This window comes from Solea solea, chromosome 20 (genome assembly GCF_958295425.1).
Source record: "Solea solea chromosome 20, fSolSol10.1, whole genome shotgun sequence".
Lineage (NCBI taxonomy): Eukaryota > Metazoa > Chordata > Actinopteri > Pleuronectiformes > Soleidae > Solea > Solea solea.
Window position 1 is genome coordinate 22,933,369 of NC_081153.1, and position 137,482 is coordinate 23,070,850.

Consider the following 137,482-nt stretch of genomic DNA (forward strand, 5'->3'; position numbering starts at 1 on the left):
ATGGCCTATACTTACACTAAGGGGGACCACGAAAAAAGGACTGAGTATTCTTTTTCCACACTTTGGCGACTGGTAGGGCCTCCAGAGTCCCAAATATAAGTATTACAATGGTTAAAAAGTTGATTTTGCATAATATGTCACCTTTAAAGGATGTCAAAGTATAAAGCACATAGAAAAGGCATAAAAATATAGTTTTCACAGGGAATCACTTCCTGTTTATTGTATTTTGTCCTCTATGGTTTATTATGTTGGAAAATAAGCATTATTGTCAAATAGATTTTTTTTTAAAAGACAGTGGATTTGTTATCTTAAGTTGATTATTTATATTAGTTTAACATAAATTAATGTGCAAAGGAAACTGAATGATAGATATATATATATATATATATGCATGCACCAAACAACATTATAAGTAATTAATACAGTATAAAGTATTTATAACAAATACATTGCAGTTCATAAAAATAATAATAATCAAAAAAGGCTGCAGTACTGCAATAATACCCGGAACCGTGATACTTTGTCTGGTATAGTATCGTGGTTACCCATTTTGGTATCGTGACAACTCTAGTGTCACCACAATAACATGAAACATCTGTGGTGAAAAAGCCCAATTAAAAGCAACTGGATCGGAATTATTCTTGATCGATTTCTGGGTAAATACACTATTTTGATCATCGATTATTCAGTCGAGTGTTTTATTTAAACAATTTCTAACCAGTTTCTGTAATTTTTCAGCTTCTTAAATGTGAATATTTTCTACTTTCTGCCATTTTTCAGCTTCTTATATGTGAATATTTTCTACTTTCTGTCATTTTTCAGCTTCTTGAATGTGAATATTTTCTACTTTCTGCCATTTTTCAGCTTCTTATATGTGAATATTTTCTACTTTCTGTCATTTTTCAGATTCTTATATGTGAATATATTCTACTTTCTGTCATTTTTCAGATTCTTAAATGTGAATATTTTCTACTTTCTGTCATTTTTCAGCTTCTTAAATGTGAATATTTTCTACTTTCTGTCATTTTTCAGATTCTTATATGTGAATATATTCTACTTTCTGTCATTTTTCAGATTCTTAAATGTGAATGTTTTCTCGTTTTCTAGACATCAGACGTCTATTCTTGTTTGTTTGTTTTCTTCTGCCTGAGAACGTTTCTGCTCCAGGACAAAGTCAAACACTGGATCAGTTTTGTTTTTCAGTAAACTCAACTCTTTTTAAATTTTAAGTCCAGGTTTAGACTATTAATCTGGACTTATGAGCTGGGAAGTAGACATGAAGAAACTTGAGACTGGGCCTGTTGGCCGGGCTCACAGTATTTGGCCTCTTTAGCGGCCTCTGCAACTTCTGAGCCAACAGTACGACAACTGAGCCGTTCAAAAGTCCACAAACTGTATGTCTGTTACATAACCTGCAGCTTGTTTGTCTTTTTTACAGGGTTTTCTACAAATGTGAGAGAACAGGCGACAAAGACAAACCTTTTTTGTTTTTGCTGCTGCTTTTTTAACAAAAAAACCGAACAGATCGACACACTGCACAGCCACAGTCCACGGAATAAAAAAAAACAAAAAAACAGAAAAACTATTCTATTTCATTCTAAGAAAATTGTAGTTATATATCCACAACTGAAGAAGAAGCGTTGTGGATGAGAAGTGAAACTTCTTTATCTCAACTCGGTTCATCTGTCAATTACTTGTTTGGTCAATAAAATGTTCTCAAATGTCTCAAAATGATCCAGTTTTAATGATTTATTTGTTTGGAGCAAAATAAACCAGAAAATGTTCACAGTTAAGAAACTGAAAAAACAAACAAATTTTAATTATTAAACAAAACTAATGGTCTGTCTCTCCAATCTACATTTTAAGAAGTACTTTTTAAATATAAATTATTTAATATTAAAACACATAAAACAGATCATTAAAAAAGATAAACTGCTAAGTAATCTGTGTCCAATACTGATACCGATATTGAAAACCAGGGATGGGATGATGCCACTATTTGGTGCCCAATACTGTTAAAAACTCCAGTAGCTACCAATATACCGATATTGTTAGTCATTTTATGAACGTATGAAGCTGTTAACGACACATTTGTGCCGAGTCAGACATGAAAATTCTCCAACTGTGTAACAAATATTGTTCTCCCAGAAAAAAGAAATAAACAGCCCAAACATGACTCAGCTAAAATTCACATTTTTACTGTCTGTGCGTAGTGAGGCATGCTATGGTTATAGGATTTTTAGACTGCATCTTATGCTACTATTTTATCTGTCCGATATCCCATCAAGTGATTTTGACCAATATCTTAATTAATTTATTTATTGACCCAGCTTTCTTGTATTTGATATGGTGGTTTTTATTCTGTATTTTATCAACAGTATATTGATAGTTCTATTGTGTACTTTTTATCTACATCTCTACACCTGGAGCACATGTTGTTATTGTTATGTCATTGTCTTTTGTCAATGTTGTCATTGTTGTCTGTGTGTAATGTGTGTATGCAGTGCACTCTTTTTACCTGCAACCAAATCTACCCTTGGGTACAAATAAAGTGACCTTACCTTACCTTACCTTACTGACCGATACCCAACCCTATTAAAAATAACACAACGCTATGTTCGACGTGTACGACTGATTTACTGAAGAAACAAATACGACAGAAGTGCTACTTACAGTAAGTAAGGAGTGCGCCGCTGCTACAAGTTACAGAGTTAAAAGTCTGAAATCACGAGTTCCAGCTACAAATGGAACACAGCATTAGCTCCTGAAGAGTACAGCGACCAGGACAACAAACTACATTAGTGTTGTACGTAAAAGACGTGTTGCGGTTTTGGCACCGGTTTGAACGTATCGGTTTAACATCAGTATCGGTTCCCCAAACGAACCGTAACCACCTCCCGGAAGCTGCGTCAGGTGAAGGGATGCTAGCAGCTGTTAGCCTCTGTTAGCTCCCGCTGTGGCCGTTACTAACACCTGCTTGTTTGCTTGTTAAAAGTCTCACCTGTGGCTCTGAGCAGCACCTTCAGCACCGCCCCGGGCCAGCCCGAACCGGGCTCGTAGTACGAGTTAAAAATGGCGTCAATGATGAAGATGCAGGGAACTCGCAGAACCACGTCCAGCACCGCTAAGGCCTGCTGTCCTAGCCGGGCTTGAGTGGTCGCCATACGGCTTCAGGAAGGGCGACACCGAGTCCTGCCGAGCCCCGGTTAATCCATGGAACAACGGACACGAGTGAACGCTGTCTTTGCTTTGGCTTCAAGTGACGTTTATTTGATCCTGGAGGTGTCCGCCATGACAGCTCAACTACACCTCCTGTTGCTCCTGCTCCTTCTTCTTCTTCTTCTTCTTCTTCTTCTTAAGTTTAACGTCGTCCGGTTCAAACCGGGCGGTCACCGGCTCGCCCTGCCTAGAAACAAACAAACAGAAAAACAACTCCGTTTGTCTCAGATTACAAGAACCGGACGCTTCTTCCTGTTGCTCCGGTAGAGAAGACAGGAGGCAGAAGTTGTTAGCAGCAGTTCTTCCGACGTGACGTGACGTGACGTGACGCGACGTCACGTGGAGCGTCAGAGGGCGTGGCCCCAACACAACGTGTCCCATTTGACAAAAAAAACCCACCTGTTTCTAAAACGGGCGTAAACAGAGACAGCAGTGTGTTTGAAGTGTCTTCTTCTTCTTCTTCTTCTTCTTCTTCTTCTTCTTCTTCTTCTTTTCTGAGGTTTTATGGATGTTTGAAGTTTGATGATAGAGAGTAAATGTGTGGTGTGTGAGCGTCAGGTGTAAAACGGCTATGAATTGAGAGAGCAATGATTTAAAATCACCTTTGTCTTGATTTTTAAAAACCTCCACAGTAGAGTTTTAACATGGGAGTCAATAGGAGGTTTGAGCAGAACTCTCTGTGCCTTTAGGGGATTTTAAGAAAAACTGCAAGTCATATGAGAATGAAAACAACACACAGGGTTAGACGACAACCACAGTAACGTGTTTATGTAGATAGAGGTTTTTGTCATTATTTTCATGGACTCTAACGGCGCAATACACACTTATTATAAAATCTGAAAACGTTCAAAAAAGGACAAAACGTAAACTGCGATTGTGTAAAGAACGTAATAGATATGAAAAGTTTGACTTAGGTGAGGAACGTCTCAAGTCTTGTGACCTGTTTAAAGTTTCAACCACGTCTCTACATTAAAGTATGACGACACTGAGACGCTCCACGTTTGGCTGGGTACTGATCATTTTTTCCATTTATTTTTGTGGGAGGGGCCCCCCAAAATCAAATTCTGCTTAGGGCCCCATAAAGGCTTTGGCCGACCCTGATTGTCAGGGGTTTACTGTCAATGTCCATTTTCATACCTTTCAAACTTTCTGTGTCAGCCTCGGTGACTCGACATCCTCCTCGGCTCCTCTCACCTGCGGGGTCCCACAGGGCTCAGTTCTGGGCCCCCTTCTTTTCTCTATATATCTGCTCCCACTTGGCTCCATTCTTAGAAAGTATGGCATCTCGTTCCATTGCTATGCAGATGACAGTCAAATCTACATGCCTATTAAAAAGAACGATGCATACTCTTTTAAAATTGTACTTGAGTGTCTTGATGACATAAAGGCCTGGATGGCTCTGAACTTTTTAAATTTCAATGTCAAAAAGACAGAAGTGATGGTGTTTGGTGGCACCACTGGGACCCCCCAAGTAGATCTGGGCTGCTTGGCACCGCTTTTAAAACCCACTATCACAAACCTGGGGGTTAAAATCGACTCTGATCTGAAGCTTGACAACCAGATCAGGTCTGTTGTTAAATCAAGCTTTTTTTCAATTGAGGTAGCTGGCCAAAATAAAGCCAATTCTCTCGAGGCAACATTTTGAAATGGTAATTCACGCCTTTGTCACCACTCGGCTGGATTACTGTAACTCACTTTATGTGGGGGTTAGTGCGTCCTCCATTGCCCGTCTTCAGATGGTACAAAACGCTGTCGCACGTCTTTTAACTGGCACACGTAAATTTGAGCACATTTCCCCCATTTTAGCTTCACTCCACTGGCTGCCCATACACTTCAGGATTGATTTTAAAATGATTTTATTTGTTTTTAAATCCCTGAATGGTCTTGCCCCGCCCTACCTCCCCGAGCTTCTACATCCATACTCACCCGCTCGCTCTCTCAGGTCAGCTGATCAGCCTACAACCAAGCGGAAGCTCAGAGGGGATCGTGCCTTCGCTGTCGCCGCAGCTCCAAAGCTTTGGAACGATCTGCCTCTGCACATAAGACAGGCCTCGTCCTTGTCTGTTTTTAAATCCCTTCTTAAAACCCACTTTTTCATAAAAAGTCAAAGTTTCTACTTTAATAGTGCTTTTATTTTATTAATGCATGAAAATAACGTTTTGGTATTTTTAAAATGATTAATGTAATTAATAATTTAATGAAAAATATAGTATTTTCTTTTTTAATTTTTAAATTTTAAAACTGAATGAATAAAAAGTGAAATGTAATACTTTATTTTAAAGGACAAAGAGTTTACACACACACACACACATCATTAAGGTCTTCATCGCCCTCTGCTGGACGACTTGGTGATTACTTCAAAGTGTCTGGGATGGTGAGATCAGTCATTTTTAACCGTCAGCTGGAGCCAAAGAAGACTTTGATGGTGTTGTTGTAGATCATGTTAGCCAGCTCCAGTGGCTCCTCCTCCCTCGCCGCGGCTATCACCTCCAACACTTGTCTGTACAAGACACAACACATTCATTCTTAAAAACTAGATCGCATGGTTGAATTTGGTCAATAAAGTTATATATTTTTCATGTATCTATTGTTTTTTCTTAAAAACTAGATTGAACCGTACTTGAAAAGGGTACCTGGGGGAATATCTGGACTTTTTTTTCATATAAATATTCTACGTCTACATGTGAACTGTCAGCTGATTTAAAGCCACTCACACGATGTGACACGGCTCATTCCTGTCCTTCAGACAATGCCCCGCCTCCCATTTCTTCTTTGTGGGAAACGTAGTTTGAACGTATTTGGAGCCTGCGTGAGTGTTTTTCACGCCGCACCACGGAGCGTCTGAGGAAAAACAGACAGACAGACAGAGAGACAGACAGGAGTTACTGTAAATAGGAACACACAGACATCTAATGAAAGTTTTGCTTGTTTTCAGACTCACCTGTTTCTATCATGAGCCGCTCACTGGGAATGGACTTCATGGCTTCAATGTTGGCTTCTGTTTTCAAAGAACTGAAAAACAGCGATTTTTTTATCATTTACCATAAGCTGTCTGCTGGCGTGTCAAGAAGCAAAAGAACACACCACGCCAAAGTCCAGAAAGAAAATCAGTGATTTTAGCTGCTGCTCCTATTTATTTAGCTCCGGGAAATTCAAACAAACTTTGAATTCTCTCCACTTACGTCACTCAAATCTATCAATCCAACCTAAATGTGTTTGTGTTGATTTCACACAGCTGGTGATTAACAACATAATAACTACAGTTCTGTTGAACATTTGGCGATGTATTGAATCATAGTGTACTATTTTCTATATTGAACAAGTTGTGTTCATGTTTAACATTAAAAGGAGCTCAAATCTGTAGTTTAAGTTAATATGAGGTGTGTCATATTAATCTGAACAAAGGATTTTAAAAGCCAAATTCACTAAAATAAGACATTTGAACTTAGTGATGGAGGCACCAGTGTGTGCGTGTGTGGGGGGGGGGAGAGTGAGTGTGTGTGTGTGTGTGTGTGTGGGAGAGTGAGTGTGTGTGTGTGTGTGGGGGGGAGTGAGTGTGTGTGTGTGTGGGGGGGGAGAGTGAGTGTGTGTGTGTGTGTGGGAGAGTGAGTGTGTGTGTGTGTGTGTGTGTGTGTGTGTGTGGGAGAGTGAGTGTGTGTGTGTGTGTGGGAGAGTGAGTGTGTGTGTGTGTGTGTGTGTGTGGGAGAGTGTGTGTGTGTGTGTGTGTGGGAGAGTGAGTGTGTGTGTGTGTGTGTGTGTGTGTGTGTGTGTGTGGGAGAGTGAGTGTGTGTGTGTGTGTGTGTGTGTGTGTGTGTGTGTGGGAGAGTGAGTGGTTCACAAACTTCAGTTTCCTGTTGGAAAAGTGTGTCTCACAGTGAGATAAAGACGTCAACTGTTTTTCACTCTCCCACACACACACACACACACACACACTCACTCTGCCACACTAACGTCCACAGAGAAAATCAGTGATTTTATCACACACACACACACACACACACACACACACACACACACACACACTGCTGCCTCCATCACTAAGTTCAAATGTCTTATTTTTCAGAATTCTGCTTTTAAAATCTGATGTTCAGATTGACCTCAGTGACACAAAGTGTCTTTGCCTTGAAATGAATCAAACCTGTGTCACATGTCAAAACCCACTCACCAGCCGTTTATGCCGATGTAGAGGTCGAGATCGATGAGGGCGGCGGCGTCCTCTGCCGTCCCGTCAAACGAGTGAACCTGGACGAACGAGACGAAAGACAAACGTCTCAGTCCTGATGTCATTTTCCATCTCTGCTGTTTCTCCAGAGTATTTGTGTTTCTTTACACAGCAGACGTGACAGAGAATGACAGTAGTATACATATATCACATATAAAAACAGAAACAAAGCCACTCCTCACCACTCCTCCGACACATCTGTCTCGATTTCTCTTCATGATTTCTGTCAAAACAGAGACAAAAGACACATTTTAATAACAATAATACATTTTATTTGGAGGCGCCTCTCTGGGCACTCGAGGACACCGTACAATACATAAATAAATTAAAAAAAAAACACTAAGAAAAAAAATAAGAAAACGATAAGAAAAGACAATGTAGATAGTTAAGTGGGGTAGGCAGTTTGGAATAGGTGAGTTTTTAGTCTTGATTTGAAGAGTGTGAGAGAGTCCAAGTTCCTGAGGTCCGGTGGGAGTGCGTCCCAGAGTTTGGGGGCAGAGCGGCTGAAAGCCCTGCTCCCCATGGTGACGAGGCGGGCGGGAGGGACAGAGAGGTGGACAGAGGAGGCAGATCTGAGGGAACGGAAGGGGTGGCAATGTGGAGGAGTTCGGACAGATAAGGAGGGGAAAGGTTGTGGATGGCCTTGAACGTAAACAGGAGGATTTTGAAGTCTATGCGGAAGTTTGACCGGGAGCCAGTGGAGTTGCTGCAGAACAGGGGTGATGTGGTGGATGGAGGGGGTTCTGGTGATGATCCGAGCTGCAGAGTTCTGAACCAGTTGGAGTTTATGGAGGTATTATTATTATTATATTTGTGAGCTAGACCAAAGAGAAGGGAGTTGCAGTAGTCGATGCGGGAGGTGACAAGGCTGTGTACAAGAATGGCAGTGGAGTGGGGAGAAAGGGAGGGGCGGAGGCGATTAATATTGCGTAGGTGGAAGTATGCAGACCGGGTGATGTTATTGATATGGGATTGGAATGATAATGTGCTGTCGAGGATGACACCCAGACTCTTAACCTGGGGGGAGGGGGAGACAGAGGAGTGGTCGATAGTGAGGGAAAAACTGTCCGTTTTTGAGAGGGTTGATTTGGTACCAATTAGAAGGAATTCGGTTTTATCACTGTTGAGTTTAAGGAAGTTGAAGGAGAACCAAGATTTGAGCTCGGTGAAGCAGTCAGTGAGGGAGGAAGGTGGGAGAGTGGAATTTGGTTTGCTGGAGAGGTAGAGCTGGGTGTCATCCGCATAGCAATGGAAATGAATGTTATATTTACGGAAGATATTGCCAAGAGGAAGGAGGTAGATGATGAAGAGAAGGGGAGGAGGAGTGAGGAGTGGATGATGGCAGAGATGAGGGGGAGGAGAGAGGGTAGGCAGGCTTTCACCAGAACTGTGGGGAGAGGATCGAGCTGGCAGGTGGAGGGCTTGGACTCTTACTCAGATATCTCAGACCTAGGATGAGGTCTGAGATATCTGAGTAAGAGGGAAGCTGAAAGAAGGAGAATGAGTGAGACGTCAGACAGGGTTCTGGAGAGGTGCTGAGGGAGGAGCTTGGGCCTAGGTGCAGGTGGATCTGATGAATTTTCTGGTTGAAAAAGGACATCAGGGAGTTACAGGAAGCAGTTGAGTACAAGTGGGGGGGGGGAGAGAGACCGGGGGTCTGAGGATATTGTTGAGAAGAGAAAACAGTGACTTGGAATTGCCTTCATTTGAACAGATTATGCCGGAGTAGTAGTTGAGTTTTGTTTGAGAAATACAGCCCTTATAATGTAAAATGTGATTTTTGTGCATGTCTTTGTGAACAACAAGACCAGTTTTCTTGAACAGTCGCTCGAGCTGTCGTCCTTTGGCTTTCATTTGCCGTAGTTCAGAGGTGAACCAAGGGGCCGAGGTGGTGAAGGAGACAGACCTGGTTTTCATAGGAGCGAGAGAATTAAGGTGTTACGTGGAGGGCGTCGTGCGGAGGACCAGATGGATTGTATTGGTTTGGAGTTGTCAAAGTGGAAGCTTCGACGAGATCTGCGATGGATATATCTCCGACGAGGCGGGAAAGCGATGTCCAGATGAAGGAGAATTGCCGGTGGAGGCTTGAGCGGGTGAAGCCGATGGAGGCCGATGGAGTTCAGCCGCTGAGTACTGGAGGAGTCCTGTCACCGGTTGATGGAGAAGCGACAGGAGAAACCAGACGAGGATCCCCGTAGAAAGCCTACGAGCCCACATTGTAGACGGGGACCCAGATGACTTAGGCCGTCAGGTGAACAGGTGAACAGACCAGGTAAATGGCTCGAAGCCGAGGCAGTGGGCCAATGTTAGCTAGCTCACGCAGATGCACAGAGATGTCAGATGAATCATCGATGGTGCGGGCAGGTAAACGATCTGTCTCTCACTTGAGTGTTGAGAACAGTTGCACAGTCCAACAGTAGAAGAGCTCAGAAGTATACACGTTTAAAAAGTTAAAGGTTAAAAGTCATCGGCGAGCAGCGGCAGCATCGGCGCCAGGGTTCACTCGTGCCGTCATACGGGTCACGAAGTTTTTGAAACACTTCAAAAACGTACCAATGAAGTCCAGATGGGAGTTCCTGCAGTGGAGGAACATGGGCAGCATGGTCTCCTCCGCCAGGTCAAACTGCTTCTCAAAGTATCTGTGACACACAGATGAGACAAACAGGCTGAAAGGTCCAGGGTGTGTCTGAGGTTTTCATTTATTATTCACAGTTGGGATAAAAGAGTATTTTTAAGAGAGAGAAGCACGACGTTCATTGAGCGCGTGTCTCGTGAAGACTTACTTCAGCTGAGTGTCTTTCGGGCAAAACTCGAGTCTGTCAAAATCTGCAAACAAGACGAAAAACATGTCATTAAACATTGGAAACGCCATCAGTGTCTCAAACAATGACCCTTTTATGTGTGTGTGTGTGTGTGTGGGAGAGTGAGTGAGTGAGTGAGTGAGTGAGTGTGTGTGTGTGTGGGAGTGAGTGGTTTACACACTTCAGTTTCTGTCTCAGACGTGAACGTGCTCTTAAGATGTCGTAGACTTAAACTAAGTTAGTCTTTTGTTTCGTGGCTTCTTCAAGTTAAACCAGAGCCTCATAAATGAGAACTTGCCCTGAGGGCTGAACACAAACATCCACACACCCAGTCCACACTCTCCGATGGCCACCACCTTCCCTCTGTGCTGCGCCGCCACCTCCTTCAGTGCAGAGAAGTACTCAGACTCTCCGTTCTGCTCAAACTCGCCGCAGCGGGTCGGATGGCAGCCGACCGTGCAGCAGAACTCGTCTGGACGAGAACGCAGCGAGGTGAATAAATCAATGAATCAATGAATCAATGATTAAATAAAAGCACTTTGGTGGCGAGTGTGTCACCTCTGGTCTGGGCTAATTTCAGAGCCTCCCTGCTGTCGTCGAGGCTTCCTCCTGTGATCATAAACTGAGACACACTCTGAGTGTGAATGGTGTTTTTCATGTAATGGCAGCTCACGTGAGACGCTTACCTTCTCCACTCCAGTTTTCAGAGCTCTGTCGATGATCTGATCAAAGTCATCTGAGGGGAAAAAAACACACAAAATGACCACTTCTTCTGTCTTTTTAATATTTTAGTTTCCCCAAATGTAAATATCTTTAAATACACATTAACAAGAATCCAACATACTGTAGCCAACGGATAAAAGGAGGCAGGAGATGTTATATCTCAGAAATCATAGGATTAGGATTAATCATAATCTCAGAATTCCGACTTTATCGTTTAAATCTCAAAATCTCCGAATTCGGACTTTCAACTCAGAATTGAGACTTTCTGACTTTATTCTCAGAATTCCAAATTTTGGAATTTAATTTCAGAAATTCAGACTTTCTGACTTTAATCTCAGAATTCTGACTTTAAATGTCAGAACACTGACTTTAATCTCAGAGTTCCGACTTTCTGACTTTAATCTCAGAATTCTGACTTTAATCTCAGAATACTAATTTTAAATCTCAGAATACTGACTTTAAATCTCAGAATTGAGACTTTCTGACTTTAATCTCAGAATTCCAAGTTTTGGAATTTAATCTCAGAATTCCGACTTTCTGACTTTAATCTCAGAACACTGACTTTAATCTCAGAATTCCAACTTTCTGACTTTAATCTCAGAATACTGATTTTAAATCTCAGAACACTGACTTTAATCTCAGAATTCCGATTTACTGACTTTAATCTCAGAACATTGACTTTAATCTCAGAATTCCGATTTACTGACTTTAATCTCAGAACACTGACTTTAATCTCAGAATTCTGACTTTCTGACTTTAATCTCAGAATACTGACTTTAAATGTCAGAACACTGACTTTAATCTCAGAGTTCCGACTTTCTGACTTTAATCTCAGAATTCTGACTTTAATCTCAGAATACTAATTTTAAATCTCAGAATACTGACTTTAAATCTCAGAATTGAGACTTTCTGACTTTAATCTCAGAATTCCAAGTTTTGGAATTTAATCTCAGAATTCCGACTTTCTGACTTTAATCTCAGAACACTGACTTTAATCTCAGAATTCCAACTTTCTGACTTTAATCTCAGAATACTGATTTTAAATCTCAGAACACTGACTTTAATCTCAGAATTCCGATTTACTGACTTTAATCTCAGAACACTGACTTTAATCTCAGAATTCCGATTTACTGACTTTAATCTCAGAACACTGACTTTAATCTCAGAATTCTGACTTTCTGACTTTAATCTCAGAAGGTTTTGTTTGTTTTTTTTCCACGTGGCCCTAATCCTCTTCCGTACTGTCAGACACGTCTATTTTCATAGTCATCACTATTTCCTCTTAAGGAAAACAAATCCGTAGAGGAATAATGGTCGTGAGTTGCAGGCCGAGCACAAACTCACCGTGGTGTTTCTGCTTCCCTCTGTAGTTTCCTCTGAACATGGGGTCGGTCAAGTTCACAGCGATATCTGCAGAGGACGACGTTTATTTGAATGATCGTGGAACAAGCCATCATTTCAACATGTGCGCGCTTCGTAAATGAACAAACTCGTCTGAGCGAGTTTATCATACCAACATATAAAAAAACGCGACACACGTCACAGGTATGGAAAGGTTTTGCGGATTAAAAAGGGCGTGGCCACGGAATTTGAACACATTTCAACCATTTGCCGTGAAACTGGAAGTGCCCTATAACTTCGCCATACATTGACCGCCATACATTAATCCAGTCCAGATTTGGGAAGTCTAGGTATAGTGGTTTTTGATCTGGACCTGGTACAAGTGGTCTAGGTATGAAACACAAACAGTGAAACTCCCCTTTAGCATTTTCACAAATAGAATAAAGGTTTCACAAATCAGAGACTGTGTTTTTACGAATCTTCAGGGTCTGTAGGATAATCTAGTCCAGATTTGAGAAGTCTAGGGGTAGTGGTTTTTGAGCAGGACCTGGTCTAATGAGGTCTAGGTATGAAACAAAAACAGTGAAATCTCCCCTTTAGCATTTTCACAAATAGAATAAAGGTTTCACAAATCAGAGACTGTGTTTTTACGAATCTTCAGGGTCTGTAGGATAATCTAGTCCAGATTTGAGAAGTCTAGGGGTAGTGGTTTTTGAGCAGGACCTGGTCTAATGAGGTCTAGGTATGAAACAAAAACAGTGAAATCTCCCCTTTAGCATTTTCACAAATAGAATAAAGGTTTCACAAATCAGAGACTGTGTTTTTACGAATCTTCAGGGTCTGTAGGATAATCTAGTCCAGATTTGAGAAGTCTAGGGGTAGTGGTTTTTGAGCAGGACCTGGTCTAATGAGGTCTAGGTATGAAACAAAAACAGTGAAATCTCCCCTTTAGCATTTTCACAAATAAAATCAAAGCTGAAAAGCTGAAAAACCACACAAACTCGTTTAAATTATTAAAACTAAAACTGTAGCTGGTTTATCGATTATTGGTTGGGGCTCCTTTAAATCAGGAACAAAACAGACGTCAGCAGAGCTAACACATTAGCGTCCATGCTAACGCAGCAGCAGACAGAAAAGAAGCGTGTTTTTCTTCTTCTTCTGTGGAGACTTGAAGACACAAAACCACTCGAGGTTTCTTACCGATAAACTTGAGTTGAGTCATTTTGAGACGAGCTTCTGACTTTCTGAGCAGAGACAAACACGAAGCTCTGACTGCGAGCATGAAGCTGTAGCACCGTAAACACTGGAGCACACGCGCACGTCACTTCCGCCTAACTCTCACTATCACTGAGAACGTTATGAATCGATTATTGATGGAACACTCACATATTCGCCAACTCATTTTTAAATTGACAGTGAATTTAAATAATGAAAACAGTCTTCATCCGTCTTAACCATCCTCACGTCCTTCTTTTGCCTTTCAAAGTAAAAGATGTAAGAACACTGCTTCTAAAAATAAGACTTTAAGACTTTAAGTTTGTGTTTAAAACTGATATTTTGTCAAATTTTGAGCTGCAGCCCACTGTTACTTGTTATCTGAGAAACCTCTGACAATATCATTTATTTTATTTTATATAAGCACTTTGTTAATTTAAAAAAATGTAACGAACAAACAATTAAAACAAGTTAAAAAGCATAAATAATGTCAACAACAACACGTGTGTGTATATGTATATATCTTTAAAAACCATTTGAAGACTGAAATACATGTTTAGTTTGACATAATTAAAACTGTTAAAGTCGTTAATTTTATGACTCATTTATGAACTAAATTATTGTGCGCAGTTTGTCAGCGTTTTACGGCCACCGCGTCTGGACGTCACAAAGTCCCAGAATCCTCCGCGGCGCACGGAGGAGAAGGTGACAGGGACGGCGAACATGGCGGCCGCTTACCTCACTCACCAGCAGAAGGTGATGCGGCTTTACAAGAAGTCTTTGCGACACCTGGAGTCCTGGTGCATCTTCAGGTGAGGGCAGCTGATGGAGAAGAAGAAGAAATAAGAAAAGCAAACAAACAAAAACATCGCTGCTCGATAAGCTAACAGCTAAGCTAACTGCTAACCAGGTCACTCGTTCCCAAAGTCACTGAAATCTAAAGAAAGACACTCACTTTTCCGACTCTGGGACTCTCCCGAGACAAACAGACAGACAACGAGGACATTGTCGACGTCAAAAACAACTTCTATCATAGATAGTTTGGAGTAAAGTAGCCGTTGTTGACGTGGATATTTACTGGGCTGTCAGCTAGCATCACAGTCTTAGCAACCAAACACATAAACATCATTTTTATTTAGCTCCGTGAAATTCAAACAAACTTTGAATTCTCTCCACTTACGTCACTCAAATCTATCAATCCAACCTAAATGTGTTTGTGTTGATTTCACACATACTGTGTGTGTGTGTGTGTGTGTGTGTGTGTGTGAGTGTGAGAGTGTGTGTGTGTGTGTGTGTGAGAGAGAGAGAGAGAGAGAAGTTAAAATCAGTGATTTTCTCTATGTCCACAGAGAAAATCAGTGATTTTAACATCACAGCACACAGGAGTTGTTGATCCAGATCCAGTGAAATAAAGACGTAAACGTGTTCTTAAGATATCGTATGTCATCTTGTCCCCTCTGTTACAGGGACAAGTACCGCTTCTTTGCGTGTGTGCTGCGAGCTCGCTTCGATGACAACAAGAATGAAAAGGACATGGTGAAGGCCACCATGATGCTGAAGGCAGGAGAGGAGGAGTTCTGGACCAATCAGCATCCTCAACCCTACATCTTCCCCGACTCTCCGGGAGGGACGTCATACGAGAGATACGAGTGCTACAAGGTCAGGCAGAGAGAGCGCCACCTAGTGTTTTCATTGTCAGACAATTCTCCCACTGGACATGGTTTCATCATTGATTTATTTTTCCTGTTCTTTCTGCCATCCAGGTTCCTGAGTGGGTGCTGGATCACTGGCATCCGTCAGAAAAGGCCATGTACCCCGACTACTTCTCTAAGAGGGAGCAGTGGAAGAAGCTGAGGATGCAGAGCTGGGAAAAAGAGGTGAGCTGCGTTCAGCATCACCCCTACTGTTTCCTGTGTTTTTAAAACTAAATGTTCACTTTTTCTCTTCATTACAGACTTGTATATAAACTATTTCACAGCTACATGTCTTTTTTTTATTCAATCTGTAAGAAAGTATGTCTCATGTATGACCATTTATATCCACCAGGTGGCACCAGAGTGTCACAAGTGTACGTTTGCTTAGATTCTTAAGGGATCCCTTAAAATCACACCTTAAACGTTGCAAATGAAAGATTTCAGCTGAAACTCTGAACTCGTTCTCTGACAACAAACAAAACTAAGCGTTTGTGGACAAAAACAAGACTTTTGATAATATTAACCTTTTAAAGTTTGGGAAACATTTTATGAACCAAAGAACTAATTGATTAACGGCGAAAACAGTCGACAGAAAGTTATGAAGAAAATGTCAACTTATGAAATGATGAAAGTTTTCCATTTTCATATTTTGAAGCTTCAAAGTCAAAGGTGATTATTTCCTAGTTGATGAAGGATGTTGTGTTTTCACGTCTCTGGTTTGTCTAGAACTGCAACAATGAACTGTTTATTAATCCATTACAGCTTCTTAAATGTGAATATTTTCTAGTTGCTTTGCTCCATCAAAACAAAGAAATCATTCAAACCGAATCAATTTGTGTTTGTGGACAAAAAGAAGACATTTGAGAACATCATCATTTCCAGGTTTGACAAACACTGAACAACGTTTTTCTAGATTTTATGAACAAACCCCCTCCTGTTTGGCAGTGGTAATTGTTCTTAACCATCAATTCAGATTAAATCGATTAATTTCAGAGCTCTACGTTGAGAGCTCCATCTAAAATCACACACGGCAAACAAAATCAGAGAATGGGAGGATTGAGTGTCTTGAGCAGTTTATTGAACATACTTGCATCTTACCTTTTCTTTTTGTATTTCAAATCTTTGTGAAACTAGTTTATTTAAATAGTGGTCTTTGGTGTGTGGTTTAAATCCCGCTGTGGTTTGGTTTCAGGTGGCTCAACTTCAGGCCGAGACTCCTGCAGGTGGCCCCAAGAACGAAGCCCTCCCACCTGCCCGCAGGGAGGGTGACCTCCCCCCTCTGTGGTGGCAGTATGTCACCCGTCCCCGGGAGTGTCCCTGATAAACATCCTCCTCCTCTTCATCATCATCTGCAGCGTGAGAAGGAAAACCGTCCCCACTGCACCTACAGCAGCACACACACTGGTTACACTGTGTGTGTGTGTGTGTGTGTGTGAGGGATGAGTCATTAGAGTCTCCTGAGGTAATAAAACCTGCCTCCATTCTAACGTGATTCTACGGTCATCTGTTATAAGAGACTCTGAAAATCCTGCACATGTTTCACTAAATAATACATTACTGTCAATAAATGTGTGATCAAAGTTGTGGTGTGTAGTTTTTTGTTGTAGTAAACATTACATTTCTGTGAACTTGTGTACATGATGAAATAACACATTTAACCACTGTGTCAAAAATCGTCAGCTTATTAAAACTAGTTTGTAAACCACTCCCTCTCCCCCACACACACACACACACACACACACACCAAACCTCATAGAGAAAATCAGTGATTTTAGCTGCGGGGACACGAGCTGCTGGTCCTCTGCTGCCTCGTGTGGTCACTCTGTGTCACTGAAGTTAATCTTTAGGAATGATTTTAAAAGCTGAATTCACTAAAACAAGACATTTGAACGTAGTGATGGAGGCAGCAGTGGATCCTGTGTGTGTGTGTGTGATTTTCTCTATGAGGTTTGGTGTGAGTGTGTTGAGAAACAGATTTTAACCACTTCACAAAAGACTTGACTAATAAAATCTATATCACACGTTCACGACTTTATCTCACTGCGAGACAGACTTTTCCAACAGGAAACAGAAGTTTGTAAATCACTCTCTCACTCACCATCATCATCATCGTCATCACTATGGCGACAGACGTGAAGGCCTGAAGTTGCGTGGTCGCATCATCATGGTGACCACCTTCAGAGAGTAGAAGTCCAAGTCCTTCCAGGAGAACCCCAACGATGCCACCTGGCCCAAGTAGATTCTGGGCCTTCAGAGAGAAGCGCCCCCTCTGGTTGTAGAAAAAACATGTATGAAAGCTGTATTCTTTTGAATGATCATCTTTCTTTCTAGAACCTCCCCCTCAAGTTGGACTTTCAAGATGTATCCAAGACACATGTGCATCATGGTGAACTTGGAAGTGAGGTCATTGCCAGTTCCAACTTCCTTTTTTCATGGCGATAACGAGATGACGAAAACATGACGAGACGTGTGTGATGAAATTAAAATTGACGTAAATGTTAGTTGGTGTCAGACATTTCTGCTTATTGTGCACGTAATATGTCCATTAAAACCTAAAAATTCCTTGGTCCGTGTTTCAAGACGGGTAAGGTGGGTGTCGACAACGTGCAGGCGTGTGCAGCCCAGAATTGGCGACCTGAACTGGTAGGCAGAGTATTAAGCCCCGCTCAACAAGCAGAAAAACCATTTCAACAACAGAAGAAGAAGTCGCCAAGGACAGTCATCCCTACGGTTCTTTCAGCTGCGAGTTGCTGAACCAGACGTGTCCGAGGGAGCTGTAGCATTGTTCTCTTTTTCTTTGGTAGGAATGCATCCTATTCCCTGCGTGCAGACTTGTGCCACACCCGATGGTAAAGTGGGATACTACAGGACCCTGGTGCCCTAGAACTATATCAGGGTCTGCGATATGCGACGCACACTTCTGCGTAAAAGTATACCACAGGCTTCAGAGAGCTGTGACAGGCTTCTTCTGGCTCTTCTGGACTTTACAGTCTAGGGTCAATTTCTGTTATTTCATACCTGAAGGTGTGGTACTGGGCGTGTCTGTGGGCATGGCTCCAGTCCTGCAACTCGATGCGGAGGTTGTAGTGTCTCCGGTTGGACATAAGGTGGAGTGGCTGGTTGCCCAGCCAGTGTTCTCCTCGAGGATCGCCAAAGCCGTCGCGATAGTCTGACCAGCCGCGGTTAAAACTCACTGTGCCATCGTGGCGCCGCTGAAACACCGTCCAGCCCCCGCCTACCACACACACATGCTGGTTATATGCTGCATGTTGCGCAGTGAATGCTGAGTTTCTTACCTTCGGTCTCCATGTCACAGTAGACGGTCACGGTGGTGCCGGGCGACACAACAATGCCCTGTAAATACCAGAGCGGCAAACACCGCTGTGAAACAGAGATGAAGGACAGAAAGACAGGTACTGTCCAGCTGAGGGAGACAAAGAGACAGATGCAGAGTCATGTGACTGTGTTCTTACATCAGTAAAAACATCATTGACATTGAACATAACGCCTCATATTCTACCTCTTTTTGTTTGGAGTCCAACAGGGTGCTATTCTGGGCCCACTTTTAATGGTTTTTGCAGCCGACAGGTTGCGGAGCTGTGTCTGCAGCTCATAGAGCAGCGCCACGTGCACGTGGAGCAGCCGCTCACACTTCGCGTGATGCAGCTCCAGAGATCGCAATCGCTGGTCCAAGGTCGAGTTTAGCGTAACGCTTTCTTCACCCTGAGGTCAAAGAAATAGGAAGGAAATGAGTCAGGGGAGTTTAAAGGTACCTAGTGGTAAAGTGGTGTATTACAACCCCAATGGAGCAGATAAACCTAGGATAATATAATATAATAATGAAAGTATGAAACAAGGCCAGGCCAAATTGGAATTTCTGAGTTCCAACTTCAAATGGAACGCACCATAAATCTGGAGTTTCTGTGTCAGGCACCTCATGCTAAAGCCTGCAGCTAATCTCGTTAGCGCTCAGGGTGAAGGTGGAATTAGTGGGTGTGAGGACAGAGAGATAGACAGATGGCACCAGATGGTGACGCTGTAATGGTGTAATGGTGGTCACCATCCTCCACTTCCTCACACACACTTCTGATGTGTACTGTAGAACAGAAGTACTACCAGAGGAAGCTTGTGTACCACAGTTTGAGAAGCATGGGTCATGTGACTAATGTGGAGTCTACCTGCGCCTCCAGGGCTTCAACTCGGTGTCCGTGGTTCCTCAGCTCCTCCTGTAGCCCGGCCATCGTCATGGCTCCTTCATGTTCTGGTTGTCTCGCAGCCAAGAGGAGACGCCGTCTGTGCAGCGGAACAAATCTGGGCAGCGTTTCTGTGAAGTTCCCTCCAGTAGGCACCGGCCGGTAGACGTCAGCTGGCTGCTGAACTCGCCGCACTGAGGCGGTGAAGAGCACGCCGTTTGGTCGGTGCCGGGCGAGTGGGCGGAGCTCGTTTCCAGGAGCAACGTTGGAGGATGCCAGTCAGCGTCCTCGTAGTTGTCCTTGTTGACGTCCCAGTCTGTTTCCATATTGAAATGCGGGACATCCCATTTTACGTCTCTGCGCGTCTTGGGGTGTACGTCCCCATCATGGCCGCTGTCCTTGTTTTTGTCAGTGGTCACAGTCGGGAAACACCAGCCAATCAGAGAGAAGACGATCACCCACACAGACGGACACTTCATCCTGGGTTTGTGTTGACTTATTTGTCAGAATGTGTTAGCAGTTAGCAGTTAGCAGTCTCCCACACCAAAGCCCATAGAGAAAATTAGGGGTGGAACGTTCACAAAATCCACGGTTCGGTTCATATCACGGTTTTTCGGTTCAGTTGTTTTTTGTCGATTTTTTTTACACTCTAAAAATATCATCTATCAGATCGATAGCATAATAATTTGATTTGTTTTTAATCAGATATTCTTAAGGTCATGCAAAAACTGAAATAATGAGGCAGCTTGATTAGGGATTAAACATCATTGTAGTAATCTTAAATTAAAGTGAAGTGAGATTTAGAAACAGTGAGAGGAGAGACATTGCTGCATATTTGAAGTGCCGCCGCTAGCATATTTGAAGTGCCGCCGCTAGCATATCTGAAGTGCCCGCGCTAGCATTTTTGAAGTGCCGCCGCTAGCATATTTGAAATGCTGCCACTAGCATATTTGAAGTGCCGCCGCTAGCATATTTGAAGTGCCACCGCTAGCATATTTGAAATGCTGCCGTGAGCATATTTGAAGTGCTGCTGCTAGCGTAAGTAACACGTGTTGTGCAGTGCTTACATACAGTTACAGTTTTGTCCACCAATGAAACGATGCTGCTGCTGGCGCCTCCTCCAACTCTGGGGCTCCACCTGCGTCTTCTCGTGACCTGCAGCACTCAACAGGACTAAAGTTTTCTGGGTTACTGGCGCAAGGTTTACGCCACGTTGTGCGTCATAAACCAAATGGTACACCAGTGCTAATGAATCGTTCACAACCAGAGAAAATCAGTGATTTCAGCTCACAGGGAGACAGGAGCTGCTGGTCCTCTGCTGCCTCGTATGGTCACTTTGTGTCATTACATGTCACTTAGCAGACGCTTTTATCCAAAGCGACTTACAATGGGTATGAGCACAATCAGCCAGGGGTGGAATCAAACTTGCGACCATTGCGACCATGATGTCTTTCGCACTGTCACTGTCAATCTGAACGAAGGATTTCAAACACTGAAGAGACAAAATCAGACATTTGAACTTCGTGATGGAGGCAGCAGTGGATCAACAACTCCTGTGTGAAATAGAAATAGTTAGATATTTTAGAAATCAAATGTGGGACAAACGTGCACAAACATGAAACAAACTTGGGACAAACGTTCTTCACGCTCACATCTGAAGACCGTGTGTCCTGACGTGGACACAGTTTCAGGTTCCTCGTCCTTCACGCTCACAGCTCGGACAAAGCAGCACCAGTGAAACTGTAGACTCTGATTCACACCAAGAATTTTCTCCTCTTCACGGTGACAACATGACACACCTGTGATAATCCGCCCAGCTGACATTTAAAGGGCCAGTTCACGCTTCATTAGGACTCAGGTCAGGGTCTTTTGTCCAATGATTACTCAAACACCAACAAAGCAGTGACTCCTCTGACATTTTCCTTTCATTAAAAATCAATCTTTGTTATTTTACCTTTCTTGTCGCTGATCACTGAAGAAAACAATTTACAAGAGTTGGCACGGAATAAAATAATCCAGATTAAAATAAAAGAGTGATGGAACAACCAAGAGAGAGAGTGAAGAACAAACGGTGACGTCAGAGGAAAACAAGAAACAGCTGTGACTGATACGACACAGGTGAAGGTGATCATCGCACCAGAAGTACACAAGCAGAAAGACAAAATAAAACAGGAAGTACACAAGCAGAAAGACAAAATAAAACAGGAAGTACACAAGCAGAAACACAATTTACGAATGATGTTAAGACTTTATTTTCGTAATATTAAGACTTTATTCTCGTAATGTTACGACTTTATTCTCGTAATGTCACGACTTTATTCTCATGTTACGACTTTATTCTCATGTTACGACTTTATTCTCGTAATGTTACGACTTTATTCTTGTAATGTTATGACTTTATTCTCATAATGTTACGACTTTATTCTCATGTTACGACTTTATTCTCATGTTACGACTTTATTCTCGTAATGTTACGACTTTATTCTCATAATGTTACGACTTTATTCTCATGTTACGACTTTATTCTTATGTTACGACTTTATTCTCATGTTACAACTTTATTCTCGTAATGTTATGACTTTATTCTCATAATGTTACGACTTTATTCTGATAATGTTAAGACTTTATTCTCATAATATTACGACTTTATTCTCGTAATGTTAAGACCTTATTCTCATAATGTTACGACTTTATTCTCGTAATGTTACGACTTTATTCTCATAATCCTCATCCACGCCTTCATTACCTCCAGACTCATGACATTACGACTTTATTCTCATAGACTCAGTCGTAGTAAATATTACATGAAAGATTTATTAATAAATAATTTAAATCTAAATTTAAGAGAGTGTGTGTGTGTGTGTGTGTCACTGATTTTCTAGGTGAGTTTCCAGCGTGAACGAGAGATTTCAGGTGATGACGTCCGAGTGTGTGTGTGTGTGTGTGTGTGTCTGACAGGATATAAAAGTGGTCGTCAGTCGTTAGAACAGAAGGAGCGACTTTCTGTCCATCTGTCCATCGACCGAACAACAAGAAAACAACAGAGAGCAAGAGAGAGAGGGCAGTGTGGTGAGCATCTTTTTTTTCTTCATTTTTTAATGATTTACCAAATGTATTTAAAAAAAACTAGTTTGCTTTTAAATGTCTGTGCAAATTTAAAATAACAAAAAGAGAGAAGAAACGAAAGAGTCTAAAAATTTACAAAAAAAGAAAGAAAAAAATTATTGTGTGTGTGTGTGTGTGTGTGTCAACTCAATCTCTCTGTATATAATATAATGTCCATAAACTGAAGCTTTCATTTTTTTTGTAAAGTTGGATTTTCTTTAGTGTGAAAGTTCAGGAGCTAAATAAAGTATGTTTACATTATTTACAACATTATTGGGCAAAGAGAGTTCAATGAACTGATGTGATGAGAGGCTTTTATTTTGTAAAAGTGTGTGTGTGTGTGTGTGTGTGTCAACAGGAGAATGTGTCCTGTGTGGCTATTGGTTGCTGTGACAGTGTTGGGCGTGGCCAGAGGATCAGTCACCAACCAGTGCTGGGAGCATCCGAGCTGTCAGGAGGTCAATGATGAGAGGAGCATGATGGTAACACACACACACACACACACACACACACACACTGTCTTATTTTAGTGAGTTGGGCTTTTCTAAAATCCTTTGTTCAGATTGACCTCAGTGACACAAAGTGACCACACGAGGCAGCAGAGGAGCAGCAGCTCCTGTGTCCCCGCAGCTAAAATCACTGATTGTCTCTATGGACTTTGGTGTGGGAGAGTGAGTGGTTTACAGACTTCAGTTTCCTGTTGGAAAAGTCTGTCTCACAGTGAGATAAAGACGTGAACATGTGACGTAGATTTTATGAACCGCACACCAAACCTCGTAGAGAAAATCAGTGATTTTAGCTGCTGGTCCTCTGCTGCCTCGTGTGGTCACCTTGTGTCACTGAGGTCAATGTGAAGAAAGAATTTTACAACACTGACGTCGCAAAATAAGACATTAGAACTTGAGATAAAGACGTCGTTGATATCGTAGACTGAAATGTTCAGTTGGTTAAAAGTGTTCTGACGCCATGAGGGAGAGTAAAAGCCTCAGGTACAGACGTGTGGACAAACGTCATGACAAACAAAACAACATTTTCTCCGTCTGTCCTGCAGGAGTGTGTCCGGCTGTGTCGCTCCGACCTCAGCGCCGAGGAGCCGCTGGTCCCGGGGGACGGTCACCTCCAGCCTCCTCCTCTGCCTCCCCTCGCGCTCTCTTCCTCCTCCTCCTCCTCTCCTCAGGCCAAGCGCGCCTACTCCATGGAGCATTTCCGCTGGGGGAAGCCTGTCGGTAAGAAACGCCGCCCCATCACAGTCGACAGCTCCAACAGTGTGGAGGAAGAATTCCCCGAGGTTTTGAGGCAGGAGCTCGGCGAGGCGGACGTCGAGCAACACAAGTTCCACAACGTCCACGAGAAAAAGGACGGCGCGTACAAGATGAAGCACTTCCGCTGGAGCCACCCGCCCACCAGCAAACGCTACGACGAGCCGACGGAGAGGCGGGGCGACGGCGAGGAGGCGGCGGCGGAGCAGCAGCGGGGAGGAGCCGGAGGCAGGAAATAGATGGAAGTCAAGAGGGACGACCAATCGACACACGGTTATGTTCACGACCAAAAAACCTGTCAGTGTTTGTTTGAAGGGTTAAAAATGAAAAATCCACATATAGATTTATTTTGTGATTGTTTATTTGATAAGTTTGTGTTTGGGGTTTTTCTGAACACACACACACACACACACACACACACACACGTGAATCATGTGACAGAAACAAAGAAACAATAAAACCAAAGTTCAATCCTACTTTGACTCACTTTGAGTATTTGTGTTGTACGCACAATGACAGAAAGTTCCCTCGTTACTGCTAATTAAACGCTGATGAAGACAAAGTTAGATATTTTAGAATTGAATTATTTTGCTAGTGAAAAACTTGCTTCCTAGAAATAAGATCCAGATCTCGCAGAGTTTATAGCAGCTTTGATTGCATTGTCCCCCATTTTCCTTCTTTCACCCCAAACAGTCGAGGCAGATGCTGCACTTTTGTGAGTCTGGTGTTTCTAATGATTTGATACTATACTATAGTTGAGTTGTTTGTAGAGAGGCCTGGCTTCATCACAAAGTAACACAACGTTTCAGTAAATTCTCCAGTGTTTCAGAAAAACGTCCATGACTTCATTTAAGTAGTTGAACGAAGGTCGGCCCCGAGAGTGAACATAGGGCCCAGTAATGATCACAGGCTTTGGAACATGTCTGAGTCAACGTTCACTTCTCATCATATTAGTCTTTTGAAAGCCTGGCGTGTGTGCAGATTAGCATCTGTATCAGCTGACATCATACAGTGAGTGAGTGAGTGAGTGGGTGTGGTTATCCTGATTTAAAACATTTGCTTCATTCCAAACCATTTCTAATTTCTACCCTTTCCGAGAAGCTCATGGATATTTATGATAACTGGACATTCTGCTGTGCATGTATTTATTCTTGACATGTTCCAGCAGAATCTCTGCGCTTCCATTACTGAAACAGGTTTAATCTTCTCTGCTGAAAAGTAGTTCATAGAAAACTCAACATTTTACATAATTCATATTATCATCATTCACAAATGTACATTCATGGGTAAGAAACTGTGTTTTATTGCCTTTAGCAAGTATTAGTGGAATTGAAGTCTTTTCTTCAAAGAATTACGTCTGGTTTATAATTGAACTTATTTCATTTCTATTGTAATGATTATTGTTGTTGTTGTTGTTGTTGTTGTTGTTGTTGTTGTCGTCGTCGTGGATGTTCAGGTTTCTCTCTTGCATTTACATTATTTGACATATTGTATCTTCTACTCACTGTATCACATTTTCATGATTCCTTCTTTAAAATGAGCGATTTAAGAGCGCTGGGAGTCACTGACGAGACTAACATGTGCTTTAGATTTGTTTTATTTGTTTTAGTACAACAGTTTGAGTCAAGGAAACACTGTATCTACTGAGATGCCGAAGTGTATTGCTCTTTCCAAGGGTGGACTCCACCTAGTCACTCATTTGCATGATGGCATCCCACGATCATTCACAGTTCTACAGCAAGACGTCGCGTGCTTTTAAAAACAACTGCACCTTTTCTTTTTTCTTTTTTTAACAAAAGCAAATCAGCAGTGACACAAAACACGAGCTGCAGGAGTAAAGGAGCGGTCAGGAGGCAAAGCTGCGTGTAGAACAGCCCGCACCTGGATCCAACATCCAGCCCAGAACCACTGTGGTTCACAGCAGACAGGGATTAAGAGAAACATGCTTCAACAAGGATACGATACACTGCTAGTTTTCAAAAAAGCTACAGGAAATGATCTAGCGTCTAATGTAGAGTGAGCGCGAGAACACTTAAGAGCAGGAGAATTGAAAAAGTGGTTCAAAAAGGTGAGTAGTGACCAAAGTAACAACAAAAACAAAAAACTCAATCTTTGGATACATAAAAAACCCTGTACACGAGCCCCTGTTCGAACCTTCAGCCTTCCGAGGTGCCTTCTTCTGAGTTGGGGTCTTTGACTTCTTTGTTCTTGCGGACCTCCTCAAGCTTCTTGTCCTGTAGAAGAAAGACGTTCAAGTCCAACACTGATGTGTAAAGAAAGAGAGAATTTGACCGTGATCTACCTTCTCTTTGAATTTCTCATTCATCGCTGCCATGAGTGCCGTGCGGTTCTCTTTGTTGGCCTCCATCTTCTGGTTGAGCTTCTCTTCAGCCATCTTGCTGAAGTTGTTGTTCTCCTCCATGGCTTTCTGTAGCACTTCCTTTTCATGCTCACGCTTCTCAGCCAAGTGCTTCAAGACCTCGGCTTCATGGTTCTGAAAAAGGAGTTCAAATAAATCACCTCCCCTGTCTTTTTGTGCGTTTGTTGGACGTTGTTTTCTTTACCTTGCGTCTCTCCTCTGCAGCATCCAGCTTCCTCTGAATCTCCTCCAGTGAGACGTCCTTCTTCTTGGGGGCAGACAGAGGGAACTCTCCCTTGGCATCAGGGTCAGGAGCACCCAGGATAACCTCAAAGGCCTGGCCAGATGCACGCTTGTCAAGCTCCTTGAACTGGATATCTGAGCAAAAGACGGATAAAAAAAAAGAAAAAAGAAGAAGAATGAAGTCTCTGTTAATCATAATTTAACTGTAATCTGCATTTAATTCATACTAGAGAGTAAATTTACCATCAGACATCTTTCAAAGTGTGATGCAGGTCAGTCTACCTACAAAGAAGGACACAGAGGGTTACGTCGTTGGGATTGAACAATATATATATATAGACGACAACTAGCGACCTCTAGCGGGATTTTAGCGAAACTAAATCACCTTCATAACACAAGGCAGCTATAAAAGGGACTCAATGGCGACACAGTGGTCATGTTTATTACTACAACTAACCACCGCCCATGAAGCCACACAATAACGCCTGCGTTTCACACACACACACACACGCACGCACGCACGCACGCACACACACACGCACGCACACAAAGATGGTTGTTTTTTTTCACTCAGAAATCAGTCAGGGAGCTGTCCTCGCGCCGCGTGAACTGTTAATGAACGACACAAGTCACATTGTGTGGTGGAGACAAAGACTGTGATGGTGAGGGTGGGCGGGGACAGCGGGCAGTGCCAGGTGCAGACATACAGACAGACAGACAGGCAGACAGACAATAGAGCAAAACATGAGCCACGTCTGGGGAGAACGGTCATGAGGGAAAGTGAACACCTGTGCTCTGCAGGTCTGCACGTGCACACACAATCTCAGCTCAAATAGCTTTTGGTTTTTGATTTGAACAACACGACAGGACGCACGTGAGAATCAACTGCTCACACACACACACACACACACACACACAGGAAACAGCTGCTTCCCCACGACAAATGTCAACAAGTGATGAGTTTGTCTCAAACACAAACTGCAGCGAACAAAGACTAAGACTATGACGTGAGCAGCAGCTGCAGACAAAGAGGAGCACACAGACAGACAGACAGACAGAGACAGACAGACAGAGACAGACAGAGAGAGCGTCCAATAAAGACCTTTTTGATTTGATTGACAGAGAGAGAGAGAAAGAACGTTTCTTTCCGTCTGACGAAATAAAGACAAGAACGTAACTTTGACACAATAATGTCTGCTCTTATTCCCACGTGCCGCCATGTTTACTAGAACAAAGTCTGACACAATAAAGAAGTGAAGTCACACCCACCTTACACAAGCTGCTGCTGCTGCTGCTGATGATGCTGCTGCTGCTGATGATGATGATGCTGCAGGTCTCAGCCCTGTGCTGCTGTGCGCGCGCGTGCAAGGCTCGTGCCTCTCATATATGGAGCGTGGACGCTGCGTCACCACGTTCGCCACCAGCGATTGTTCGGATCCTCGACTCTCAGGCGCTTCTGGGAGTTGTAGTTTTTTGGGTTTTTTTTAGACAATGAACTCTACTTATGTGAAGGAGGGGGTTAGCATTGGAGCTAAGCTAACATACAGCTGTGTGAAGCAGTGACGACAGAACAATCTCCTTTATGTCAGTTGGACTAGAATAGAGTATTATTCTGTCAATGTTATTACTGGATAAAAAAAAGTGATATACTTGTTGTTGTAAAAGGCCATGAACAAATATAATATATATACTGTATATATATATATATATATATACACACATATATGTATATACAGTATATGTGTGTATGTATTATCATTTGGATGAAATGTGCTATGTGTGTGTTCCCCCTGATCTGAACCAGATTACAGATGTGGCAGCCATTTTATTACATGTCATTTAAATGGGACAGTTCACAGCGACATCTAAACACATGAACGTGACTTTTGTAATGTTCATGTGCACTGGTCACACATAAGCAGGTAAACTGTGGATGATGAAAGTATCCACAGCCTCTGTGCTCTCTCTGGGACATCGTGGGGGAAGTAAACCATGCTGGCATCACCTGCACGGACTATCCAAGGAAACAAGTTGTCAAGAGTCACAGTGGACATATGTGAAATGTCGGCCGTCATCAATCTCCCTGACGAGTACTTTTCCTCATTAACGGGACGATTTACATTCACTTCACTTCCAGCTCCAACTCTACAGGAAGTATTGCATAACGTGATAATAATGCACAGACACATGGAGGTGTGTAGGGCAGTGACACACAAATACAGACGAGCTTTGTTTTTCCCACCCTCCCTTCCGGTGATCTGGGCGTCTCCATGTTGTCAGTGTTGAGCTGAGCAGTGGGCGTGGCTGCTCCTGCCATAAACACATGGGTCTCCTCAGCAGTCTTCACCATAGTTCATGGTTCACACACCGGGGGGAAACTCCTTGGACTGAAAGCTGCTCCGTCTGCCAGCTCAGAGACTCAGGGCTTTTCTCTGAGTCCTCGTGTGTCTAAGTTGCTTAGTTCAACATCACCAAAGGAAAACAGTCGAGTCTTAACCATGAAGGTGGGCGAGTCATGTTCATGGAAGGAGGAGAGCAGTTTAGCCAGATTTGAACGTCCTCTTCTGGTGCAGTAGCTGTAACCATGGCAGCAACAGCAGCCTCAGGGTTTACCTCAGTCACAGTCTTCAGAGCAGCAGCCACGATCTACTGTTGTGTATTTGTAGTGAAATAAGAAAATGGTAAACGAGATAAATGAGAGTATTCACTATTCACTATTATTATGATGATGCTGTAATTAGAGTTGATATCGACAGTGTCTGCTGCTGCTGCTGCTGCTATAAATGACATCGTCCTGCATGTTTTTATTGTCCCTGCTCCTGTTGTAACATCTGTGAACATCTGTTTCAATCTTATTCATAAAGCTGTTGTTCTTAATTCACTCAACAATCGTGTGAAGTGAGAGTCAAAGGAAACATCAGAGCTCCTTTGTTTTTAGTGTAATTATGTAAATGCTGAAGCTTTTATTCTATTCTATTGTCTCACCCTATATTTAGCTTAATATTATTCTGATGTCACAGGAATGTAGTGAGCACAAACATCTATTTTTACTCCTGCCATGAGGACGTCATTTTAGCTTGTGATTTAGGGCAATGACGTGTGTGTGCGTGTGTGTGTGTGTGTGTGCGTGCATGTGTGTGCGCGTGTGTGTGTGTGTGTGTGCATGTGTGTGTGTGTGTGTGCGTGCGCGCTGAAGGAGCCGTCAGCAGGATGTCTCAGTGCATCCGGTCTTTGGCTGGTTTGAGGATTTCTTTGAACGGTGAGTGGTGTGTTAGTGAAGCAGGAGCTGTGTAACCTCTGAGTGTGTTACAGAGGTCAAACACCAGTGAGTCACAACTGACTCCTGAAGCTGTCATTCAAACATCTGCTCTGTCATGGCCATGTCCTAACACCTCATAATTCATCCATGTGTTTAATGATGGTTTATTATATTATATTACTATTATTATTTATCTACAAATAACAGCACATTTAAAGTACAGCAAATGAACAGTGTAAAATCTTTTTGAACGTTCATTTCCTGACTAATCTGTTTCTATTTGCTTATTATTATTATATAATACAGTGTAATGTGATTTATTATGGAAGCGCAGTGAAGAAAAGCTTGTTTTTCACAGTAATTATTTTCTGATTTACTGAAACAATAAAAACATTCATTCCTTTATTGAGAGTTCCATTTATAACAACATGGACGGCTTATTTAGTTGAATCAATTTGACTTTGATCTGAGTTTAAGACACTGGGAGACAGTCCTGTCCTTAAGTCACGTCGATGGTGTTACCATTAGTTTGTCGACTTTACGCAGACACCTGAGGACTTTGACTTTGAGAGGAAAACTCATTCAGATCTGACACAGTAATGTCGCTCCAGGGTCAGCTGGACAGACATGAATCTGATGACGAGACATATTTTTGACTTGACTCGTGGTTTTTTATGTCGCTCATTTATGTAGGCTGCAAATCGCCAAAATGGCTGACTTCCTGTTGAGTTGAGGCCATGGTTACGGTCAACTTTTTGTTTGTTTCGGGAAATTTGGTGAAACTCAATTTTGCCTCTGTTTTCACCTTAGGGGGCGCTATTGAGCCCTTGAGCAACGCACAGGATCGGGACCTATGCCAATATCGCATTTTAGCCAGATCTGACCTGCATGCCAAGTTTCAGAACCCCCTCAAATGTCACGGTCCGAGAAACAGGCAAGAGAGAAACCAAAAGCCCGACAACAAGGCAGTCGAGTTTGTGGAGGAAAAGAGACTAATGAGCAACTGCACTGCAGGTGAGGAGATGGGCGGGGAAAACCAGGGGAGGGAAATGAGTTGATTGCATGGCATGGAGGAAAGGCGGGATCTGAAATGACAGGAGAGTTAGTGACAAGACAAGGACACAAATAAAAAGCAAAGCAAAACTAAGAGTGTTCGTGTAACTACGTTACATCAAATCAATATTTCATTTTGGTGCTTCCCCGATGTCTCCCCGGCACAGCCTATGGTGATATACCATATGTTTTCAGTCCGAGCCCTAGAGCCTGCTTCAGGCTGGAGGGGAGGGCTGATGGTGGGGAGGATGGGTGCAGGGAGGGGGCATGGATGGGACCACTGGTCACACGGCTCCTCTGGGACCGTGATGTCAGCCCCGGGACAGAAAGGATGAGGAGGATGAGAGGGAAGTGGTGAAGAACACCACAGAAGGATCGACAAGGACGATCCACAGACGGAGCTGCAGGCAAACACTGGATGTCAATGAAGAACGATTATAGAGCTGAAAATCAGCCTCTCGTTACTCATTGTCCTGCATTTGAACTGATTATTACTAGAGGTCTTTGGATGTTTATGGGGAGACTATGGTCACAGTAGTGTAACTATTGCAATGACTTTCTCAAAGTAATATAACTAACTACATTTGATTACATTTTGAGTACTTTTCTTCATCTAAAAGTGGATTAAAACCATACATCATTATTTTGGAATGAATTTTTACACAAATAACAAAACATGATGAAATGTAAATAAATAATAAAAAACAAAAACATGATGGAGCGCTTCATATGACAACCCAGTGACGGCATTAATGTTCTATAAATTAGACCAAAATTATGAAGATGAAAAAGTCTTTTATGTGTTCAAAAGTTGAACCAAACATTATGAGTCTAACCTTTTCAACGTCACTGTTGTTGCATCAGAAATGATCCGAAACGAAAGCTTTGCCGTGAAAAGACACGTGTTATTGTATGTGAGTGTCTGCAGTTACAGCTATAACAATTCAGCCCATTTGCACCTTGTTTGTTGGACCATGTGCTTTAGATGGTCTTTAAGGACATACTGTATTTGCTGTTCCCTTTGTTCTCAGTCAGTAATGAGAGAGACGATGATGATCACGATCATGATGATCACGCAGGGACATGGTCTCAGACTCAGGGGACAGTGATGCCAGAGCTGCCTGACAGAGACTCAGAGGAGGTCTACGCTGACAGACTCCGCCCCGTCACTGCTTGGATGATGTCATATGTGTGTGTGTGTGAGGCACAGGTTTGGATGCTGTTACAGGAAGGAAGACATTTGAATCACAACATGAGGATGTTGATGCATCTGCACTAAACAAAGTCTATGATAGTGACAGCACCAAAGTCTCAGATAATCATGTTGTACACACACACACACACACACACACACACACACACTGCTGTTTGAACCCTTTGTTTAGATTTAGCTTAAAGACACCATAGGAGGCGCAGGAGAGCCACCAGGTCCATGTGCACCCACTCAGGTTTGTCTGTGGTTTCTTCTTTAATTCTTCTTTAATAGCCTTTCTGGACTATACCGGGGTACAAAGTGGACACTAAGTGGGCAAATTATTCAGGTCCCACATGGTTTCAGTGCGTTAACAGTAGAAGTCACAGTAACTGATCCCGCTTTTACAGTCAAACAAAGAATGGAATACTTGGTTCCAGTAAGGAAAGAGCTATACACTCTGAGCCCAGACTCAGCATCTTCTCTCTTCCCATGTTCCCTCCTGAGGCTCCAGTGTATCAGCGCTGGCACGTTGACTTCTACATGAAGACTTTTCTGTTGGCCGGACCATGTGTCTGGCCGCCTGCTCGCCTGGCATCCTCTGCACGGCCTCCTGCCTGCTTCTGATGATGCCTCGGTCTGTGCCTCTGTCTGTGCCTCTGCCTCCTCACACTCACAGCTGAATATCTGACCTGAAGACTGCACTTCATTCACTGAACAAAGCATTCAGCACATTTCAGCGAGGAAAGCCAACAACAAACCGCTTTCATGCTGTTCTATTCTATAAGATGAGAGAGAGCTGTTATATGTTGTGTTAACAGTGGAAGAGATTATTCAAGACTCAGCGTGGAATAAGGAAACAGTGAGTGATTGAAGAACACAGCAACTCAAACTCTCACCCAGCATTGTAGCCTTCAAACCTACATGTGCGCTACAATAACACCACTGCAAGGCCCAAGCTTCTCTCAAGGCTAGTTACCCTAGCAACACGTTACGTGGCAGAAACATGGGTGAGGCAGCTGCCTCAGAGGAGGGGAGGGGAGAGGAGAGGAGAGGAGGGGAGAGGAGAGGAGAGGAGAGGAGAGGAGAGGAGAGGAGAGGAGAGGAGGAAACATACTGGGATGTTTTAAGGAAAAAACAATAACACATTTGTCTCATGCTTGAATAAATGAGCACTGTTGAGCCAGCGCTGGTTCTGTTATGTAATATATGTATTACACACATCACCACATAATGCATAACCCTAATCTTAACCCAATTCTTAGTCCTTAGTCCAGTTCCTCAGAAATGAGGTTCTGCCTCATTAGGACCAGGTTTTGGTCTCCATGAGGAACTACTTGTCCTGACATGATCGGTGTTAGAAAAGGTGACAAATACAAGGACACACACACACACACACACACAGGTCAGGAGCATGACCTCAGGTCTCGCTGCTGTGATGAGCCTCCAGACAACTGTGGGCGTGTCCAAGTCCAGCTCCTCACTGGGTTTAAAATTTCAGTATTTGTGAAATAATATCAAATCATGATTTCATCAGCACAGATGTGTAGTTTTATTCTTCTTCTTATTATTATTATTATTTGGTATATATACTTAGTATTATTATCATTGTTATTATTATTAGTAGTATTATTATCATTGTTATTATTATTATTATTATAATCATATATCCTGTTCATGTTGTTGTATAGATCAAGTCTTCTTTTGTACCAGACACAACAAAGATGTGTGTGTGTGTGTGGGTGTGGGTGTGAAGGCATGTGTGATCATTTAGTGAATGTCTCCATCTACTGCACACCCAGAGGAACTGCAGCATCATGGAACATGTGTTGACTTGTGCTGCCTTCAGGTGCTCCTTGGATTTTCTGACGTCATACTTCAGAGGATGTTGAAAATGACTGAAGCTTAAGTCTTAATTACAGATGTCTTAAAAACAGAAGGTACGTTAATGTGATACGCTGGTAAACTTTTCTGTAGCTCAACTTTTTTGTGTGTGTTGCACATGACGCTCAAAAAACACGCGACGCTCAATACACACAAACACACAATAAAATAAAATAAAATGACATTGACAACGGAACATGACAATAACAAACACATGAACAGTCTGTACTTTTAATGGTAGGTTTATTTGAACAGAATATCAACAAAAAAATCCCGAAAATCCTATTTAAAAAAGTTACACATTTATTTGCATTTCATTGAGTGAAATAATTTGATCCTCTGCCAACAATAAAGACTCGTCCTCTCACTTTAAGAAAATAAGACACCTGTTACAAGATGAACCAATCAGACACTAACGTCTCCATCAAGACCAAATACATGTCTTAGGACACCAGGGACAAGAGTGTAGACCAGCACAAGGCCGGGATGAGCTACAAGACCACTGACAAGCAGCTGGTGAGGAGACGACATAAAATGACTGCGGTCTCCATCGGTCTGAGGCTCCACGTAAGATTTCACCTCGTGGGTCATCATTGATCACGAGGAAGGTGAGGGATCCGCCCACAACTACATGGGAGGAGCTTGTTAGTGATCTCAGTCACCAACACACAACGCCGTCATGAATTCAAAGCCAGCAGCGCCCGCAAGGGGCTGATGTACAGGCCAATGAACACCTGAATGATTCAGAGAATGACTGGGTGATGGTGATGTTGTCAGGTGACATCAAAATCCAGCTCTTTGGAATCAATTCAATCAACTCACTGTGTTTGGAGGAAGAGGAATTCATCCCCACTGTCAAGCATGGAGCTGGAAGCATTTGCTTTGGGGGCGTGTCTCTGCTTAGGGGACAGGTCAACTTCACCGCATCCAGGGAAAGACAGATGGACCTTGTACCGTGAAAATCTGGGTGACATCAAATGGGTCGTGGATGGGTCTTCGAAGGGCTGGTTTAAGATGAAGCACATTCAGGTCATGGAGAGGCCGAGCCAGTATCCGGACCTAAGTTCTATAGAGAATCTGTGGAGGGAGCTGAAGCTTCCAGTTGCCAAGCGACAGCCCAAAACCTGGTGATTGACTGCAAGTACTGACAACCAGGGTTTCTCCACCAAGAACTTACTAATGTTTAGATAGGAGGTCAAATATTGATCTCACTCAATGAATTGCAAAATAATTTAAATATTATCTGTGATTTTCTGGATTATCTCACTGTTAAAATAAACCTACAGTTAAAAGTATAGAACGTTCATTTGTTTGTCAGTCGGTGAACTTACAAAAACTGTGAGGGATCAAATACTGTATGTGTGTGTGTGTGTGTGTGTGTGTGTGATGTAAGAACAATAACATTGACAATAAATCCCCGGTAACTTACTGCTCAAATAAAACAATGACAGGAGTATCATGTCTGACGCTGCCCTCCTGTATACTTAAACTACTTCAATACTGCTGCACTCTGTCACTGTAGATATCTTCACGTGAGCTCAGCAGCTGTGCAACAATAAGTGGATGTGTCGCAGTTTGGAGTTCAGATAAGCAACGATGACAAAAGGAGAGCAGTAGCATTTCTGTGTCATTCAATTCTATCTGTTCCTTTACTTTTGCACCTGAACGCCAGCAATCGTATTCAATGTTGTACAGTATTTGAGGCAAATAAAACTTGTTTTTTCAAAATGACTTGTTGCTGTCATGGTATTGTTAAGTACTCGGCAAATATCAGCAAGTACTCCGATTGAAGTAATCCTACTTCAGTCAGAGTAAAAGGTGGTATCGGTGCATCTCTAATTTCAATACTTTACACTAAACTGTGAAGATTTGCACCTGCATCAGCAAATAACATTACACTGGGTTCCAACACCTCCAAGGACTTTCCATGACCAGTTCCCTTGAATTCAAGGACCAAATGTGCTGACGCAGCTTAAGATGGGAGGGTAACTTGTAACTTCCACTCTTTTGATCTGGACAAGTGATTGTCCTTGGGATCTTGGTCGGAGTCAGTGTTTGTCATTTTCTTTGGTGAGACAGAGATCTTGGAATCAAGTGATTCACTCTTAACTCTTCGCTCTTATCGTTACTCACTCGTTGTTTTGCATGAATCTCACGTCAACGGTGGAGAGAGACAGAGTAATTATGACATTTGTTCTGCTCGTCTGTTTACGTCAAGCAATGAAGGGCATGGAACAGCAGGTGGCGTCGTAACAAACAAGGGAGACATTTACCTAAATATCAACTTAACTTCTTTCTTGCACTTTAAGGGCCTTGTTGATTTCAAAGGTTTTCAAGGACCTGTGGGAACTCTGATTACTAGATACCCATATACACTGGTTTACAGACACATAGAAGTTTTTCTTGCATAGAAATGACACATTCAGCACAGGTTTGTGGGTTTAATATGGCAGTTTTCACCACCGGAGAGAATCAACACAAAAGATTCAATCCAGCTCAGTAAAATATACGCACCACTTAGAGATCAGGACACGGCAGAGTACATCAACACCAACACCTCACCCTCACGACTAAAGTGCAGCAGCAGCAGCAGCAGCAGCAGCAGCAGCAGCACAGCAGCAGCACAGCAGCAGCAGCAGCAGCACAGCAGCAGCAGGCTGTATCTGTGAAACACATCCACACAAAGACACGGCCATCGCACACAGTCACAGAGCAGCATTTGTTCTCAGGTACAGTGTGTGATTGATCATACAGGTGCATGTATGACACAGGGATTACACTACAACACAGATATATATACAGCAAACTGTGGCCTCTCGCTGCCGTTCTCGCTCTCCATCTTCACAGCTCTGCTCATGTGTTGATGAGTGTGAACACACTGGCGAGGCAGAAGGAGCACATGCTGCCATTTTGGGAACACATTGTGTTGCTCAGACAGCAGACATACGCTACACCACGTAACAAGAAGAAGAAGAAGAAGAAGAAGAAGAAGAAGAAGAAGAAAAGCCCTGCTGAAGTTCTCTTGATCCTCCTGTAGGATCTGCAGAACGTTACAAAAGTGTTTTTATCTTTGATTGACAGTTTGTTTCCTCCTATTAGAACTGAGCCCATAACATTAGATAATGGTACGTCACTTTTTGGAATGTTTGAGGATGTAAACTCACATGTTCAAAGGTTTGGACAGAGCAGCTTTCTACAAACACACAGTAGAGTGTGTACCTTGTTGGCAGTGGGTTACTATTCTCTACAAGAATGTCTCAAGAGATGAACGGCTGATTCATGGTACAGTATCATCCTGCACCATAAGGACACAGTTGTTGTAAGGATCTAAACAGTCTGAGCAAGTCGAGTTAAAAACTGTACAGTTACCATGTGGATGAAGTGTAAGCCTACAACAAACTTTTTTTTGTTTTGTGTCAAACGTACCATTTTGCATCCTGAAAAGCTTTAAGTCTGAGCTGCTGTCAAACCCTCGTCCTGCTGACATCATGTCACTTCAAAACACAAATCAGCAGCAAATGCAAAGATATTTTACATTTCAAAGTGTTTTTCTTTAGTTTTCATTACATCATACAAAAATAGTAGTGAACAGTTATCCAGTCTGTCACAGTCATTTTGATTCTCACACACACACACACACACACACACACACACACAGAGTCCACAGTGATACGCACACACTCACTTCATCACTGCGTATCTTTTTAGTCCCAAAGAGTCTCATCACGCTGGTCTCAGTCGCTCCAGCAGCTCTTTCCCTCTGTGGCTCAGCTGCTCCTCAAACACACTGACTCTCCACAGATCATCCAGCTCCATTCCTCAGGTTATCTCTGCAGGTTTCTGGGGAGGTAAATGAACTCATCCCTACGATCCCTCCTTCTCCTCTGAGCTCTCCTGCGGCGCTGGAGGCTGCTCCAACGTAGGTGACTGTGCTGCTCCCGGACCATCTACACAAAACAAGGAAGACAGTTGTTAAACATCATCTACTGTGTGATAAAAACCTGAAGTGAAGGTCTTTTAAAAGCAGCAAAAGTACAACATCGCCATGGGTAGGGTAGGCTGAGAGTGCTGAATTCTTGGTCGGCCAGGCTCCCTAAGGGGATGACACCCTAGCTTGTATCCATAGGGGCTGTGAAGGGGGAAACCCTGTTTCAGTCCTAGGAGCAAGTGGCTTACTGCCCCTGGTCTTATTATTTGGCTTGGGTTGACTGCCCAAGTCATCTCATCTCCTATTGTCACGTCACAATTACGAAAGGCCTCGAAATGGACTGATCTAATGGTGACGACCCCTGAAAGAATCGACCAAGATTATGGAATTGTGATCCAACTTATGTTACCTCTAGTAATATTGTTCCTTATTTGTGGTGATGTTCAACCAAACCCAGGCCCTCAGCAAAATGATTTCAAATATTAGAGGATTGCGCACCAACTTGAACTACCTCTCCTGATCAGTAAGGTCATCGATGAGACACTAGTGGTACCTGGATACTCCTTCTTTAGAAGGGACAGACCCAATGACTCTGGTTGGGGCGGACTAATAGTGTACTACAGTGAATCCCTTACCGTTACTAGAATGCCTGATTTTGAGAACCTACACCATGAATTTGTTTGCCTGAAATTGCTCCTCCCAAAAGATTTTCATTTTTTTTTTGTGTCTACCGGCCACCGTCAGATGATGACTCTGTGTATGATGTGCTATCTGAGAATATCAACAATATCCAAGAACTCCACCAGAGATCTGAAATCATTGTTCTCGGGGATCTGAATGCCCATTGTGAAGACTGGTTAGGCAGCAAAAAAACTGATGCATGGAGAATGTGCATATGAATTTGCCATTCTGAACAACCGTCACAAAAACTCGTTGATGAGCCTACTAGACTTGGCAAGGACGGAAACTGCTCCAAACTGGATCTTTTTCTCACTACTTGTCACCATCAGTGCACTTCTTGGGTCCTCCGACCATTGTGTGGTAACCTCTGTGGCAAACTATAAACTTCCAACACAGAGTAAACCTGGCAAACGTAAGACGAGGTACTATGAGAAAGCCGATAGGGATGGGATGCGCTCATATTTGGCTGAGGCTAGGTGGACCTCTCTCTTAAAAGGACAAAGTACTGATGCAGCGTGGTCCTGTGTGAGAGATAAGATCAGCGATGCCATGGATATGCTCATCCCCTCCAAGACAACCAAACATCGGTATTCTGATAAACCCTGGTTCAATAAAGATTGCAAATTAGCTGTCCAAAGGAAACAAAATGCATTCAAAAGGTAGCAAAACAACCGAACCAAGGACTCGTGGGCTTTGTATATCAAGTCTAAGGCAGAGTGTCAGCGTGTTGTACGTCATGCTCGGGTACAGTTTTCACAGCATTTAGAGCAGAATCTCAAGCATGCAGACAATAAGCAGTGGTGGAAGCTTGTCAAAGCAGTGACTGACAGCAGCAAAACATCCTCTGTCCCTCCACTAGTCAGCGATGGTCAAACTTTCAGTGAGGCGAAAGATAAGGCTGAGCTACTGAATAAGACTTTCACTGCAAATGCTCATCTCAAGGACAATGGCAAAACTCCTTCAAACTTGCCACCCAAAACCAGTGAAGTCCTTTCCTCTCTGAAGTTCTGGCCCAAAACAGTTCTCCGGAAACTTTGCAATTTGGACACCTCCAAGGCCAATGGTCCAGATGTAATATCGGCAAAAGTACTTAAGGAATGCGGCCCTGAACTAGCCCCAGCACTTGCCAAAGTATTCCAGATCTCTCTTGATTCTCAGAGAGTTCCCTCGGAATGGAAAGCTGCCCATGTGATAGCTGTACCTAAAAAGGGAAACAAGAAAGATCCTTCCAACTATAGGCCAATATCATTGCTGCCTATAATATCTAAAGTCCTGGAAAGTATTATCAGCGACCACATCCGTAAACATCTTGACAGACACCGGCTTCTCTGCGACAGCCAGTATGGTTTCCATGAGAAGAGATGGACAATTGACATGCTTTCATATATTACCCAGTGGTGGAACAATGCTCTTGACTCTCAGAGAGAAATCAGAGTACTTGCATTAGAGATGAAGAAAGCCTTTGATTGTGTATGGCACTACGGTCTTTTGTCCAAGCTGACTTCCTTTGGCATTCAAGGTGACCTGTATGGCTAGATTTCATCCTGACAGATGTCAATCTGTTGTACTAGATGGGTTTACCTCTTCATCTTTGCCCATAACTGCTGGAGTCCCACAAGGCAGTGTCCTGGGGCCCTTACTCTTTCTGATCTTTATTGATGACCTTGCATCACACTTGAAGAATGACCTCCACCTATTTGCGGATGATTCAACTCTACACGTCATTATAAAAAAACCTTACAATGTGATTACAATGAGCTTACAATGTGATCTGGACAAAAAAGACAAGTGGGCCTCAGACTGGTGTATAACATGATGATTATAAGCAGGAAACGAGAACTGTCCCATCCTCCTCTCTACTTCATGAACAAAGAGCTAAAGCCAACACAGAGTATTACTCTTCTCGGTGTCACCATCACCAACACTCTAACCTGGACTCCTTTCACACAGCTAGGAGGTTATATATCCTTGGACGCACCAGAGACCTTCTCCCAATTAAGGCTCGGATAACAGTATATAAGGCGTATATCTGTCCCCTCATCAAATACGCTTCCCCAATAAGGAGCGGCGCTGGCACAACAGCTCTAAACCTACTAGACAGACTTCAGAGGAAAGCTCTATGCCATCTCCAAATATGGGACCCACAAAGGGCCAGCATCTTCTCCTTAGACCACAGGAGGAAAGTGGCCAGTCTTAGTACCTTCTACCGGCACATCTTCCTGCAACCTACTGTGGAACTCACAAGAATCCTGCCAACACAAGCAACTGGATTTCGAGTAACCCGATCAACTACTAGTGGTCACCCACACCTTGTCAACGTCCCAAGATCCAACACTCAGCTTCATTTATCTTCATATGTACCAAGAACAAGCAGGCTGTGGAACGCACTCCCAGCCTCGGTTTTCAGTCCTATTGCAAATGTGATCACTTTTAAGACTGCAGTTATCAGAGTCCTCTTAAACTTGTCTTAGGTTTATCTCATTGTACATGACTATATGCCTGATGTTGGTGAGTTATTGAGGTAATGAAAATATGTGGATGACAACGTGAAAGTAATCTCAAGGCGAGATTGTGATGTGACACATTCTGCTTTATTCTCATTGGTATCAATTTGTATAATTTGAATTACTCATATAATTGTTTTCCTGTATGAGCCGCCTTTCATCGTTAAACGATGGTAACATCAGGCTCCTGTTGAATCATACTAGATCAACTGTATCTTGTCCACATGTAGGACTAATCTGAGACTCAGTACAGAACTGAGGATAACTGAAACACAGGAAGATTCATATTTCATTGAGCTACATTGCACTTGACATGTTGCCATGGTAAGTGAAGGAATAAATCTCAGGGTTATTCATTACGCATTAACATCCATTACAGTGATAGTTTAGGTTTTATGAAGTGTCATTTTTACATAGTGTCAGTGATGACGGCAGCGTGTGCACGTCCTGAGCCAACTATGCTGCGCGGAACTCCCATTTCAAACTTGGAGCGACATAACCCAAGTTCAGGATTCAGGAAGATGGCTGCCATCACACAAACACTGCTACTGTCCTATCTGTTTCACAGTAAATCAGTCGTAAACATAGTGGTGTTTGTGACTGTAGACAGATTTCTACACTGCACCGAGTGCAAAATACCACGTGGAGCATTGTTATCATCTGCTATGGCTAACAATGGCTAGTCCAATATGCTTTTTATATGTCCGACTGTGGCTGTCAAAGTGTGTATGTTTTTCAATCTCTAACTGTTTCTGTATGCGATTTTAAGAACGCCCCGACATAGATAGAAGGAGTTAGCTTACCACCGAAGCAGCTCAAGTGTAGCCTACCACGTCAATGCAAGCTAAGCCACAGCTAACGTTAGCAGCGAAGACGTTAGCAATTTAGCGAGCCATAGCAAAGCTTTACGCCAAACTAAACTGGAGGAGAGAACAAGTCTGTGACCGACAGGCTACTTTATATGGACCTGATGTTCTATATTTTTAATTTTGACAAAAGAACACAGCGGAATGTAAATGAAGTTTGTTCAAACAATAAATGACCTTATAAAGCCACTGTTTTTGTTATATATCAATCTTTTGATCTGCCACAATAATGTAATTAGGAATTTAAATGAAAGTTGTGGCATTACTTAATGAGTTGTTATCTATGGTTTTATCGTGTGCTTTTGTTTAATAAACTGTGTTTCTATTAAGTTTTTGCATGAAAACAGGGAATGGAAATAGAAAAACACACCCCTGGTGTGTAACTATGGGAAAAAAGATATCACCTTTGCTGGAAATAAAAAGCTGTCAGACAACAGAAACCTGACCGCCACTGAAGTGTGCAGGATTATGATCACAGTTTACCTTTAAGGGAGAGCTCAGCCAGTTTCAGAGGCAGGTCTCCAGGGTTCACGCCTGCCGGAGAGCCCAGGATGTCGGGCAGAGCGTTTCTCCTCCCCGAGCGTCCAGAGGAGGCAAAGTCCAACACAGGCTCTACTTCTGTCATCTCTAGCAAGGAGCCTGCATGAAGGAAGGAAGGAAGGAAGGAAGGATGGAAGACATTTCACATTTATTTCACTAATATTAAATATTTATTGATGTTTTTATGTAACATACATGAAAACTATGTTAATGTTTGAGACTGTTGATTGACATTAAGAATTTGACAGATTAAGAATGAATGAATGAATGAACTGATAATAACTATAATTCTTCTCTGGTCCTGTTAATTTCCCCGAGGGAACCTCCCAAAGGGATCAATAAAGTCGTCTGTCTGTCTGTCTGTCTGTCTGTCTGTCTTTCTGTCATCTGAAGCGCGACGTTATAAAACTGCAGAAATAAAAATAAAATATAATCAACAAAATAAGAATCAGGAAATATCCAGTAAAAGCAACAGTTAAGTATCACTGTATTTCTCTAAATAAATAACCTTTAAGTGGAACTTATTTCTCTCCGTCATATCCCCTAGAGTTTTTGGAGAACTTATTTTTACGACACCACCGTGAACATCCACCTGTCGTCTACTGCTGCAGTTTGTTTTTAACGGAGGTGCTTCAGTGTTGGTGTGTTGGTCCTGCAATTTGTATTTCTCGCGAGACCTCCTGATTCTGAGGACTCTGGGTTGGTCTGCGGCCCTGGTCTTAAAATGTACTACTCAAGTAGGTTGAGATCGTTTCAGGTCCCAAGGCCTCTAAGTCTCTCACCCCTATACCCAGGTCGGACGAGCGATTTGCACGTCAGGACCACTGCGGGCCTGCACCAGAGTTTCCTCTGGCTCCGCCCTGCCCAGGCATAGTTCACCATCTTTCAGGTCTATCACGCGTGCTCACGCTTGAAGAAGGTGAAGGTGGCGTTTCTGGTTCTTCAGGCAACTGAAGTGTTGTCCATGCAGGCAGCAGCAGAGTGGAAGCACAGCTGAATCAAACCTGGTGACAGAGCCACCTACAGCTCTGCCTGTGATCATGTGGCTTTGGAACAATTTTGTAATAGTAACGAGTAACGACAAATGTATCGGAGTAACAGTATCAAACTCATCGAAGATCTGTAGTGAAGCAGAGCATTTGAGTTCTTCAGTAGTTCTACTTCGTGCTGCTGCTGCAGCTGTAACAAAGCAAACGCTTCCCAGGATATTAACCCACAAATGATCATCCACGCACTGTGACTGCTGTCCAAAAACTACCCTGTGGTTCAGTGAGGTGCCACAGACCGAGCAGCAAGTACACCAGGGGCGGCTGACCCATAGATAGTGCACCGCCCTCCTCAAGCCACATGAAAAAAGAGTTTATTTTGCTGTTCTAAGGCTTAATATTATTGTCCAATCAGCAGCCTGAGTTTCACTTTCCAAAAACACAAAACAAAACACTAGCCCTGCCCCCTTGGGGCGATTTCGGTCGGATGGAAAATCGCTGTCATAGACTTACATGATGAGATTCTTTTTTTTTTTCAATCCCGGGGTTAGGGTGATGTCATACGTACCGACACATGCTTGGACGATACGGGACATGCAACTGCAGCTCCATCATTTCACTGAGACCTCCCTCGCTCGCGTCTTTGTAAGTTGTGCTAACTTTACCAGCGCTTAATTGCTGGTTTCATTATGAAAAAAGAAGCACAAACACTGTCGCTGCAAAATAAGACGTTTCATAGAAGAACCAGATCAGCTGAACATCGCCATAAAGCAGCAAACCAAAGACACAGGGAGGAATTACACTGGTTCTTTGTCCAGGACCTGCTGTGAGAAGGACTGGTTACCCTCAGACCAGCACTGGACATGCAAGTGAATCTTTTAAAATAATGGTATAAGGCCTAGTGGTGATATGTGGTAACTGCATATCACCACTGGGCTATGTGAAATAAAAAATCTGAACATTAAGTCATGGTAAACGACAGGCCTGATATCGAGTAGAGCCGAGCAGCACAACCGTTACAACTGAACAATGAACAAAACGCAAAACCAGAGAGTGTCATTTTGTTTTCTATAAGAATGTTAAAAAATAAAGAGCAGCAGCAACATTTATAAACAATCCTGTTGTGGGCTGTTTATTTCTTTTGTTACAAAGTTTTTAAGTTAGTTAGTTAGTTTCAGTAAACAGGTCGTTATCATGGCTGTGGTATCTTGCCATCCTGAAATTTTAGCTTGATTGACATAAATAGTATAGGATTATTAGACGGGTCTTCCTTTATTTTCTATAATCAACTAATTGAAAAGGCTGTAAATGTCTGGTGTGTGTCTGCTGTGTAGAACACAAACACGTTATGACCATGTTTGCTTCACACACAGCACGACCAAAAATCTACTTCAACATCAAGAGACTATTTTCTAAGGATTTATCACTAGAGTGTGTCTGTCTGGGCTCATGGAAACACTGGTGACCGTGTCACACACACACACACATGCACTGAGCTGCTGTTGCTATGGTAACACTACAAAAAAAGCACCACTGGCAGGTAAACATGAGTGGAATCCATTCTCTCACTATCTCACTTTCTCTTCCCATTCGGCTCCTTTCTGTTGTGTTTGCTTTGTTTTTATTAACTAGGAGCACAATCCCATCTCCTATCACCCTTCAACAGAGGAATGGAATTCTAGTTGATGTGTACAGCTACACACACACACACACACACACACACAGCTGAACATAAGCAGTAGCTCGATCTCCAAAAGAAGAGCCACAGGTTAGCCATCTGTTAGACACTGAGCTCCTATGAGCCACAGTAAATCACCCAGGTGACTCAACACTGTGACTCAATCACATTTGTCTGGTTTTCTTTGCTTGAAGGCGACAAAGCGGATCACATCATTGTCAAAAAGAAAATGCATCTAGGCTCACGAAAACAAACAAACAACAAACAAAAATGAGTGCTAATGTCTACTATACAAACATCAGGGAGCTGAGTCCCAGCAGCCAAGATGAGGTCACACCCATCACAGGGCAAACACAGTGTTTAAAACTGCAATAATCACCCAAAAAACTCATTTCAATGACTTCAGACCCAGGTCTAACCTCCCATATCTCTGCACAATCCTAGAAAAGATAGTTCTTCATGTACACAATCATCTCGATGAACAATTTCAGTCTGGTTTTGGTGCACTCCATAGCACAGAAACAGCCTTGGTTAAAATCACTTCTGATCTTCTGATGGCAGCTGACTCTGGTTTACTCTCCATCCTCCTTATCCTCCTTAACTGTTTACCCTCCACTGGTAACAACAACACATTTGCTGGTTTTCATCATTCCTCTCTGGTCGCTATCTATAAGTTCAACTCAAATCTTTCCAATCCCAACCCTGCCCTGTCAGCAGTGGTGTGCCCCAGGGCTCTGTCCTGGGGCCCCTCCTTTTTATCACCTACCACCTCTTGGCAATATTTTCAAAAAATTCAGTATTCATTTTCACTGCTACACGGATGACCAATAACCAATAACACTAAATTTCTCTTCATTGGTTCCAAACCCACACTTTCCTTTCTCTATCAATCAACGATCAAGTTTTATAAAGATCAAGAAAGTCTTCTGGATCCAGTGGATCAAATGTATAATATCTACTGTAGGTTCAGGGAAACCCAAGCATTGAATTTTCCCGACTAATGCCCCAGTAACAGTTCAACAGCCTCCAGGAGTGACCCATCATCTCAACTGTTTTATTTTAGCTCTTAATCCAACAGCTGTTTAGATGGGATTATCTTGTCGTGGCGGTTCAGTCTGACACAGGAACAGGTCTGAGTATCAATGTCAGAGTCAAAGATAGAGGAACTGCAGAAGAAGGTCACATGGTGTTTATAAAGAATGAACAACAGAAAAATGTTATCGCTCCATTTTCTTATCAAACTGCAAATGTGTGACAGCTCTGCAATTAAATAGGAGCTCATTAATGTTGCAAATTGCTACCTTTGCTATTTCCAAACACAGCAAACGCTATCATTTAGCAACAAATTACACTCTATGTTCTTGAAACGTCCTCCGTCTTGCAGCACCATTGTGTAAACAATCATGCAGTTAAAAATACATTTGAAGTCCTGCGTTCATCTCTATTCTTTTTGTTTTAATAGAGCAGTGTTGTAGCCCACCAGCTTCAGAGTTAAAGGGTCATTCTGCTCAAACAGCACAGGATTATGTCTCAATCAAACAGCTCTTTCAATATTTAATATTATTCACAAGATGCCTTTTCTGGCTTTTCAAGAGTTCCACAGCTTTGCTAAAGATAAATACAGAGACCCTGAGATACAAGTAATGTAACAGACGTTTGTGTTACTGACAGTGACAGTGATGGAAGGTTTTCAGCACCTGACACAGAGCATGATAGTGATGGGTGAATGTAACAATGTGTTGAATAGAAAATGTCAAAGTCAGACTCTATTCAAGAACCTGGTAAGTAATGAGTGCTGTCACTTTTCTGTGTTTAGAACAGATTCCAACAAACGTCTGCAACACAGCGCCGCAGGTAACTACAGTATGTTCAGTGATGTAAAAAAGTACACTTACTTCTCAAGTGTTTAAGTGTTACTTTGTTTGTTTTAAGTCTAACTAAACCATTTTTTAAGTGTTAATCAGTGCATATGGATATCTAGTAATTCAGGAGCACATTTTCAGAGTTAAGTGTAAAGTTTTTAAATGATACAGAAAAATCGGTGTATCTACTGCCTCTGGTCAAACATTTTGCTTTTCTTAGGGGTCGTCAACACGAACATCAGTTCGCCAACGAAAGAACATATTCAGAATTATTCGGTGGAGGACCGCGGACATACATGCTCTTCGCTTACCTGTTGTGACGTTTTCGGACGCCAAACTGCGCGCGCATTCTCACTAGGCTTGCAATGTCTACACAATGAAAGGGTTGATACATGCCGAGTAGAAAACCCATTTATTGGCCATGTGTGTCTGACTCTGCCTCTGTAGGTGGCGCTGTATCTCTCTATAAGCCAGTGCATATTGTTTCCTGTTGACCTTTCCGTGCTGTGGTTCAGTATGTTTTATACCTGCTGTACATGTTGACCGTGATACCATGATGGTTCTCGTGGTACCACAAGAACCAAGTACCACAAAGTACCAATTTTGTGCAGAATGCCAACTAACCCTATACATGCAGGAGTAATCAGACTATCAATCACATTATGCAGGTAAGGTAGTCCAACTGAGGCAAGCTCAATTTTAGTCGGACAACATGTTCACATGATATTAAGAAAAGCGAATTATTGTCTAAGCCGAGTCAAATGCATGTAAACACACAAACAGCATGACTCTGCCTTCTGCCTGAGGCTGACCTCTATTCTGCTCCTCATCACCCTCGCCAACACTCGCAGTGTGAACATAGACACTGCACTTCAGCTGAGAGAGTGACTAATGAACCAGCACATATTAAATTAAGATTTTCACATTTCCAGGTGATTTGTGACATCGTTTTTGAAAATTCTTTAATTACAATTTGGACATTTGTGTTCCCGTCTCCAATCCACTCTGTACTGCATCGCACTCATTACACTCATGAGTCCTGTAATAATGAATGAATGAATGAAATGATAATAAATGTCTTTTGTCTCTGTGCTGCTGTATCCCTCCCCTTCTTCCACAGGCTGTGGGGTTTAGGTTGGAAAAAAAACAGTCTGCTGTTTACACAGCAGGCACTGACACCAAGCTTTAGACAAATAAATAATGCCTGGCATTAAGTTCCCTGCTATTTTTAGTCCCTTTATACCCTGTGATTATTCCCTGTCCTTCTCCCCACTTTTTTGCACTGTTATCCTAAAGCTTAATGTGCTCCAGCTGCCATGGAAACCGTACCATTGTTACAAAGACGGCGATACAGTGGAGGAGGGGAGCTAAAGACGACACAGTCCGTCTTTAAGCTGCTTTAGTCTCGTTGTTTCCCTGATAGTGAAGACGAGGGTATGCTAGCAGCTGATATTAGCAGGAAGTCGTTGATTTGTTTGCTGTAGGAAAGTTGACATGAAACTAGGAACTAACACATTAGAAAGAGTGTAGAGAGATGAAAGAGGCTTGTTGGAGGTGAATCTCACGTCTGACTAAAACCTCAGCAGCTGACATTCTGAAGGAGCTGGGTTTTGTTCCCAAGCAGCCGAGAGAGAGGGAGAGAGAGACAGAGAGAGAGGGAGACAGAGAGAGAGGGAGACAGAGAGAGGGAGGGAGACAGAGACAGGGAGGGAGGGAGAGGGAGAGAGAGAGAGAGGGAGACAGAGAGAGAGAGAGAGAGAGAGACAGAGACAGGGAGGGAGGGAGAAGCTGAGAGGCTGATCTAATGAGACAGCATGATCACAGCCTCCCGTTAGGTCCCACACAGAACATCCCAGGCAGATCTTTCCGCCTCTCCACTGATCCGTGTGCAGATCTTTTTTTGCCTACTTTCATGTTTTCATGTTTTCATGTTTTCATGTTCAGTTCTCTGAAAAACAAACACACAAGCATAGATTTCTTCTTTGTAGATCATTTGTTGAGTCGGTGGCAGAGAGACACCATCTGTGTACATGTACAGTTCAAACGGCTACACTGTAAAAACCAAACCATTGTCTCGTGTTTCTTTAGAATTCAGTCAGTTAACATCACACTTTTGACACTGAATCTGACAGAGATGAGCTGATCAGTATCGCACAGATACTGATATGATACTTAATATCAGTATCTGTACGATACTGGTCAAAATCACTGGATCAGATGTGGGAAAGATAACAATGTAATTAATGTAATATATTTCATGCTTCACTTTGCACAGATAAAAATCATATTGTGGGAGAAGAATATCTGTTGTAAAGTTAGAACAATGTCTTTACAATTGCTTAAATGCATCAGCACATTTCAGGCAGTCTTGTATAAAGTACTTGAAAGCGATACTTGAGTAAAAGTACAAGTATCTTACCAGAAAATGACTTTGGTAGAAGTTAAAATCACCTTTTACAATATTACTTGAGTAAAAATCCTGACACTTACTGGACTTAAGTATCAAAAGTAATTTTAAGTAAAAGTATTTAAACAATTACAATTTGAATATGGCATCTTTGTGGCTTCTTAACAATAAAAGCATAATAATAGGTACAGGTGAACAACTTCAAACGATATCAAAATTAAAATTCTGTCATGAATGGTGACAAACTCCCTGTGTCTGCTTGTATTTGTGAAACTCAGTGGAGCTTCTCGACGTCACACCGTGTTTTAATTCAGGAATCTGCGGTTCATCTGCGTGAGGGCGCTCGGTTGGCCACTGAAACCCTGCGTCCGGAGGGTACAACAGAAACCCGGAGACCAGAGCCTCGGTGTGTTTTAAGTAACAGCTGAGCTAACAGCTGGTGCCGCTAAAAGCAACTGGTCACCAACTCAGCTTTTATTTTGTAGTAATGAGTAACAAAGGTGTTTAAGGGAAATTTATCAGAGTAAAAGTAAAAGTTGTCAGAAATATAAATAACGAAGTAAAGTACAGATATGTAAAAATGCTACTTAAGTACATTAACAAAGTATTTGTACTGTTACATAACAACACTGAAATGACTGGATCAAACAGATTCTTCTTCTTTTGAAAATATTTGTGTCAGGGCGTAGGCTGAGAGGTGCAATGCTGCCCTCCACAGCTCTTACACTTCAAACTTCTTCAACACAGTTCCTCTCATCTCCTTAAATCCTCTTCTCATCCTTCTTTATCGCAGTCCAAACCTCCAAAACTAAAGGTTCACAATTCTCATTCCTCAATCTTTCTGGATTCTTCCTCTCCCTCAGAGCTCCTCTAATCTCCTGAGTCCCAGATTATGTCAGTATCAGTTAGGGGTGTGCGATATATATATATCGTATATATAGTATCTTAATTGTTGTTTTAACGATGTGTGAAATCACAATATAGAGTGTGTCGGAATCATTTTGCAAGAACTAATCAAAACATGCCTTTTTGAGAGGCCTTTTTTCTTCTGGTCGATCAATTGTTGGATATCGGCATTTTGTCATTTTGGTCGAACCAGTCTTGATGGTAACGACTGGAGTAGCCGACTATTTCCTCTGCAGCCTTAGTGATGGAAATATGAAAACTATTTCAAACAATATAAATAAAACACACTTCAAATCAAACAGCTTCTGCACGTCTCACACATGCCAATCAGCAGAATGAGCGCTGAAATGTTCGGCCTGTTTCTCAGGCACATGAAATTCCATGGAGTAATTCAATGGCAGTTGATTCCATTGTGTGAGCAGGTCACTGATTTGTGGACTGAATGGACGCCTAGTGAATTACAATAAAGCCTTTGTCTCCTTCCCATCTCTACTGATCATATCTCATCAGTATGGACAGATGACATTGACCAACTACAGTACTTTCCTGTAGAGCTGTACAGTTACTGTCTGCTGGCACCTCGCTGCCTCTCGTCAGCCTGGACTGCACGGAGTGGTAGAGGTCAGTCTAGCACAGTGAGGAGACAGGTCTCTGTTTCCATTGTATCCTCTGTCCTCTAATTAGCATCTTAAACGTCCTCCACATCCAGATGGACATCGAACGCACCATCATGTCTTAATGCTATGTAAGTAGCCAATGTCAAATGGCAGCCATCCATTGGTGACACTACAGGGCTCTGAATAAACTCTTTATAGGTCACCGGTCAATACAAAGGAATAATTGATGAGGAGGATTTATCCCGGCAAGTTACTGTTTTCATCCTCAAAGTTGCAAAACCCTGCAATCAATGGCAATTGAAGTGAAGGGATTCAACTGTGTCTGTCACTGAGAGACGCATTTAAATGTGGAAAATGATGCTGCACTTTGGCAGCAGATGGCAAATACTATAAAAGAAAGATGCATAGAAACAACAAGCAGTACAACAGATCGTTTCCACTATCTTAGGGTTTATTCGTTTTTTATTGAAGTTAAACAAAAGAAACTTGCCATACTAAATGTTGTCTGAGAATAACTGCAGCCATTTTCAGACATGAGCCAAACCTTGGCCTCCAGAGAGGAGCAACTAACCCTAACCCTTTGAGGAGTTCTGGCTTCTGACTGAATCAAGTGTGAAATACTGCTGTCACAACATAGATTTGTGACAATTTGATTTTGATGTTCCATGTTAGTAAAATGACAAAACGTGTCTGGCCCAAGGACACATCTGTATGTAGACTAGTGGAGCTGGGAATCAAACCCACAACCTTCCAGTTAAAAGACTACTCAGTCTACCACTGAGCTACCGTGAGTTACCGTAAATGAGTGATGGTTTGAAAAATCAATAGAAAAAAAAATTGGATGATTTATTTAGTGAAGAAAAAACCAAGACACAAGTGTACACACACTTGAAAACAACCTGTTCATCCGTCCATCATGGAACTTTAATGACATCATCTGTCTGCTCACATCTGTGTTAACACATGGTGACAAGAAAGAGCAGAGCAGATGATTCACCCATCAATCACAGAACTTCCCATGACTAAATATTAATAAGAGTTCAATTCTGACTGAATCCAGTCCCATAGAGCATGCTGCTGATATCACAGGACTTTGGCTCCCTGTTCATCAAAATGTCTTATTGGCTTTAAGGATGCACGATATTATCGGCACGATATCAGTATCGGCCAAGATGAATGACTGAAACGGCTGAAAAGGCTGCGACCTCCTTGATCTCTACGCTTGCACTCTCCTCAACTCTTATTTTTTTCATGTTTGGAAAATGTATGTCTACATCTGCTGCGGCATGAGTTTGTTAAATATCATGTTTACTGGTCACTACAGAGAAGACTACATGACCTCTGCAGATGCAAGGAAAACAAAGATATGGGTATTGTAAGGCTGGTTGATGTGGCTTATAAATAATAAGTGGATATCATTTTAGACACCAAGATTCATGGTGACATAAAGCTGCACACAGGTTGTTTCTCTGGACTCATGAGATGAGTTTGTGCTTCTCAAAGTGACAAAATACTACAAATACACTGCATATAATCTCTATTACATCCTCTTAAACACTTATTACCTTTCATTTCCGAAAACAGGGGCAAGCTCGTGAGATGGGTGCAGTTTAGATGTGTTTTTTTGGAGTCACACTCGACTCGTAATTATCTTCGTTCTTTATTGTTACTTTTCCATGCCACCACTGGGGGAAAATATCTGGTAAAACTGCGCGAGGTGGAAAGGGAGTCGGCCACCTGCTAGCCAACACTGCCGCGTACGCTAGCCACCAACAAGCTAGCAAGAAATCACTGGAGAGACCATCAGTTGAAGAGAACGAGCTCCCGTTCGCATGACTGATACGCTTTTGCAGTCCTTCAACGAGCGGCTCGATAAGTCTGAACAGAGTTTAAGAACGTTTAGTTTTATTACAAAGCTCAAACAGGGACAGCTGTGGCCGAGGAGATTGAGGGGATCGTGGAGGAGTTTGGAGTTGGTGGCAGCAACTGTGAATAACGCAGCAAACATGGACGTAGCTGTGGAAAGGCTAAACATCATCAAGTTTCCATATAAATACAAACCCTTTAACTCTTTGCACTAAATATCTTCCAAATAGGTTAATACGTGCAGACTTCAGCAACACCTGTGACTGCTAGCATAACTGGAATGAAGCTGTAATAAACATTTTATGGCTTTAAGTTGTCATTGTGACATTCAGAGTGATTGCACAGTGTAATGACACCATGTGCATTTATAGTGCTACCTTATAAATCTTGGTCTCACTATTTGTAGCATCGAATAATAAAATAACTAGCAGGAGAACTTCTCCGTACTTCCCTTCCACGATTTATTAATCTTCTGTTTCTACGCTCATTACAACAGCACATTCATCAAACCACACAGTCCTGTAGCGCCCTCTTTAGGTTCCATTATAGCACAACACCATTATTTTGTTTGCCATAAGGGTGGAGTACGTTTGGCTAAAATGTTGACTTGATTTACGGTACAATGCAACTGTGTTAATCTGTATCCAAAATATAAGGAGAGCCGTTGACCTATTACATCACAGCTTTAGCTAGCAGCTAGTTGTTAGCATGTTGAGCGCAACGCTGTGTCTTTCTGCTATCCAGCCATTTTCTAGCGCTTTATCCATAACCAACTGAACCAACAAAGATTATAGCTTTATAGCACAACAATTACCACCTCACTGCATGTTAGCCCTGCTTATTACACAGCTTAGTAACAAAGTATTGATCTAAAAGTTATTACATTGATTACAAAAATGTTACATTGCTTCCTCATCATAAAATAGTCAGTTAACTTGTGGGGTTTGAACTGCAAACATGCTAATGTTGTTAGCAACAATGTTTACTTCTTCAAAGTAAATCGTTTTTTATTTATTCACATTGGAGGCTCATCTGGGAAATATCACACTGGTGTGAGGAGGCAGAATAAAAAAAGTCACCGCAAGTTATTAGAACCATGTAAAGGTAGCGCTAAAGCTAAGTCAGGCTAGCAAGCGTTTATATTAACACACAACAAGACACAGCTGCTGGTCTACATGTCTAAAGCTGCTGGTCTACATGTCTACAGCTGCTGGTCTACATGTCTACAGCTGCTGGTCTACATGTCTACAGCTGCTGGTCTACATGTCTACAGCTGCTGGTCTACATGTCTACAGCTGCTGGTCTACATGTCTAAAGCTGCTGGTCTACATGTCTACAGCTGCTGGTCTACATGTCTAAAGCTGCTGGTCTACATGACTACAGCTGCTGGTCTACAGCTGCTGGTCTACATGTCTAAAGCTGCTGGTCTACAGCTGCTGGTCTACATGTCTAAAGCTGCTGGTCTACATGTCTACAGCTGCTGGTCTACATGTCTACAGCTGCTGGTCTACATGTCTACAGCTGCTGGTCTACATGTCTAAAGCTGCTGGTCTACATGTCTACAGCTGCTGGTCTACATGTCTACAGCTGCTGGACTACATGTCTAAAGCTGCTGGTCTACATGTCTACAGCTGCTGGTCTACAGCTGCTGGTCTACATGTCTACAGCTGCTGGTCTACATGTCTAAAGCTGCTGGTCTACATGTCTACAGCTGCTGGTCTACATGTCTACAGCTGCTGGTCTACATGTCTAAAGCTGCTGGTCTACATGTCTACAGCTGCTGGTCTACATGTCTACAGCTGCTGGTCTACATGTCTACAGCTGCTGGTCTGTACTTAACTTACAATCATTGGTTATTATATTGAGTGTTATAAATTAAATACTATATTGAATACAAAATATATGGAATTGACACAATTATATATTTTTTTTCGTTAAGTCACTTAACACTTTAATTTAAAACCTAATTATTATTGTTACAGCAGATGATGCAGACCATATTTATAGTCAAAGTCATTGTTTCTAACACGTGTAAAACACGTTTAAATCATGTAATACAGCTCATAAACAGCAGATCATTTTAATTTAGAGTTCATTTGTATATTTATTATTTAAGCCATACACACACACACTGTACTGTCAGATAAGTTGGTGATATGTGTTTGTTGATCTATGTGTTTGTTGATCTAGCTCTTGTTGTTTACTCAATAATATCAGAATGTGTGTAGACAGGTGTTCCAGTCTGCCTCAGAGAGTCTGCCCTGCATGTCAGACTCTGTGACAGCAGCAGCAACAGCAGCAGTAACAGCAGCAGCAACAGCAGCAGTAACAGCAGCAGCAACAGCAACAGCAGTAACAGCAGCAGCAGTAACAGCAGCAGCAGCAGCAACAGCAGCAGTAACAGCAGCAGCAACAGCAACAGCAGCAGCAGCAGCAGTAACAGCAGCAGTAGGAGCAGCAACAGCAGCAGTAACAGCAGCAGCAACAGCAACAGTAACAGCAGCAGCAGCAGCAGCAGACTCTCTTCTCCTACCTGTGGAGCTGAACAGGTGACAGCGCGTGCGCCACCACTCACTCACTCACTCACTCACTCACCCGCTGATTCTCAGATTCTTCGCCGAGGAACAAAGAAAACAAAGAAACTATCCAACACACACCATCGTCTGCGGGGACGACGAGGCAGCGCGGAGCGAGAGCGCACAGCGACGACGCGGCTTCATTCCAGCTGAGCCGCCGGACCCGCGGCATTAGCATGGACTGTAATGTGTGTGTGTGTGTGTGTGCGTGCGTGAACCCAGCAGCAGCAGCAGCAGCAGGGAGGAGCGTCAGGGTACACTCAGCTCAGACGATACAGGAAAAGAGAGGATGTGACCTTCAAAGTAAAAGCAGGACAGTCGTGGACAAAGAATAAGGTTGAAATGTGTCTCCAGAGACAGGAAAGCTCTCTCTGTCTGTTTGAGCATCATACGGTTTACATTTTGTAAATGATGTGTCGAAATACAGAGTTGGCGATATACCTTCATCCTTCCTCGTGTAATACAATAACGGATACACCAGAGCAAATATCGATATATTAATGAACAAATGAAGGTGCTCTAAAGCCCCCCAAACCAGGCCCCCCCGACACGAACCCCTGTCCAGGGCACGCACACAAAAAAGAGTAAAGTAAAAAGTTCATATGCAAAAGTAAACTTCCTGTTCTCACAGTGTGTACAGATAAAAAGTGTCCTGTGCTTCCATTAAATCAAAACCATGCTTTGTTTTCTTTGTTTGATCCCGGTGAGTCGTTGGTGCTTTTACGTTTCTCACACAAGAGGAACGTGATCAGGTGATTAATGGCTTCATAAATTGAAAGGTGAACCAAAAAAAACGAGGCTTTTTATTTGGGTGATACTGACTTCTAATGATCCAGTAGAGTGTCTGGTTGGGATGCACTAATACAATTATATTAAGCTCACAAAGTCACTCTCACTTTTAATATAAAATTCAGTGACATACTGTCACATTATCATTTGAAGCATCTCATCAAACCCTCTCCCCATAAGCTCGATGCCTGCTAAGATCTTCAGACGACAGCCTCTTGTGCACCAGCTAAGTCTGAAAGGATTTCAAACATTAAAGTCACACAATGATACTTGATTACTGATGTGCTGCAAAAAAGCAGACTTTGGTGCAGGAGAGTGAGCACTTCACAAAATGAAACTTCATTTTTTAATGATGCATTCGCCCATAACACTAGATCATAGCATCACATTATGACAGGTGTGGTGCGTTCACTCGGGGGGGGGGGGGGGGGGGGGGGCGTTCCTTACATTCTGAAGCAGCGCCCCCTGGACTCAGATTTGTAACTCAGAAATTCCGGCCTCACCATCCTTTTACCATGAATAGCACTTGTGTAGTGTTTCTTTCACAGTTAATCAGTCGTACACACAATACTGTTTAACTTTAGAATCCGTCTTTAGACATGTTGCTACACTGCTTGTGTTTCGGGATGTACAATAATATCAGCACTGGCAGATATTGTCTTTAAAATGTATTATAAAGATCTGCCAACACATACCTCCTTGCCCTCCACAACTATTATTATATTATATTATATTATATTTATATTATTATACCTGTATTCATTTGCTCAATGAAGCAAATGTATATCTACACCTGCTGTGACACATGTAGGCAAATGATCATGTCTATAATGTACATTCGACATTCTATTTTAACTCATTTTTTACAGCCTTAATATCTTTACATATTGTACATTTGTTGTTAATGCATGTTTATTATTAATTATCTTTATCTTTACTGTCTGTGCTGCTGTAACAAAGTAAATTTCCCCACTGCAGGACAAATAAGGGACTATCATACCTTATTATGTTCAAATCACCCAGAGAAAAACGCATATATACTGGAATCAGTTATTGTGCCTCCCTGGTTGTGTCATGTAGAGCATTGTTAATGAGTGCTATTGCTAACAACTGCTACCAATGGCTAGCCCAAAAAACTTTGCATTTCTGAGTTCTCAGCTGGAACACGGTGATGTCTCCCCTAATTCTGATTTATGATGTAAATGGAACGCAGCATATTTGTTGTTGTCAAGAGAGACGACTGGTATTGCTAACAGTGGCTAGCCTGTTTGAGCCCATGTTGCATTTGTGACTTCACTAGCAGTTCCAAAAGTCGGATGTAAATGAAACACAGCAAGAGCAATTATTACAGTTAGTGAGCAGCATTAACTGTGGCCCCCGCTACACCTGTAACATCGTAAGCAACGTGCAGAAAACACTTCATGCTTCTTCTTTGTTTTGCATTGAGAGGCTACACTGTTTTCAGTCCAGTTGCTAATTTAGTTTCAATTCCAAAAGAAACTTGTAGCATATCTCTTTTGGATTGTACTAATCAATGTAGTAAAATTAGGAGTGATGCATTGATTGTTTTTGATACAAGGAATAGGTAGTAAGTAATATTATTACTTTTTTTAAGGACTAATATAACAATAATAATCATGCTAATAGTACGAAGAATCATAATAATACTTATTACACATCCTGGGTAAGAAATGAATAGCTTCATAATTAATAGATTAAAAAAAGTTCAATATAAAACAGCAGTGGTTAACAGGGGATACTATCTAAACCAAATAGATAATCAGGTGCTGTGAATTGAATACATTGCCATATTCTTCTTCTTCTAAGTTAAAGTGTGTTAAATTTGGCAACAATTATTGCTATTAACTCAACTCACTCTTCCCTTCCCTGTCTGTCGAAAACCTACGTAGCCAATTCATTCAATAAAGTGATTGTACACTTAAATAAATTGGCCCTGGTTACCCTAACCCTAAATAGCTTCAATTTCTGCCAAATGAAAATAACTCCCCTAACCCTAACTAACTATTACATACCGTAGTCTCCTGTAACCGAGGCTCCTTAATCTTCTTGCGTTGGTATTTTATTTTGAAGTCCCCTCAGTGCAGTTTCCTGTGTGATTCTCACCTAATCCCTTTCTCATTGTTTCTTGCTGCTGCTACTGCTGCTGGTGCTGCTGCTGCTGCTCAAAGGATTGTACCACTGTATTTTTAGTAAGGGGTGCACCTTATCCAAACATTGTCCTCAGGCCTGTGGACAGTTTGGTTTAAAACCTTGTTCTTGCTTGACAGGAAATAAAGATGCAACTGTAGAACTGTGGCGTGTTGTTTTTCAAAGGAAGTGCAGACTCCTTTACAATCATTCCTGTTATTACAGAGGCAAACTAATAATATTAATGTAATATTAGTTCACTTGTTGTAGCTTGTTGTACATTATGTCACACCCTAAACAGGCTTAATGATATAATAAATTGGTCCTTTGATGATTCTAAACATTTACAATAACATTAACAGCAACACTGTTGCGTCAATCCAATTGAAATAAACAAACCGACACGGTCCTGTTTAAGTCTTTTATTTTGAAGGTCAAGACCGGATTCCCGCTTCTATTTTGGGTGATTTCCCGTCGTCTTTGTTTGACTTCCTGAACTCCAAAAGCAAACATGGGTGCTTGTTTGGCTCTGGGATCTCTCGCCAGCTGCGTGAGTCTACACTTTTATAACACAACACATAACGATGTCATTTCTCACAACTTCTGGGTGAAGGAACTTGGTGATGCTAACCCTAACCCGACATGACGTCGACGTGTAAAGAAACCCTCTATTTTTATGACTTAAAGCAAGTTTGTTCATGTGAAAGTAGAAACACGTTTTCTTAACGAGTGACTGTTGTAAGACGCTTTGTGTGACGTTTTAAACTTGTATTTAAACTGTTATTTTAAAGGCGTTCGTGTTCTGCGAGTTGTTTTTCAGGAAGGCGCTACTTCCGGCTTAACTCTTCCGGGATTACGTCACCTCCCTTTTAACTAACGTCACAGTTTGGAATGTTTTACTTATTTGAAAATAATCAATCTAAATTGTGAATGAACGTAAATCAGCTACATAACTGTTTAAATATCACTGTCATCAATGCTGAAGAAAACACAAATTAGTATTTTTAACTGCTTTGTGACATTTTAAAGGCCATAGTTGACAGATTAAAAGAACATGAGAATTGTCTTGAATCCAAGCATGGATGTTATATTATTTATTACATTACCAAAACACAACACAATAGTGGCCTAACAGACAAAGCCTTACCTGACATGTGTGTTGAAACTGGAAGTTTGTTTTGACATGAAGCAACAAGTATGAGATGATGCCAGCTTTTCACACATGAACTCCAAATCATGTCCAGAGAACTAGGCGTGGACTTTCTCTGGAACTGCCATTCATGTGTGTAAACGTGCTGACGGAATCTGTATCAGCACAGGATGCTAGAGGAGGCTTATGGTATGATAAACATATGCACAACTATTGTTGTATTAGTGTTACAATTACACTGTTATGAAAAACACAGCTGACTGCTCTATTTCTGACAAATCATTAGAAACAGCTTGTACCATAGACCAGGTCTGATAGGCCTGTAATGGACTGGTGACTCCTGCCGTCTCCACTCACATAAACTCACACGGACATTAACTGGACATTTGACACGAGAGCTTACAAGAGAATGTTCTGAGGGACTTTTGCAGGCACTTTTTATTTTACGCCTGAAAGCAGCTTTAGATATGTGTAGGTTTTTTTCTGCCAGTCTGAATTGGATTCTTCTGTGCGATGTGTAATACATGTGTAATACATGTGTAATACATGTGTAATACATCAGATAGCATCATTTTTTTTGTATTTACCAAAATAAGCTTTTGAGGGTTTAGGTGTCATCACCATTTTTTGGAATCTAAAGCTCAAAATGTGTTCTGCTCTGCATCTTTGATGTTTTGCAGAATGAGGGACTCTTGAATTGTCTCATCAGGTGTTTGTTGTGAAGGCTGATCTCAGTGCCTCCTGCACAGATCTTACAGGAATCCTCTGTGATTTCATTGGCAGCTCTAAAACCACTGTGAATCATCATTTATCTGGAAGCAGCGTGATGAAGGAGGAAGATGGTTGCCCTGACAGCAGACAGTCCTTGCGTGTTTGTTTTCCACACCCACAGTTGCTGCAAGACTAACTCTGATTATTCCACATCCCTGAGTCCTGGCCGGGAGTTTCATCAAATATGGATCTCTACGTGTGCCATGCTAATTACTTTCCTCTTCTTTCCTCTCTGTAGGCGTCCTGTTTGTGCGGCTCAGCCTCCTGCCTTCTCTCATCATGTTGCCCTTCAACATACAACTCCACCATAAGCCGCCTGGCCTTCTCCTTCCTGCTGCTGCTCGGGACTCTGGTGTCTGTTATTATGATTCTCCCCGGCATGGAAGAACATCTCAAAAAGGTAGTTTAGTTCAAATCAGAGATGGGCATTTTTTACCAGAAATGCTACTTGAATATTCAACGCTAATATTTATTGAATATTATCAAATCCATCTAGAATGTTGTTTTATAAATGTGTGATGGTTTTAGATGTTGGATCAGTGGTTTCCCAGGACTGGGTCGGGGTCAACAGATGGGTCATGGGGCATATTTTTTTGCGTCTCCCCACAGAAACCTTTTAATTTGGAAATGTTTTAGATAAAAATGACGTTTTAATGAATTTACCCAAACAGATATGGCTGTAAATGATCATGTTACGATTTACTATATTAGCATGTGGGTCACAATCTCTTTAAATGGCTTAAAAATCTTAAATAACTGATAATAGTATTATCAGTGCTAATGACATCAGTTAAGTTGTAGAGCGAGTCGTCTTTCAACTCGAACTTTATTGGTTCGATTCCAAGCTCTGCTAGTCAACGTGCTCATGGGCAAAGCACTTAACCTGTGAAAGTAGCTTTGAGTGGTCGTCAAGACTATAAAAGTGTTACACATTTACCATGAACTACTCTATATTGTAATAAAAGATATTAGTTGTTTGCAGCAGATCAAAGGAGGGTTGGGCAGCTTCTGTCTCTTGTAATATCTCCGTGTGAGACGAGTGGAAGTGGCTCGTTGTGCACTCACTGGTGGGGAAGTCACCTGCCGAGTGTAAAGCCTGTTAGAGACAGACATATGATCCTGGAATTAATGATAAATCACCTCATGATGCTCAATTAAAGCTTCCTGAATCCACACGTCAGCCTTAGTTTCAGTAAAGCTATGCAAATCATTTCAAATAGCTTTCCTAAGTGAACTGTAACCCAGCAACAGTGATATAATAGAGCATTTCCCCCTCATGCCGTGACAGCTGTTCAACCCTGTGTTTCACATGATCAGATTCCAGGATTCTGTGTCGGCGGGATGGCTCTACCTGGCATCGAGAACAAAGTGAACTGTGACGTCGTTGTGGGCTACAAGTCTGTGTACCGCATGTGTTTCGCCATGGCCTGCTTCTTCTTCCTCTTCTCCATCATCATGATCCGAGTGCGCAGCAGCAAGGACCCTCGAGCTGCCGTCCAGAACGGGTTCGTTCAGCTCTGTAGACCATGCTGCACTCCAGTGGCCAAACGAGGGCACTGCGTTTTAAGACTATGTTCCCTGTTGACAGATTGGCAGCATCCAGGTTACCGAGAATAACCTAACTCCTTTTTTCTACCCAGGTTCTGGTTCTTTAAATTCCTGTTGCTGGTCGGCATAACAGTGGGAGCTTTCTTCATTCCAGATGGCACCTTCACTACAGGTCTGTCCATTTGACTTGATTCAAGCGTGGGGTTGGGAGCCGACTGTTCTACATTATGAAATAATAATATAAAATAAGCAGAATATACAAATGCAAAAACGAATAAAAGTACAATGACAATATTATAAGTGACCCAGAGAAAAGCTTTGCTAAGTTGGCGGCGACAGCTAGCCACTGTCCACCATATGAGCCCATTTCAACAACTGCCATGTGTCACTCACTTGCTCTGTCTGTGGGTGCACAGAGGCAGCAACACAAATGTGCAAATACAGTAAGATACAATAGATAAGCAGTAACCATGGCAACTAATGAGTGTCAGGGTAACATTTCCATTTAAGCATTTAGCAATTAGCATTTTATCCAAAGCAACTTAGCAAAAGAGAGGAATAAGCTGCATAGAACAAGTCTTGGAAAGAACTCCACTCGATAGGACCAGTGGACTGATGGAGGGTGAGAGTGCCGAGGTCGGGTAAGTGCTAGGACAGAAGACGCTCTCAGAAGAGCTGGGTTTTCAGGAGCTTCTTGAAGATAGGCCGGGACGCCACTGTTCTGGTCATTCCACCAGCGTGGAACGATACATGAGAAGAGTCTGGATCGTCTTGTGCCGGGTGATGGTGGGAGCAGACCTGTGGAGCACCTTGTAGGCTAGCATCAGTGATTCTAAGGGAAGCCAGTGGAGCTGATGAACAGAGGGGGGACATGTGTCCTTTAAGACCAGGCCTGGACCATGGTCTGGACCATCTGTAGTGGTTTCACAGCTCAGAATGACATGAAAGAGATTCCTCGTGGATGTTTTCTTGTCTTGTCTCAGTGTGGTATTACTTCGGCGTGGTGGGCTCCTTCTTCTTCATCATCATCCAGCTCATCCTGCTCGTGGACTTCGCTCATTCCTGGAATCAGTCTTGGCTGGAGAGGGCCGAGAATGGAAACCGCAAGTGCTGGTTAGCAGGTAGAAAGTGAACACACTCTCCTTGTAATCCAACAAACCTTTACACCTTTACTCATTGGCTGACGTTGACGGCTATATGCGTTGAAAATGACTGGCAGCCAATAAGGTTCAAAATACATTTGTATGTTGTTTTATTAATTCACTCCCTTTTTAAATTCATGAATAATCATGCTTTTTGTAAGGTTTGCACATTATAAGTTATAAATTAGCCACTGTCTTTGACCGATTATACAGCAGCTAGTTATTACAACTGCTGCTGTCATCAAACCCTCAACAACATGGTCACCACCCTGCTGCATATCTGTGTAACGATGTTGTCGCTCTCTCTCCTGTAGCTCTGCTGTCTTTCACCCTCGTCTTCTACGCTCTGGCTTTCACCGCTGTCGTGCTCTTCTACGTGTTTTACACCAAACCTGACGACTGCACCGAGCACAAGGTCGTCATCAGCCTCAACCTCATATTCTGTATCGTCGTGTCCGTCGTGTCAATTCTCCCCACAGTTCAGGTAAAGGAGACGTATGACATGCTGAAGCTATGTGATAACCTGAAGGCTGGACATTCTCCAGAAACCCTAACCCTAACCCGAAGGTATATTGATTATTGATTCACAGTTTTCTAACTGTAAATGAACTAAACATTTAATAAAGTTATTCAGGTAAATTAAGGCTTTCATTCACACATTGAGGAACTAAACTAAAATTATAAAAGCAACTGCAGCAAAAGTCAGTCCAGCCTCCGTTAGTGTCAGAGTGTTGTCGCCTTCTCGTGTTGCATTTATGTCTGTGTCCTTCACACCGTGTTGAGTGATAAGTGAGTGAAACACAGTCTTCACAGATTCAGGGTTGAGTAAACTGTGAATCCTGTGCAAGGACAGACACTTAACTTTCGATGACTTGTAATGTGTCAAATCCAACAAATGATTTGTGTGTTCTGCCGTTATTGTGGCAGCAGGTTGCAGACACTCACTGACCAAAGTTTTCCTCCAACATAGCCACGTACTAGCTCGCTAACAGAACCTGTCGAGGGAATAAGTTAAAGTCACATGGGTTTATGATGCAGTGAACCACTGTGACTCCACAGCAATATACAGTGGATGCTGCTCCCTGGCATCAACAAGCCAGCTGGACTTTATCTGGTAAACTGTCAAAGCCACAGATGCAGAGATGTTCTACCGTCAGTGTCTGAAGTCACACGCTACCCAGAATATTTAGTGGTGAATTAGAGTCCAGTGTCTCCCAACCCTGGTCCTCAGGGAACACCTGAGAACACCTCAGATCAACAGCTCGTTATCAGGCTTCTGCAGAGCAGGGTGACGAGCTGTTGATCTGAGGTGTTCTCAGGTGTTCCCTGAGGACCAGGGTTGGGAAACACAATCAAACATCATTTTCATCATCATAATCGATTGATCTATTGATTATTTACTTGTTTTTTTGAAATAATGATGTTCTCAGATGTTTTCAGTTTGAATGATTTCTTTGTTGTATAAAGTAAACAATCAAGAAAAGCAAGCATAGACTTGTTTTAAATATTTAAAAATATTCAAACCGATCGACTAGATTATCTAAATAGTTGACGATTCATTTCATTGTCAATCTAATTATTCACATACTTTTTTGTTTAAATCGCATTGGTGTGATTTCCAGTTTAAGGTAAATCACACCGAGTTATAAATCCAGTGGACTTTGTGCCTTTGTGGATTTTACTGTGTAAACCGACTGTAGTTGCAGAGGTCACAGGTTAAACTCTTTAATTACCTGACACTTGAACTAAAAACAAAATGTAATTGAAAGATGATGCAACTTTGAGTTTCCTGTGATTTCCTGTCTGCAGGAGGCTCAGCCCAGCTCAGGTCTGCTCCAGGCCTCCCTCATCTCCCTCTACACCATGTATGTGACCTGGTCAGGCATGACCAACAACCCCAGTGAGTTCCACCGCAGTTTCCACTAATCGTAGTTAGAAGTAAGAGCTTCTCTGTCATTTGTCATTTGTGTCTTTCTCTGACTTCAGACCGACAGTGTAACCCCAGCCTGTTGAGCCTGGTGCAGCCCAACAGTCCAACTCCACCACCTGGACCAGTGGTCCCCCATCCGGACATCCAGTGGTGGGATGCACAAAGCATTGTGGGATTGGTCCTCTTCCTGTGCTGTACTCTCTATGCCAGGTATTCTGTCCTCACCACAGAGAGGGAATGATGCAAGTCGTCTTCCACCTGGAAGGTTGCGGCTCCGCGGGTCTACATGCCAGTGTGGCTCTTCCATTCCTTCTGGATCCAAAATCTTAATTATCCAAAGATTTGCTCTGAAATATTATGATTTTATAGCAACTTCGCTCTCGTCATGTTACGACTTTTTACTCGTCATGTTACGACTCTTTACTCGTCATGTTACGACTTTGCTCTCGTCATGTTTACGACTTCGCTCTCGTCATGTTACGACTTTTTACTCGTCATGTTACGACTTTTTACTCGTCATGTTACGACTTTGCTCTCGTCATGTTTACGACTTCGCTCTCGTCATGTTACGACTTTTTACTCGTCATGTTACGACTTTTTACTCGTCATGTTACGACTTTTTACTCGTCATGTTACGACTTTGCTCTCGTCATGTTTACGACTTCGCTCTCGTCATGTTACGACTTTTTATTCGTCATTTTACGACTTAGCTCTCGTCATGTTACGACTTTGCTCTCGTCATGTTACGACTTTGCTCTCGTCATGTTTACGACTCCGCTCTCGTCATGTTACGACTTTTTACTCGTCATGTTACGACTTTTTACTCGTCATGTTACGACTTTGCTCTCGTCACGTTACGACTTTGCTCTCGTCACGTTAGGACTTTGCTCTCGTCATGTTACGACTTTGCTCTCGTCACGTTAGGACTTTGCTCTCGTCACATTACGACTTTGCTCTCGTCACGTTACGACTTTGCTCTCGTCACGTTACGACTTTGCTCTCGTCACGTTACGACTTTGCTCTCGTCATATTACGACTTGACGACAAGAATAAAGTTGCGATCCTTCCACAACAAAATCATAATGGGGAATAGTCACAATATAACAAAAGTGGTGTTATATTAGCAGAAACAAAGACACAACATTACCAGAATAAATAAGTCATGAAACAGATACAGGCTCTGATACAGTGTGGAATGAATAGCTGTGATAGACATGTGTATGAATGTGTGTGAATAACAAAACTAGCCTTCAGTGATCTGTTCAATTCCTCCACAGTATCCGCTCCTCCAACAACACCCAGGTGAACAAGCTGATGCAGACCGAGGAGGGCCAAGGTCTGACCTCCGACTATGAGGCCCCCGCCGGGGAGGACGGAGCCCGGCGGGCTGTGGACAACGAAGAGGACGGAGTCACGTACAGTTACTCTTTCTTCCACTTCAGCCTCTTTCTGGCTTCTCTCTACATCATGATGACGCTCACTAACTGGTACCAGTAAGTATCTAAGTTCTTTTCTGGCTAACCCCTGAATAAGAGACGGCCCAACAACTGTTTCTGCTTCACCAGGCCTGAGGCCGACTTCCAGGCCATGCAGACCGCCATGCCGGCCGTCTGGGTGAAGATCTGCTCCAGCTGGCTCGGCCTGGCCATCTACCTGTGGACGCTGGTGGCCCCGCTCGTCCTTCCCAACAGAGATTTCAGCTAAAACATTGTTCGATAGCCTCGTGCTATTATCGCCTTGAAGGAGAAATAGCTTTAGCCTCAAAATGCTCTGATTGAATAGAGGAAGAGCTCAGAATTCCACATTTACACGTTGAAAGCCAAACTGGTGTCTTGCTTTGTTTCTGACTTGAAGCCTTCGAAGCTAAATGTTGATGTTGAGCTTTAATTAATCACAGGTTGATTTAGCGTCTTTCACTGTTACAAATATTAGAATTGAGAGCACTTCATGCCATTATAGGACCAAGCCAATGCCGTCTTTAATACATGTTCATACTAAGTGCTGCCTGCATCAAGATGGACCTTTTCTACTTTTTTTAATGTACAAATTTGCTCAGGTGCCGTTTGATAACAATATCATTTTATTCTATTTTGCTCCAACCTTTGTTCTTTTTACAATAAAATAAAGTACACAATTTGTCTTTGGTCAGAGTTGGCAGTACTTCTGTCCAGTAGGTGGAGCTCTTGTACACACAGGATTATTTTGAATCGCTCTGTTTTCTATAGAAATATCATCATGTCCAGTCAGCAGGGATTTCTACTGCCCCTCTCTCCATGAGTCACATGATCCTGCCAAAATGGGATTTGCTATGCAGAATACCCTGCTGCAGGACACACACACACACACACACACACACACACACACACAGACACACACACATTATAAGTAATGTAGAGAATGTGGTCGTTTCTCCGTCACTAGATGAGCATGAGCCGGAGTCCTGAACACAACACTTGACAATGTTCATTCCAGGCTTGTGTTGTTAGGGGATGAGGGTTGTGTACTGTACACACACTGACCCACACAGTCACAGCTGGTATAACCATACATGGCTCACATGAATGATGTGTTTATGACAACAAATCCATTCATTACAACGTCATAGTAAGTGTCGGGATGCATGGAGCGTGTGTTTGAGACCTCTGTTTTCACTGAGGATGAGCCTCCGTGTCTCAGGCTGCTTCAATATACCTTAAAACAAACCCAGAAATGTCCCTTTAATTTATATTACACCTACGACGGAGTATTCGGGCCACATTAAGGGAAAAAGACTCCAAGAAGAAAGTGGTAATATTCTAACCTGTTGTTTTAGAAGAGGAGAGCGAGAGAAGAACCAGGCGGACTTGGAGGAAATGGCTGCTTTTGTGGAGCGGGAAATACTTGAACTGGTCGACTGCATCAGCGGCCATTCAGAGGGGTTTTGTGGTTTCTCTCGTTGATCATATGACTCCATATGCCATTGGGCGTAGGGGTCTCTTCAGTGCTCTCCAGACCTCGACTCCTTCTGGATCCAAAATCTTAATGATCAGTCGGATTGTTTGTCAAGAAACCACAAACCTCTGTGATGGCCGCTGATGCAGTCGACCAGTTCAAGTATTTATTTCCTGCTCCACGAAAGCAGCCATTTACTTTACAAAGTCCTGATACTTATGACAATGTGATGCTGATGTGTGTGTGTTTGTGAAACCTATAATACAATTCCATGAAATGCTCCACAGCATGTTCCTGTGTGTGAGTGGGTTTCCTCCTACAGTCGAAAACATGGACCACAGGGGTGAGTGTCTCTGTGATGGACTGTGACCCCCCCGCCTTTCGCCCTATGTCAGCTGACCATCGTGTGGAGTCTAAGGCAGTAGACAGTGAGTGAGTTTCCTCACTTTAAATAGTTGTGAATATATAAAGTTATAAAGAAATGATCCAGGAGGATTCTACATGTGTGACAATAATCCAAGTTAAACTCTGTGTGGGGTGTAGTCAGAGCCTTGTGTCCGTGGTGACAGCTTTCATGAGCCACAGAGCACAGACCATCATCTATTGGACCTCTTCAGTCAACCTGTGCACATTGTTTCAGAGATGCTGAAAATTGGTCCTGCAACTTTGGCACGTCACCACGGAGGTACAGTGGAAAGTGTCTCACTGGCGCCATCACAGTTTGGTATGGAAACTGCACTGTTCAGCACATCTGTGGAGCAGCCTTCAAGGAACTGAAGGCGTTTAAACGGAGAACTGAGAACTGGGGTTTTTGTTGTGTGATGTCCTAAAACGTACACTGAACACAGAATGCTTTTCATGGTCATCACCTCGGAGCACACTTCTGGTTTCTGCCAGTGTGGAGATGATGTCTCTGCTGGACATTGTCCAGTTTAGAAGGGACATAATCTGCCACACTAAGTGTTATATTAACACCACCTACTGTGTCATGCCCTAGTAGACGAGGCCGACGCAGGCCACTGTCTCTCTCTCCACTGTCGACATGAGATTCCATGCAGAACAATGAGCGAGTGACATAAAGCAAGAGAGAGAGAGAGAGAGAGAGAGAGAGAGAGAGTCAGCCTGTGAAATGAACTTTCCAAGATCTCTGTCTCACCAAAAAGAATTACAAAGACTGACCTTGACCAAGATCCCAGGGACAATCACTTGTCCAGATGCAGAGCGTGCTGCAAATCAATAACAGTGGGTGCCGTGGGCAAAGTTGCTCTCCCATCTTAAGCTGTTAGCACTTTCGGTCCTTGAATTCGAGGGAATTGGTCCTGCAAAGTCCTTGAATTTGAAAGGTATGAAAGCCTGACCTTGAAACCCCAGTCTGCTTTAAATCTAGCTGAAACTACCTTGTGTCTGACCTGTGACATCAAAAAGCCTCCGACACAGCTGTTTCACTCTCAGTTAGTGACTGGGACTCCTTAAAAAAACGTTTGGAAACCCCAGAGTTGGATTTTTCTTCTGTTTCATTTTGTAAATCTATAAAAAACAAACAATTGACAATTGCACAGCTGACATAGGGCGAGAGGCGGGGTCACACCATCAAAGGGACACAGCGACACACAAGCATCCACACTCACACACACAGAGAGAACATGTGAACACTTGCTGCGAATGCAAGAGTTTGTTGTGCTTCTCATTTTATGTAATTGATTAGACAGTAAAACAAACCTATTTAATTAATGATTTTTACTTGATTTATTCATCTACATTTATATAGTTTACTACTATTTTAATGGGCAACTTAAAGGAAATATTTATCAGAACATAAAACAGGGTGAGTCCAAGCAGGAAGTGGTCATTTGTTGTGTAATGTTTGAATAACAGTCGACATGAAAATGAGCTTCTACTTCTCACTGGATCTATGACGACTTTACGCTCTCAGTTTCAGGTCTTCTTCAATAGAGTGGACACCAGTGTGATTGACAGCTGATGTCGTCCAATCAGAGCCTGACATCTGTGAAAACAAACATGGAGCTGCCGGCAGCATCAGCAACCTCCCAGCGGAGCTCAGACACCTGGCAACGCAGGTGAGAAAACACACTTTTCAAGTGCAGCCCCTGAAGTCTTCATTAAACTACACACACTATCTGGGTCAGGCAGCACCTTCATGATTTTGTTTAAAAGGACTTTGTTATATGAAGGAAAGAAATCATGAAATACACTACTTCGATTAATAATCAATCCATGCATTGATTGTTTGTGCCCTAACCTTTTCTATTCCTGGTTTTTTATGTATTCTACAGAATTAAACCTCAATATTAAAACTGAGAAATGATTCAATCAAATGTTTGTTGAATAATTGATGATCATTTCTCCTGAAAACACATGATTGAGAATGAGATCACGTTTCTGCGTCTAAAGTGTAAAAAAACGACATAATCATTCCAAAGACATGTTTACATATATATATATATATATATAACATATATATAACTTACTTACTTACTTCATACTACTTTAGTGTATATTATACGGTATATTATTTTTGCAGATCAATCTGAATGTTTTGTGTGATGGGCACAATTTTGATCAGAATCTACTCACTGATCCATAACAGTAAACCTAATATATTCATATATGTATATATGACCATCCATGTAAGCCATGAAATATCGCAGCTGTAATAAAGTAAATAAAGTAATAGACCAGTGTTTGAGTGATGCTGCTGTGGCACAACATCATTATAATCACTGAGTGCAGCGGGGACTGGTGCTGACTGCTTTATGATGATGATGATGATGATGATGATGATGATGATGATGATGATATCATGATGCTGAGGAGGTGGAGGGCTGGGTCTGGTCCCGAACAACACTGGACCCGACATTCATTCTGTGGGAATGTATCTATTTTATTCATTAATCTGTGTTTGTTGTTGAATTTCATATTTTAAAAAAACAAACAAAAACAAAATACACAGAAACAAAATGCACTCCCGGGTTCACCACAGTATGTATAAATGTATAAACCGAATAACCTGATTATTAACCATTTTAAACACTGGTTTCATTTGTACAATCTCAGTCTCACCTTGACTGACAAATATACATTACATTAAGATTTGTTTTTTTATTTCTTATTTAATAACATAATATCAACAGTTCTTATATCTTAAATATTAAGCCATGATATATCTGAGGGTATAAATTAGTAGCGTATTGTTCAATAACAGTATGTGCTGACGAGGACATTGTCAAGCTAGCGAAAAGTAAACAATACCGTGTTTCCGGTCTAAAATGTAACCTATGACTTGTAAAACAGAGCAAGCGTTAAAACAGTTGCAGTCAAAATATCAGTCGATGCCAAATGTAAGTTAATAATACGACTCAAAGACACGAGTTGCGCATTCTCAGGTTTGAACTCGTCTGCTATTTTGTCAGCATCCCATATCCTTTAGCCTACCCGCTTTTATTGTGAAAGTCGCATTTGAGCATTTCCTGTCCGTGAGAGAGACTCTGTGCTGACTTGACGTAGCTGGTGAAGCGGTGACCGCAGCGCAGAGAAGTGAAGTTGAGCATCCTGCAGGTAACGTCCGCCCACAGCTGCTGTCTTCTGTCATCACTGACGCGTCCACGGACACGCTATCATCGGTCGCTCTGTCTCACTGTGACAGAGGCGATTTTTATTGTCTACAGGCGGGTTTCGTTTGTCTCCCAGACGCTGTTTGAGCACAGTGGTAAGTTAAAATGAAGCTAACGAAGCTAAGCAAGAGCAGAGAGGGAAATGCTGTTCCGTGTGTGTGTGTGTGTGTGTGTGTGGTGTGTTTACGGACCGCTGCCGCCGCCGCTGCTGCTGCCGCTGCTGCTGCCGCCGCTGCTGCTGCTGCTTGTGTGTTACCTGCACCGCTGCCGCTGCCGCTGAGCTCGACCTTTCCTTAAATGAGCTCCTTCATTCATTGTCTGTGCTGCGGGAGGAGGCGGTGAGCTGCGGCAAGTTCCGCACATTTGGATTGAACGACACAGGAAATGTGTTGAATTAAGGTTCAAAATAAACGCACCAAATGTGTCTCGTGTAGAAAACGTGTTCCATCAGAACGCAGACGGACTGTGGCTCAAACACGGGCTGCAACAGTTCATCGATTACATTACGGAATGATTGAGAATTGTTGAATGGGTTTAAGTGGGTATGCAGTTTATTTTTGTATTGTTTTTTTATGATCATCAACATCTGACCCTCATTATTATTTAATCATCATCTAATTTCCTTTGATGTCATTTTACACATTGTTGTTCTCAGAATCATGTGGTGTTGCTCAGTACGAATGTTTTATTTCATTTGCCTTCTTTAGTGCAGACACAAATACACAACAACTTTCATTTGTTATCATTATTAAATCATATATTTCATCAGCAGTGGCCATAGAACAAACACACACACACACACACACACGTTGTTTGACCTCTAATGCTCCTCCAAACTTTGGTTTCTCAACACAACGGAAATATCTGAGTTGACACTTTACACCATTTTCTGATGTATTTTGCAACTGATCAATGAATCAATGAATCAATGAATCAATGAATTCTTCTTGATCAAAGATGAGAATAATTATTTGCAGTCTATACTGGAACAGAAGCAGCCGTGTAGTGGAGGCTGTGTTATTGTGTGTTATTGTTTGTTATTGTTAGCTTTGTGGTGTAAGTGTGTGTGTGTGTGTGTGTGTGTGTGTGTGGTGTAATGATGAAGAGACGCTGCTTCACTCCAGATCCGGGTCAGAGACAGCACTGCAGAGGGTTTTGTTGCTCATGTGTGAGCGTCATGCAGCATCTGACATTTTTAATATTTATTATCATTTTGAATTGTGCAAGCTCACACTATACTGAAGATATTTCATTAGTCATGATGTGTGTGTGTGTTTTTCCCTGTGTCATGCACATGTCTCCTAAAAGTTCCCACTGAGAATCAGTGATTTAAAAGCTCAATGCAAAACTGCACCTTTGTTATTCAGAAAATCTTGTTGTTTTTAAGTCCATGCATGTCTGCAGGCACGTGTTCAGGGTTTAAATGTAATATTTTTGTATCAGGACACATGTAACAGAAAGCTGCTGCTGCTGCTGCTGCTGCTGCTGCTGCTGCTTACCTTTGCTCACTACATGACATCATGCGTGGGAAACAGCCTTGTTTGTTTATGTATTTAATCGCTCGTAATGTCACTTAAACTAAAACTGGATTTCTGTGTTGATTTGGTCGACGGTGGATTTCTGATTAGTTTTATTTTTCAAATGATAACTACTGTAAGTCTGTGTGTTCTTGTATTTGTTACCTCTTTAGGACCTTTCTGGCATAAATAGCTGACCTTGTCAGGACCAGTAGTCAAAACCAAAACCTGGTCCTAATGAGGCAGAAGCTTATTTCTGAGGAACTGGTCAAGTTGAGGGTTCAGGTTTGAATTGTGGTGAGGCATTGGCTAGGCTGTCAGAAAAGGAATGGGAGTCAATGCAGAGTCCTGAAAAGGATAGCTGTGTGAACCTGTGTGTGAACCTGTGTGTGTGTGTGTGAGCGAGCAGATCTGCAGTCCTGGATTAGAGGGCATCTGAGGACAGCTGTGGCTGCTGCTGCTGCTGCTGCTGCTGCTGCTGCTGCTGCTGCTGCTGCTGCTGCAAAACACTCACAGAACAACAGAGCGTCTTCTCCTCCGTGTCCTCGCTGCGAGTCGTTGTTAGATCATATATTCTGAGCACAGAGTGGAGCATCACTGCGATCATGTCGGGTGAGGGAGGGGCGTCTGGTGGTGAAGGGTGCTGGAATAAAGATGACTTTAATGGGATTTCATCTGTTTATATCTATAGAATGTGGACACAGTGTTTGGAATACTACACAGGTTCACAGTGACCGTGGTGTCCTTGAGATTGTAGATTGGTTTTTTGCATTGCAGTGATATTTAAACCATATTTAGCCTAATATTATTTGATATTGATATTGTGTGTGTGATTATGAAGCTTCAGGTTTTGTTAAGTACTGACAGATCACATCTTTAAAACCATTTACCAATCAAATCTACACCTGCTTCAGTCTAAGGTTGTCGTACACAGGATTTCAGAAACCATAATGAGCTCAGCAGTGGACTTTGGTGCAGGGAGTGAGTGGTTTACAACATAATCTTGAGATATCTTAAACTGAAACTGTGTCTGAAGAAACTTCACCAACCCACATGGGATTCCAAGATGACGTCAGGTCAGGTGATTTGATGAATCCATTATTGAGGAATAAAAAGTCTTTTCAGCTTCTTAAATGCAAAAGAACGGTGAGTTGCAGAGTTGTTATTAGCTGCTGTTGCTAATACATATACTGTATGTATACTGTATGTGTGTATATACATATATGTATAATATATATATATTTAATATATATATTTAAATGATCTATCTATTTTAATTTATTATGTCTTTATTATTTTTATCAGCTTAATTTTGGTACACGGACATTTTCTATGCAATTTGAAAGTAAAATATAATTATTAATTGACTGTTTTCTTTGACAATAATTGTAAATAATGAATTGAGCTGATTAAATCCTGACTGGTGGTTTTGGTTGTTTCAGCTGATGTTAGGACCGTGTTGTCTCGGCTTCTTTTCATCATGTTTGGCCATGTGGAAACGGAGGGTTGCCAGTTTAAATCCCGACAGGTTAAGGGCTGGGGTACCTCTGAGCAAATCCCCATTGCCCCAGTTAATTGGGATGGATATGTGGCATAAATCAAACATGTGGATCATGTGGTGACCCAGAGAGCGAGGGACATGATTAGTGCCTGTCTGTGTGTCTGGCTGTCTCACTGCATAGTTGTTGTAGCGTTAGGTTTGTGTGGCGCACGGTTTTCTCCCAAAGCCCCGTAGAAACGCTAGAGTCTGTGTCTGCAGTGGTTTTGATGCTTTTCTCTGCTCTGCCGTTGTCCTTTACCTCGGGAAGGATGTGCACAGGAGACATAACAATCCACGCTCTGATGCCGCATCAATCACTCAACCATGATGAGGAAGAGGCAGTGGCGGTCATTTGTTGGCGTAGGATTGCCGGTCAGGGAAACATTGACCTCGTGTACTCTTTGATAGCTCACCACAGCCTTTATGAAACCAAGTCTATTCCTCGTTGCATCATAAATCAGTCTGTTTTACTGCCACTATAAACGCATTTAAAGGCTAGCTCACCATTTCCAGACATTATAACGCTCTAAGTTGTGATGCATACTATTTAGTGTGCATGCAGCGTCTTCTGTGGCGCTGCAGGTCCTCCCTAAAGTCTGAAGCGAAAAAAAAATAACCTTGACAGGGGTTGTGCTGATGTCTCTGCAAGACGCCAGGCTATGAAAGATGGTGCGCTGTTCTGTAAGTGTGTTAATGATTCTGCTTCAGTCAGTTCAGCTCTAAAAAGATTCATCATCGATGTCAATTCTGCAGACCTCACATGCTGTGTAATTAAGTTTTATGTCAGCAGAGGGTGCACATCAGCCAAGCTACTAATAGAGAATTCAGAAGAAGAAGTCAAAGTACAATGTAAGAACATTACACAATAAAAGAGAACAATGCAATATGTAAATATTGCAGCGTGGTTCTGGAATACTGCGTTCTCTTTGGCGAGGGTCGGAACTTTTCCATTTGCTTTATTAGAACATGAATGAGAGTCAGTGCTTCACCAAAGCACCAGCGACAGGCAAACACCAGCATTCTTTCAAGCAAGCTTCTCATTATGTCTTTCCAACATCCATTTTCCATTTCCAAAAATCTTCCCCTTGAGGGTCACAGAGGCGGAGCTGCTCACAGGGTCAACCAACCATTCACTCTGTCATATTGGCATTTCATCCACGCGGCTCAAATGAACCTAATGTTCATGTTTTTGTAGAAAACCCACACACACACACACACACACACACACACACACACACACACACACACACACACACACACACACACACACGAGGAGAACATGCAGACTCCATACAGAAAGTTTGAAACGACAGCGCTCGTCACTGCCCTAAACTCCGCCCACAGAGCAGGTACAGTCTAGGAGAGCCTGAGGAAAGTGTTATTATTATTATTATTAATAATAATAATAATAATAATAATAATAATAATAATAAATAGGCTTTGCTATGCAGTTAAATTCATCTGTTTTTTTTTCATACTAACAAACGGACTCTGTAATAATAATAATGATAATACATCGTAGCGCTTATTTGGACACTCAGAGACAAAACAAAACAAAACAAAGGCCGTAAAAAATAAAAAAAAAATAGACGACAATTAAGTGTAGGCAGTTTTGAACAGGTGGGTTTTGAGTAGTGATTTAAATGTCTGTAATGAGTCTGTTTACCACTTAATCCCTGCAGATTACATTTGTTACCAAACAACCAGCAACTCGTGTGTCTCAGGTGCAGATTTCCTAAGATCTCCGTGTTTTCTCTGAGAGTGAGACTCTGTGTTTCATGGATGCATGATGGTCGTTGTTTTTTGGTGTGAGATCCCTGTCAAAGGTCCCACTGTGCAGTGCAGGGCAGTCAGGCTGGAGAGGACAACCTTGACATTCATACAGCTGGTTCTTTTGTCCCTCAAGTGTCAGTTATTACAGTGTCGTTGGTAGCAGGTGAAGCGTGAGGGCACTGATGTTGCTGCGATCAGTCCTCCAGGCTCTCAGCACAGAATGTGCCAGGCAAACATACACACTGAGCCGCGCTGAATCATAAAGTGACGGGAGGGGAGTGAAAATGTGTTTACCAAGGGAGAATGTGTGGGACACTGTTCATAAAGTGAAGTAAAAAAAGTAAAAGTCAAATCTATGGTTCACTAAAACGACAAGACCACTGCTTTTTATTTACGTGCCTTTTCATCCTTTTTCTTTACCTTTACCCTGAGAGTGGTTTGTGTTTATGGAGGACAAGTCTTTACATATCTATAACAAATTAGACACATAAATAGAGTCAAATTTGTAGTGGATTATGTGTCTTTTTTTTCTTTTCAAACTTTAATCTTATTATAGATTGTGTCTTTCAGTGCCCCCTGCCTTTTGACCCTAAGCCTCATTGATGATAGTGATTCTTGACACTTTTATCTCATTATTGTTTTATATCCTTCCGTGTCTGTTGCTCACAGTGAGATGTTGTGCTACAATTTCTATTTGTATGAAAAGTGCTAAATAAATTAAGTCTAATTGATTGATCGATTGATCACCTCGCTGATCAACCACACCTCGAATGACCTGAGCTATCCCATAAACAGACTTTAAAATGCACACGGTGTTCTACAACCACGAGACAGTGAATATGAACGTGTCCTAATACAGTCATCCTCATGCTCTACAGAAGCCACTGAAGGATATCACAATATTAATTGTAATCACCCACTGCACTTTAATTAGGGAGAAGGAAATGACCGTTTCCTGCTGCAGTTACACAACATAATGCTGAATAATGCTGAACTTGCATTATCCTCTAATATGAACACGTCTCTTCTCACTGCAATACATCACCAAACGTGAAGATGTGTCATGTAACCAGCACTCACACATGTGAGGTACACACACACACACACACACACACACACACACACAGAGACACAGCTCCAGTCATCGATCACAAGGACTTCCCTCAGCCACAGAGGCACAAGCTCAAATGTCAAAGCCTCAGTGGAAGTGAACAAATTTCCTCTCTGCCAGCAACTGGAGCGGAAATGAACTCTCGTCTTGTTAATGACACGACACACTCACCTGTGTGTATGTGTGTGTATGTATTAGGGCTGGGCAATATATTATATAATGTATGTATATATATATATATATATATATTAGGGCTGTCATAGTTAACGCGTTAATCGCGATGCGATTAATTAAAAAAATTAACGCGTTAATTTTTTTTGATCGCGTTTAATCGCGGCCCAGTTTGTCCTCTACTAGACTGTAGTGTGGGACCTCCAGGCCAGGTGGCGGTAAGGCACCTTCAAGTTGTTTGCCAACCGCAGAGACGAAGAAGAAGAATGAGAGCAATACTTCTTTTATTCAAACCGTGGTCATGGAAAAAAATACCCCCGGGCTTCTGAATGGTTTGTTTCACTGTAAAAAACTTTAAGATGGCTCAGTCGACAAAACAAAAGTAATATGCGCCTTGTGTCCGACAGAATTTCACTATCACCGAAGTACTAGCAGTCTGAGCTACCACCTACTAGCAAACATACCGCAGTGCAGTCCAGGCTATCAGAGTTCTATGGTTGAGTGTGTGAGTCGTCGTTGTCGTCGAACACTGGATGAAGCTAAGTTAACTACAGCGGTAGCAGCACTGTTACCAGACTGGTCTGCCTTAGCAATTGGTTTAATAAATAGGAGAAAAGTTAGCGCTAAGAGTTCAGAGTTCTGAATCTGATGTGTCTAATGACTGCAGTTTTTCATTCATTTAACTGTCATTAGGCCCTGTTCTGTTTGTCGTTTGTTGTCTACTACCTCTTCAGTTTTAAGACCACATTGCTGTGGCATTTTATGTGCTGTGTTTTTGAAATAGAAATGTCAAGTGGGTCTACAATGCACTTTTTTATTTGAAAGAAGAAATTAAAGATAAAAGACATTTTTTCTTTGTGTTTATTTGATTCTAACTATATTTTTAATATAGAGATTAATCGCGAGTTAACTATGGAAAAAATGCGATTAATCGCGATTAAAAAAATTAATCGTTTGACAGCCCTAATATATATATATATACATATATATATATGTTATATCTATATTGTCACATCAGACAACATATCGGCATTGAGTTTAGATATCGTCATTTATTTTAATAATTTTATTTTAATATTTAATTAAATTTATAAAGCCCAACATCACAAACACAATTTGCCTTGAAGGGCTTTACAGTCTGTGCAGCAAGTGACAAACATGTCCTTAGACCCTCTGTCCTTAGATCCACTGTCCTTAGACCCTCGGTCCTTAGATCCACTGTCCTTAGACCCTCTGACCTAAATTCCACTGTCCTTAGACCCTCTGTCCTTAGATCCACTGTCCTTAGACCCTCTGACCTTAGATCCACTGTCCTTAGACCCTCTGTCCTTAGATCCACTGTCCTTAGACCCTCTGTCCTTAGATCCACTGTCCTTAGACCCTCTGTCCTTAGATCCACTGTCCTTAGACCCTCTGTCCTTGGATCCACTGTCCTTAGACCCTCGGTCCTTAGATCCTCTGTCCTTAGACCCGCTGTCCTTAGACTCAAAAACATCTTTTGGTGTTAGGAGTCATGTTTACATGCAGCGTGTGTGTGTGTGTGTGTGTGTGAATCAGAGTCATGTTTGCAGTCACTGGGACTTGTTAGGTCGTTGGCTGTGCCGCAGCTTTCTGCTGCAGGCTTGGATGCCATCAGTGACCCTGGAGACGAGCGTATGGACGCAGCTTGGGCTGCTCTGTGAGGTGGAAGGACCCTCTTATTTCTTTGACCCCCGTGGAGAGAGCAGCCTGTCGGGGCAGACGGCCTGCCAGCTGCACCTCTCATTCACAAATCACCTAATAAACACAAGCATGTGCCGAAAAGCCACAAATTGGACCCTTTTTAAGCATATTCTGTTGTTTTATTTACGTTTAAGTTTATCCATAGAATGACATAATGTGTTCTGTATGAGACTGTGGTTTCATGTCAACAACAGGAACTACAAACGTCTTTACAGCGCACATCAGGCTGTGTTATTGAAGTCATCTCGTCCACCTTTAATGTTCATAAATCAAGTGATTCAAACAATTTGGTTATATACGCCGGGTTGGAAATGCAAGCTACACAAACTAAATAACTCCTTTTCCCTTGTGATAATAATAATATTGCTGCGGCTGCTGCTGCGTGGAGCTAACTGGACAACAACGGCAAAAGTAGAACCAAAACAGCAAAGTGAGCAGATGAATGAGCTGGTGGTGAGTTGCTCTTTGGTAATTCTCTGCGGGTCACTTTAAGAGCGGCTCTCTCACATTACACCCAGTGATTTGATCTGCTGTTAATATAAAAGTATTGATTATAGCCGCTCTAACATGGTGCACACACATGCACTTAAACTCTCCTGGAGCGTGAGGAACCTGAGCGGAGTGACATCCACACCACACGGTGTCGTAGTCTGTGTTACTCCTGCTGGCATTGTCATCGTAAGTTGGGGTCAATTTATCTGAGCAGCGCCGGGATTGATGTGTGCAGACGTAAACCGCAGCGTCGAGGTTTTTAGTGTGTATTTCTCTGGATTTGTGTCTTTTGACTGCAGCGCTCACACACAGCTGCTTCCTGCAGGTAGACCGAGTGCCTCCGACAGCCACGTCTCAATCACTGCTCTGCATCGGGAGTTGTTGTCAAAATATTACCGTGTAACACGAGCTTGTCGTCACCGCTGTGTGTGGAAGGTATAGATTGGAGGAGCGGAGGCAGACTTTGGCAGACTGCCTCCGCCCTGACTGTTGATTCACTGTTGGTGAAATAAGAGAACATATGGCTGCTCTCTCCACACATTACATCACCTTGACATTCAAGGAGATTATTATTTGCATTTACAGTCAAGCGAAAAGGAAAGAAAGCAAAACAGGGCTGATCTTAATGAATATATAAGCCTGAAGAAACACCTGCTGTTCATTTATGTACAAAACTCCAGAAACAACACATCCATTAAAAACATGGTGTCTGTGACATCATCAGCTGTGTTCAGTCTCGATACTGAACTCATCAAACTGCACTCAAATAAGCTAACAATGATGTCATTGAACAATTCATACATTAACGTTGTTATTGTGGCATTAAATGATGTCAATCAATGTAAATAATGAACTAAAGCTAATGTCAGAAAATCCTCCATGGTTGTTTTTGTTAAGTCAGCGTTGGACCTGGTCTACAGTTAAAGCCCACATAGACCGGAAGCTCCAATTAACGCTGCGTTTGTGTGTGTATCTGCGTCATGACCTCGTTTATGAAACCCTAAAGTTTCAGAACAAACGGTTCAGCCACTGCTGAGAAAATAGTGTTGTATTGTTTTCCTGGGCTCTGCGAAGCGGATCGACACTTCCTTAATTTGATGTCGTCATCAGAATCCTCACCACTCCTCTCACCACCGTAGCGCCTCCCGGTGCGGGCACTAGTCCGGGCACATCCGGTTGCGTACATTCAACCGCAGAAGAAGAAGAACTACTGTCGTTGTAGCTGCTGAGATGCAGAGCATCCACCGTGCCAGAGGGGGAGCTGTGTATCTGAGAGCTGGCCTATCTATTACGTCACTTCCAGGTACCTGGCCAATCACAGGACAGTAGGAAAGCTCTCGTTGGCTGGCCAATCACAACTCAGTCCTGGTTCTGGGGGTGTGGTTTTGGTCTGAAACAGCGCGGCTGACGAGAGCGTCAGTGAGGAGATATTTTGATCGGCTCGTTTGCAGCGATTAGCAGGATTTTAACTGTGAAAACAAGTTAATATACGTAAGTAGACCTCCATAACTAACATATATGTGTGATACAAGCCTTCTATGTCACCTTTAAACCACGTGGACCTGGTCTACAGTTAAACCACGTGGACCTGGTCTACAGTTAAACCACGTGGACCTGGTCTACAGTTAAACCACGTGGACCTGTTCTACAGTTAAACCATGTGGACCTGGTGTACAGTTAAACCACGTGGACCTGGTCTACAGTTAAACCACGTGGACCTGGTCTACAGTTAAACCACGTGGACCTGGTCTACAGTTAAACCACGTGGACCTGTTATACAGTTAAACCACGTGGACCTGGTGTACAGTTAAACCACGTGGACCTGGTCTACAGTTAAACCATGTGGACCTGGTCTACAGTTAAACCACGTGGACCTGGTGTACAGTTAAACCACGTGGACCTGTTCTACAGTTAAACCACGTGGACCTGGTCTACAGTTAAACCACATGGACCTGGTCTCTCACTGCACTAATATCACAAGTGACTTGGTTCAAAACATCCACAAGGCAAAGCATTCTCATTAGAAGCCTGTTCAAAATCCCTGGACTGAGGTTTTGCCAGATCTGGGTATGGAAGCTCAATACTTTGAGTGCAGACCACTTACTCCCTCTGGAGCTTTCAACTGTTTCTCACAGTCATCATCATCATCATCATCAGCTGATGTGGAGAAGTAGTTCTCTTGTGTCTAAATGGACTGCATTTGCAGTGCACTGTGACTCAAGCTCACCTAAAAACAATGGATGAGGATTTAACATTATGATACGGCGAAGACAACATATGCACCAGGGCATGAACACAAAAGCTTGTGCACACTATGGTGATTTAAATGAGAGTCGGGGGTTAGAGGTTCTGATTGTGGCGGAAATAATGTATGAGCAACAACATGAATTCATTTTAATTCATTCTATGAACAAATATATACTATAGTTATTATGGAGGATGGAAAGTGCCAAAATGAAATCAGTTAATACACCATCAAATAATTCATTAATGACACATTTAATTAATTATTTAATGGTGTGTCTATTGATTTATTTAATTTTGGCACTTTCCGTCCTCCATAGTTTATTTGATACTTGTACATTATTATTTCTTTCTAATATTTTGAAGTTCAAGGTTATTGATAAGTGAAAGATGCAGGGTCTCCAGCCACCACTGGGGAGGGCTGCCCCGCTCTTATGACTGTACATATAAAATGATATCATCTGCATATGAACTCATTTCATGGTAAAAATGAGCCATTTGTGTGCCTGTAATGTGGATATTTTGTTGAATGGCAGCTGCTGAATGTTGACTGAATATGGCAGCAGCAGTGGAGAGTGTGGAGAGCCTTGTCTCCACTGCAGTATGGAATGTTGAGAGATACGAGTATCGATGAAGACAAATGCACATGGAAAGTTGTTAAGAGTTTTCATCCATTGATTGAACAAATCCTCAAAACTTGAAGGTTTTGATTGGAAAGATATGAGCAGTTAACTTTGTGATGATGGTGTTAGTGATGTTTCTCAGGAGAAGGCTGATGAGCGAGGTCACAGTTGATCAGACTTGTTGGTCTGTAGCTGGAGCTCAGGTTACAGGATTAGGGCCGTGTTCACCTGAACATTTGACCTGACTGACTATCATGTCAAATGAAAAGAGGAGAAACGAGTTGCCAGTTATGCTATTGGAAAGTCATTAGAGACGGGGATTTATGGTTGGGCAGGGTTGATGATATGGGTTTTTGGAGCATAACAATTCAATGTTATCGAGAAAAAGGTCAATGTGGGTGGTATTCAAAATGCACTCAATTATAAGTCAACAGTATAAGAGCTGTATAGTTTCTTATACTGTTCACTTATAATTGAGTTGATCCCTGTGTCTTGAATTGCTGTGATAAGTGATTTTTGTCTTCAATTTGCTACAAATTAGGAGGATTGTACTCAAAATAAATCATTCTTGTCTATTGCATAGACTTGTTATGGACGACGAAACGACATTTCCCCTGTAGTTATTCAGCTGTTCACTCTCTGGTAAGGAAGTTGCTGAGATCTATATCTGCTGTCTAGTGTTGAGTCGCCACCTGCTTGAGAGAGTTGGGGTGTTTTCCTGAGCCAGATTGAAGCTGAATCTGTCCAATGATTATTGGATGCATTTCTGAGTTGGTAATTTGAGATTTGATAGAGTTGCTGACTAAGAAGTAATCAATGTGAGAATAGCTTATCAGATGGCTTCCTCGTTTGCCAACAATCATGAGTCAGACGAGTGCCATGTTCTGTGATTCTTTCGGGATACAATCTGTCTACTTTTATATTGAGGCTTGTACTAAACTCTCCTGTTTGTAAAATGAGAGACAGACTGTGGTGTATCTTCATGAGGTGCCTAAATTGTGGCCATTGTTATTTTTAAATTCCCTTTAAATGTATCTGTTGATGATAGCATAGTAACCACATTGTTACGATGAATGGACACGTACGGTTTCCCAGTGAACTGCAGTAATAGTCTTTGCCACTGGTGATACATCAAACATGATGACGCGACTCGTCTTTATCTCCTCTGAGTATGTGACTAACACGCTGTCACTATTGAAAATGTTACAGTATTGTTTAATTTTTATTATTATACCTACTTATTTATTTAATATTATTTGAGAACCTTCACACTCACCTCCAAGTTTTGTTTGTAGTAGCTTATTTTGTGATAATATTTTTTTAAATATATACGTATCTTATTTTATTAAAAGAAAACGTCCTTCTTTCAGGAAATTATAAGTTATATTTAAAGTTGAGTCTGTTTAGTCATTTATAAAATAAAATAATTTTTTTTAGTAGTGAAGATTTACTGCGTACCACTTCCCCCCTGTATGATGCTGAGATGCTGTTAATCACTTGATGTCCACTCATGTGCAGTGTTTTCCTCTACATTACAAAGTTGACATCATGTTCTGTTGATGAAGACCTGAAAGTAATGATTGAGACAAATGTTTATTGACGTTATAAATCAAGTGAGAAGTAGAAGATCACTTTCCCTTTTAGACTTCCATTCAGATGTAGTAAGATATATAAAATAGTAACAGAACCAATACTGAGATGTCATATTAGAACCACTGCACAGAAAGATTTCTACAGGTCTTAACCATCGGCATCATCTTCTCTCATGGTAACGGAGAGTGTGACATTCATCCTCCAAGTGTTTGGCAGCTTGTTGTCATGACTTGATGCGACTGCTACCCACTTGCAAATGACTATGAATCAATGGGGCTGCAACTGAAATGAGTAAACTATAGCTGCATACTAGCTAGTAATTCCCTAAGGCTGTAATAGTCTGGACTAAATCCTGAATTTAGTCCAGACTTAGTCGTGATAAATGAGTGTGAAACAGCTCCTGCCATAGAACTAATATTACTTATGAATGAATTCCATGTTCCCAGTTTTGTACATCAGATCGAATAAATCTCCTATGTTGGCTTTTTGTCTCAGAGAATCTTTTGTTGAAGTCCAGAAATATTGATTTACACAGACGTAAAAGATTGAAGCTTTTGATTGGAGGTGTAGCCTTCAGCAGTGCGATGTGTGTATGCAAACACTGTCACAGTTTCAGCCAGCGGCCTCACCAAAGCCCACACTCCCTGAAACCACAGCCTGATTTAGATGTGCATGGACAGATGTAGCAGACAAGTGCTCATTTTCACTACATTTAGCATTTGTTTTCTTTTTTGCTCACACAATGGTGCCATTCTAAGGCTCTTTGTGTCTATACTTGTTCATGAGTTGGCATGCTGCTGCTGCTGCTGATGATGCTAATGCTGCTGCTGATGATGCTGCAGATACTGCTGCTGCTGCTGCTGCTGCGTGAGAAAGATTGTTTCAAATTCATTTGAATAGTAATATACACACAAATACTGTACGTATATATATATATATATATATGTGTGTGTACAGTATACTTAGAATAATAGAATAATAAATGATATGGTTTAGGTAGAATCTTTTGTTTGTGATTATTAAGTCAGACAAACAAAAACCATACAACTACAATTTTAATTGTGTGTTTTCTATTTTCAAAGATCCAATCTTTATAGTGTTTATGTCAGCTTTAGATAAACACCATCTTTAAATTAAAATGGTGGATCATCTGGAATCAGGGAGGTTTACTGCTTCTGCATTTTTTAAAAATAGGACATCATTTCTATTCACATGCTGCATTCTTAAAAAAAGAAATAATCCTGTTCAAATATGCATTTGTGTGATTTTCACAGTGTGAAAAAGCCACAGAGAGAAGCTCCAGCTGCACAGTGCTCAACACTGGCAGCTCTGTCTGAAAGGCTGAAAGTCTTCATGTCGTCCTCAATAAATATGACAACAAACCACGATATGTTGAAAGCAATAATCACCTTTATTTGCAGCAAACAGTGTTTCTGCTGTGAAAGAGCAGGTCCTTTCTCCCATTACGTCATCATTTTGTGCAGTAATTGATATTTTATCACCATTAAAAAAAGTTTATGAAGAGTTTGTGAAATTGCAGCAGCTGACCTCAAACACTCCCCATGAATGGGACTAGTGTTGTCCCAACAGTGTTGTTTCAATGCTGGCACCAATATGAATTTTGATATTTAAATACTTTTTCATATAGAAAATACAATGTGTGTGTGTGTGTGTCTCATATTCACTTATAACTCAAAGCTCAGTGTAATTGCAGAATGTCTGTTTGCATGTCAGCAGTGGAGACACTGCTGCTGCTGCTGCTGCTGCTGCTGCTGCTGCTGCTGCGTGACCAAGATCGTCTATGGCACAGACAGGCATTGTCATTAGAGAAAAAGAACACAGTTTTCTCCCTAAATGCAGTGTAATACCCTTTTGAATATTTTAGTACTGTGGTACCTATTAAATCCTGGTATACTGTACAGCCCTACTGTGAACCCTGCATTATTCTCACTACTTCTCATGCGCTGGAACTAAGAATATTGGCAAGATAATACCATTGAATGTTCAAATAGCTTTTTTTTGTTACAAATGCCCATCCCTAGTAATAGTGTAGAATAAAACAAAGTAATGAAGAAGAATGGAGTGGTTGTTTAGATGTTCATCCTGCAGCAAGACATGGACCTATAATATAATAGAAGTAAAGAACATGTGTCTTGACATGACAGCTTTCCTTCTTGATGTTCTGATGATCTATCACTACTGCCCTCTTCTGCTGCTTATTGACAACCACTATATCCATTTGATTAGCCATCCAGTTTGTCTGGATCTGGAAGTCACACAGTCCCATCTTAGCCCTGTTATTCTCAACTATCATCTTCCATCTTGACATCTGGACCTGCAGGCCATACTCGGTGCAGATGCTCCTGTACACTATTCCAGACACTTGGTCGTGGCTTTCCATGTACACCTTCCCAGGCAGCATCTTAACACCCTGCTGTGATGTGCTGCATTCAAACAGCCTACACCTGGGCTTTCACCTGGTGTGGTAGACCCCAGCCTCCACTGACAGTTCTCGCTCTGCTCAGCTCTACTGGGTTTGGCATTGGTCACGTTGTTTTCCATTGCTTCAGTACCGCCTCAACGTGGATTATTGTATGCGCTGCTTCATACAAACACAAACTGGTGACGGGTAAAGCAGTTGTTTTCGGTGTAACCGAATCATTAGAATCAGTAAATTAAAAAGATTGAGCATGACCAGAGCACAGACTCCTTCTCACACAGTCGCTGAACTGAAATGCAAGTGAACAGGTTGTGATTTGGTTAACGATCGCCAGGCTTTGGCAGTGCTGTCACTAAACACCAGACTCCTCTGTTAAATATTGAGATTTTAGATCAGTCTTTTTAACTGATCTGCCAGTGACCAGCAGTCTGTTGTCATCACATGTTAGTATCGCTTGCTCACTTGGAACCTTGCAGGTACCAAAAAAGCACCAGGTACCAAAAGTGCCATGTTTTCAAACTGGCTGCCTTTCCTGATGCCATCCTCTCATTGTCCCCCCCGGACACTGGATGTCTACACTGAATGGACTACTGTAAAATGGACTATAAATTAACCTCTCAGACTGGGGTCAATTAACAATGAATAATGGGTATTGGGTACCTTGCTCAAGTGTACCTCAACCCCTGACCTGGTGGGCATTTGAACAGTTAACCTCCAGTTACAAGGCCAATTCCAGACCGCTCAACCATGGGCTAACCCATTTACATATATATGCATATGTATATATGCATATATACAGTATATACACTCTGTTGGCTGATGCAGGATGGATGGACACCCTGGGCTCTCTTCCACTTCCAGTTTTCACACTTGCTGTCCAGTGACATGATCCTGCCTCCATTCCACCAGCTGGTATTCCCTCAAAGCTCAACATATCATCAGCATCAGCAGCAGCATCAGCAGCAGCAGCAGCAGCAGCAGCAGCAGCAGCAGGGTGGTGGGGGGCTGGACCTCTGGCAACAACATGACCACTTGCACTGCGGTGTGTGGACATTCTCCAGAGCTGCTCTTAAAAGACCCAACGCCTCTGCCTCTCACGTGGCTCCTTTTTTTCCTGTTTTTCAGATTTTCCAGGGTTTTCGTTTTCTAGCACTATCTCTCCACCTTTCCATGCTGGAAAAAAAATCAGACCTGAATGGGTAAACTGTGTTTAAAAAAAAAGAAAAAGTAACCCCTTCTCCTCCCTCTCCCCGCCAAATTAAAACACCCTGCCCCTCTGCCAGCTGTGCAGCCTGAGAACGCTGCCAAAAGCAACACAAGCTGACGTCAACTTCCAAATAAGGAACTCCCACTTCACTTTGACCTGAAAGAGAGTGTCGCCTCCTCCTCATTCATACACTTAACATCCTCAACTACCTGTTTGTCAGTCCAGTAGAATCTGTCCTCATCGTCACTCTCATTCATCCGTTCTGTCTCTCCCTCAGTCCCTGCTCTGCCTGTTCCCGCTCATTCACTACAAGAGGACAACACCACCTGCTACTAGGTAAAAAACAAACAGCCTTCTTTCTTTCTTTCTTTCTTTCTTTCTTTCTTTCTTTCTTTCTTTCTTTCTTTCTTTCTTTCTTTCATCATTTGCATTGATGTGTGAGGTGAGGTTAAAGTGACGGCTGGTTGGATTTTCTCCATTCAGGTCTTTGTTGTCATCAATGTCCTGGAAAAATATTTATTTGTGGAATTGGAGACATTTGAAACAAGCAGAGTATTTGTGTGTGTGTGTGTGTGTGTGTGTGTGTGTGAGAGAGAATGAATGAATGACAAAAAGGGAGCGCACATATCTCGTGTAAACGCTTGCAGCTTAGGCAGTGAGTGAATGAGCTCCCTGTCTTGTGTATGCAACCTTCTATGCTAGGCATGTTCTCCTGAGGACTGTGAAGCTCTACACGCACACACACACACACACACACACACACACACACACACACACACACGCACACACACACACACGCACACACACACTGCATGACTGCAGGATGAGTCTCCTCACTGTCCTCAGAGGCTGCAGCAGTGGAAACATAACAAGTTACATGTCACATGTTATACAATATGACCTCCACACTTTCATTTTGCCTTCTTGTCTAAGATTTGACTTCATCCTTTCCATAGGAACTTCATTTTAGTTTTATTCCTGGTCTTTACACATTTTTACACATAAATCTCTGCAGTCTGTAATCGTTCAGTTTGGCGGGAAAAGAATAATGTAGCTGTTTCTCTCTCGTAGAATGGATGAATATCTTTGTACAAATTCAAGACAACCAAAGTATTGATTTTCCTTTTCAGACGTGTTCAGTTTCTCTCTAGAAAAAAGATTTAGCTTGGTGGAGGGAGGCATCTCCGCCTGTCTCACTCTCTCCCTCTGTAGTTGGTGAGGATGCTGGAAGATAAATTTAGCCCTCAAGCTCTCCTTCCATCTGCCACCACATGGTTTTGGGCCGTTACCATGGGAACCACCACTGGGTGCCCATTTGTGTGAGAGTAGGAAATTCACAAGATTTTTAAAAAGCCATTTATACAATATCCTTTGTGTGTGGTTTGTGAAGAGGCAGCATTTCAAAGCTGACATACTGTTTTACTGTTAGAACCTAGTGTTCCCACTGTTTTCACTCTCTTCCTCATGGATTCACCATCATTTTGTTAATGCATTGCTCATTGACGTTACCAGTAACAGTAATAATATGTGGGACCTGGTTCATTATTAAGATAAAATAATGAGACGTGGCGTCCAAAACAGGCACATGATCTTAATATTTCATGAAACAAACAAGGACAGTGGATGCTTTTCCTTGGTGTCTGCAGACATGCATTTTAAACAACTGTAGATTTTTCAGACAAACCCAATTGGGAACATGGAAAAGTAGATGTGATGTCATCACAAATTCTCCTGTGATCTTTGTATGGATTTGGATTGAGCTTTTTTGTTTTTGTAGAAATAGAATGCTATGATTTGATATCAGCAGTACATTGTTCCCAGCACTAGGTAGAATTACAGGAAGTGGATTAGGGCCATATGTAAAAATAATAATAACAATGATAATAATGTAAATTTCTGATATTAGATTAGAAACAAAATAAAAAAAGTCATCTTAAAAGAGACTAAAATCAGAATTTGTTTGAGTTTGAGACCCTTTTTCTCTCTATTGGCTGAAGTCTTATGTCCATGAGCAGGAAAAGCATAAAAAAGGTTTCACATGTTGAAGTAATGATGGCCTTCTATTACACATATTCAGCTGCTGTTGCTGTGACTCAGTGGCATGCCTTACTGCAACACTTAAGAAGAAGAAGAATGTCAAAATATTCACTGAGATAAAGGCCTGTGGTTTTTGGAAAGGATGTCCTTCTGCGGTTAAGTCATCCAGCAGGTTAGCACCATGGAGTGTGTGAGGTCATTTCTTACTAACCCCACACCCCATACTTTATTTTTCATTTTCAAATTTAAACGGACAGTTAAAGTGCTTTTTAAATGTGGTTGTTTGAGGTTCTGAGGTTTAGTTTCCTGTTGGAATAAAACAAATATAAAAACAGTTAAAGTGGCTCAAATTCTTATGATATAAAAGACTTAAACATGCATAGATTTGATTCACTTGAAATCACAGTTGATGAAGTGCTGAATGTAGGGGGACGTCCTTCAGCTTCTTTAGGGCATAAAAAACCTGAGCGCAAACACTGACATATAAAAAACTTCAAATATTGCATAAATACGGAGCACCTAAAGGGACATTGAAAAAAAAAATTAAACGTTTCTCGTGCGCACCAGAAAGTATCTTGTGAGCACCAGAGAGAATGTCTGCTGAGATTGGCACAGCACCATGAGATACTTTCTGGTGCTCACAAGATACTTTCTGGTGCGCACAAGATACTTTCTGGTGCTCATGAGGTACTTACTGGTGCTCACAAGATACTTTCTGGTGCGCACAAGATACTTTCTGGTGCTCATGAGACACTTACTGGTGCTCACAAGATACTTTCTGGTGCTCATGAGATACTTACTGGTGCTCACAAGATACTTTCTGGTGCGCACAAGATACTTTCTGGTGCTCATGAGGTACTTACTGGTGCTCACAAGATACTTTCTGGTGCGCACAAGATACTTTCTGGTGCTCATGAGATACTTACTGGTGCTCACAAGATACTTTCTGGTGCGCACAAGATACTTTCTGGTGCTCATGAGACACTTACTGGTGCTCACAAGATACTTTCTGGTGCTCATGAGATACTTACTGGTGCTCACAAGATACTTTCTGGTGCGCACAAGATACTTTCTGGTGCTCATGAGGTACTTACTGGTGCTCACAAGATACTTTCTGGTGCGCACAAGATACTTTCTGGTGCTCATGAGATACTTACTGGTGCTCACAAGATACTTTCTGGTGCGCACAAGATACTTTCTGGTGCGCACAAGATACTTTCTGGTGCGCACAAGATACTTTCTGGTGCTCATGAGGTACTTACTGGTGCTCACAAGATACTTTCTGGTGCGCACAAGATACTTTCTGGTGCTCATGAGGTACTTACTGGTGCTCACAAGATACTTTCTGGTGCGCACAAGATACTTTCTGGTGCTCATGAGATACTTACTGGTGCTCACAAGATACTTTCTGGTGCGCACAAGATACTTTCTGGTGCGCACAAGATACTTTCTGGTGCGCACAAGATACTTTCTGGTGCTCATGAGGTACTTACTGGTGCTCACAAGATACTTTCTGGTGCGCACAAGATACTTTCTGGTGCGCACAAGATACTTTCTGGTGCTCATGAGGTACTTACTGGTGCTCACAAGATACTTTCTGGTGCGCACAAGATACTTTCTGGTGCTCACAAGATACTTTCTGGTGCGCACAAGATACTTTCTGGTGCGCACAAGATACTTTCTGGTGCTCATGAGATACTTTCTGGTGCTCATGAGATACTTACTGGTGCTCATGAGATACTTACTGGTGCGCACAAGATACTTTCTGGTGCTCATGAGGTACTTACTGGTGCTAACAAGATACTTTCTGGTGCGCACAAGATACTTTCTGGTGCTCATGAGGTACTTACTGGTGCTCACAAGATACTTTCTGGTGCGCACAAGATACTTTCTGGTGCTCATGAGGTACTAACTGGTGCTCACAAGATACTTTCTGGTGCGCACAAGATACTTTCTGGTGCTCATGAGGTACTTACTGGTGCTCACAAGATACTTTCTGGTGCGCACAAGATACTTTCTGGTGCGCACAAGATACTTTCTGGTGCGCACAAGATACTTTCTGGTGCTCATGAGATACTTTCTGGTGCGCACAAGATACTTTCTGGTGCTCATGAGATACTTACTGGTGCTCACAAGATACTTACTGGTGCTCATGAGATACTTACTGGTGCTCACAAGATACTTTCTGGTGCGCACAAGATACTTTCTGGTGCTCATGAGATACTTTCTGGTGCTCATGAGATACTTACTGGTGCTCACAAGATACTTTCTGGTGCACACAAGATACTTTCTGGTGCTCACAAGATATTTTCTGGTGCTAGCGAGATACTTTCTGGTGCTCACGAGATACTTTCTGGTGCTCACGAGATACTTTCTGGTGCTCACAAGATACTTTCTGGTGCTCACAAGATATTTTCTGGTGCTAGCGAGATACTTTCTGGTGCTCACGAGATACATTCTGGTGCTCACAAGATACTTTCTGGTGCGCACAAGATATTTTCTGGTGCTAGCGAGATACTTTCTGGTGCTCACGAGATACTTTCTGGTGCGCACAAGATACTTTCTGGTGCGCACAAGATACTTTCTGGTGCGCACAAGATACTTTCTGGTGCTCACAAGATACTTTCTGGAGAAACGTTTAATTTTTTTCGATGTCCCTTTAGGGAAATAAATGTGGAAAATGTGGAGGCTTTTTTTTATTATTATTATTTTTATGAACTGCAATGTATTTGTACAAGTTATAAATACTTATTAATTACTTATAATGTTGTTTGGTGCATGATAAACATATAATATATATATATACAGTGGGTTGCATAAATATCTGCACCCCTTTAACAATTCCATGCTATGTGTTGGTTTTTTATCTGCTTGCCAAGCAACGTTATATGTTGCCAGTTTTCACTGCTGTGTTTTCTGTGCAATGACAATAAAAGGAAGTCTAAGTCTAAGTCTCAGCCTGTACACGGAGCAAATAGCCTAATATTAGCCAATACTAACCTGAAATTCCACATATAAGTGTGTTTGAGATACCGCAGGTGTTTTATGAGGTTGGATGTGTTCCCTCATTAGGCTCCTATAGCTTGGTGACAGCGCCTGCACAGTGGACGGCCATCGTCTATTGCTTTACTGTCTGTGCCTTGTTTAAAGCCAAAATAGTACCAAATGTGACTTTTGGAGTTTGGTTTTTTGAGCAAAATTAAAAAAACTTCTCTGCTGGCCCTGACAATATCAAAAAAGTATTTTCTATTATTATTATTATATTATTATTTTATTTTTTTTAATAATCAAATTAATGTGTGTCTGAACGTGTCTGAATTCAATTACTTTTTCAGTATGTTATGATTATATTTTCTGAAAGAATATGGTTATTTTTTGTGAAGCTGAGCTGGATTTTCCATATGTCATTAAACGCATCATAGCTCTGTGGACCTGCTCTAGTAGTATTGCTGGCCTTTCGTTGAAGCTGCCATTTCCTATTTGGTTATAACTTTGACTGACGTGTGTCGTCAGCCAATCAAAATGTGATGCATAGTGACAGAACGCCTCAGGCCCAGCGATGTGTCTGGCGCTAGCCCCTGCTGATGTCATCAACGACGTTTGAACCTTTGGCGGGTTTTGAAGTAAGCTATGGCCACTGCATTATCACCACCGATCCATCATGTTTCTGATCTCCTTCGTGTGCACTTTTCACGGCGATCGTTTGGAGAAAAGAAGGAAATGATTTTAAGAGGAAGACCTACACCGAAGAGGTACATCATTTACGGTAGTTGGAGTGTTAATGATAAATGTATAACATTTTTTAGAAGTGGTGAGGACAAAACTGTTGATCATAAATAGTGCCGGGGACGTGTTCCCCGCGTGTCTGACGCCTATGCTTATGTGGAAGCTTGTTTTTGTGTCATATAGTGACATAAGGGAAGATGTGGTGGTAATTGCAGTAGCCTGCAATAGATGCGCAGTGGTGTGCGTGTGCGCTATGGTTGTTGCAGATCAACTGTCTTGTGAATATAGTGCATAATAGTGTGTTTTGTATGTGGTTGTGTTTTTTTGACTGAAACCCCACGGTACGCTACTGTGTCTTCCTCTTCTTGTGAAAGTGTTTGTTTCACTTTTATCACTTTTGTTTTATTTCCATCGTCGCCCTGGCTTTCTTCACTAAAAGAAAACGATTCCATTTGGATAGAACCTGAAGGGAAACACTTGCATGTCACTAACAAATACAACTACATTTAAAAAAACAACAACAAAAAAACTCACATTCATCAGACTGCACTCAGTTCCCTGGAGCTTTGGTTGATACAGTAAACATTCAAATTCTTATTCATTTGCAGTAGGAAACAGCTGTCTGATTTTAACACTGACAACCTGTGCTTTTTAGCTCAGTGTGTCACGGTTCACTCAGGGAGAAGGAAAGGCTGCTCGGTTCATTTTCTCACTGTGACAGGTGTAAATGAACACTCCTTACTTCACCCTGGAACAAGTCTGACACATGCGAGTGTAAATGAACTGAATCGTTGCATGATTTAAAAAAAAGTCACATGTTTTTTTAAAGTGCTTCATCTGAAACAGGTTTCACTCTGTCACTGTCACCCGTATGCAGGATTTGTGGCTGCATTTCAAGCTCTGCAGTCTCTCATTCTCCTGCAAGAGCTCTACAAGTCCAGTTACATTATACCTGTCTCACTCTCACTGCGAGAGATTTAAGGCTGTGACATTGTATCCCTGCCTCCTGGTATATGCAGAAGTGTATTAGCTTTATATCCCTGTAGGACATTCATGTGTACTGCACTCACAATGTTTATCAACCTGTTATCATGGATGTAATCCAGCAACTCTACTGTCTTCCACCAGAATGTGGGTGTAGAAAGCAGCTGGTCATTGCGTGGGCTGCCTTCAGTATGTTGGCACAAAAACCCAAAAACACTAGGAGTTTTCTTCAAAATGTCTGCTGAGTTGCGAGTATGAATTCCGCCAGTGAATTTGGCTTTGCCATTTTAGGTATTTACCCTCTCTGTTAATGAATGAATATCATCCAATTAGCTTTAAAGTTATGTTCTGAGTCATTAACATGGGCTTATGATCCAAGTGTTTGTATGAACACATACAGTAGTCACTGTATCATCAGTCACTAATCATCATCAGCTACCTGATCTACAGTGCTGTAGCACTGCATGTGCTACAGCAACACCACTTAGAAATAAAAACAACTGAATAAAACAATTTAGAAATAAAAATCAAAATAATTCAGAAATCAAAATCAAAATAATAATCATAATAATGCATGAATCAACTTCTCCTGGTCTGTTTGAGACATTAAACCCTTCACTCTGGATATGTTCTTCAGCTGATAGAAGGCTGTTTTGGTGATTGATTTGATGTGACTGCTCAAGGTCAAATCTGAGTCCATCACCACGCCAAGGTTTCAGACTTGACGCCAAGGTTTTCAGACTTGGACTTGATTTTTAGAGAGAGTGACTCAAGATGTGATTAAAGGTGATTTTAAACTGAGAATGAGTGAAATAGTAACAATGTCTTTGATTGATGATGATGATGATGATGATGATGATTTGACAGGGATATGTAACCATTGTACCTTCTTAATGAAATGTAACTGATGCTGTGTATATCGTGTATATCTTTAGCTCTAACTTATTTTTTCCTGGTTCGACTGTTAAGGAGTAAGACTTATCAAAAGCTTAAAACCTGGAATCTTGAACAGGTGAAAGGATGAATAAAACCACCAATACCACAACGATTATCATAAACACTGATCACTCTTTCTCGTTTCTGACCTTATAAAAGTGAGCATATAACACAAAGTCATATACAGTGCAATGAATGACACAAAGAAACAAAGGAAAAACACAAATGAAAAATAAGAGGCATACATTTGTTAACAAGCAAGGCTTGCTTGGTTTGATGACAGAGAACCTTCACAGACAACATTCACTTTTGATATATTTTAACACATTTATATAAGCAAAAACTAAAACAAGTTACATACGTGTTTAAATTTTTTTGGCTAAATGTAATTTCATTAACTTCTAATTGAGAAAGATGAATGTTTTTCTTATGCTACCCTAAATGATTTGAAATAAAAAATGTTCTTTCATTTTGATATCACTCACAGGAAGACAAAAGTATATGGTTATAATTCTCTCTCATGTTTATAGAACATTGGTTTTCTCTTTAAAGGGAAAGGGAAAGTCTTTAGGAGTGACATACATGTATGCATTTAGAGTTCAGGCAGACATTGATTGATCACTACTCAAAATAGACAATTAAGAATAGTAAATCCATTCCATAGAGAAAATCAATGGTTTTATTCACTTGTTATTATTGTGTGACTGTCCTGTCAGATTATCCTCAGACTTATCATACTTATCAAAAGCAGTAGACCAGAGGCTTCTGTACACTGACACTGCCAGGTTCACACGTAGTTAATCCTGGTGTCATTATTAATGAGTAAGGCAAATCATTCTGACAAGAAGAAGGTAATACAGGAGCCATTTTATTTGATGATGCAATTGATTCATTGATGATGAATGATGCAACTCTCTCCACAAATAGGAGATCTTGTATCACTTTTGTCATCTTTCTATCTCTCTTTTTGCTGGCCTTGCAGCAGAAACATGAAACTCTTTGTGTGAGTTGATATGCTGTTTATGTCATTTGCTACTGTCCAACAGAAACAGTTTGGTGTCCATGTCTTTGTTATAAGCAGTGCATGGTCCATTAAAAATCACTGAAGATAATGAGTTTTAGACATAAGGGTGCTATTTCCTCTCTCTTATGATGTTTTATTTTTATACAAAAATACAGTATTACACCAAGAGTTTTAATTTGAAAGTACTGAGCTTGAGTGAAAACAGGATGTTATGACACATACAGTTATTTTGTAAGATATGGAAAATAAATATCTAAAGGTAGAGGCAGGTCAGAGGGTCGTCTGAATCACATACATCATTTCATTCAATTACTTGTTTGTCTTCACAGATCTTCATATTAAGAGGACAGAAGAATCATCTTCCAGTGATTCAACTGAGCAACGAAGTGTGTGACTGGCTGACAACGGCATGATGGGACCCATTAGATCTGCATGGCTGAAGACCTCCTCCACAGCGCATGACATATCACAGCTGTATTGTTTGTGGCATCCTTTGTGCATTTAGTGGTATCATCCTGCTGTTAAACAAGAACTGTATAGCAGCACAAATGGGAATTATGAGGTCTGATCATCGGCTAAAGTGGATATAGTTTGATACAATTCCTTCATATTTAACTGTCCACTTGTCTATCTGAGGCTGTCCTTCCATTATATGGAGAACTTGCATAGTCATCTGACGACTGGGGAGCAGCCCGGAGGTCAAGAACATTGTCAAACAGAGTCTCCTCCCAAAGGCCTGCGTTCTAAGTCTCCCTCCCAGTCCCGTCGGCAACAGCGAACTAGCTCCCCAAAGCCACATGGCACGCTACAGCAACACAAACAATCTAAACGGCAGCATCCTGAACGGAAGTGTGTCAGCCATCAGCGGCAGAGCAACGACTTGGATACAGTGCCAGAGCAGAAGCATGAAGCATCAACAGAACCTAAGGCTACTTTGTCACCAGGTCTCCCACCGTCCTCAGCAGGTGATCCGACCCAGTCTAAATCACAAAGCCAAGAGAGCACCCCAAAACAGAAACGGGAGCGTAAGCCTCAGAGACCGGGAAAATATGTCTGCACTTACTGTGGCCGTGCATGTGCAAAACCTAGTGTCCTTCAGAAACACATTCGCTCCCACACAGGAGAAAGACCCTATCCCTGTGCCCCATGTGGCTTCTCCTTTAAGACCAAGAGTAACCTGTACAAACACCGTAAATCACATACACACAGGGTGAAGGCAGGCCTGGCACTTGGGGAGCCAAGAACTTTAGAGGAGCAAGTCACTGAGTCAGAAGATGAAAGCAGACAGCTATCATCCACCTCCACTCTTACAGAAAGACAGAGCAGTGTCGCCTCGCTAAAGTGTCATGAAACAGGAAGGGCCAAAGATGGCTCAACAGGAGATGATGACTCCTATGCAGTGAAAAAGAGATTGGCCCTGCGATTAAGCAGAGGAAAACAGGGTCTTCAGGATTCATCTGATGAAAAGACCTCATCTCTCACTTTAGGCAGTAAAGGCAGTACAGAATCTGGTTACTTCTCTCGCTCTGAGAGTACTGAGCAGTCCCAGGACAGTCCCCCAAACACAAGTGCCAAAAGCTATGCAGAGATCATCCTTGGCAAATATGGACGCCTTGGACAACTACAGAGGATATCTCGTCATAACCAGCAGCCCTCTGGTGAGAAGGACAAAAGTGTCCCATTCACAGTGCCCAAAAAGCAGGTCATTGACCATATCACCAAACTCATTACCATCAATGAGGCAGTAGTGGACACGAGCAAAATTGACAGTGTAAAACCAAGGAGATTCTCACTCTCCAGAAAGAATAGTTCAGAGACTCAAAAGGCTTCATCTGTGAAAGAATCACTTATTCATAGTCCTGAAGCAGGAGACCTGGGCTACAAAAACAGTGGCTCCATCACAATGGGAGTTCCGTGTGAAAAATTTCATCATCAGTCTTTAAATGTGAAGCAGCCAGCTGGCCAAACATCCACTGCTCCTCTGGTGAGGAGTCACTCTATGCCAACTGCAGCTAGTTCATTTGATGCCTCCAGTGGTGGCCCCAGTAAATTCCGCCAAAGTCAATCTTTTGATGAACGGCAGCCTTCCCGCCGTTACGGGATGCTGAGGCGACAGCCTGCTATTGAAATCCCACTTGGTGCTGAATTTACAAAAGAGGAACATGAGGTTACTCATTCATTTTACCCTGACAGTGTAACCAATGTGCCTGACCACAAGCCAAATGAACCCCAGCCATACGAGTGTGACTCATGTGGCACTGCATGCAAAGATTGGGAAGGTTTTAAGAAACACAAGAAAAGCCTGTGCTTAGCACATTGCCCCAGAAATGAGATGGTTATTAGTCAAATGGAGTTTTCACAGTTACTCAACCATGCAGGCAGAGCAGGAGCACCAGTTTTGCGCAAGAGGAGGAAAGAGGAAAGTTTTGAGTTAGATGACCCCTCCTCTCCTTCATTACTCTCCACTGCCCTCTTGTCTGGACAGTGCAAAGGTGACAGCAGTGTGGCTCATGAGGACCATAGAAGATCTACTCTGCAAACCTTTTCAGTAATTCAACATACTAGTTCATTTGAAAAGCAAGAATCTTTGTGCAATGAGAGTCAAGGCACAGAGGCAACAAAAAACACTGCACAACATGAAGACTATCAACTGGTGCCACAGAAACAATCCCAGCAATCCCAGCAGACAAAACTAGCAACCCGAAAGCTGGTCCGCCAACACAGTGTACAAGTCCCAGAAATATTGGTAACAGAGGATTCCAACATGAGCACAGAGAAGTCAGTGGAGCCAGCCCCCATGTTAAAACACCCAGACAAGCCTGATGAATTTCAGTGGCCACAGAGAAGCTCTTCTTTGGCCCAACTCCCGATTGAAAAACTCCCTCCCAAAAAGAAACGCTTGCGTCTAGCTGAGGTTGCACAGTCCTCAGGAGAATCCAGTTATGACTCAGTATCTCTTCCCCGTAGCCCTAGTCAGGACAGTAGTGCATCCTATGCATCCAGTCGTTCCACGTCGTTTGAGGAATCAAATAGAACAGACATGGAGCCCACAACATCATCACCAATGCGGAGATCGAGAGCCCCTCACATGCTCATGGTACCTGGTGTGCATCAGCACAGAGAGATGAGGCGCTCAGCATCTGAACAGGCACCTCATGACCCTCAACCAAGTGTCCTAATGGCTGAGACTCGCAGTAAGTCTTTTGACTATAGTTGCCTGTCCCCTGAGCGCACTGCAGTGGGCTGGAGGGAAAGAAGAAAGTGTCTCCTCATGAGACACACTGCTATAAAAGATCCAGATGAAGAGGAGGAGGACCGCTGTGCCTCATCAAACCATAGCCCTGAGCATGTCACAACTAGCACATCCTCTAAAACAAGCTCAACCTTTGTGTGCAACAGCAGGCCGTCTGGCTCTCCTTTGTCAGGTGACACTCTCTTGTGTTATCCAGCTAATTTACAAGGCAAGGAAATTCTATCTCAGTGGAATCTCAGTCATAATATTCAATTAAAAGACAACACAGAACTCCCACTTAATCATGGTCCATCTGTAGATACTCTAAGAGAAGAGGCCTCACACATCCATTCAGGGGACCATGGACCATCAGGGGCAGCCAGAGCTCACTACCTCCCCATTTCTACAGGGCTGAAGTTAGAGATTCCTCTGCGACATGATGACTGTTCAGACACTCAAGTAAGTCACTCTCTTAGCCAACATTCTGTCCCTCATATCACTTCCAGTCTGGAATTGCTGAGGCCAATCACATCTCCTTCAGTAGCAGTGCGTCTGCAAACTGACACCCTTTCGCCAGCGTGTGCCATATACACCACACTGTCTCAGTCCACGTCCCCTAGACCTCAGGAGGCAGTTGATGCACTTTCACTCAATGTAGGCATTCCAATGGCTGGGTATAGAAACCCAAAGGACATAATTAATGACTTTCAGTTGTGGTCTGATGAGGATCTGAGGTCATCAGGGGGGAACAAGCGCATGCTTTCCCCTTCAAACAGTATAGAAATCCCCCCTGAGTCACAACAGCAGCAGAAACGAGTGAAAGAAAGAGCGGAAGAGTGGAATAAGGCAGCAGTGGGCCCATGTGGACAGCAACTCAAACGGGAGAATCGGTCATGTCCACCAGGCATTTGTTCTCCCATCACACACATTGGACCTTCGTTCCCCAGTCTGCTGTCCGGCACCTGTAATAGCTGGTGCTATTTGAACTACATCAAACCAAACCCTTCTACTCTGGATGCGCAGAAGCCCTCAGTCTATTCCTCCTGGTCCACTAGTAGCTACAATCCTAACCCTCCTGGCCTTTCCAGCAAAATGGCTCTGTCTCTGCTGCACTGTAAGCAGAGGCTCAGTCCCTCTATCTACACTCTATCCCCCATGTCAGTCAGGACGACTGAGTCATTTGAACAAGAGGATGACAAAAGACCACGCTCCACTGAGGTAATTACAGCACTACCCTCTGATTACAATCTATACTGTAATGTTTTATCAAAAGGTAAGAACTTGGAGGTTTTTTCGAGGGGATTATTGTGTTTAGTGGTACAGTGGGCAGGATATGTTTGGCATTATTGATCAATTACTCCATAGTTACCTTTCAGCGCAATGTCATTCTAATAAGAGAATGACACTTCTGCACCACTAGACTTTTATTTGACGGCCTCACCACTCAATCTGTAGCACCGTGAGAGGCTCAAGGGTTACAATTTGATGAGTAACTAAAGAGCATCTATAGCCACGTTTCATACACATTTCTTTTCTTGCTTGCTCTGTCTGCTATTATCAATATGTTTCCAGTACAGCGAAATGCGGATGTGAGATGACAGTCATATCATTTCTAAATTTCCTCTCATATTTATTCTTATTCTTATTAATAATAATTTTGACGATAATAATAATGATAATAATAATAATAATAATATTAATAGTACATTTTATTTGTTTAGATCATACTGTATATAAAAAGATAAATCAGAATACCAGAGTTTAGAATACAAAATACAAAAAAAAAAAAAAGGATGGTCATGTGGGGTAGGCTAGTCTGAATAAGTGAGTTTTGGTGTTTGGGGGAGGGGCCATGAGTTCCATAGTGGACCGATGTGCAGGTGGAGGGAGGCTGAGGAGCAATAAGAATGCAGAAATGATTCGCTGAAACGTTTCCGTTGTGCTTATTTGCATTTACTTTTAATTGGATTGCCACCTTTCACTTCCCTCAAAACAGTTGAGTGTAATATTTCAAGAGTTTTAGAATTTTCTGGTTTTCCATTCAAGTGTGTATATGCACAAATGAAAATATGCATAAAAACAGATGATGATGAGAATGGAAATCCATATAGTGACCAATCACAGGGCAGTTCACAGGTGCTGGTGCTCCCATTGCTCTGGTACTGGAAGCACTGACAAAACATTCCTACTTGCAAGTCAACAGCAGAGATTTTAAGATATTGGCAGATTTACTCTCTTATGTATGAAACCAGTGCATATATCCATGTTCGTCTCAATGAAACTCAACAATCAACTATTTTTCCAGTGGTCCTTCCCACTGCAGCTTAAAATCCAAAGTTGTGTATTGAGATTCATCTACAGTCCATAAATTCAGAGGTTAGATAGCACAGCCTTATACCTATTTCCTCTGAAGTGTAATGAATGTAATGTGTGATGTGTTGGCATTGAAATATTAGATCTTTGTTAATTTCATTTCAATCCCCAAGGAAATATAATTGCTAGCTCTGCCTTTGACTTGGAGATGAGTTTTAAAAGCAATCAATAAAGATACAAAGGGCAAAGAAAATATGCATACTCTACAACTTACAATGAATTCAAGAATTCTCAATTTTGGTCTCCCTGGATATGCTGGAGTCAAATAGCTGAATTTGCCCATGTCTCTTTTGAGTGTAGGTCTACAATAGCCAGTCATATCACAGCCACCACGAGGGAACAAGGAAGGAGCAGCTGTCAGCTGAGAAGGAACAGAGGAGGAAAGACGAGGAGGGAGTCAAGTCATGCTCCAGAAATAAACAACCTCCTGAAGTGTGGATCTCTGAGGAGGGGTGAGTGTGGCCTTAGCTGATAACAATAGCTTTACTTGTAACATGTTGTCCGTGTACACTTCATCTGGTGACCAAGCTCATTATGTATAGTTGATCGAGTAATGTAAAATTTCATGCCCCAATCTTCCATTCACTAAAAAATCAGCTTTAATCTCTGATATTTTTTTAAGCCGACATTTGAGTCAGAATGTGCAGATGGTATTGTTTTCTAGATGATATTGTAATCTGTAGTGAGAGTAGGGGACAGGTGGGAAGAGAGCCTGGAGAGGTGGAGGTCTGCACTGGAGAGAAGAGGAATAAAGGTTAGTAGGAACAAGACAGAATACCTGGTGTGTGAATGACAGTGAGACAGGTGCAGGGTTCTCATGTGACTTGAAATCCTTGAAAGTTTGTGAATATGAAAAACATTTTTCAAGGCCTTTTAAAGGTTTTGAAAATTGCCCCAAATAGACATAGTTTTTAACAGCTTCATAGTTCATAAATGGTCTAAAATTACTGTTTCGGACTAATTTTGGTATCAGTAAATACCCAGGTGAGTAATAATTACCTAATTTGGGTAAATGTCTCCCACCACCATTTGTTTTACAACGCCACCTACAGTTTTATGCATCCTGCATTGCTTGATGTACGTAGACTCGGCCTATGCAGAAGAAATGTCAAGTTGTAAGCACTAGTCTTGTTGTGGACACTGTACCATACATTGTCTCGCTCGGCTGTTGACATGAGATTCCATGCTGAACAAAGAGCAAGTAACATTAAGCAAGAGAGCGTAAATTACATGATGCCTTGGAAGGGCAAATTCCAACATCTCTGGCTCACCAAAGACAATTACAAAGACTGGTTTGCCCAAGATCCCAAAGTGTGCTGCAAATCAATAAAAGTGGACACGATGGGCGAAAGCAGCTCTTACAAGTTGCCCTCCCGTCTTCAGCTGTGTCAGCACATTTGGTATTTGAATTTGAAGGAAATTGCCTTGAAAAGTCCTTGAATCTGATGTCAATCAAGGTGTGGGAACCCTGCAGGTGGTATGGTGAAGGTGCAAGGATTAGAGGTAGAGAAAGTGGATGAGATTAAATACTCCGGATCAACCATCCAAAGCAAGGGACAGCTCACAAGAGAAGAGGCAGGGTGGAGTGGGTGGAGTGGGTAGACATGAGTGTCAGTGCTGATGTGTGACACAGGAATAGCAGCAAAAGTGAAAGGTCTACAAGAAAGTAGTGAGACAGGCTATGATGTATGTCCTGGAAACAGTGGCACTGTCTGAAAGACAGGAGGCAGAGCGGAAGATGCTGAGATTTTTGTTGGGAGAAACCAGGATGGACAGGATTTGCAATTAGCTTATTCAAGGGACAGCTCAGGCAGAATGGTTTGGAAAAATAGTCAGAGAGTCACCGCTGAGTTGGTTTGGTCACATTATATTATACATTGGATAAAGGATGATGAAGACGGAGGTGCCAGAGCTAATGTTACTAAACATCTTACAAACACTTCCTGCCAGATGGTTGACAGGAGTGTACCGACGTCAGCTCCCCCTGTATAATATAGGACTGTAGATTTGGGAGTTTGACAACATTTTTCATGTGGAACACTTTTGCAATGATCCTGGTTATGGAAATTCACTACCAGCAACTTATTTTGAGTGCTTTGAATCACTCATATATCATCCCATCCCTCGTTGCATCATCACAGAAGGCTGTGTGTTGTTGTTATAAACCCACCGTGCTGGAGAGGCCACTGGTTGGCTGTCTGGACCGACAGTCTGTTCAGGGACTGGATCCAGGAAGTAGCCTCGCTTCCTCTGCCTCTACAGACATTTCATTAACACAAACCATCACTGCCAGTCACATTTAGCAACTGCTCGCTCAGTCCCTCGCACTGACATCAGTGAAAGGAGCAGAACATCATATGGACATGCATATGCAACAGAGCATTAGCCATAAAAGTCAGCTATAAAGAACAGGAAAGGCTAGAAAAATAGATCAATTAAAACCAAAAAATCTTCCAGTTAAATCAACCAATGACGGCGTTCGGTCCATTAAACCACATGAAACCATTTACACCAATAAAATCCCAGTATTATAACTTTTTTAGACATGCAAGGATTAGTGGATTGATCTATCATTTGGTAAGTGATTGACTGTCAGGCTTCAAAAAATGATTGTTTTCATAATCCATTCATCTGACCATTCTTTTCTCAGTGAATCATTTGGTCCATAAAATTTCTGAAAATGTTAATCAGTGTTTTCCAAACCTGGAAATGATGACGTTGATAATGTCAAAATGATCAGATTCAGTTTTTAATGATTTCTTTGTTTTATTGAGCAAAGAAACTAGAAAATATTCACATTTAAGAAGCTGACAAATCAGAAAACACTCAAGTCAATTCATCGATTATCAAAACAGTTGATTATTAATTAATAACCGATAAATCATAATCTATTATTCACTTATTTGTTACAGCCCTAATTAACTGTTTAGGTTATTTATGAAACAGAAAGGATAGATATAATAGTTCTGAAATCTTGAACATAAGAATGTTTCTGGATTTCTGATTTTCTGATGTTTATTACCACTGTACTGCAGGGAACCATCCGTCCTGTGATCACAGCTCACCTTGTTATTCAGCAGCATGTGTGTGTTCTCAAACCACTGATTTAATCAAATCACTGAGTCACATTTTTACTGAAACCACGTGTTTTTACACGGGTGTGCATGTATTTACTCAAAAGAATTTGTATTGACAGACACACACTCAGACTTTTTCTTCTCATCAGACATCAACACTACAGATTTGTGTGTGTGTGTGTGTGTGTGTGGGGGGGGGGGGGGGGGGGGGGGGGCAGAGTGGTGCCAGAGTGGGTCACTGTGAGTCTGGTTTTGGTTTGATGCTCATCACAGCTCATCACAGCCTTCCTTAACGAGTGCCTCATCCTCACTCCTGCTCACTTTCTCCACCTCTGCCTCTTCAGTCTGTCAAGAGTGATGCCGACAGGTCGTTGAACTTGACATCATTTTATTACTGCAGTATAGAATGTTGATAATGTCGTGAAAAGGCTGGAAAAGCTGATTCTAATCAGACAGATTGTTTTTTGGAGTTTTTTCATGCTTATGTATTTGGAGTGGCAGCTGGTCTGGACCAGGGTTACCCTCCCTCCCTCCCTGAGCTGTTTTTATTGGCTGGCTGCAGCAGTTCCCGGACCTCGGGCCAAAGCGTCGGCTCCCCCTGTGTTTAGACTCAGAGGTGGTGTGAGCTGTGATGGGGTTATAAGGCATATATTGGTTTTGAGGCTTATGAAAGCGGCTCTGTTGAAGCTGAAACGGGTGCCTCGCTGCCTCGCTGCCTCGCTGAGAGGACTTCAGTGTACACAGAGTGTTGGACCCCAGGCCTGGCTGTCACGCTGTGAGCGCAGTGTGTAGCAAAGGCCAAACAGATAGTGCACTTACACTGGATAAACACAGGTACTAAAAAGCTGCTTACAGGTGCTAATGGACCTGCTGCCTGTCCGTCAGCTCCTGTTACCCTCTCATCGATCGTCACTCTCCTCCTTAGAGGAGCAGCATCAATAGACAACTGCCAGAGAAATGCTCTGAGGACCAAAGTGAAACCTTCTGCTCTCTTTACACCTGCAGATCAAATGAGAAGTATGGCCTCGTGCGTGGTGGAGGGAAGTGTCCGTGTGGGGACTGTGACGCGTCCCGTCCCTATGACTGCAGCGACTGTAGCATTGCTGTCAAAGCTGGAGGTAAGGATGGAGAACGAAGGAACAGGAGTGTGATGTTTCTCTTCTGTCACTTCTTCACTTTCTACCCTGTATTTGCAGGGAGTGAACACCAGAGATCTCAGACACAGGGAAAAGAAGCATGCTGTTATACAGATGATGCAGATGAACATATATTACAAATACATCAGCTTTATATGGTGCAGTCACTGCTCATACAACTAAACAACAACCAAACAAGTCAAGTGTTGTTTCCGATTTCATCTTAGAATCAACAAAATGAAATGAACCACGTTCCATTACTGCGATACACTACAGTGGCACTGCATACACGGAGTGCATATGTATATATATATATATATATATATATATATATATACACATACATACTGTATATATATATATATATCAATAATCATAAACAAAGTGTTGATCTGAGGGTATTTTATTGATGAGGAAAACGTCATATTGCTTTCTCATAGTAAAAAGACAGGAGGCAGAACACATAAACCTTCTTCGTGGTTATAAATGAGACTGACGGTGGTAGCAGAGCAGCGTGTGTTCAGTATGTCAAACCCTTTGAGCCAGAAGCTGGATTCATGTGTGTCGGGGTAACCCTGACGTTCTCCATCACTTTGGCTCTGGAGCGGTTTTAGTGTCCTCCCACACTTTTTTATGTTCATACTCGGAAGATATTCCTCTGTGAGGAGTTACACTTTAATAAATTGACTTTGGTCCAGATCAAAAGTCTGTTACACATCATACGTCTGTTGTAACCATCGACTATTGAACAATTAGAAGCTCATAGTGCTTTTCCACTATACAGTAACAGCACGACTTGACCGATTGTCTTTTTTGGCTTTTCCATCAGCGACCGTACCTGGTACTTTTACCAAGTAGCTGCTCTGGTCGAGGTTCCAAGTGAGCTGACAACAGACTGCAGTTATAAAGACTTAAAAATCCTGAAAACATGCGTTCATCTCCAACATAGAACAAAGACATTTCTAAAAATGAGAGCTTTAGTGTGTGTTTCATCATTTTTGCAAAGCCACTTAAATAGTCCATAAAATCAATTTGCATGTCTTTAAAACAGCAATCACAATATTATCTTAGATGATCTATCTTGCCCACCTCTAATATTTACAGTATATACTATATGTGTGTGTGTGTATATGTATATGTATACACACACACACACACGCACGTATATGCTGTATATAAGCTCAGCATGCACATATACTGTAGGTTTCCATTTGCATATTTAAAAAAGGAACGATAGAAAGCAGAGTAGGGTTAACAAGAATAATAATAATAGTATTATCATCATCCGTGCCTTCGTTCTATCGTCTAACAGAGTCTGAGTTTTGTGTGTACAGGCTATAATAAATAGAAGATGAGAGGAAGAGTCTCTGCATATTGCATCCAGAGGAAAGAAAATTGGTGCAGTGAGGGAAAATGAGATTTTAATAACACATGATGTCACCATGTTTCTTCTCTTCTCAGTATGCAGTGCTTGGCAGGGCACAAACATGGTCCAAATGATGTTGTTCTTTTCTGGTCGTACGGATGTTTGACGAGGGGTCGTGTCTGATACGCTGTGTCATGTTTGTTTGTCTTAGCACGTACAGTTGGAATGTAGCGAGCACTTTCAGTGCGTCTAGTGATATATGGGCCAAAAAAGTAGGTCAAGTTGGTCTTTGTGCACTCTGAAATAAACTTTCAACCTCCATCATCGAGAAGAAGCTAGTTAGTTAGTGAGGGACAGGATCCTCCAGGCAGAGTAGGTTTTTCCTTTCCCTGCACACGTGCACTGTGCTGTAAAGCTTGCAGTGCTGATAATTCACTGTCTTTGTTGTGCTTTCTTTTTCTTAGTTGAATTCTTTAATAGCCTCGAATGAAAACACTTCTTTAATGCGTTTTCCAGTCCCGTCTAAAAATGGAGAGATGGTAGAATGTGTTTGAAGGTGGTTAAGTAGTTTTCAGAGTCTACATGCCCATGTGTCCACTCCTGACGGCTGTGCTGGCAGCGTGTGAACTGATATGAAAAATATGATGTATGATAGAAAAATGAGCTGCACATACAGTTGAAACAAGAAGTTTACATACACTATATAAAAAGACACATGTCTGTCTGACATGAAATCAGACAATCATTTTTCCTGTTTTAGGTCCGGTAATATTACCAAAATGATTTCTATTTGCTAAATGCCAGAATAATGAGAGAAGGATTTTTTTAGACAATTTTTTATTACTTTCTTCAAAGTCAGAAGTTTACATACACTAAGATTATTATAGTGTATAACCCAAATGAAGATGTCATGTCTTTGGAAGCTTATGATGGGTTTATTGACACGATGAACCAGACTTATGCAAGTCTTTGGAAGCTTATGATAGGTTTATTGACAAGATGAACCAGACTTATGCAAGTCTTTGGAAGCTTATGATAGGTTTATTGACAAGATGAACCAGACTTATGCAAGTCTTTGGAAGCTTATGATAGGTTTATTGACTAGATGAACCAGACTTATGCAAGTCTTTGGAAGCTTATGATAGGTTTATTGACACGATGAACCAGACTTGTGCAAGTCCACAATTCTCTTCCTGATATTTTGGCTGAGTTATTTTGACTTTCCCATGATGTTACACAAAGAAGCAGTGTGTTTCAGGTGTGCCTTAAAATACATCCACAGGTGTGTCTCTAATTAACTCAAATGTTGTCAATAAACACATGCTTCCAAAGACATGACATGACAAAGGCATAATGATCTTAGTGTATGTAAACTTCTGACTTTGAAGAAAGTAATAACAAAATTGTCTAAAAAAAATCCTTCTCTCATTATTCTGTCATTTAGCAAATAGAAATAATTTTGCTAATCCTAACTGACCTAAAACAGGAAAAGTGATTGTCTGATTTCATGTCAGTCAGTGAGAAAAAAAGCACATGTGTCTTTTTATGTGTATGTAAACTTCTGGTTTCAACTGTAGATGTGCTGTATGAATGTGAGTGAATGGGTGAATGGCAAAAACTTTAGTGTAGGCAGTTTTGACTCATCAAGACTAGAAATGTGCGAGTTAAATTTCCCAGTTACCATTTTTTCTGTCATAGGTGTCTGTGAAAACCAACTGCTTCACCCAGATAAACAAAAGGATCATGAGTTCTCTGATCTGGAGGAAGTTGTACATGGTGTGGACAACGTGAAGGACAGGGACTGTGGATGTGAAGACAGCTGGTCCAAGGAGGTTGAAACCTGTAATTCTGAGAAAGGCCAGCCAATGGAGCCTGAACCCAGCCCATCACTCACACGTCCCCCCAAAGAGTCTACCCAGAAGCCCTCGGCTAGAACCAGAAGGGCAATGTTTGCCTGCAGACGCCTCGATGCTTCAGCATCCGTGTCCTCCAGAGGCCCCCGCTCTCCACAGAGGGAGCCACCCTCACCTCGCAGCCCGTCACCCAGGCCTCGGCTGTCCCCTGCTCCTCCCTCACTCTCCCCATCCAGTTGTCATGTTGCCTCCTCCCAGCTGAGACCAGTCTCCCCAGTTAGAAGCCTGTCTCCTGTAATAGTCCCACCCCATGGCTCAAACCCCCATGGACCTCCAGGCTCCCTGGCAGACCAACCGTCCACAACAAGACTGGTGAGTCACTCTTGTACTAAAACACAATAACATCATTGATTTCAATATTCTACAAATAATATTCACTATTTATTATTGCTGTGTCAGTGTTGCGTGTATAATTAACACTGATCAAACCTCAGTCCTCGCTCTCCTGTGACTCGAACCATCTCTGTTAGTTTAGCCTACAGTTTTAAATAAATCAGCTTTTGGCTCACAAAGCTAATCTTGTGTGGCTCAGTTAAATCCTGTTGAGTCAACATGTAGAACAAATATAGATACGCTGGTACATATGAGGTTATTTTAAAGTTAGGCATTTATTGGAAAAGGAAGGAAAGGCAACTCTGTTGTTTTATATCAGTCAGACTAAGCCTGCAGCTCCCAGGCCTTAAAAATAATGCAGCAGAGCTCCCAAATAGACACGACATGTTTTCTCTGGGCAGCCGCTGATAAAATGAGAAGCGGGTCCATCACTAAACACTGTCGATTGGAACCACATGTCTATGACAAAAACAACACGGGTGAATATCTCACTTCACCCTAATAAACTTACAAAAAATAAAAAAGTCTACTCCAAACATGTGGTGATGTTATGGTGTAACCTCACGACTTCCTCCTCACACTAATATAGTTCTCACAGGAGAAGATACTCACTCGCATTGTCTGTTTTTCACACAGAGACTTCTGTTCACGTCCTTTTTAAATGCTTAAAAATATGACACAAACACACATGACCTGTTTCTGTGAAGGAGAAAACACCTCACTTACACTGTCCTTTCACGTACACATTTTCTTGCAGCACACAGACAGACCGAATAATGTCAAATTTCCTAACAATAGCTGTCTCATTGATCCAAATTATTACACAACTACTAACTAAAAAAAACTGATTATATATAATATTTGGCATTGGGTTAGTGTGTGCATATTTGATTAATCATTTATTACAAAAAAATGTATTTGAATTAATGTTAAAACAAAAGATACAACACTGAAAAAAAAACATTTCATTAATGATTGTATTGATAAAAAATAAATTCTGCTCCAATAACTACCTAAACGGTGGTGGATCTATGACCACAAGGTTGCAGCAGCAGCAGCAGCATGCATTCTGTTAGTTTACTGCACATGTGTGCAGCAGAAACAAGAAAAATGTAACCTTTGGAGCTTGATACGATTTGAATGCGTCTTGTTAGCTCCTCCTCTTTGCTCAACTGTCCACACACACCAGCGTCTTCACTGGATTTTCTTGTCTGTGCTTTCTCGTTGTGTTTGTGTTCAGATTTGAAAGTCCTGCAGTGTGGGACAGGTGTAACATGGTTGTAACTTTGGTCTGTGAAGCTGTCACACAGTTGTTCTAAAGGAGATCTTTAGCACTAACAGAACCAAAGTGTAGGTCGTCCTATTTTTCTGCTGGTACTGGTATGTTGGTGTTTCCTTGTAAAATCTGGTGAAGGTTGTATCGTCTCTCTGACTCTGGTAGTCCACGGAAAGAGCATTAAGGTTCTCATGAGGACTTCTGCAGGCTGCACTCACAGACCTCCTTTTCATGGAAATGTACCCATTTTCTTAACTGCAGGTGAGCGAGTGCAGGAGAGTCCAGACATCAGGGTTGAAGCACAGCACCTCAGCAGGAGACATATTTGTTGTTTCCTGTCTGTGTTCTCATTAAATTTGCTCCCAGGCAGGTTAGCCCATAATGTTATCTGTAAAAAATAGTAATGCTGCATTCCATTTCTAGTCAAAACTAAGATTTTCTGAATTTCTGAGGGCATGAACTCAGGTTTCCAACTCGGAAACTAGCAACCTCATGTACTCAAGAGGTAGGATTGCAGGATGGCTGCCATCATATAAACAAGTGCTTTTTTTTTCTTTTCTTGTCATTGTCGCCTTAGTCGAGGTAGAGTCTAAAGAGATGTGTTTTTAGTCGGCAGAGGAAGATGTGGAGGCTTTCTGCTGTCCGGATGTCGATGGGGAGCTAGTTCCATCATTTGGGAGCTAGGACAGCGAACAGTCTCGAGTTCTGTGAACGCCTCTGCGATCCTCTCAGTGAGGGGGCAGCAAGCCGGTTTGCAGATGCAGAGCAGAATGGGCGGGCTGGAGTGTAGGTTTTGATCATGTCCTGGATGTAGGCTGGACCGGATCCGTTTGTAGCATGGAACGCAAGCACTAGAGTCTTGAAGCAGATGCGAGCAGCTACAGGAAGCCAGTGAAGGGAGCGGAGGAGCGGTGTAGTGTGGGAGAACTTTGGTAAGTTGAAGACCAGTCGAGCTGCTGCATTCTGGATGAGCTGCAGAGGGCATATGGCACACGCAGGGAGACCAGCCAGGAGGGAGTCACAGTAGTCCAAGCGTGAGATGACAAGAGCCTGGACCAGAACCTGTGCCGCCTTCTGGGTTAGAAGAGCCCGTATCCTGCTGATGTTGTGCAACATGTATCTGCAAGATCGAGCTGTTGCAGTAATGTTGGCAGTGAGGGAGAGATGGTCATCAAGTGTCACACCCAGGTTCCTTACAGTAAGAGAAGGACCTACCACAGAGTTGTCGAGGGTGATGGTCAGATCTGTGGTGGGAGAGCCCTTTCCTGGGAGAAAAAGAAACTCGGTCTTGTTGAGATTGAGTTTCAGGTGATGGTCAGACATCCACTGAGAGATGTCGGTCAGACAAGCGGAGATCCGTTCTGCTACATGTGTTTTGGAGCTGGGAAAAGAGAGAATGAGTTGGGTGTCATCGGCGTAGCTGTGATAGGAAAAACCATGAGAGACAATAACAGAACCAAGAGAGTTGGTGTATAGAGAGAAGAGGAGAGGGCCCAAGACAGAACCCTGAGGGACCCCAGTAGCTAGAGGACAGGGTTCCGACACAGATCCACTCCAGGTTACTCTGTATGTTCGGTTTTGAAGATAGGATGAGAGTAGTGTAAGTGCAGAGCCTGAGACACCTAGTTCTTGAAGGGAGGAAGTAAGGATCTGGTGGTTGACTGTGTCAAATGCTGCAGAAAGGTCTGAGAGGATGAGCACAGAGGAGAGAGAGGCAGCCCTGGCAGTGTGGAGTTGCTCAGTGACAGCAAGAAGTGCAGTTTCGGTCGAGTGACCTGCTTTAAAACCAGACTGAAGAGGATCGAGAAGGTTGTTCCGGTGAAGGTAGGAAGAGAGTTGATTAAAGATAGCACGCTCCAGAGTTTTGGAAAGAAAAGGAAGAAGAGAGACAGGTCTGTAGTTATTTACTTCAGACGGGTCAAGGGTGGGTTTTTTAAGGAGGGGGGTCACTCTGGCCTCTTTAAGAGGGTCCGGAAAGCAACCAGATGATAGAGATGTGTTAATGAGATGGGTTAGGAAAGGAAGAAGATCAGAAGCAATTGACTGAAGAAGGTGAGAAGGGATAGGGTCAAGGGGGCAGGAGGTGGGGCGGGCAGAGGGTATTAGGGAAAGAACTTGATCATGAGATAGAGGGGTGAAAGAGGATAGAGAAGGAGCTGAATGTGTGGTTGGTCGAGTGGTGAGATCAGGAGAAAGAAGAGCCAATGTTATCTACTTTTTTGTGAAGTAGTTGACAAAGTGAATTGGTAGGAGGGAGGAGGGGGAGTGGGGGGGGGGGGTCAAGGAGGTTAGAGAAGATCGAGAAAAGTTTTTTGGGGTTAGAGAAAGAGGATTGAATTTTAGTCTGATAGAAAGATTGTTTGGCTGCAGAGATAGAGGCAGTGAAGGTGGAGAGAAGAGAATGATAGGAAAGCAGGTCGTCCTCCATCTACTTTCTGCTGCCCGTATCGTGGCTCTCTCAGCACGGGTTAGCAGCAGTCAGACAACCATGGGGCAGGGGATGACTTACGAACCCGCCGTAAAGTAAGAGGACAGAGAGAGTCATGAGAGGAGGACAGAGTAGAGAGGAAGGTGTCTGTGGCAGAGTTGGGATGCATGAGGGAGAAGGAGTCAGCTGAAGGAAGTGCTGATAGAACAGTTGAGGACAGAGAGGAGGGAGAGAGAGAGCGAATATTACGACGGACAAGTGCAGTATCTGATGAGATGAGATCATCAGATTGGGAGAGTGGGAGAGAGTAGGATATGAAGAAACGATCAGAGACATGAAGTGGAGTTACCGTGAGGTCGGAGGTGGAGCAGTTTCTGGTGAAGATGAGGTCAAGGTGGTTGCCAGCTTTGTGAGTTGGTGGAGAAGGAGCAAGTGAGAGAGAAAGAGAGGAAAGTAGAAGAAGTAAATTGGATGACTTCTCTGACTGGATGTTGAAGTTGCCAAGAAGAACAAGTGGTGGGCCATTTTCTGGGATGTTTGAAAGGAGGACATCAAGTTCATCTAAGAAGTGTCCTAATGGGCCTGGTGGACGGTAGATGACAACAATGATTAGTTTTACTGGGTGAGTTACAGTTACAGCATGAAATTCAAACGACTTTGAAGAGAAGTGTGGCAGTGGGTAAAGAGTGAAAGTCCAGTTGGGGTTAATGAGCAGACATGTCCCGCCACCTCTGCCAGTGGATCTGGGTGTGTGGGAGAAAGAGTGGACGGAGGAGAGAGCCGCAGGGGTGGCTGTGTTGGAGGGTGTTATCCAAGTCTCAGTGAGAGCAAGGAAGTCCAGGCATTGCTCTGTAGCAAAGCCAGACATGAACTCAGTCTTGCGGGTAGCTGACTGGCAGTTCCACAGGCCCCCTGCAACAAGGTGTTTGATGTGTGTGGAGCGGGTGGGATAGATAAGTGAGGACAGATTACAGTGATGCTGTGAGTGAATGTGAGGTTTGTAATATCTACGAGAAGAAACATGAATTGGAAAAGTGAACATATGCGAAAGGTAGAGAACAATTGCAGACAGGTACTAAGCCTCATTAGCCTTCTCCAATAGCGCTTCTGTTGTATTTGTTTCAAAGTAAATCAGTCTTACATATATTACTGTGTAATTGTAAGCCGTAGACATGTTTCTACAGTGTTTGTGTGCGCAAAATACCATGTAGAGAGCATTGTTATTGACTGGTATTGCTAGCCCAAGATATGTCTGCATCCATGTTTTTTTCCAAGAAGTCCCAGACTTCCGAGGTCTGATGCAAATGGAATGCAGCAGAAGCAGAGCGAAGACAGAAAAGCAGGGTATCACTGGGTGGGGTGAAAAGTGGGACTACTTGCACCTGTAACCACACCCAGCAGTGATGTCACAGTGTCCTGATACACTGAAGCTTCTGTCACTGAGCTAGCGTGTTAGCTCTGTGAGTCCCTGTTTCTAAAAGAAATATAGGAGAAACCTTTCCCGTATTCCAACATTTTATCCAGTCAGGAACCGGAACGCAACAGTCCTCAAGCTGCTCATGAGGCCTGGCTGTTTGTGAATGAATGCCTCATCCCTTCACCAAACATGTTCATCATGTGATGTAGGCAGGAGGGAGGGGAATGCTAACAGCAACAAACAACACTTTAGCCTAAAGTTAGCCTCCATTGCGAACAGCAGATATAAAGTTGGACATACATGACTTGAGGGGACATTGCATTGACTTACATTCATTTCCTGGAGACTTACTCTAACCGTAACCACAATTACTACTGGCCTATTCCTAACCTTACCCTAACCGTAAAACATATCTTCACATTAAAATGTAGTTATTTACGTTGTGGGGACTTGATTTTTGTCCCCACAAGGAAGACGAGTCCCCATAATGTGACTGTGTAAACAGTTTTAGGTCCCCACAACATTAGTAATACCCGCACTCACACACACACACGCACACAGAACACACTTCAAAAAACATTAAAATGATCGTACATCTAAAAACGATCTCCTAACTCAAGAATCAAAGACATTAAAGAGTCGCTCGCGTCACCATTGTCCTCTGACCACTGCTGCTTAAAGGGCAACGTTACCCTCTATTATGAAGCTAATGCTAATGCCAAGAAGTGGGCTGAGACCTGAGTGTAATGTGCCACTGAGTTGCAGCTGTGTGAGGTGAGACAAGCCTCTCAATCGCTTCAGGTGTTGGAGAGAGAAAGACGACAAAGCGACAGCTTTGGTGTTGATGTCAGACAACAGAGTGGACTAAGAAAACCAGTGGAAACATTGAATGCAGTAGCTGGTGTTGAGTAGAGAGGCAGTACACCATGTATAATTTTAATACTTTACACAAAACCGGATAAACAAATAACATTATTATATATCCATATACACTGGTTTACACCTAAAAACAATGGTTGTGGAGTTTTACTTTAAAGACAAGTCACTCACTGTTAGAATGAATGACATTTTCACACATGCACATGGTGAAGTGTTGAAGTAAGGTAATGCTTTTTAATAATGTCTTTTACTGCGGCTCTCTCTGTAAGTCATAGCACTTTTGCGGAGCTCGGCTTTCTGTCGTTGTTTTCTCAGCACTATGGCTGAGAAATTGATGAGTCACTACTATTGTTGTAAAACATCATTTGAATGACCAGATTTCTCCAGCAGCTACAGTCAAGTCTGGTTTTTATTGTTTCGTCCTGTTTTGTTGCAGTCTGTGGATGAGGGCGCTGTGACCTACCTTGCCCCACATCTCCCACGGCTTCGGGGAGCCCATAATCTCCTGAGTCACCTCCCTCTGCACTCCCAGCAGCCCAGCAGGGCCCCGAGTCTCCTCATTCCCATCGGGGGGATTCACATGATTCAGCCCAGGTCCACCCTCCCTCTGTACAGCCTGGTGAGCAGCCCCAGCGTCTCCACAGCCTCCACAGCCTCCACAGCCTCCACAGCCTCCACAGCTCCCCCCTCAGCTGCTCCAGCTGGCCTCACAGGTAAATGCACATCCTGGAGACAGAGCGACGCTTTTAAGGGGAGGTTTTCTATGCTGCAGCGGCAAGGTACTCTGAAAGAGACGTCGCCTGGCAGCCGAGTCAGCCCTGTGGACCCTGAGGCATCAGCCGGAACACCCGGGAGCAGCCACGCCAAGAGTCGAGAGTGCATCAGCCTCGGATAACAGTCGAGTTCTCGGGTGCATGGACGCACACGTCGTAGAGGCATGTTTATGCTGACACCACCCAAGGCCAAAAAGAAAACAAAAAAAGACTCCTTCCTCCCAGACACAACTCTGACAGGAGGGAGAGTCTTAACGGGACAGTGCAAGAAAACCAGAGTCTGACAGTGAACGTCTCACACTGTGGTTTCAAATCCAAGAAGAAAAATGAGAGCACTTGAGCACCGCTTTGAATGACGCTATGTAATTATATGAATAACACATACATATATGTATATGTATGTATATATACATATATATGTAAGTGTAGATATATATATATGTATATATATATATATATATATATATATATATGTGGACACTCTGTTATATATGCAGTATGTTTTGTAAATCTTTTTTTAACCTCTTGTTTGATGTCATTGATGTTAATTTATTGATGTGCTATTATGCAAATTCTGTACTATATGCAAAAAAGCAGCCGGAATGAAAAGAGACAAAAGTTTTAATCAATTTCCATATTTAGCCCTATATGACAGCTCTAATATAACTATTGCTGTGTTCATGTACTGTATTACCAAAATGGATATAGAAAGGTACTAAAACTATTTATTCATCCCAACCAGTATTTTGAAGTGCAATTTTACGTCAATGTTGTGGTTTCAACTGTCATTCTCAAAGGCTGTGATTCTCCTTCTAATTATTATTATTATTATTATTATTATTATTAGTATTTGTCAGGTCATATTGTCAACTTTCTTTGTAGTTTGAAGAAGCAGGGTTTACGATCACCTCCTTTTCTAAAATCTTTAAGAAAAGAAGTTTCAGATCCAGACATTTGGAGTGCACTGACAAAAAAACAAAAAAAGAGGAAACCCGTTTTCATGTCGAGAGGAAACCCGTTTCATATCCATGGTAGCTAAGGTCGTTTCCCCCCCCCCCCACAAACAGATACATGTATTTTTGTGTTGTTGCCTTTTTAAATGATGCAATCACTGTCATTTTCATGTCATTAAACGTATCATTTTTACACATTTATATTAAAACTGTGGCGTGTGTGTGGTTTTTCACTCACCTCCATACAGTGAGTCTGGAGGTAAGAGAACATCATTTAAATGTACTGGGACTGTGTCTTTTTGTTTTAAATGGTAAATGCCCTGTGTTTGTATGGTGCTCTTTTCATCTTGACAACCACTCAAAGCCACGAAACAAAACTCTCCTCAGCTTAAGTCTACAATATCTTAAGAATATATCTCTGTCAGACAGATTTAACTTCAAAGCTCAGAGTCGTTGATCCTCTGCTGAGTCCATCAGTAACTTCAGATGTGTTATTTTGTGACTTAAGGCTCAAGAAGCCTTCGTTCAGTTTGACCTCAGTGACACAAAGTGACCACAGGAGGCAGCGATGGACCCCGCCAGCTGAAACAGGTGATTTTCTGGACTTTGGTGTGGGAGACTGAGGGACACATGATTTTGGTAACAGTTCATTAATGTTTTGACTAACCATGTGTTAATGTCCATTTCTTGAATGTTCTCCTTAGTTTTGTAACCTTTGACCTCTGAATTATAATGAATCCTGCTTTGTACAAAGTTTTTTTTTAAATTTCAGTTTTATTTCACATCATATTCATGATGTCAGTTTGACGACTTCTTTTGTCTAAATGCTCAGTGGCACACAGTGTTGAGGACTGTGGCACCACCATGTGGCTCTGGTTAGGTCACAATTACTATTCAAATGTTACCCTTTTTTCCCCTGTGTTCATGAATCCACTGTACTTGGGTTTCCTCCCACAGTCCAAAAACATGCCATATGGGTATTAGATTAATTGGACACTCTAGATTGACCATAGGTGTGATTGTATGTGAGTCTGACGGACCTGTCCAGGGTGTGACCCCGCCTTTTGCCATATGTCAGCTGAGATGGGTACAGCTCCCCCCGCGACCCTCTGTGGAGGGTAAAAGATAGAGCGGTAGAAGGTGAATGGATGGATGAATCCACTATAAGTAAGTCTATCCTTGTTCCTCTGCCACAAAGGTCAAATGAGTTACCACTAGGTGGCAGGAGAGAGCAAGAGGCGGAGAGAGCGAGAGAGCAAGAGAGAGAGAGAGAGAGAGAGACAGACAGCTGGAATTGTCAAACAGGGCTAGTGCAGGGAGACAGTGGAGGTTGATTTCTGTCGCTGAAATATAAATTCCATGGAAACAGTGACAACAAAGAATAGAAGAAAGGAACAAGGGAAAGGCTGCGTAGAGCTATCATGTAATTGTTGCTCATGGCTTTTCTTATTTGTTCTTTTATCGTCAAAAATGATGTAAACATAGATACAGTATATGATTGAAAGCATATTAGTCAGTCCAATAAGGGCTAAGATAAAGTTCTGTAGAGGAGGACACTATGTTTCATATGAGAGCAGTCACACACACACTTACAGCAACAGCATGAACATGACAGACGAGTCCCAGGACTTGCCGGTGTTTTGGGAATCTGATTGCTTGTCAATATTTTGGATGATCCATGAAAAACAGTCAAACCTTTTATGATTAAAGTAACATAAAACACATGACTCACAGTTTCAGTCACTTGTGCTCTGGTTTGAATTGAGTAACTTCAGTGAGGTGCAGCAGAAACTGCCAGCTCACTTTCAGTGTGTGTGTGTGTGTGTGTGTGTGTGTGTGTGTTGAACATGCTGGCACAGATGCTGCAGTCAAAACAGTCTTCTGCCCATAGAGGGCTATGGCCCACATTCTTCACCTCATTCATATCATATCAGGGCCATGTGTGTGTGTGAGTGTGTGAGTGAGTCACTGTCCTCTCTTACCTCACACTGTTTCCTTTCTGCCTTCTTCAAATATCTTTGTCCCCAGAAGGAAGTGACGGGGAGACAGTGTTTTTCACTGATGTGGTCACATTCCTGACTGTGGTTAAACAAACAAAACAAAAAACAAACAAGTGAATCAGTGAATCCTGCTGATGTAACTACAAACACATACCTCTGGAGCAGCATTCTTCCATGAAATGGGCCAGACTTAATGTTAAAGACCAGGAGGGTTGTGTTCAATCCTGATGGTCCACCTGGTCTGGAGGACCAACACTCAGGGCATTACAAATGTAGGAGACCTACTGTGACCATGTCATGTTCCGTTGTCAATGTCATTTTATTGTGAAATTCCCTCTTATTTTGAAGTCTTTTTGTCCCTCGTCTGCGTGCACTTTACTTTTCCCCTCTGATTACGAACCTGTTTCACCTGTGTCTTGTTCCACAGTGTATTTAACCACTCCCCCTTCTTTTGTGTTTGTGAGTTTGTCTTTCACTTGAGCGTCATGTGTTTTTTGAGCTCTCTCCTCTGTTTTTTGTGGTTCGCATTTGTGGGATTACTTCTGTGACTCTGCTAATCTGTTAATCTGTTACCTGTACCTGTTCCAGTCAGTGTCCTGTTCCACGTTGATCTGTTATGTAATCCTGTTCACCCTAAATATTGAACATAGCTCATATTAGGTTCCTCTGGGCTGGGACTTTGGAGACAACAGTGTTTTACAGAGCTCTGGAGGTTGTCTGGAAACTGCAGTTCAGCTCTTTCGTCAAAGTTCATATTTTCATTGTATCGTTTTTACTTTTGTGCTTTTGTAACATTGCACACTAGACAACATCAAATGGATTTGCACTTGATTGCAGGCCACATAGCTGCACATTCTTCAATAAAAGTTTGAAATGAAAATGTTTGTATTGACTGAAACCTTCATTTTAACATAATTGAGTGTTGTGGCTGGTGATGTGGTGGAAACAACAATGTGTGTGCAGATTTGTTATTGAATTAATGATGAAAATCATTAGCTTCTGTGACCAGTTAAAAAGAATATTGTGCAAATGTGTGTTATAGTGCTTCAGTTAGCAAATGTTAAAGTTTTGCAATACTTAATATAATGTAATGTCCTCTGAAGTCATGGAAACCAGACTGTGTGTGTGTGTGTGTGTGCGCGTGCTTACCATCATGTCAGAGGAATTCCTCAGGATTCACACAGTCATAGGTCCACTATGTGTTTGTCATTGCATGGTGTCATATTTCACCCTGAACTGCAGATGGAAGTGGGAAAAAGTTTGATCTCTGTGGATTTAACGTGCACAGTAAACTCTACAGGTTGAATCCAGCACCTGCCAACATGGCGCTTCACAGAAAGAGAGTCAGAGCTCTATTGTAATGTGATATTTTGTGTTTGTGAATATGAATATGACTAGTACATGGTCTGTGTTTGTATAGCACGTCTCTTAAAGACCACTTTGGAGCTGCTTTACACTCACACATTCTGCAGCACACCTCTTGCATACCCATTCACGCACTAGGTGTCTTGCCCAAGGACTGACCGGCTAGCGGAGCCAGGAATCAAACTCACAATCTCACAGTTGAAAGATAACTCACTCTACCACTGATAGTGGATCATTTAGTTTACTGTGGGTAAAGTTAACATCATCGAAAATAATAATAATTTGGGAAACTTTTCAATTGATACACAAGAATGTACAGTGAAAATGTCACAACCCATAGTCTCTGAGCTTTTTAGAAACTTTCCACATGATGTCATCATCTCACAAGAACAGTACAGATAGTAGACAGTATGCACAGTGCGTGATATGCAGTGTTTTTTTTAAACTTTTTATATTTATAATTTTATACATATTTATTTTATTTATCGTGCACTTTACATTTTCAGATTCTTAAAGTGCTTAGTATATGAAATTGAAGTAGAAATTCCAAAAAAAAAAAAAGTGACACTGACTCATTTTTCCTCTTATTTCCTTGGACAGGTTGTTCCAGATGGAAGACTCGGTCTCCTTTAGTTTTCAACCTGGACTCTGGAACAGAGAGAAGGGCAGTGTCTGAGGATATCAAGATACACGACAGTGTGAAAGACATTTCTCTCTCTCTTCTGTCTCTACCTCATCTCCCTCTTGTCCTTTCTCTCCCCCCTCCCCTTTCTGTCCCCCACCATCCTCTGTCCCCGATTTTCCTTTCACCCCAACCGGTCGAGGCAGATGACTGCACATTTCTGAGCCTGGTTCTGCCAGAGATTTCTTCCTGTTAAGAGGGAGTTTTTTCTCTCCACTGATGCCTAGTGCTTGCTCATTGTGTGAACTGTTGGGGTTCTCTGCTCTCTTTGATGTTGTCTATGTACAGTGCCCTGAGATAATGTATGTTATGATTTGGCGCTATACAAATAAAATTGAATTGAATTGAATTGAATTGAATTTCAGGGCGAAAGGGTTTCAAATATAAAATAATATATAATAATGTTCACAAAGAGCATCGGTTTCACACAGATTCACAAACACTGGACCCTTCTGTGATGCTAACTTTTTTGGATACCTGTGTGATGCCTGAAAAACCTCAAATACTCTCCAAAGATCACAAAGACCTGTCCAAACAGTAGAAACAGTTTGCAGTGCTCTCTGGGCATTCACTTCACAATCGTTCTGCATCAGCCTTTTTCTTGGCAGTCGCTTTCTCAAAAACTTCCTTAATTGGTTACAATCGCGTTGTGAAGAGGATTTTAAGTAATACAGGATAAAATGATCTCCCACCCTCCCTTTAAGTTTGGCCTCCAGATAACGAACACATTTTATACCATGACAGACACCCTGCACTGTGTGACTGTTGTCAAATCTGTGGTGTTTGTTTTTGTCATTGGTGAGAGATAGTATATGTGTGTGTGTGTGGGTGTGTGTGGGTGTGGTGTGGTGTGGTGTGGGGTGGGGGGCAGCAGACAGCTGATGTGGCAGATGGCCCTATATCTCTTTATGAAGGTCAGAGCATGTTACACACTGAGATGCTGTTGTTGTGTGTGACAGTGTCAGAAGCCTGTGAGACGATTGTGCCATGACCTCACCACTGTTTCGGCACGCGCATGCACGTGTGTGTGTGTGTGTGTGTGTGTAGGGAGTAGGTGGAGGTGGTGGTTGCTGACAGCTCTCCTTGGCTTCATCTTCCTCATATCATCTGTGTGGTCTCTTCATCTGCCGCCTCCAGTCTCTTCCGCATGCTCAACGCCTCTGGAAAAAAGACGGCAAGGAAAAGAAAACACAAAGCATGACATGGCCTGACGTCACTTTTAAGGTCCTCTGCTGTTTTAAGTCATTTTGAGATTAAAAGCAATATTATATTCAAGCTAAGATACTGAGTTAACAATGAAATAGTCCAGGTTTTTTGAAGTGCAGTTGTATGAGGCATGCACACTCCAACCATCCCTGTATTCTGGGCTACACACTTTCAAAACCTCACCTATCACTTAAAGTCATTTTTGCACTGATCAGGAGTGTATTCATGATGACCTCATGGAAATACAACTGTGGATACTTTTCAGGAGACGATTTTAATGAGTGTTTTAGTCCAACAATTGGAGTGAGTCAGTAGCAGGACACTGGATCTTGGTCACCTGACTGGAATGCAGTTGTTTGTTTGCTGGTGAGGGTTACACAAGAATATGAACAGGTAAATAATGCATATATACATGTAGTGTGTCTTTCTCTTCGTATGACCTCTTTATTTATAATCACCTTCACCTCACCTTCTTCTACTCGTGTCACCGTGTAAACCGTCTGATTTACAGGCAGAGAACAAACCCACACCCAGAGTGATACTGCAACATGTTTTCTTTTCTTTTTTATAACCTCATAAAACTCCTTACATAACCACCGCTGTCAACAATGGCAAGTGGTTTGGATTATAATTTTTTCTTTGATGGATGATAAACAAATGCTCTGTGTTCATATAAAAGCTGTACACTGAGGTTTAGCATTCACCCTGTCACACTCCATCACACCCAATCACAACTGACAACTGTCATGTGACTGTTCACTAAACACACACACACACACACACACACACACACTATTACTGATACAAATGTAACACAATAAATTGCATTAGTTGTGTTATTTACACCAAACCAGTGTCACTCTTGTATTTTTAGAGGTTAGTAAAATCGTATAAATCTGCACTTTCGTATTCAAAGTGAAGCACTACGTGTGGTGATACTGAACTCACATTAAAAGAAATAAACCAATGTAAGGACTTTTAAAACTTTGAACAGATGTGCACTAAATAAGCAAGCTTCATAACTTAAGCACGTTTTAGATATCTAAATATATCTAAAGAAATCTTGATTTCTTTAATATGATATTAAAAAAAAAACACTATTGGGGGCCCTTGGTGATCAGGTGGCAGCCCCTTAATTCACTTATGCCTCTGGTTGGTTGTGTTTGTATTCTGTGAAGAAAATACTGTGCAAACACTCCATTCACACTCCGGTTTAAAAAATAACCGCTGAAGAATGCTGGAAAGCAGCAGAGCGCACAACACTCACTGGTTCCTGTGACTCACGCTTGGAACTCTTGAGAAGCCACTTCCCTCCACGCTGCCTCTGCCCTTCTTGGCCAGTTGGAGGCGCTGTTAAGTTGAGGTCAGTGCTTGAATGGGATGAGGGAAGGTGAAGAGTGTGTGTTGTGACAGATGAGGACATGGGGGGGCCGGGGGGAGGGCTGGGGGGCGGGGCCATTGTGATATTAGTCAGGAGGGAGGTATAAATAGACGAGCAGTATGGACACATGAACACAAGGCACCTGTTTGCTGCTCTCCAGCTGTAACACACCACAATCACCTGTGAAGAGGGACGTGTCTGCTGCTGTTTCAACATCTGACAGCGAGGATGATGATGACGATGATGGTGGATTCCTTCATGTGCAAGATTCTGACTTTAATCCTCGTCTGCACGACTCTGCAACATGGTGAGAAACTTTTCTTATGTTTTCTTGGGGAGATTTCTGTGAGTAAATTCCAACTGAATCCGAATATTTGACTTATATTACTCATAATACATGTATTCCCTTTGGCTTTTCATGCAATAACTCGCCAGCTATATATTGATTTTTTAATTAAATGTTTTGGGCTGTGTTTCTTACCTTAAATGCTGTTGCACACACACACCTTAAAGAGGCAATAGAGAACCATCACATTTCCCACTTATTAAATAATGTATAAAGTGCCAATTTATTTAGGGTATCTTTGCTGCATTTTTCTTTTTTTGGTTGCAAACACACACACAGTGATCATCCTTCAGTGATCATCCATCAGTGGTGTTCTGCAGCATTAATGCTGTGCCTTAATTATAATATGATCAATTGTTTTTTCATTCTAAACACAAGCACTTTAGTCATACGGCACGAGATTAGTTGGCGCTTTTTAATCTCGGGTTCCTCTGTGTTTTTCTAGCTTGTGGACTCCCGTTATCAGAGCCAGCGGAACCACCAGCTCATACTCCTGCACATTCACAACATGTCAGGACCAAACGCTGCTCCTGTAACAGCTGGGATGATAAAGAATGCATCTACTTCTGCCACCTGGATATTATCTGGGTCAACACGCCAAGGTGAAGCTCCTTACCCTCCTTATCTTGACCACACCAACACCCAATAACCTTCAGGGATGATTTCTCTGATTTCTACATCACTCACCAGTGTTGTTTTGCTTTAAAGTAAGCTCCTTCCATATGGTCTTGGGAGCCCCTCATCTCGTCGCCACCGCTCCGCCGGCCGATGCAAATGCCTGACACCAGCTGATAAAACCTGCTCTAGCTTCTGTCAAAACAGGTGAGTGCTCGTTCCTAACAGCGTTTTCTTTTTCCACCCATTCTTTAAAGACCTACAGGAGAGCAGGTCCTCCCCATCATCACTTACCGTCGTCTGGATTCTTAGATTGTATCAAAGTTGTTCTTCTGTGTCCCCACAGTGTCAGTCAGGTGCGACAAGCCTGAACAGAATATGTTGATATAGAGTATGAGTATCAGTGAGGAGGAAGATAGATAATGGTCGAACAGTATGAGGTTAGCACTCACCGCATTGTCTCTGAGAAATCACAGAAGCTTACCAGCAGTTGTGCTATTTTTGGAAGGTTTAGAATTCTTGTTGCATCTTTAAAGTCACGGTGGTTTTGAAACTGCCAGAATGGATTAGTCACCATCTTTAGATCTTATCCTAGGATGTGTTTTGTAAGGTACATCCTGCATTTCTGGCTGTAAGGCATTTAGAATTCCAAACAAATTGTTTGGAAACAAAACTAATTTTGTTTCAAGTTATGCAACAATGCAAGTCATTATTGTGAGTTTGCATAGGTTTATGAGGGTGTTTTAACTTTGTTTCTGTCCACAGTGCTCACAACCCAAGGACTGATGTCGTGGGCTCATCGGGAAAAACTGAAAACATAGATGGCAACAAATTACTTGCATATTTCAGGTAATTGAAGAAGAATTTAGAGATCAACCTTTAAACTGAAGTGTATTAAAGTGTGTTTGACAAATCTTTCTTTTTTTCATGAAGATCTGTGGTTAAGTCCAACATTGGCATTCTGTCATCAAAGAAGAACAAGGCTTCAGTCAAAAGGCTCAAGAGCAGAACAAGGAGATAGAAGAGTGAAAGAAAAACCAGCGGAGATTAAAAGTCATGGAGAGGAGACGGCTTCAGTGTCAGCTCCAGGTGTTTGAAACAGGTCAAAGAATTGTACCAACTCTGGAGATGCAGAGATAGAAGGGTGGAGAAGACTCAACCAGAGAAATGCTCCAGGACAGGAGGCGTGAACCTGGACTTAATGTCTGTCTAACGTGATGAGGAAGGATCTTCTAAAGCCAAATATAAAGGGACTGACTTTGAGATTAGTGGGCCACCACATCACAGAAATATCACACTGACCAATTATTGAGCAAACCATTGCTTTGACTCATCTTTAAGGATTTCCATAACTATGAAGACTCTATGATCTCTATAATTCCAGAGCCATATAGACTCTATATTTTCTTTTTTGAAATATGTGGGGATGTAACGGCTGATTTTCAGTTTGGGTTCCATTTGTAGTCAGAACTTGGATTTCCAACCTCACCAACCCCGACAAGGGATTACTGTTAATAACACTTCAGTCGTACACATAGTACTGGTTCATTTTTATTAATATACAGTACATGTTGTTGTTGAACTCCCAGTTCTGACTTCTAAATTCTGATGTAAATGGAACGTAGCATAATATCCTCTGTATCAGAGCTGAGATCTGTTCTGCCTAATGTTTATGGCAAATCAGCAAAGTAGTTTTTTTTAATGATGTTGCTTACTTGAAAACACCATCTTGACACACTGCAACACTTAAATGAAGACCAACCCTCTGTATTGACGAATCCGGAGAGCCGTTTGTGTGTTTCACCATCTAGCGTCGCCGCCATTACTGCGGTTGCACGTCGTCTGTCACTCTCTGCTGTCCTGCTCTGTTCTGCACAGTGGTCACAGTCACTTCTCCAAACCTGTGCCTGCTGCAGCGTTTTGCAGCTCAGAGTCTGGATATTCATTTAAATTGTCGCCTACTCAGTAGCACATTATGATTTTAAAAGTACCTAAGCAGATGACAATGTGATGTAAAATTACAGACTTAAGAAAAACGTATTTCACAATAACACCACATTGAGTTCATTTACTCTTGAACTCTCTTGTACTCTTGTTCATTGTGAGATTGACGAGTGTTGATCAAAAGTTATCGTGCTGTTGGGAACAAAGTCTGGTGAACATCGTGGTCCTCTGCACGCGCAGGGAATCAATGTAGCTCGTACGGCCACAGACAGGAACTCTTCATGAGGTAAGGCTTTGTGTAGTTTGTTTAATTTGAAGTTTCCCACGGCTGTTGGAGCAGCCGAGAATTGCGCAAGTTCTTCCCGACTTCCTAGACATTGTTGTCAAAATTAATGCTGCATAAAAAGTACAGGTAAAAGTAGAAATGTACACTTCTTATGACAGCTCCCATTCAATCACGCAAATACTGGAGGAAGATGCGCCGCAACAATGCCGGCTTGTTTACTACCGGTACTTTGCCGGATTCGTTTATAGAGGCCAAACACACACACACACACACACACACACCCTGACAACGAACATGGTGTATACAAGCATGGAAGCCACAGTGGGTCCAGTGTGTTGGCTCAGGTTACATAGCTCCTCTTTAATGTTTTGACTGAAGAAAGGCTGGAGGTGTTCAGTAATGTGGGTCTTGCCAAAAAAGTAGCAACTGTTTTTCTTCTTCACTTAACTTATGTCTATTAGCTCTGTATCAAGAGCGAGAGAACATTCCTCCTAAGTGCTAATTGTTTACTAGCATTGGATGTTTGCTGTTAAATGCTAAATAGCTTATTTATACCCTAACTTATTGACAGATGTATTTATATTTGTATTTGTCACAATGTTTTTCAGGAATGTGGAAAATAAACGTGTTCTTATAAGAGTAATTTCAGTTATTTCTTTCTCAGCAGTGATGTGACACTCAACATTTACCATTATCATCTGGTTTTGAATCCAAATTCTGTTGATTTACAATATATTCTGTATTTTAACTCTTTTACATTACATTACATGTCATTTAGCAGACGCTTTTATCCAAAGCGACTTACAATAAGTGCATTTAAACATTTGGGTACAAATAAGAACTAGAAGTAAGTAAGAGCTTCACGTAAGCCAACCTATGAAGTGCTAGTCATAAGTGCGATGTATAATTTTTTTTTGACGTCGTCTTAGTCGAGGTAGAGTCGGGTTGGGAGCTGGGAGAGAGAATGAGTTGGGTGTCATCAGCGTAGCTGTGATAGGAAAAACCTTGAGAGACAATAACAGAACCAAGAGAGTTGGTGTATAGAGAGAAGAGGAGAGGGCCCAAGACAGAACCCTGAGGGACCCCAGTAGCTAGAGGACAGGGTTCCGACACAGATCCTCTCCAGGTTACGCTGTATGAAGATAGGATGAGAGTAGGGTAAGTGCAGAGCCTGAGACACCTAGTTCTTGAAGGGAGGAAATAAGGATCTGGTGGTTAACTGTGTCAAACGCATGACTGGAACATGATTGGATATTTACGACAGTGTCGACACTTTCTGCACATGCGCAGAACGGATTGAGTTTCTGGTACAGGTCGGGTAGTGACACGCACCACATAGCATAGCATACTTCTTCTTTTGCATCTTTTATTCTCTGTCTAATCTGTGGATGAAAACACTTCATCAATGGAAAACGTCGGGAAGGTCCGACGATAGAATTCACCAGTATGACATGTTCATTAATTGCAGTATTATTATTTTATTATTGTATAAAGCATTACAAACAATCATGAAAATGAGTCATGTGCCAATACAAGTGGTGCAAGTAGCAAATGATAAACTAGGTAAGTAAAATCCATTTGCTCAGCCCAGTTTGACAAATGTTCAACATTTATTTTCAAATCACATTTTGATTACTTTTCAGAAACAGCAGCAGTAATGACGAACATTTCAAAACACATTTGCAGAAAAAGTGGGACACGATGTGAACCTTTATCAAACAGACAAAGAAATGTTCTCCTCAATAACAACACTGTGATTAATTCAGGTTGCATTTCTTGATGCAATGATTTTACAAAGTACTCCAGAGCTCATGTTGAGTACCTTAATCACAATTAGATCACAATCACAGAGTTAGTGTTAAAAAGAACATCCTGGTGTGCTTTCATTGAAAGGATGTTCCAACGCTATGAGGAAGAGAACATTATCTTTTCCTCATCTTAACCAGGTGCTTTTTGTTCTTAAATCTAACCACAATCATTACTAGGAAATAGTTATCATCACCCTTATTTTCTCATTTCAGCCAAAACACCACAGTAGTGAAGACTCTATCACACTGATATGGAAGTGTATTCCTGCTGTGGCAGAAACATGAAAATGAACGCTACAATGTCTTATTATTATAATAACAACAACAACAACAATAATAACAACAACAATAATAATAATGATAATAATAATAGTAATAATAAACTTTTCATAATGAATGTGACTTCCTCTTTTGCCAGTGCTAAATCCATACTATGGATGTCAAAAATACTCTCTAATTTAAAATAATAACAATAATAATACTACTAATAATAAATATATGCATATACTTGCCCTCCAAAGTTTATATTTACGATCTACAATCTTTATTCACATAATACCAAGCTGCATATCTAGATATAAGACAATATTTATAAAAATGTTGCAGATTAACAAGCACTGCATGAATGCCACTGTCCATCAAACCCTGATCAGCCTGCGTCAGCCTGAGTGTGCGCAAACAAAAAGGGGGCTTGTGTTTCTGGTTTGAAGCTGTGCTTCATATTTGACCAAGTGAACACAGACTTCCAGAGAATGAAAAGTGTGTTTACTACACATGTACTCTTCCTTTGTCTGCAGGGTAAGGGGAACGTGTGCTGCTTATCTCCTCATGGCGGCTCGTCTGTCCTCACGTCGCTCCATAAGCTGATGTTTACTTTAGATATAGGCTCAGAAAATGTTTATGGGACAGGATGTTGGAGACTGTTGGCCGTCTAGTATCTGCAGGACGTCCTCAGTCACAGGTCAAACATCGACGGAATGACAGATAGTGACACAGGCCTTAAAACAGTTCAGTGTCAATTGCAGTTGAGGGTAATGTATAGATTGCTTGGATTTGTGTGACATAAATGGAGACGGTGATGTGTGTTGGACAAGGTTCGAGGAAATGCATGAACCATAAGACAACATGCACCTGTGTCCTCATTATCTCACATGATGACTTCCTGGTTATTTACCCTGATGTCAGTATGAACTCTCGGACCCCCCACTGTGCTGAGTAAAGAGTGTGGAATGAAAACAGGATGCTTTTTCTGCATTCCTGCCAAATTCCTCCAGCGCAGCAGAGGAAAAGAAAGACAGGAAAAACAGCAGCATGTCTGCTGTGATACGGGCTGGATGGAGGATTGAGATAATTGCAGCCTTAATCACACCGTTGTCATAACATTAGATGCATTGTTTCTCTCTGTTTCGCTGGTTTATTCGATGTTGGTGCCCTGACTGTTTTTCTCTCCAAGATACTGGCTGATGGTAAATCATGATAATGTGGATGTAACTTTTTGTGAAAGTGTCATTGTGAAGCTCCAGTGTGTGAAGTGCAACAACTCAAGTTTTGTGACTTTCTTCAGCGACGCAATAAACTGATTCAGTGACTATGCAGGAAGTGTGTGTGTGTGAGGACAAATTTCAAAGGTCTCAAAGTCTGTTGTGTTAATATCATAAACGATTGGCAAAGATACAGTACACTGCAAACACAGCCCTACTAGGAATAAGTAAAACATTCTTAAATTATATTAAATTTTCTTTTTTTATATTTTCATATATATTCATATTCATATTTCTTACATTATTTTAAAAGGACTATGGTTAATGTTACCTGTCTTTTGTGTTGGAAGGTGATGCTGAGGGCAGATATCTGAGGAAATATCTTGACTTAAATTAGCATATATTTCCTTTTCAACATAAACATAAACTGCAGTATAATTCCTATATGTATGTATGTGACACAAATGTATAATGGGTATATACGCATATAATGTTATCTAAATATATTGAAAATGAAAAAGTTAAATGAAATTAAGTTATCATTAAATTTGAAAAAAAAAATACATTCATGGTTTTGCTAATAAAATAAAGGAAGTCTCCTCTATTGATGGAATCAACATTAAAAAGGTATCTGAGGATGAAACATATATAATATCATATGTTCAAAGAATTGTGTTTATGTTTATGTTTATTTTGAACAAAGTCAAGTATGTTTTAGATTGTAACACAATGAGAATGTTGTCCTGTTCACTTCTATTGCCTTATATTAGTTATTGTGTTGACGTGTGGGTTAACACATAAGAAATATAATGCCATTGTTTTTATTGTAGAAAAGAGAAGTTAGAATCATTTACAGCGACTTTGGGTTTCGTGAAAGGCGCTCTATAAATCTAAGTTATCATTATTATTTATTATTTATAAAGTTGAATTTAGAGAACATACCAACACGTTATTAAAGTGATTTTATTAAGTTATGGTTATTAAAACCTAAAGACATAATAGAACTGCAGACATGATTAATGTTCACAGCTTCTCTACGTTCACCTTGAGAAGATTTGTACAAATGATCACAAACTTGAATTATAAGATTTGATTTTATACACCGCACTTGTAATTTTAGAAAATTTGTGACATTGTTTGTGTACTTTTAAAAACTCTTGTCACACCCACTGTTTTTGTGCTGTTGCAAATGTTCCAGTCCAAAGCGGCTGCGATTACTGTAAGAATCGGTGTCTGACACATTCCTGTTCTTCCTGGGTTTGTTTGTGGGGAACCAGAGCCGCTCAGGGACAGACTGGCCTATCAGCACCACTGCTCCAAACACGCTGGCTGATACCAAAACATGAAGTCTAGCCATGACCGAGCAGCCAGGACCAGGAAGGAAGCCGACTCAGCCGGGACAGGAGGTGCAGTTGTTTCACTGTAGGTATTTTTCCAGTCCATTATTGCAACTTCAAAGTAAATAAACACTGACATAGATGTTTTGGATAGCAGACATTCCTGGATGCTTCCTCACTGAGTTCGAAGGTGACACTCATTAAACAGCAGCAGCAGCAGCAGCAGCACGTTAATCATTTAAAGGCCAAAACTGTTAGACAGCATGGCTACATCATGAATATGTAAGAGTATATGCAGTCCATATTTCCTTGGCCTCAGATGACCAGCCATTCCTCCCCCAGCTGTTAAGACACCACCTCACACTAACATGCCTGCACTGGATGACATTCTTCACATTTTGGTCTCGATGGTCATCGCAGCCGGTGTGTGCAGGCACACGTACACCAGATACAGTGATACCTGCTCACAATGCATCCACGTCCCGCACAGTGACAGTGTAAACAGTCTGTAACATTCTGTAAACGGCTGGTGTCCTCCCTGCCATGAGGCAGATTGAGATCTTAATTTGCCATTCATAGACCTGATGATGTCCATCTGCTATCTCAGTAAAGATGGGGCAGGAGAATACGTGATAAGCCATGGCAGACCAGTGTGAATGAGGGCAAGGGGACAGTGTAATATGCACGTCCTCCAGTACCTGATGGACCTGTGGCTGCAGCATGAACATTCAGTACAGTGTCGGCAGTATGTGCATTCCCAGTTGTTTGTGTTTTATCCTCCACACAAGGGCCCTGGGAACTGGAGCCAATCCCAGCTGACATAGGGCGAAATGCAGAGTACACCCTGGACAGGTTTCCAGCCCATCACTGAGCAAACACACAGAGACATAAAACCATTCACACCTATCCTACCAATCCCACATGTTCTGCATGGTTTTTGACTGTGAGAGGAAGCCGTAGTATCTGGAGAAAACCCTCATGCAAGCTCCACACAGATGGGTCCTAGGTCCAACCAGTTGCCTTCTTGCTATGGAACAACAGAGCTACCCACTACTCCACCACCGTGTGGTTGTGTCATTGACTGTACAGTATATAAATAATGGCTGACTTCCTAACCAACTAAAAACTGTATGCTCTTGAAAGGTCAACTATGGCACTTCTCGACTCTACTGGATTCTAATCAGGCACAACGTTTTCCATTATTCCATAGTATTATATGTATACATATATATATATATATATATATATATATATATATATATTTATGTATAAAATAAAATATATCCACTCCACTGTTCTGTCTTCATTGACAGGGAGCCTGTGGAGCAAACGCTCACTGAACTGTTCTCAACCGATAATATGCTCAGCAGCTCCGACGTTGTTCTTCTTCTGCGGTTCAATGTACGCGACCGAATGTGCCCGGACTAGTGCTCGCACCAGGAGGAGCTGCTGTTCAAAGGAGTGGTGAGACCTGATAGTTACGTCACTAACAAACGCTGGTTCTGATTCGCTTCGGAGAGATCAGGAAAACAATCAAACCCTGCGTTCTCAGCAGTGGCTGTTCTGAAACTTTAGGGCTTCATAAACGAGGTAATGACGCAGATACACACCCAAGCTTCCGGTCTTTGGCCGCTTTAAATATTAAACAGTGTCGGTAAAATGCAGGTGAATGCTATTCTCTGCCGTGTTGTGAATATGGAATTACATTGTTGTTTTTGTCAAAACTCAATTCCCACATAATTTCCTGTGCCAGTTAAAAAGCAAATAACATGATGGTGTTGTTTTTCCATAATCATGATCAATTAATGCTAAAAAGTTTCTGATTCCAGTTTTAAGTTGAAGTTTCAGGAATTTAACCTTTTTGAGTGTGAAGGTTTGTGCCCAATTTGAAGATATTTCTGGATTATAACCGACTGAGGCCACGTGAGAAAATCTCCACCTGAATGTTGGTGAAAATGTATCATCTCTTCTTTCATCATGTATCATATGAACAGCAAACTTTATAGAAAAATGTAGTTAGTATTCATTTATTAATTAGTATTACCTGGAGATCTCTAGTAATATGTAATAATTGCAGAGGATACCTGTGATGTTGGGGCCACACGGTGGTGTAGTGGTTAGCACTCTCGCCTTGCAGCGAGAAGACCCGGGTTCGAGCCGGAACAAGGGCCTTTCTGCATGGAGTTTGCATATTCTCCTCCCTGTGTGTGCGTGGGTTCTCGCCGGGTTCTCCGGCTTCCTCCCACAGTCCAAAAACATGCAATGTGGGGATTAGGTAAATTGGACACTCTAAATTGACCATAGGAGTGAGTGTGAGAGTGAATGGTTGTATGTCTCTATCTGTGTGTGGCCCTGCGATGGACTGGCTAGTGGAGGATAAAGCGGTAGATGATGACTGAATGACCTGTGATGTTAATCCTCCTGGGCAACTTGTCCATGTCCATAATTTGTAAAATAAAATTTTTATTTTTTAATCTTTGTATCCCCATGCTCACATGAAAACAATAATATATACCCTATCATGTCGTGTGTATGCCCTGACACACTTGAAGTGGCTGCTCTAACATTAATATGTGTCCCTTATTTAAAATGATTTCACATACTGTAACATGAGTCATGTCTTGGTAATGCCACTGCTCGTGTCTTCTACACAGACAGAGCTCTGCATGAGGAAATAAGTGGTTTCCATTCCCGTCTGCACATGTAGGTCATACAATAAGAATTCCTACCACCATTCTTCTCCATGTGCGGTGTCCACTTGTTTATTAAGCACTTCTACATTCACTCTGACCATTATGTGGGCCATTAATCTTTTACACCAGCCAACCACAGTCATCCAGTAATAATAATAATAATAATAAGACATTTAATTTAAAAGCACCTTTCAGGTCACTCAAGGACACTTTACAAACAAGATGAATTAAAATCACACAATTTCGTAAAAAAAACAAAAAAGGAGCACATAAAATCAACACAATAACTTTGAGGAAGTGGTGGTGATAGCAGGGGGGCTTAGAGGGAGTAGGCGGTCCGGAACAGGTGAGTTTTCAGTCGTGATTTAAAGAGGTGGAGAGAGTCACAGTTACGGAGGTCAGGTGGTAGTGAGTTCCAGAGCTGAGGAGCAGAGTGGCTGAAGGCTCTGCCCCCCAAAGTGCTGAGGCGGGCAGGGGGCACAGAGAGGTGGATGGAGGAGGAGGATCTGAGGGAAAGAGTTGGGATGATGATGTGCAGGAGATCAGACAGGTAGGGAGGGGCAAGGTTGTGGATGGCCATGTCAGGTACAGGAGGAGTTTGTAGTTGATGCGGTGTTTGACAGGGAGCCAGTGGAGGTGCTGGAGGACGGGGGTGATGTGGTGGTGTGAGGGGGTCTTTGTACAGGCGGCTGAGTTTTGGACCAGTTGCAGTTTATGCAGTACTGTGTCATTGCAGTGCAGTGTTTCTGTTCCCTAATCACACTAACCATCTACAGGGCAATGCTTGTTTGATTTTCTGGAGACGCTCGCTCCCCTGCAGGCCTCACCCTCCTCATCTAACAAAGCCATGCTTGTTTGTCCAGTGCAGTAAAATGAACCATTGCACCTTTTCCTGGAAAATGTCTGTCTTTGTCAAGAGATGCTAAAAGTAAACCTCCCTTTCTGAGAAGGTCAAATAGAAGTGATTGTCGAAACAAAAATAGACCTGTTGGTAAAGATGCTTTGATTCTTTAAACTTCAGATAAACTATTCGATTCCAGTCATACCTACAGAATCTGTCAAGGTGGAACCAAGAGAGTGTGGAATTCCCTCTGCTATCACCTCCGTCTGAGGAATGCTGTTTGACATGTGACGAAGATGCATGTTATTTCTGACGGATGCAGGGAGCAAAACACTGAAAAGCACTTTAATGGCAGCAGGAGGTAGAACGTGGATTATTCATTAATCAGTGACTAAGGCTATTAAAATAAGGTGTGCTGGTGAAACAAGTCTGTGACATTTTGCTTTCTCTTGAAATCCAATCAGTCGACATCTGTGGATTTTACTTTAACAACTTCAGAGTCATTGTGATGGTTTAATGTCTTGCTGTGGGAGATTGGTGGCTGTTTCCTCTCCACCTACTGTTTGTGAGTGGAAAACCAAACTTGCAAGATCAGCGCCACCGAGTCCTCAGAATCATTAAGTCTCACCTCCTTATTCTCACTAAGTCTCATGAGAAACATGATATGCTTCAAGGCAACGATAGTGTTCATTTAAACGTTCATTATGGCACAGTCCGTGAAAAAGAAGCAGAGAAAATCATCCACGCAAGATGGCTCCATGGCTTGTGTTTGCCGGCTCCATTTATATCAAATGCACATGTCCAGGAGAAGGCGGGAGTGTCAGCGACTTACATTAAATGAAAGGACATGTGATGTAATGTAATGTAATGGATATGTGGCCCTGCAGTTTGTCAGCAGGGCCACATTTTTTTCTGAAAGGTAAACAATATGTTGTTTGCCATGGTTCTATCTTAGCTTAGTTTATCTTAGCCTATCCAAGCTAACCACTTGCAACAAGGCTAAGAGCGTCCAACTCTTATGAGTGAAAATGAAGAAATAATGTAGGCATCAAAGAATAAAACCAGCAGCATTGAGTGAAACAGTTTTAAGGGTGTAATAAACTACAGAATATAATCTGATTAGGGGTTTAAAAGCAAAGACGATGTGCCATTGGCTATTTAGACCACTCTCGTGTCAACCAGCATGAGGCTTGTTGTCCCAGAATCCTCTGGGTGTTTGAGTGAACTGTCTTTCAACTGGAAGGGTGTGAGTTTGATTCCTGGGTCTGCTATTCTACATGATGATATCATTGGGAAAGACTAGAAAAGCCGTGGTTTGCATTTGGACCCAGTGTTTTATTGTTATCATCTTTGTAAAGCATTTGTAAACGGACAAAAATTAAAAAATTCCAGTTGAGCACCATCTCGAAGCTTTCGTCTATTGACTGATTTTTGTTACTACTGTCTCATTCTTCTGTGTACCAGCTTTTTTTCATTATTTATCAGTATGAGCTGAGGGTAGGAATTGTGGTACACGTGCAGAGCGCGCAGACCAGCTTGAGCCGACTCTGGTCTGACCGAAGGTAAACGTATAGTAGTAATTCCCCAAAACTCCAAGTTTCATTATCTGGATGTGTTATTCCCACTTTGTGAAATGTGATTAGTACAATTTCTGACACAAACTAACATGTTTACATGTATTTTAAAAGGACATTTTTCTTCTAATGTCATGTAAACATACTGTATGTTATGTGTTTGTCCCTTAACCATGTTTTTCTACAGAACACAGGACAAGTTGACCTTCGGTCTGTAGTTTGCCTGAAGCCATTTGCTCATTTGAAAATAAACATGCTCTGGCCCATGAAACATCAGAGAATGGGAATCATTTGCATATCAATGACACCCTTCGTTTGCAGTAAACTGCAGTAAACACTATAAAACAGCAAATCATTGAACATTCACCATGACATTCAGCACGGTAGCAAATACTGCCTCACTCTCT

General features: G+C 42.0%; 9 protein-coding genes and 1 pseudogene across 14 annotated transcripts in view; 5 read left to right on the plus strand and 5 right to left on the minus strand.

The window, feature by feature from the left end:
• Positions 1–4,202, minus strand: part of rnf139 (ring finger protein 139) — a 9,618-nt gene extending 5,416 nt beyond the window's left edge. Inside the window, exon 1 of the mRNA XM_058619094.1 lies at positions 3,002–4,202. Within this exon, the coding sequence (XP_058475077.1) occupies positions 3,002–3,164 (163 nt within the window). The 5' untranslated portion in view covers positions 3,165–4,202. The remainder of the gene's footprint in view (positions 1–3,001) is intronic.
• Positions 4,203–5,476: 1,274 nt separating this feature from the next.
• tatdn1 (TatD DNase domain containing 1) lies at positions 5,477–13,627 on the minus strand. 2 transcript variants are annotated; one of them, XM_058619095.1, is made up of 12 exons: positions 13,507–13,621; positions 12,310–12,375; positions 10,929–10,978; positions 10,801–10,864; positions 10,571–10,714; positions 10,225–10,267; positions 9,995–10,080; positions 7,624–7,664; positions 7,385–7,461; positions 6,161–6,231; positions 5,934–6,060; positions 5,477–5,719 (listed from the first exon to the last, which is right to left on the minus strand). In XM_058619095.1, exons 1-12 carry the CDS (start codon positions 13,586–13,588, stop codon positions 5,617–5,619), a joined length of 954 nt encoding a protein of 317 aa, XP_058475078.1. In that variant the 5' UTR covers positions 13,589–13,621; the 3' UTR covers positions 5,477–5,616. The 2 variants fall into 2 exon arrangements, with proteins under 2 accessions (XP_058475078.1, XP_058475079.1); XM_058619096.1 differs by lacking the exons at positions 10,571–10,714; positions 10,801–10,864 and having other exon boundaries at positions 13,507–13,627.
• A 559-nt stretch (positions 13,628–14,186) lies between these two features.
• On the plus strand, positions 14,187–16,795 carry ndufb9 (NADH:ubiquinone oxidoreductase subunit B9). The gene is made up of 4 exons (XM_058618983.1): positions 14,187–14,333; positions 14,988–15,180; positions 15,285–15,398; positions 16,408–16,795. The coding sequence occupies exons 1-4, from the start codon at positions 14,245–14,247 to the stop codon at positions 16,534–16,536; spliced, it is 525 nt and encodes a 174-aa protein (XP_058474966.1). The 5' UTR covers positions 14,187–14,244; the 3' UTR covers positions 16,537–16,795.
• A 521-nt stretch (positions 16,796–17,316) lies between these two features.
• Positions 17,317–20,264, minus strand: LOC131447296 (fibrinogen C domain-containing protein 1-B-like; annotated as a pseudogene).
• Positions 20,265–22,345: 2,081 nt separating this feature from the next.
• On the plus strand, positions 22,346–24,248 carry LOC131447298 (pro-opiomelanocortin-like). Its single transcript, XM_058618982.1, has 3 exons — positions 22,346–22,477; positions 22,872–22,995; positions 23,565–24,248. Exons 2-3 carry the CDS (start codon positions 22,876–22,878, stop codon positions 24,009–24,011), a joined length of 567 nt encoding a protein of 188 aa, XP_058474965.1. The 5' UTR covers positions 22,346–22,477; positions 22,872–22,875; the 3' UTR covers positions 24,012–24,248.
• Positions 24,249–25,351: 1,103 nt separating this feature from the next.
• LOC131447300 (stathmin-like) lies at positions 25,352–84,840 on the minus strand. Of its 2 annotated transcripts, XM_058618986.1 has the most exons (6): positions 84,826–84,840; positions 27,644–27,663; positions 26,618–26,656; positions 26,337–26,509; positions 26,075–26,266; positions 25,352–26,006 (listed from the first exon to the last, which is right to left on the minus strand). In XM_058618986.1, exons 3-6 carry the CDS (start codon positions 26,625–26,627, stop codon positions 25,929–25,931), a joined length of 453 nt encoding a protein of 150 aa, XP_058474969.1. In that variant the 5' UTR covers positions 26,628–26,656; positions 27,644–27,663; positions 84,826–84,840; the 3' UTR covers positions 25,352–25,928. The 2 variants fall into 2 exon arrangements, with proteins under 2 accessions (XP_058474969.1, XP_058474967.1); XM_058618984.1 differs by lacking the exon at positions 84,826–84,840 and having other exon boundaries at positions 27,644–27,766.
• Positions 36,190–55,406, minus strand: pkib (protein kinase (cAMP-dependent, catalytic) inhibitor beta). Of its 3 annotated transcripts, XR_009234019.1 has the most exons (4): positions 55,199–55,406; positions 42,225–42,380; positions 37,448–37,709; positions 36,190–36,425 (listed from the first exon to the last, which is right to left on the minus strand). XR_009234019.1 is itself a non-coding variant. In XM_058618987.1 (3 exons), the coding sequence occupies exons 2-3, from the start codon at positions 42,364–42,366 to the stop codon at positions 37,627–37,629; spliced, it is 225 nt and encodes a 74-aa protein (XP_058474970.1). In that variant the 5' UTR covers positions 42,367–42,380; positions 55,199–55,406; the 3' UTR covers positions 36,190–37,626. The 3 variants fall into 3 exon arrangements, 2 of the variants coding, with proteins under 2 accessions (XP_058474970.1, XP_058474971.1); XM_058618987.1 differs by having other exon boundaries at positions 36,190–37,709; XM_058618988.1 differs by lacking the exon at positions 55,199–55,406 and adding an exon at positions 55,137–55,187 and having other exon boundaries at positions 36,190–37,709.
• Positions 58,519–66,800, plus strand: serinc2 (serine incorporator 2). The gene is made up of 10 exons (XM_058618981.1): positions 58,519–58,666; positions 60,276–60,437; positions 61,355–61,542; positions 61,678–61,757; positions 62,569–62,706; positions 63,042–63,211; positions 64,537–64,627; positions 64,714–64,867; positions 65,935–66,150; positions 66,223–66,800. Exons 1-10 carry the CDS (start codon positions 58,628–58,630, stop codon positions 66,359–66,361), a joined length of 1,377 nt encoding a protein of 458 aa, XP_058474964.1. The 5' UTR covers positions 58,519–58,627; the 3' UTR covers positions 66,362–66,800.
• On the plus strand, positions 71,185–119,240 carry hivep3a (HIVEP zinc finger 3a). 2 transcript variants are annotated; one of them, XM_058618979.1, is made up of 7 exons: positions 71,185–71,315; positions 87,931–87,989; positions 96,690–100,810; positions 102,266–102,417; positions 106,048–106,160; positions 109,243–109,769; positions 116,227–119,240. In XM_058618979.1, the coding sequence occupies exons 3-7, from the start codon at positions 97,013–97,015 to the stop codon at positions 116,683–116,685; spliced, it is 5,049 nt and encodes a 1,682-aa protein (XP_058474962.1). In that variant the 5' UTR covers positions 71,185–71,315; positions 87,931–87,989; positions 96,690–97,012; the 3' UTR covers positions 116,686–119,240. The 2 variants fall into 2 exon arrangements, with proteins under 2 accessions (XP_058474962.1, XP_058474963.1); XM_058618980.1 differs by lacking the exon at positions 87,931–87,989.
• A 5,060-nt stretch (positions 119,241–124,300) lies between these two features.
• Positions 124,301–127,966, plus strand: edn2 (endothelin 2). Its single transcript, XM_058619382.1, has 5 exons — positions 124,301–124,457; positions 124,942–125,098; positions 125,205–125,318; positions 125,877–125,960; positions 126,045–127,966. Exons 1-5 carry the CDS (start codon positions 124,379–124,381, stop codon positions 126,130–126,132), a joined length of 522 nt encoding a protein of 173 aa, XP_058475365.1. The 5' UTR covers positions 124,301–124,378; the 3' UTR covers positions 126,133–127,966.
• Positions 127,967–137,482: the final 9,516 nt, after the last annotated feature.

Excerpts from the sequence above, each read along its gene's own strand:
- ndufb9 (XM_058618983.1), top strand. The coding sequence starts at position 14,245 with ATGGCGGCCGCTTACCTCACTCACCAGCAGAAGGTGATGCGGCTTTAC. Across the intron at positions 15,181-15,284 it reads AGAGATACGAGTGCTACAAG|GTTCCTGAGTGGGTGCTGGA; the intron begins GTCAGGCAGAGA and ends TCTGCCATCCAG. Across the intron at positions 15,399-16,407 it reads TGCAGAGCTGGGAAAAAGAG|GTGGCTCAACTTCAGGCCGA; the intron begins GTGAGCTGCGTT and ends GTTTGGTTTCAG.
- pkib (XM_058618987.1), bottom strand. The coding sequence starts at position 42,366 with ATGACAGAAGTAGAGCCTGTGTTGGACTTTGCCTCCTCTGGACGCTCG. Across the intron at positions 37,710-42,224 it reads GGCTGAGCTCTCCCTTAAAG|ATGGTCCGGGAGCAGCACAG; the intron begins GTAAACTGTGAT and ends TGTTTTGTGTAG.
- hivep3a (XM_058618979.1), top strand. The coding sequence starts at position 97,013 with ATGGAGAACTTGCATAGTCATCTGACGACTGGGGAGCAGCCCGGAGGT. Across the intron at positions 106,161-109,242 it reads CATTGCTGTCAAAGCTGGAG|GTGTCTGTGAAAACCAACTG; the intron begins GTAAGGATGGAG and ends TTTCTGTCATAG. Across the intron at positions 109,770-116,226 it reads AACCGTCCACAACAAGACTG|TCTGTGGATGAGGGCGCTGT; the intron begins GTGAGTCACTCT and ends GTTTTGTTGCAG.
- edn2 (XM_058619382.1), top strand. The coding sequence starts at position 124,379 with ATGATGATGACGATGATGGTGGATTCCTTCATGTGCAAGATTCTGACT. Across the intron at positions 124,458-124,941 it reads CTGCACGACTCTGCAACATG|CTTGTGGACTCCCGTTATCA; the intron begins GTGAGAAACTTT and ends GTGTTTTTCTAG. Across the intron at positions 125,319-125,876 it reads TCTAGCTTCTGTCAAAACAG|TGCTCACAACCCAAGGACTG; the intron begins GTGAGTGCTCGT and ends TTCTGTCCACAG.
- LOC131447298 (XM_058618982.1), top strand. The coding sequence starts at position 22,876 with ATGTGTCCTGTGTGGCTATTGGTTGCTGTGACAGTGTTGGGCGTGGCC. Across the intron at positions 22,996-23,564 it reads ATGATGAGAGGAGCATGATG|GAGTGTGTCCGGCTGTGTCG; the intron begins GTAACACACACA and ends TCTGTCCTGCAG.
- serinc2 (XM_058618981.1), top strand. The coding sequence starts at position 58,628 with ATGGGTGCTTGTTTGGCTCTGGGATCTCTCGCCAGCTGC. Across the intron at positions 61,543-61,677 it reads CGAGCTGCCGTCCAGAACGG|GTTCTGGTTCTTTAAATTCC; the intron begins GTTCGTTCAGCT and ends TTTTCTACCCAG. Across the intron at positions 64,868-65,934 it reads TGCTGTACTCTCTATGCCAG|TATCCGCTCCTCCAACAACA; the intron begins GTATTCTGTCCT and ends ATTCCTCCACAG.
- tatdn1 (XM_058619095.1), bottom strand. The coding sequence starts at position 13,588 with ATGCTCGCAGTCAGAGCTTCGTGTTTGTCTCTGCTCAGAAAGTCAGAA. Across the intron at positions 10,865-10,928 it reads TGAAAACTGGAGTGGAGAAG|TTTATGATCACAGGAGGAAG; the intron begins GTAAGCGTCTCA and ends AGTGTGTCTCAG. Across the intron at positions 6,232-7,384 it reads TACATCGGCATAAACGGCTG|TTCTTTGAAAACAGAAGCCA; the intron begins GTGAGTGGGTTT and ends GCTGTTTTTCAG.
- LOC131447300 (XM_058618986.1), bottom strand. Across the intron at positions 26,267-26,336 it reads CTGCAGAGGAGAGACGCAAG|AACCATGAAGCCGAGGTCTT; the intron begins GTAAAGAAAACA and ends CTCCTTTTTCAG. Across the intron at positions 26,007-26,074 it reads ATGAGAAATTCAAAGAGAAG|GACAAGAAGCTTGAGGAGGT; the intron begins GTAGATCACGGT and ends TTTCTTCTACAG.